This window comes from Streptopelia decaocto (assembly GCF_964273445.1).
Source record: "Streptopelia decaocto genome assembly, chromosome: 2".
NCBI lineage: Eukaryota > Metazoa > Chordata > Aves > Columbiformes > Columbidae > Streptopelia > Streptopelia decaocto.
In genome coordinates this window covers 42,046,393-42,190,571 of record NC_138655.1, presented here as the reverse complement: position 1 = coordinate 42,190,571, position 144,179 = coordinate 42,046,393, and the positions used below count along the sequence as shown (strand labels likewise).

Genomic DNA, 144,179 nt, shown 5'->3' with positions numbered 1-144,179 from the left:
TATCTCTGTTTTACAAGAGACATTGAGGTACAAAAAGATGAAATGGTTTATTTACTTATGCCCATTGAAACAACAGAAACTGATCCAAAGTCTCTGACGTCCCATATCACCACCTTAAATACTGTGAAGTTGACACCAGAGGAGATGCCCACTTACAGTGAAATATTTCTGGGTGAGGTCAGAGCTCCAGGGCTGCCTGCAAATAACAGCTGCTGTGAATATGTAGAACATAGTCAGTGTTGGTTAGCTGGCATATGTGTTGTATAGGAAACTTTAACATCGTTTCTGCCCCCATTATCACCATATTCACATTTCTTCTTGGAAAGAGAAACAATATCATTATTCCTGTTATAAGTGAGTTGGCAATCTGGCTGAATTGATATCAGGTTATCATCTAAGATGGCAAAGATAAGGACTGTGAAGAACTGCAGAGAGGCTACATGACTGGATGAAAAAATGAGAAAGTTCAATGTAAATAAATGGATAATGGTTCATGGCGGGAAAAAGAATTCTAGCTTTTAAAATTAAACTCTGAGCTGACAATAAGCACTCAGAAGTAAGATGCTGGAACTGTGAATAATAGCGTAATGAAACTTCAATTCAGAGAACAGAAGCAGTCAGAGAAAACTTAACTCAATTGTAAAGAATTAGGAGAAATGGAATAGAGAAGAATGCTATAGAGCACAAATTACCACTCTGCCACCTAAAAATCTTCAGTTTCCTCAGACCATGTGTGTATTCTGAATCTTTTATCTCAGAAAGGACAAAGTAAAACTTAAAAAATAGTTAGAGGCAGACAAACAGACTGGTCAAAGGTAGGGAATGGGTCCTACCCTGGGGACCAAAGAAGAACTCTTCAATCTGGAAAAGAGACAATTGCGGGACCTTATGCCAGAGGTCTACAAATTCATGAGTACCACAGACAGACAGGCTGGATTGTTCACTTTGAAGTTTAAATTCTGCTTATGCAACCTGCATCCCCATTAATAACAGGCAATTGCAGATCTTCATCATACCACAGTAGAAAGGGAGTACAAAACCTAAATACAGAATGATACTTGAACTTAACTCCAACCCCCAGAAGATAACTGCTAAACACTTCTCTCCAAAGGCTAAATTAATTTCCCTCTGTTCTTGTGCTTTCTCTAACACTGCTCTAGCAGCTTACTTTTCTACCTGAGGCAGCCCTGTGGTTTGTCAGATCCCTGCCTCTTGCTTTAATGTACCTTGGTCCTGCTTCCACTCCATACTCTGCATTGACTCCTTAATCTAAACCATAGAAGCATTCATTATCTTGCCTCGTCCATCATTGTAAAGGAGCCGTTAAGAGGATTTGAAAATGTTGGGACAGAAATATCAAGAGGAATTCTGAACACTTTGCAAGGGAAGAGGTAGCAAGAGTTGGATGCAGTCTGAACACAAGATGCAAGGAAAAAAGAAGATACCACAGCCAGAGACCAAACACAAAGCCAGGAATATTGCCAAGAGCAGCAGAGAATAAGGATAAGGACAACACTGCAGTGGAACTTAAGAGAAGTAAGAATCCTTAATTGGGTAGGAAGGCTGCTGAAGAAGAGATGAACTTAGAAATGAATGAACCAACGTAAAAGACAAATCAGAGATTGGTATAACAATGCCAGGTAGAAATGATGGGAGCTAATGAAGTCATCTCCACAAGGATTTTTTTTTTTTTAATTTTATTTTTTGTCTTTGAAAATAATCACAAATTTTATTTTTCAGCCTCAAGCCTGTCTCCTGAGGGCTCCCCCAAAACTATCAAAAGTGCCATGGGTGGCAGTGGAAATAGTTTGAACAGGTTAATCATTATATTATATATTAGAACCACAAGTGGGTGCTTCAGCTGAGGAGGTTATGGAACGCAAACAATGAAAAACAGGACAAAACCACCAGCCAGCAGAACACAAAAGCCCAAGGGGAAGGATCCTTGTCCCAGTCTATTTTTTCCTGCAGACTAAGTGAAGAGGGAGTCACAGATGTTCTTCCAGAAATACCATTAACATTACATCCTCCTTGCAAGGGCAAAGCACATTTTAGGATTTATCTGTCTCTCAACTTGTATTGAAGAGAGTGGACTGGTCAAGGGAGGGGAAGAAAAGTAAGCCTGTTCTGCATAGATTAGTATACCACAGGCCAGTAGCACATTATGTGGACAGGTTTGGGTGACTATGAATTGTTGTAGTCTTTGATTTCACACTGCTGTCTGAAAGCATAGAAAGAAGACAAGACAGAATTCCCTGAAATGCTGCCGCTGAAAAGAGGCTGTAGAAAACTGGTACAGCACCAAGAGAGGCAGACCACGTTCTCTGTATTTATCAGTCTCTGCAGAGCTCCCAACAGTGATATTAACACTAAGTCCTTGGTTTAAATCTGATCTTCATGAAGTTTTAAGTGTAGATGTTCTTTTGATTATTAATTATGAAAAAAGCTTTGGCATATTTATGCAGAGGAGATAATGCCTTCTATATGGCCAACAGTAGCAATATGTCCCTGTGAAGTGCCAGCTGGGACAGACAGAGAGAAAGCAATACTCAGCTCTACCTAGTACTCAGAACTTGTTGACTGAAGAGAGTTGTGGGATGTTGGGAGAAAAAGTAGTTCCCTAGTGGAGAATATGCGTATTTCCTTCAAAACACAATATCAATGATCCACTTCGTTTTGAACTGTCTCAGTCCAATCAAGAGAATAGTCAACTCAGATATCTTTGCTTCAGGAAGTTGCTGAGAAAATAAGGTTCACAACCCTCCTGTTCCCTCTGACTCATTTCTCTTGCCACTCTCCTTTCTAAAGGAACCTGCGACAGGTCTTCTCAGAAGTTATGCATTGTAGTCAACAATGTAGAGATATGTAAAATTCAAGAGCAGGAGAGGATTTACATTCATTTAACTACTGGTTGCATGGACTGTGAGACACAAAACCAGCACAAGTAGCTGGTACCCAAAGAAAAAAAGGTTCAATCCACCTTGTAAAGGAAGGGGTCTGCAGTACTGCCCAAGGGAAAAATGGGATTTGTGCCAATAGAAACTTCAACTTCAGGCTGGATTCACAGAGTGAAATTTTCGGTAAACCTCTCGGTTTTCAATTTCAGCAAAAGCTTTTAATGCATCTCTAGCTTAAGGGTGACATTAATTTACCTATTTTACTGGGTGAAGTCCATCACAGTTGATGTAAATCCCACAAGTGGATATGGAACAAGGCAGTGAGGGACCAATGGATTATACAAGGGGAGAAGCCTGGTTGTGAAACATTTACGCACAAATTTATTCTATCAAAATTATAGCAACATCACTCCACTGTACTCAGCACTTACTAAAATAAAATGAACGATTTTCTCTGATTTTATTTTGGTTCCACTGGTGGTTTAAACCAGTGAAAAAATCCTAGTACATCAGCATTTTTTTCAGTAATATGATTGAGTTGGTTAGGGTGTCTGTCTAGATTAACTCCTGTAACATATCAGCCAACGTGATCCTTGACATGACATAACAGGGAAACACATTTCCACGGGGCTGGAAAGAGGGCTTGCACTGATAATTGAAATGGCAACAAAGATGTCAACTTGAGTAAAAGGCAATGGAAATTATTTAAACAGTTATGGAGTCTTCAGAATTCTTGTTTAATCTCTTTGTTCCAGGACACAAAACTAAGATTTGTCTTTGAAAAGTGTATGGCAATTTGTTAGCTCCACTCTTATGGTGTCATTAGCAGAATCAAGACTAGAACAGAATTCATGGATGATTCTCCACCTGTTATAATGAAAAACTAATAGTCTAAATGAACAACATTTTTTTCTCCTTTGCATTAAATCTGTGTAACTCCACTGGGTTTGATTATTTTGTACAATTGTTGAACTCAGCCCCACAAAGATAATTTGATTTGTTAAGTTGTTCATCCCTCACTAGGCATAACACTCACATATATAAACACAAATACTGCTACCTGCCTTCATCCTCCTTTTCTAGGCCAGAGTCATCTTGGCCAGAGACAAGAAGCGCAACTGATGTGTTGAATGAAAAGTACCCACCATGGAAAATAAACAAGCAGATAATAAAACACTCATACTGACTGAGAAGGAATAGAAGGACATAATCTCTCAGTCAGAGAGACTAGAAAGCATCCACACATGTTGTGTAAGACAAGTAATAAGGAAGAAAATTCAGTCTTATAACTCAATAGGCATTTTCCACCCCCTGTGACTGAATACCATTTCAGAAACTGCTGATTTACTATTAACCTCGTATTACAACAAGAAAAATAATTACTGCTATAATAATCCTTTAAAGAATGTGTGAAGAAAGTTCTACTTAGCTGCTTTAGCTCTATCACTAAAGACAGTGGCCACCACTCTAGTATCTCACAGATACGTGAATAAGGGAAGCAACATCTAGTTGATGATGAAAAACAATTACCATATAAAAACTTTCCTACTGTGTTTCTAGCAACAGAATATTCTTTGTGACATTCTTACTCCATGGTTATATCTTTGGATACTGCACATCCTCATAGAGTAAATATATTCTCGAAACAAAATTATCTTCAAAGATATTTGTGTGATTTAGAGAATCCTTCCCAATAAGCTGGAAATATCAGCTATGTAGTTATAATTAGACTTTCTTTCACTTGCTGATGGTTTGGTGATTTTTACATTTTTTTTTGTTACAATGCTTTGAAATGGCCACTGTGTCTGTCAGTTGCCACACCCTGGGATAAGTACTCAACCTTTGACTGTCATCATATTTTTCCTTGGTTGTGTGGTTGTGAATGGCTTACTGGTCCCCAGTTTTATTCACGGTGACATGAAACTGAAAATGTTTCAACTATCATGTTTCTTTCCAGTGTTTCTGTTTTGCTTTGGTGTTATTCTGGCTTGTCACCCACCAGATTGAGATGTAGAACATGGAATAAGGAGGTCACATCAGTGGATTTTGTTAAGTATCTGTTTTCCCTGGAGTTGTGCTGAGTTTGTTAGTCTGAAGGTGAAAAAGAAGATGGCAAATGCAAGATCCTGTATGCTGTGTGCTGCAGTATTACTTGTACTCCAGACAGGACATCCCTTTCTGGAAGGTTACTAGAGCTCTTTTTAGTGTTCTGAGTTTATCAGGACTGAAATTAATCGACCCATCTGAGGAATGCTCAGACTTGAAGAGGTCTCAAAGTTTTTCTTTGAGAGTCTCCTGGGAATACAGTGCCCATCCATTTGGCAGCAGGGTTGACAGCATGTTTAATTCAGCTAAGAACCACTGAGCAAACTCCTGTGTTTTATCTAAGGTTGACAGGGAGCTCTGAGTACCTGACTGCTTTTGTGTGATCTTGACCTACCGCTCAGCCACTCTGTGACCCATTTTCTTTATCTGCAAAATGGGGTAAATTGCTTTAGCAGCACCCTGAGATCCTCAGCTGAGAGGCTTTATGCAAGTGCAATTCCTGTAAGCTCAGGCCAAGTGGTAACTGCTGAATGCCCAAAGCAATAGCAGAGCTCTCAGAGCCTGGTGCCTGCAGGAATCACACCATGTGCCAGAAAATTGTGTCAGTGTCTCCTCTGGAGGTAGCCTGCAGCCAGTAAATGCTTCCTCTTCCATTAAGGAAGATAAAAGCAGGGTGAGCTTACACCTTGCAGGCACAATGGAGAAATGGCACTGCCTTCCCCATCATCTTTCCATTACAGGTCACATTGCTGTTCTCCTACTTGCCTTATGTATGGGGTGATGGTTCATCACCGGCACTGTGGGAAGCATATTCTTCCACTGTCTGCTTTTAGAGGAGACCAATGTTACTTTTTCTGCTTGCAGTTCTCAAACTCTCCTCACAGGAATGTAGAGCTGAAAGTGATTATCATGTAACATCTAGTCTGTCACCTTTCTCCAAAACACACTATTGACATTTCTGACAGATCCTTGTCTGATCTATTCCAAAGAGCTCACAGTGGCAGGAGAGCCTTCCATCTCTATAAGCAAACTACTTCAATGCTACAAAAAAGTTTTCTTCCCATATAGTTTATTGTCACTTAACTATAACTTAAACCCATTATATGTAGTTGCAGTTAAGATGGGGTAAGAATGCTTATTCTTCCATGTCTATCTTTAACATAACTGAAGACTATTATCAAATCTTCCCCAAACTTTCACTTCCCTCAAGTGACACCCACCCTTGGGGAAGACGAGTGACTGTGCCGGTTTTTGGAGGGCCAACGGCATACTAAGAGCCCAGGAGAAGCTTTCTATCTTGTTACTGGTTTTTGATTTTTGTTCCTGCAAGAGAGTTGTTGTAACCATTGCACCAGGCTTGGATCTGGTTATGACCGGTACAACAACAAAGTCTGCACCATCTTCTAAAATATATCATTATTTTAGATTTTAAAGGCAAAAGTTATAGTCTGGAAATAATAAATCTTATCACTAAGAATTACCTAACCTTTGAACCAGGTTTTAAACTGTGATTCACTGATGACATCAGTCAATAATAGAAATAAGCATTTTTCCAGGAAGGCAGAAACTCCTTAATAGAAGACTAAGGTGAATAAAAAAAGATCTGTCTCTTAAATCATAGTCCTCCTTACAGAAAAGCCAAGAATCTATAACATCGCTGCATTACTGAAATTGCCTATTAGAGTCATTGGAGAATTTCCCATAAGACTTTTGAAACATTCAGACTGAGAAAAGAACAGGAAGAAAGCTACTCTTGATTTTAATCTTGTGTTATTTAATTTGAAAGCAAAGACAAAGCAAGGTAGTGAATATAGCTGGCAACATTATTTTTTGGAGGATGTATTTGCTCAAAATATTCTGACATCAGAAGTTAGGGAAAAAAAAAAGGAATTTTGCTGTAAATGTATTGGCATTTTCACAGATCTGGGGCTTTTGTTAGTGTTGCTTTGCCTTAGTTAAACAAATCTGACCCTAGTTTCATAAAAAAGAACACTGAAAGGATTAATCTGAAAATTCAGTGTCTCAAAATCTCCTTCTGTATTAGATGTCAATCTCAAGATGCAAATCTCAAACTGTATTAGATGCCAATCCCAAGCACAACTCTTTCACCTTATGTCCATCTAGAAACGATACACTTGGGTAGTAAACAGATTTGAAAAAAAGAGTCATCACTTAGTGATCAAACCTCCATTCTACCATATTCTTAAAAATCAACCAAACAAAAAATCTCACCAGACTAAAACACAGTGCTCTTTCTAGAAAGCTCCAAATGAGATAACTGTAAGAGGAAATGGATTGAGATTTTCCCATAGAAATGGTATTCCTTGTTTATGCAAGTCAAAGTGAAATGAAAGATTCTTGTCACTGTGTAGATGATGAACTATCCACAGAAGATACTGTGATACTGTGATACTGTGAAGATGGATTTTCTCTCTTTTACTTACTAAATACTCGGAAGTCCACAGAGAAAAGTGATATGATCACAGTAATAAATTTTACAGTTCCTTTGCTCTGATTTTCTGTCTGGGAATTGTACATGACTTTTAAAACAGAAGCTTATCACAGAAGGAAAGGTAGTTCCCATTGGTACCTCTCTGTGAGCTGACAGATATGAAATAGGCTACAAAAGGCATTTTATTACATGGTATAAATTTCTACTGGATAACCTGTAAGAAAGGCTAAAACCCCTTAATTCCTTAGTAAACTTCTTCAGCCTACTCAAGAAAAAGCACTGGCCAGGCAGGAGAGAGGTGTGACTTTCCTCCTCCATCATCTTACACTGTTTATGGAACAGCTCAAACTCTTTAAAAAGAACATATCAGTCCACTAGGCTTCTTCATCATTTTTCTGAGACAAAGAGCTGAAATAACTGGGCACCACCATCTTCCTAAGTTGCGCTGTGAAGCAGAACCTTGCTCTTAGATGGCTTACTCTTTAACAGCTGCAAAACAGGAGCATAGCATCATGCTCAACACACACCAACATGGTTTTATGTCTTTAAAAATACCGTTTGTAAGCTCTTTTCCTTCCAAAATGTCTGCTTCTTTCCCATGTATTGCCTTGCAATTAGAGCATGTGCCTGGGAAGCGGGTGCAGGGGCCACTTCTCTAGGGGTCCCTAAGACCCACATCTCCCACCTGGAGCTGAACACTAAGCCCAGTCCTGGGTCAAGTGTGCAAAAACACTGTGTTTTACAGTACCTTTGCTGTAAGTAGCTAAGCCATTGACGTCCCCTGTCTCTTTGATACTACCTATACATGTACCTTCTATGACTGGCATCTTCATCTTCAGCATGTTGTCAGCCTGAAATGGTAGTCCAGAAATGAAAGGCGAAAAATATATACAATATATGCGATAACAAAAATGGAATACAGATTGATTATATGTCAATGACATTATGACATTTTTAACAAGATGAATAAGTTTATTTTGAAATATTCAGCTTCAGTGGATTTATATTGAATTATTAACCTCCTATTGAATTATGGATCTACCATTATTGGTACTTTCTTAAAAACATTCCGAACCTTGTCTTCATCAGCTAAGAACTGGAAATGTGTTTTCTCACAAGCTTTTTTATATCACAGAGTACTAACTGGGAAAAGCTGGAAGGAAACTACTAGAATCATAAAGAAGAGTGATCAAAGCAAGACAAATTTTCTCTTCTAGTCTTACCTCCCCAAAACCTGATACAAATATGTAGGGCCAAAGTTTTCATGGATGTTTTTGTAAAGATGGACAAAAAAAGTTATGTTTAGGTACCAGAAATCAAGCAAAATATTCAACAAATCTGAACAGAGAAAAACCACTGAAGTCAGTATTTAGGTACCCAAGTTTGCAAATTTCAGGCTTTAACTATTGCATCTTACAGTCAGAAAACAAACAATAATACACCCACCAAATTTCTCCTCAAAATGGATGAAGTATCTTCAATCACTAGAAGTTCTGAAACCTTTTGTGATCTTCAATATTTGGCATATAATACCCAACACATAAATAAGGATACCACTTGTATTTTTTCTTTAAACCATAAAAGCACCAACTGTATGGGGAGAAACAGGTATGGTGGGCATTATATGGATACATATAATGTGTAATCCCCATCCTTAGAAAGCTCAAGAGTTTAATTTATATAATAGAAACATACTTACAAAATATATAAAATATATAATAATAAAATAAAATTTCCTTCCTCCCCAAAATCAAACCATTTTAATTCACAAAAAGGAAAATTTTTCCAGTGCGAGAATGAAGGTGTGAATAAACTCAAATCTGGAAAGCAGGATGTACCTCCATAATATATACTAGTTTTGAAGGCTAACCCTCATATAACTATAATTTCTGCCCAAGGATATGCTTATGAAAACTTTTTTGAAAAGAACACTTCTTTTCAAGCAAATATGTTCCTTTTCCATGTGACAGATTCTATTTTCTGTGACTAACGAGTTAATTTAATTACAAAGACTCATTCAGCAATACTAAATATTACAACGCAGATTGTAGAGTGAGTTGTTAAGAAACACTTCAACGTGACAGCCAGAAGTTTTAAGTCCATCATCAAAAATTCAATTGCACAACATAGGGACAGGAGCTGCTTGCAGGTGTTACTCTCTCTCACTTGATGACTCATTTCATTGACTCATTTTAATTATTTTAATGACTCATTGTGATGAGCCCAGCAACATAAATTCAGTTTGTTTTGTCAGCAACATATGTACAGATATCAGCTAAATGCTCCAGAGAGAATCAAATAACATAAGCAGCTAAAATAAAATAAAAACTTCCTTTTTTTTTTTTTTTTTTTTTTCAGAGTATTAGCATTGATGTCACATGCATAAAAACAGTTTTGTTTACAGTACCCCTGATTTGCTTGTGGCATTCCTCCCAGAAGAAAGTGGCTGTTCACTTGTTGAACAGTGTTTCATAGACCATACTCCTGCGTTTCTGTTGGCCTTAATTGATGAAGACAAAGCTCTGAAAGGTCTAGGCCACCACCAGTTAGCCACTGTGACTCCCAGCATGTAATTTCAAAGCAATTGTTACAGCTGATATGTTCATGCAAGTACAATTTTGCTCAACTGAATGTACTAATTGCCCTCTCCCTTTGGGAGAGTGGTGACAGGACCTTCTGCAGGCTCTCCATGGGTCCTGCTAGACATACACTCATTTTTCTTGAACTGCCTTCCTTCCTTTTTTTAAAGGGATACTAAAGGGATAAATATTTCCTCTTTAAAATGCTTGGTACTGAATTGTTTCCAGATGAAGTATAGCATTTGATAGGATACTTGAGAAAAATTACATACTTTAGGTACCCAGTTCATAGAGTCACTGCAACACAAATGAAAAGGTATTTAATGTATTGCTGCAACTGCAGGTTTGTAGGGTGGTTTGGGTGGGAAGAGGGTTGGTTTGTTGGTTTGTTTTAACTTACTTTATACAGGACCACAGGCACTCAGCTGATGGAACACTTGTGAAAAGTCAGAGTAACCAATGATAGTTCGTGAACTGTTGTGTGCCAAATGGTTAAACTCTTGCCAACGTCCACCTCCTCAAGCTATGAAAGCAGGAACGGCTATGTGGTCCAGACAAAGGTCAAGTGCTCTGCCCCAACTAGTTCTCATGATAGACAGTGACAAAAAAAAGGGGAAGGAGCTTAAGTGTGAACAGTATCTGAGCCCAGTTTCTACCACCTGAAGGTTTAAAACTTTCCTGAGCCAGCAGTTATATTGGTACCTTCATGTACAATTTTATTATGCTTTGTGCAAAAAACCATATTATCTTTTGCTTTACACTTGCTATCTAGTAATTCCACTTGGTTGTCCCAGCTTTGGTATAAAGAAAATAGTATCACAGTATCACAGTATGTTTGGGATTGGAAGGGACCTCAGAAGATCATCTAGTCCAATCCCCCTGCCGGAGCAGGAACGCCTAGATGAGGTCACACAGGAACATGTCCAGGTGGGTTTTGAATGTCTCCAGAGTAGGAGACTCCACAACCTCCCTGGGCAGCCTGTTCCAGTGCTCCGTCACCCTCAATGAGAAGAAGTTTCTTCTCAAATTAAAGTGGAACCTCTTGTGTTCCAGCTTGATCCCATTACCCCTTGTCCTATCATCGTTTGCCACCAACAAGAGCCTGGCTCCATCTCGTTCCCTGTATGTAGCTCTACAGCAGCCTTTGAGACAGGCTGCTCCCCCTCACAGGTACATGACAGCATCACACAGTTGGGCACTAAGGAGACACCCATCTGGCTTGTAGCGATGGTTTGCAAAGCGATCAGTGTTGTTGTTCAGTTAAACCAGCACAGCTGCAAAACAATTACCCTCATTTGACAGGCATGGCTAATGTTTCAGACACAGAGAATTGGTCACTGAGAATAGCTTTCTCCCACTGTGAAAGGGTAAAGAAATTATTCAAAACAGTCTGCCAGGCTAAAAAAACAATTTCAGGTATCCCAGTTACCCATGTGTGATCCTTTGAAAGAGTTGGAAACATTGTCAGGCATATCACTAGTCTCTTAGCTGCAACTATTATACAAAAATAAGCAATACAGGTTTAACTGTGGTTAGAAAGGGGTATCACAGCCCTGGGTGGTACAGGAGTGTGTGCAACAGCTGCCCATCCCAGCTGGTACCTCACCTAACCTCTACACAGACTGTCTTGATATCATCACATGTCAAATGTTTTCAGTCTTCCATTTTCCAGGTCTGTTTTCCTCTTCTGTAACCCAAAGCTTTGCTGAAAAGGAGATGAAAACTTGCTGCTGTGATAAGAGCATACAAAACAGCTGTCATTGAAGTAAACCAGTGCTCCAGAGAACGTAGAGAGGAAGTTTCTGTGCTCCTTCCTTGTTAACACAGGAAGAAAGTAGACTTCTAAAGCTGTTTCCACCCCAAGTGCAATGAAAGTAAGAATAACATACTGCCACAAAAAGCTGTGAAGATCAAGAGGTCTCCAAAGTTTGAGGAGAGAGTGGTCATTTCTGTGGATGATGGGAACACCCACAGTATCATAATTCATTACAGCTGATTCAGTGCAAGAGATATTAAACCACAGCCTTCAGGATTTAAGCCAATTTCAAATGATTACAACTCAGAATAAGCCTTCAAAAATCTGTGGATGAGCAAGGGCCACGCAATCCCATTTTTGTCTGAAGAATGTGACACTGATCATTTCTGGAGACGTGGTACAGGATTAGGTGGGTTTTGCACCTAATCCAGGATGGTATTTCCTATATGCCTGCTCAGTTTTACTTTTAGCTTTTCTGCTAACATCCTTTAAGATGTCCAGAAGTGAAACAACTGTTGCCTGCATTTGTCTTAGCTTGCAACCTTGAGACTAAGGTGCTCTCAAAGACACCCAAAGACACAGTGAATCACATAAGGGTCAGGAAATTAATCCTTCTTGCCAAGGAAGAAACACTATCATAATATCTCCCAATTTCCACAACTTTCAACACTGCAAATGGAGAAGAAAACATGAAGGGAAAGCACAGAATGAAGCAAATTTTTTTAGAAGTTCAAATGTGTTGTCTGAAGTATACTTTTTTATTTAAATATTGTTTCTCAACTTTGCTTTTTTCTTGATGGACTTGGATGGAAAGAGCAAAGACCTATAGCCAACTTTTGCAGCATTATGAAATTTGTTTTGGAATACATCAGGGTTTGAGAAAGCTGGGGATATCCAAGTCTGGCTATTCCAAGCATTTCAGTACTACAAGTCAGATCCCAAAGCGTCATTTCATAGGCTTAAAAACATAAGAACTTTTTTAAAAAAATAACTTTCAATCTATTTATCTTCTGAAATCAGAACATTTAGTAAAGCTATTTTTCCAAGTTTACACATACACATAAAGCATTAAATTCCATGGTTCAAGGTTTTTAAAAAAAACATAATCACAAGATTACAAGGGCTGGGAGTTCTCAGTTCTAGTGCCACTACAAAACAGCCAGCATGCCAGTACTTATTTCTTTTTCTTTTTTCTATGCTCTGATCAAGCTGTGAAAAAAAAATTAAAAAATTAAAAACCAGGGCAAAGTCCTGACATCAAATAAAAAACCTCCTTTTTAATCTCCTGGAGCCAGACTTTCATCTCATGAATTGTTATAACATAGCCAAGAATTATACCTCATCATTGTTCAACTAATCCAACACCCCCTTGATAGCAAACCCATAAGATTCAGTAAAAATTAACACCCAGAACTATGAACGATTCCTGCAAAATGCCTACCTCATCAACTCTTATAAATAAGGAACAAGAGTAAAGAAAACAAAAGTATAAACAGGCCCTCACAATATTTTCCTTTTCTTCCTGGAGCTTTTCTTTATTGTTCCAAATTAAACAATTCACATGATATCCTTTTCCTCTTTTGCACACCCTATTTGCAAGCACATATTGCATCTCTCTTCCCTTCCAATTTCCTTGCTGCCTCTGGAGCTCCTCAAGACTCATCTTCACCTTTTTGATATTTCCTGACTGCTAGTATACTTCATACATCTGTTTTTCCAGACTAACAGATGTTGTTGCTCAGTGAAAACAACAGTCTATGTTTAGGCTACGAAGTGCAGAAAAAAGCATTTAGAGCTAGTTTCTGCTTTTTCTCAGTAGATGCTTCAACAATATAGATTCTGTAAACAAAGTGTATTTCCAGTGCTTGTGTCCAGGGTTTACAAAGCAGACCAAACTGCAATGGACCTAGATCATTCTTGCTGCTCAAAAGGGCAAAAGGCAGCATCTTTCTCATATGTAAAAAAATTAAGGCTATACTCCTCAAATGGTCATTAATAGTATGTAATTATATCCACTACAATTACTTTATTTTGAAGAAGATATTAATATATAATGTATGAATGTATACTAATTTAATTAACGCAATTCTGCTCAATTATTTTGTGTTCTGTTTTTGGGCCTTGTTGATCACTAACATACTGCACTATTTAGCAACAAAATATCTCCAAATTGAGGTGGAGAACATAACTTTTAACTGATATCTAGCAACCTGTCCAGATGTACTTAAAAGATTATAATTCTGTTCATGATCGTTATTTCCCTTGATGACTGTTATTTTCATGTATTAAATGTTTCCTTTCTTGAGATTTTAATACCCTTGTAATTTAACCCATGTCTTTAGTGAAACCGTAGATGTGTCCTAAATGTGTTTGCAACATAGCTTGAAAGTTATGTGGGTCCACTGAAGAATTTATAAGTTCTGCTGAAGTGACATGACCATGCTAGAAATTGACAGAGACATTGCTACTCAGTCAGTAAGCTAGAGGTCTGTGAGGGCCAGTAGTTTCCCTCCCAAATTTAAAAGCATGCATCTGACACATAACATGTCTGAGGAAGAAAATGAATATCTAATCCTATGAGAATCCTCTAATTGGTCTATTAATGGTGGCTGACATGTTCTTAATCAGGAGGATTATGTTCTTCTATTTCTCGTTGTTGCTTTGTGTGTATGTGTTTTTTTGTTTGGTTGGGTTTTGGGGGGTAGAATTTATCTATTTATTTTCCTTTAGTTTTAACTGTGAAAACTATATCTGCTATATAGCTATATGTATAAAATGTATAAATCCTTGTCAAATTCAAAGGATCATAAGATCACAAGTGGTGTTCCCAAAGGCTTAGTATTGAGGCCAGTCCTGTTTAATATCTTTATCAATGACTTGGACCAGGGGATAAAGTGTACCCTCAGTAAGTTTGCAGACACGAAGATGGGTGGGAGTGTTGATCTACTCAAGGGTGGAAAGGCTCTACAGAGGGATCTGGACTGGCTGGATTGATAGGATGAGACCAATTGCATAAGGTTCAACAAGGCCAAGTGCCGGGTCCTGCACTTGGGTCAAAACAACCCCAGGCAGTGCTACAGGCTTGGGTAAGAGTGGCTGGAAAGCTGCTTGGCAGAAATGACCTGGGGGTGTTGGTCAGCAACCAGCCAAACATGAACCAGCAGTGTGCCCAGGTGGCCAAAAAGGCCAACAGCATCCTGGCTTGTATTGGAAATAGTGTGGCCAACAGGACTAGGGAAATGTTTGTCCACCTGTACTTGGCGCTGGTGAGGTTGCACCTCAAACACTGTGTTCAGTTTTGGCCCCTTGCTACAAGAAAGATATTGAGGTGCTGGAGTGTGTCCAGAGAAGGGTAACAAAGCTGGTGAAGATTCTAGAGCACAATTCTGATGGAGAGCAGCTGAGGGAACTGGGGCTGTTTAGCCTGGAGAAAAGGAGGCTGAGGACCTTAAAGGACCTAAAAAGGACCTTATTGCTCTCTACAACTGCCTGAAAGGAGGCTGTAGCAAGGTGGGTGTTGGTCTCTTCTTGCAAGTAGTAAGTGACAGGATGAGAAGAAATGGCCTCAAGTTGCATGAGGGGAGTTTTAGATTGGATGCTAGGAAAAAACTCTTCACTGACAGGGTTGTCAGGTGTTAGAAGAGGCTGCCCAGGAAAGTGGTTGAGTCACTATCCCTGGAAGTGTTTAAAAGATATGTGGTGCTTAGGGACATGGTTTAGTGATGGACTTGGTAGTGCTGGATTAACAGTTGGACTTGGTGATCTTAAAGGTCTCTTCCAACCTAAACAATTTTATAATTCTAAGTGCTGCTTGGCAGCTACTTCTGGAGGCCATAGAGTCCAGCCCCCTGATTGAGCAGGAGGACCATCTGCAGTGGTAGAGCAGGTTGGTCATGCCTTTGTCCAACAGTCTTGAAAGCCTCCAAGAACATCAATCCCAGCTCTTTTTGGCAACCTACTCCAGTGCTGCAATGCCCCCTTAGACAAGAAAGACAACTATGAACTTCCGAAGTTGTGATTTGTCCCTCACTTTACCACCTTTCACTATCCAGAAAGCCTGGCTTTACTGAGCTTGTAACACCCCTTCAAGTGATCAGAGGCTGTCACCAAGCATGCTGCTTAGTAGTTTTATACTGCTTTTAACAACCCCTCCCTGCCATAGTCCCTTAGTACCCTTAACCCCTTCCCACAAGTCAGGTACCTTTGACTATCTTGGTAGCTCTCTGATAGACCTTCTTTTAGTCCTGCATTCATCTCAAACCAGGGGATCCAAAAGAGGACACATTGCAGCAGCCTCAGCAGTTCCAAGGAAAGACAATAAAACCTTCCTACTGGCCATGCATCTCCAAAGGTAGCCCAGCATGGGTGCTGCCTTACTAACAATGAGGGACCCCTCTTGACTCATACTAGCCTGGTTTCTGCTGCAACACCTGGTCCTTTTCATCAGAGCTATTCAGCTGGCCATGCCACAGACTGTGCTGATACATGGAGTTCTACCTCCGGGGGAGCAGAGATTTGCATATCTCCGTACTGAAACTTTCGAAGCTTTTTTTTACACCTAAATTTCAGTTTTCTCAAGGTCCATCCTAATGCAGTGTTATTTGCAAATCTGCTTGATGGTATGCTTTGCCACATTGTGTGAGGCACTTTGTTCATAGTCTTTCCAGGAATGGGAGTGAGGTAGCCTAAAGCTCCCCTGATCCTCCATTTACCTTTCCCATCCACCTTTCGTACTGTTACCTGTTGCTCTCAGTAATGGCTCTCCCTCTTCTTCACAAAACATGATAGAGTTGGTTTTCCTGTGAAGACTAAGGCAGGGCGAGGTAGAAAAAAAAAAAGTTGAGTACTTAGTCTTCTCTGCATCATCCCTTCCTCAGTTGTCTCCCAAAACCCACATTTTCTCTGAGCTTCTCTGTAAGGAAACTTGTAAAATGCTTCTTTTATGCCCCTTACTACTCTTAGCTCCAGCTGGATTTTGGCCTTCCCAATTTCATATTTGCAAGTCCAAGTATTGCTTTTATACTACACCTCTGTAGCCTGTCATTGTTTCCCCTTTTTATGTGGTCCCTGTTTGCATTTAAGGTAATAAAAAGCTCCTTCCTTGGCCAAATAGGCCTTTTGCCAGAATTATCTGTCTTCCTGTAAAAAGCATTATTTACTCCTGAGGTTTCAGGGCATTGTTTTTGAAAATCAGCTGCTTTCCTGGGCACCATGGCAGCTTCTCTGTAGATTTTTGCCTGGCTATCACCTAAACAAACCAAAGTTTGGTCTCTTATACAGCATGTTGGAAGGACAGACAGATTGCCCCTGCCTTTGTGGTGTCTTTTCGTAACATCAGAGTTCTGTGTTGACAGTTAAGTTCCCAGAATACCACTGTACTCCATTTTCTGTTTTATGTATCTTCTCTTTTACATATCTTCCTTCTGCAAGAAAAAACACATTTCTCCTACTTCTTTCTTGATTTTCCTCCAATGAACTGGAGCCTTTTTTCATTCTGTAGCCTTTGACTATTCACAAAGTATTATGTGGAACTGACCTCAAGTTCTACAGAAAAGTAGAATAAGCTGCTCTTTATGCAAATATTCCCTCAATGGTACTTTGTATAGCAGTTCTTGAAAGCAAAATACTGAGAAATGTATTACTTGGAGAGATATAGTCTTTCTTGTAATGAACACCAGCTAGCATTTCCTGATATTCAGTAGCATAAGATACTGGATGTCTGGCAACCCTGGGCAAAAAGGCATAACATGGAGCCAGTGTGGATCAAGGGCACGACTGCCCATACAGCAACACACTGCCTCGTGCCTATGTACCCAATACCATGGAATGCCGTGCAAGGTCTGTCCCCTCATATATCCTAAGCACAGAGCATCAGGAAGGCATGGAACCCAGTCTCATTGCTTACCCCAGGATGCTTTCAGGCACTGAAAGACATCAGCCACTGTCCCACTCCAGATACATCCTGGCTGCTTCTTGGACCACACTGCAAGTTAAACAGAAGGTTTTATTGCATGGTCTACAGACATAGACCAGCTGTCTCTTAAGTAGAGACATTAAAATACTATAAACAATAAAAATGTAGTAAAATGCTCTTAAGACTTCCATAGAAGTAAATGTCTATAATCCCATAATTTCTTGCATTTTCTTAGAACTTTTATTTTGCCACTAGAACTTGCATTCACTTGGAAAAAACTAAGTGTTTGCCTATTTAGGTTTGTTTAACAGCTATAATAAGAGCTTCCTGAATTTCTGTTCTTCTTCTGTGGAAAAGGTGTCACAGCACTCAGCTGAAAATAAAAATATTTCTAGATGGCTGTGGATTGTTTCCCTTTATAGAAACTTGCCGATTTTCTAATTATTACATTTTGAAGGTTACAAGTCTTTTCCTACAATAAATTTTTGAAAAATATTTCCTCCACCTGTGATATCTCTAATTCATTTTGCTAAGTATCCACTTTTAAGAATATTATTGTAACTTTAGCCTAACCATTCTCCTTCATTTGTTATTAGTGCTACTGTCTCTTATGTGCTAGTTTCTGAAGATCTGCTGCAGACCTGCTTTTTTATTACACATATTTGGGTAGTATTCCTTCCAATTTTGTTTGCCAATCCCTCCCATTTTCTAGAAGAAGAGAGAGAAATGCTGAGAAAGGTACAGGAGAATGACCAAAATGATGCACATATTTCATTTTGGCAGAAGTAACATAGCTCCAAATGCTCAATGTTGCTGTTTCAAACAAGCTCAGCACATAATCTGTTTACACAAGGCCTCAAAGTCAGATTATATTTAACTTATTCATATTCACTTATGTGGACTATCGTTACTCTAAGAGGTACTTGTTTTTAAGCTACTAAACAAGGCAGATAATTTCTATGACACAACCATGTTCAAAATGTATATACGCTGCACCTACATGTTACTTACTAATCTGTAATTTAAGCTATTACATTTATGAACAAACTTAAGTGTCAGACAGTGAATGCATATAAATTCATTATGTCATCCTCTGAAAATATGTCCTTACACTTTTAGCAGTGGAAAACCTGCACCTTTCACTTGAAAATGATAAAAAAAGAAAACACAATACTGACCTCCACCTATAAACTTGAGCAGCTCTCAGTGAAGCCCAGACCTGCGCTGCTACAACACAGTTTTCTAATATAACATAATGTTATATTAGTCAAAGATTTTTTATAATTACGGGTCATGTCTGTGTTGTGATGCACTTCATAGCTGTGATGCACTTGTCTCTAATGCAATAAAACTATCGAAGTTGAAAGTTTCTTACAGACAGTTTACATTTTGTGGTGACATTCCCTTCAATCTTAAACACAGCAGCCTTTCTTGTTTGTGCTTTTAGAGCTTTCCTCCGGGAATGGAAACATTAGCTACTGATGAAAATATTCATGAACTCTTTGTCATGCTGTTTTTATGGAAGGAAATTCCATCTATATCATGATCATGAACTGACAAGTAAACTAATCTTTGCTTTCATGTATTAGTCATATTTTCCCTTATGTTCTTTGTAGAACAAGAGGCACATACGCATTTAATTTAATTCTATATAAATATTCAATAGGGCCCTTATCATATCACCTTGATAGCTCATTTGGGCTAATAGCGTTTAGCCTTAGAGCCAGAAAAACAATACATTTTTTATACTTAATACAACAACATGTGATGTTTATCAGCACTCAGCCTTGCAGAAGTGGATGCGGATTTAAGAATAACTAATCCTAAATCTGCGTGTCTTATTAAGGAAGTAGCCAATGACAACTAGGATATCCACTTTATCATTCACTTTAATTTACAGTATTCATTGATTTATCTGCAGATCTTACTCATTACCATGCGCAAGTAGTATTCAAAGAAGCTTTCAAGTGATGAGGCACTTGAATTTTCCAGTTAGTAAGTCAGTTGCTTTTCTGTACCTTGTTAAATGCTTAATAGTGGAGGGCATAGAGTACAGATATATCCTGCATATGATGGTGATTACTGTTTAATCTTTTAAACACCTTTAGGGATGGTGATTTAACCAGTTCCCTGGGCAGCCTGTTCCAATGCCTGACAACCCTTTCTGTGAAGAAATTTTTCCTAATTTCCTATCTAAACCTCCCCTGGTGCAATTTAAGGCCACTTCCTCTCATTCTATGACTTGCTACTTGGGATAAAAGACTGACCTCACTACAACCTCTTTTCAGGTAGTTGTAGACAACAATGAGGTCTCCCCTCAGACTCCTTTTCTCCAGGCTGAACAGCCCCAGTTCCCTCAGCCGCTACTCATCAGACTTGTGCTCCAGACTCATCACCAGCTTTGTTGCCTTTCTCTGGACACAATTCCAGCACCTCAATGTCTTTCCTGTAGTGAGGGGCTCAAAACTGAACACAGGATTTGAGGTGGGGCCTCACCAGTACCAAATACAGGAGGAGAACTTCTCTAGTCCTCCTGGCTACGCTATTTCTGATACATGCAATAGCTAACAGGGAAGGGAGGGGAAAGAGTAATGACCATGCAGCTGCACCAATTGCCTGTTGGATGGGGCACAGAGAAGCAGCCTAGGAGCTGTGTATTAACTTCAAATCCCTGGCTCTACTCCTGCTGACCATTGCCAATATTACATAATTTCTCTAGGATAGCCAGACCAGTTTTCAAACTACCATTGAACTGGAGGACAGCTGGCTTCATCTTTCCCACCTGTACTATTTATATGCAAGATTTTCAGAAGTATATTACGCACTACTCTATTTTTGACCCAAACATATGCTTGCAAGGCAGCCTACGGTCACGTACAGCTTAGAAATACAGTGCGACGTGTGAAGGAAAAAATTCTTACATAAGGTTCAGTATCACAGTGTAATACCAATTGAATTTGCCCTACAAGACAATGATAGCAAGTTCAGAATTATCGAAAGTGACTTCAGCCATCTAAGGAATGTTCCTGGGCAGACGATTCCCATGACTACCCATTCTGCTCCCCAATGCCTTTCTTATGTGGGAAGATGCTCTATGCATTTAACTTTGTCTCACTGGAATGTGTTTTGCAAATGTTTCAATAAGTTATGACCCTACTTGTCTATGCAATGCAGTTCCTCAAATACTTCAGCTGTGCTCCTCCTCTCCTTTCAGCTGTTTGAGCTGCAAATTCCATAACGCCTGGGATATTTAGGGAAAAGGGAAGTTTATACCTTGCTAAGTATGGCTGTTTCTACCCCAGTGACAAATTCTCTGGCTGGATTAATATTCGAGAGAATTTTTTATTTTATTTTATTTTTTTTTAAAGTGTATTATTTTTCATAAGTCCTGGGAACCCTTCAGGCTGTGCTGGATGATTTTCACCTCCCACAGCATGAGTGTCACAAGAGAGGTAACCTGCTTGCACATCTCTCCACATCTGGCAGCTGCAGCAGCTGTAGAGATGCTCACAGAGAAAGAGTACAGTACCTCCCACTTACATGCTCATTGCCAGCGTTGGCATCATATCCTGCTTAGGCACAAATCCCAAGTTGTGGGAAGCCTTGCTGTTCATCAGCTATCAAGGGCCTTCTGCCTCCAGGAGCAGCTGGTCAGAGGGACATAATCTGTGTTCCAACAAATCTTGATATTACATACACTATTGAAATGGTTAGGCAATCTTCTTATTTAACAAAACCAGATCAGAGAAAGATCAAAAAGCTAAAAATGTCTTCAAATCAACTGGAGGAAGAAAATAAACAAACAAACCCAACCCACAACAAACCAAACACGTCATGCCCATCACATTTCAAGAAGGCCAGACTGAAGAGATTGTTAAATACTGTTTAGAAGGAGTCTGAAATGTGGAAATCACGTTTTTGGTTTACTGATCCAAGAGCAACAAAGGCTTTTGAAGATGTTTTAAAACCATTATGTTTACATGAATCCTAAAAGTGTATGTTGTGATCCATATGTTCAACTGTTACTGCCTTAATGGCTTTGATCCCTCTTGGGTTTTCTCTCTTGCTGAGGCCTTGAAAAGCTGTATGAATTGCTTTTTACAGGATTTTAAACATTATGTTGTTCTCTTTCCCAGTCTCAATCTCCAAAAACCAGCCTGACCTTCAGTCTCTGCAGCTTTCAGACAGTAGCAGCCAGTTAACATATTCATCACAGCACTTCATTGCAACTGAGACACCAGTGTGGGATGTGGAAGAGAGATTTGTCAGTAGGATGTAGGTTCTCGAAATGACTTTGTTGCAAGCTAAGTGTCTGGCAACATGAATAATGCTAAGAACAGCCAGCAACATAGATATAGGATACATTAAATTCACAGAAGACCACTTGTGTTGTGGAAGTCCACATGCATTCAGAAGGAAAAGTGGAGGAAAAGTATGAAAAGCCTCAGAGAACTGGGTTTTCTTCAGGCAACACCCCAGCCACCCACCTAGGCAAACCTGGGACCTCTCCCAATGACTTGCATCCACCAGTTATTACCATTTCTGTGGGACTTAGGATAGCTAAAACAAACAACTGTTCACAAAAGAACTGTGAAAGTGCTACCCTCCTCCTGTGTAGAAGTTTAAATCACAAGCCTGGGTAAAAGAGACCTGAAGTTAGCTCCTTCTGGTGCCTGAGATGATTGAAACAATATTTTTTTTACAAACTACGATTTACTGAAAAAAACTAGCATTCCTTTGAGAAGAAAGGCCACCACAGACCAGCAGCTGACAACACATCAAATACCTCTAAGGACACTTTGGCCATGAACAAGCCTGGAGATAAATCAAATGGTTGACCAGTTTTTGCTGGGGAGGAGAAGGTGGTGCACACAAGAACCCCACAACTTAATATAAAAATGTAGCCCAAAAGTCCTGTTTATAACAGTCAAGCCATTAAACTCCAAGACAAAGGGGAAAAACAATATTTCTGCCCCTGCTTGAGGAGGTCTGACTCCACCTCTTCCACCATCTAACCATTTTGCCATCACATCTAACAGGACTTGGATGGAATAATCTCCTGGGAGGTTTGTCAATCGCTTTTGCGTCTCTTTGTGCACTGACACAAATAGCCACTTTTTATCGGTATTTAACTTGTTGAACACATTGGTTTTGGTTATGGCTTTTGAATGTAATAGAGACTAATTTAAAAAAAAAAAATTGTAATAGTTCTGAATAAATACTTCAGTATGATGTCTACACATCCTACACAATGAGAGAATTTTCAGCCATTTTCTCCCCCGGCAACAGCACACTCAGTTAATGGAAATCTGCCCTAGAGATCCCTCAAGATGACAGTCCACTTTAGGATTTCTAGTCAGAGAGCTGAAGACTGGACAAACACCAAATACACACCACAGACGCAGGAACTGGACCATGTGTTCCCCACTGAGAGATGTAGAGTCTTTGTCCTTGGAGGTGTATCTGCTTAGAACAGTCAGTCTGGTTTGTAGATTTTTGTGAAAGTACCTTCTGGCTCCACAGGCCAGAAAACAAGAAAACAAATAAAGCACACACAAAACCAACCAACAAACAAAACCCAACAAACCCACCATACTCTTAAAGACTTCTAGAGATCAATTTATGCAAGTCAGTCAAAAATACGAATAAAACATAAGTACCTTCAGGAAGTGAAGTTGCTTTTCTGCTTCCCATAGCCCAGCAGACACAGGTCACTCAAGCATTTTTGCATGCAACATACCTCCAGGGCCCCATCTATCGTGCCCTGGGCAGAGACCAGCAAAATGAGAAAATGGTCTGGAAACTAAGCCACATGCATTAGATTAAGAAATCAAACCCATTTCTTTGTTCTTATTTTTAGAAAATAAGATCTGGCAGATGGAAGAACTGCTCATGCTACCTGAATATACAGTTATTCTAGAGCCTTTCCTCAGCACTGTAGAAAGAGATCAGTCTAAAGAAAAACTGGTTTCTTTTTAATTATAAGGACCTCTATTGAATTACTTAAAATAAATTCATATTTATCCGTAATTCAGACACTTTCTCACCATGAAAATTATCCTGAGAACACACTTGCTAGCTAAAGTTCACAGCTCAATGGATGCTTTTAATTTTTAAGGCACTACATCTAATTTGCTTGTAGTGGAAGACAACTTTAAAGGGCTAATTCCCAAAATAATTACCTAGATGTTTAAGCTCATTATAATAAACATACATTTGCTTAGTCAGCAAAATGTCAAGGGATTTTTAACATGACTATTTTAGTTTTCACAAGATAAATTAGCATCAGTTTTTTTAACTCCCTCCTCCCCATTCTTTTCAATACCTATATTTTCCACATGTATCAGAGGTCAGAATGATTTTTAAGGACACATTTGGCATAAACATGTGAAAAAGTATTTTAAGTGAGATTAGATGTTTGTTGGTTTTTTTTTTTTTTTAATTGTTGAAAAACCAAACATTAGATAGAGCAGATACTGAGAGCTTTATCTTATGCATGATTAAAAGAATACCTTTAAATTGATAGACCTGTAATAAAATCGCAGAAGACGGCCTTTCTCGTGAAGTTTATTTTTATTTTGGCACATGTATTTCTTTACAGATGGTTGTTGGTTCCTTTTATTATTGTAAAAAATGTTGGCAAAATGTTACAACAACGTTTTTCTGACCAAGCTGACCACTGCATGATCCTGCAACATCTCTTATGGTCTGTTTAATATCTAGGACTGCTTGAATTCTTACAAAACACTTCATATCAGTTAATAGACTACCTTGTCCATGGCATTGCAGATATTAGAGGACTCAAAGGTTCACCTCAGCAAGACACTAATAGAAACCATCCTTACTAAAGATGAGGCTTCTCATGACTAAAGAAAAAAATCAAAGGGAATTTCATCAGTTGTCTTTTGTCTTCTATTTCTAGTCACAGATGACTTTTTCCTAATTTAGGAAAAAAAACAACATTTCAAAGCAACAGCAGGGGTTTTTTATTTGCTTTGTAACTTTATGGGAATTTCCCACTATTGTGGTTGTGGTATTCAGAGATTTAAACACAAAAAAAAAAAGAAAAAAAATCTGCTTTCCTCACGGATACGCATCCAGTTGCCACTGCTTTTCCTAGCAAAAAAATCTCTACCCCTTTCTCCTGTTAGTCGAGAAACAGTTGTGTAAAGTTACAAATTCCTACTACAGGCAAAAATGAAAAAAAAATTATATGCCTCCTAAAAACTGGCAATACCTGTTCCAAACTCCGAGTGGTTAGGACCTGTCCATTAAATTCAGTTATAGTGATGTTTTGCTGTTGCCTGGATTTGTGGGCCTTCCTTTAAATAGCACTGCTCTGCCATCAGGAGGAATTGCACTCATTTCATTTGGCACCACTGGGCCTTAAAGCAAGAGAGATTCTTTCCTTCAGCAGGATAGAAGATTTGGTATTTTTAATTCGCTTTCTCCTGTGCCTTGAAGTCACTTAACCCTCTGTTTGCCTGTGTCCGAAGATATCTTCATTTCCTTATGAGATTATCTTATTTATAATCACTGTGATCAGAAAGCGGCACTTTTCTCCCTGCACACATCATGGTACTGCCACAGTGTCAGCCGCTGAGCATCTTAAATAATCACAGGTTTTACTTTTTTTTTTTTTTTTTTAATTTTCAACCCTTGTCCGTCTTGACACATCAGTGTTAGGGGGACTGCAGATAGGCAGGTTTCTAACATAGTTATTCTGAGTTTTCTGTTAAACAAATCAGAAAATGGTGAAATAACTTGAGAGTACAGACCTTTGATGGCTTTGGACATCATCTTCCCCCCACTGCTCCAGGATGAGGAAAATAAGCACCTGGAATCACCTGTCTAAGCCTGGACTTCTTGTCAAAGCTCTGTGGCTCATTACAAACATTAGACTATCAGACGTCCTTCATCTGAAGCCACCGAGATGTTTCTCTGTAGTAGCTGTACTAGGTAACATTACAGTGAAGCCTAAACAGAGATAATGGTACAAGAAATGAAGGGTAAAAGCATACAGCAAGTGCTTATTTTTTTTCCAATCTTGTGACACAAAACAGTAAGGATAACTTCGATCTTCCCCAAGCTACCAGTTTGGGCTCTCTTGCTTGCCTTGGCCTTTATTTTTAGCATATATAGCAGAGCCTTGAGCATTTCTTCAGTATCTCTAGTCAAAGCAGTATGAAAAGGCCTTCCCAAATCTGCAAACTGGTCAGAGACTTTCTCAAATTATTTTAATATATCTTTGTGTAATACATAAGGGATTCTCATTCTGCTCTGGAAATACAGCCCTATGCAGGATCAGATGTCTTTCATTAACTACTTCATACATTTGTATTTTATGAACAGAGAGGATTATGGGAACCTTTTTTCATGCTAGAAAACCAGAGATACCGCGAAAACCAGGATCCGTCAGAATATTTGGTGAAGCACATGGGACCCTTCAGAAAACACCCATAATCTTCAGCACAAAGAAAAAGCAGCACAACTCGCACTGAGCTACGCTACAGCTGTGTACGTGACTGATACCACCAGCACGTAATCCTTGTGTTGGTGTGGAAATGCGCATTAGCAGACACTGTTCTGCAGTTGTCACTGGGTCTCCAGAGACAAGCTGGCTTTCCTTGGGGTCACAGCCATCACTGGCCTCACTCTTCCCAGCAGCCTGCACCCAGTTATTTGCCCCTGATTGTCCTTTTTGCTGTGGCAAAAAAAAAAAAGAAAAATAAATAAAATTTCCTTCCCCCTTCAAAGTTGATAGCTATTTCTGCCATGAGAACATCGACTCTGTGAAATTTCAGGTTTACTCTAGAATCTGTATCACATTGCTAATTTCCACCACAAACCTGAATAATATCATTTCCACTCTGGTATTTCTTACAAGTACTGAAGCTTTTTCCAGCAACTAATACCATGGAATTATCAATTTTCACTTTTACCCTGAAGACAGAAAAAATTTTCTTGCCTCTTCATAGTTTTAATATCTTCCTGAAATGAAAGCAGCCATCATCTCTTCAAAATTGCCATCAAAGAGGCACTCAAAGTGCGAAATCTTCCGGTCAGAAGCAAACTATCAGCAGATGTGCTTTAGCTGCCTGGCAGTACTGCTCTTTCTCTTCTTCCACAATTCAGGACTTTGGGGTAGTAAATGATGCAGTCTCTTCAAGACAAAAAAACAAAACAAAACAAAATAAAACAAACAAAAAAGCAAACTATATATTCTCCCACAATATCAAATAACAGAGATGAGAAATCAGAACACAAAGAAATGGCTAAACAGACAATGTAGAAAGTAGGAAAAAAATCACAAATAGGAGAAAAGAAAAAGATGCAGAACAGCTGCAGATTGTAAGGCTTAGTCTATGTGAAATACAGACCTGGAGAAGCAATTCAACTGAGACCCTTATTTTCCACCTATCAAAACATTATACAGAGATATGATGGAATTATGACTAACAGCTATTAAGAAGTGGAAATACAGTATAGAAAAATGTTACTTGTCCTTAAGAAAGTATCTTCTACTCCAATATTCAGTGAGTTACTTTATACATTAGCTGTATTTCTCCCTTCTTTATTTGAACTAAAATTCTGTTATTTCTCAAAAATTTCTGGGATTTGCTTCTTCCAAAGCAGAAGTGTAGCCTGTATAATCTCATGCTTCCCTTATCTATCTATCTATAGATTTTTTATTAACAGAAGACACTTTTAATCAAAAATCAAAATTAGAACTTAGTGTAAAGAGACAAAACACAGGCTACTTTAACCAATGCCTTGCAGGAAATTACTCTTTTTTGATGTCTGTCTTCAAAACACGCAACTTTCAAAAGCAGGCCTAGAGGAAGTTGGTCTAATGAAAAGAATATTCTCAAGTTAGACAAAAACATGTGAAAGGAATTATCAGCTTCACATTAAGCACATTCAAAGCATCACGCAGTCATATAGCTATCCATACAACAACACTGTATTGCTGATTTCATGCTCGCAACCTACATAGAAACGAATGTTAGAGGCAGTGCACTAAGAGCTCAGGCATACTGCCTTAGTTACAATCATTTTCTAAAGGATGAAACACAGAAGGAAGAAAGCAAGTAATTCCATTGTAGCTGTTGCCATATTTATCATCTGCTTTTATCGCTCAACAAATAAACACAAATGGAAAGTGTCTTCAAACAACAAAGAAACTGCTTAACTACCCTGCATACATAATTCGATGCAGTTCAATAAAAGAGAACTTTGATTTTTTAAAATCCTGTTTTAAAATAAGAAAGCATATAATTCTATATCTTTAAAAATAGATTTAAGCATTACTTATGTCAAAAAATGTATGACAATGATAGTTCGCTTTTTTCCTTTTCATTGAAGTAACCCATGAATGCTGTGTTATAAAAAGTCTCCTGGATTCCTGAGACACCCTTGAAATAGTAACTTGTCAATATCCATTTTATGCCTTCAAAAATTTATTAACAGACCACCCCTGCACTGGAATTTCATCATATTTAAAATCCATTCTAGATGTGAAAAAAAGGAAAATAACTACCAAATCAACTACTTCAACTTTCATGTAATAATCATATGCTTGTTTAAAAAGGAATAACTAAGCATGCATAAATGGAAGTGCTACTATTGCTCTGTCATTTTTCTAATAATTATGTTCATAGACTTAACAAAAATATTCTCTCAGAAATAAATCAAAGAAGGCTATGCAACAGTGACAGACATCCTGTAGAAACTATTCATCTATTTTAAGAAGATAAAATGTGGACGCTGTACTGTCTGGAGTTGTATAAAAGATTCATAATTGCCAAAACCGCAAGTGGTTGGAACTCTGAATATTTGTGGTTGCAAAGAGACAGAGCTGGCAGAGCAATAGACTGAATTTTTTTTTTTGGGGGGGGGCGCTTCCGAATCACTACCATGCAACATCACACTTTGCAGAAAAGGGGGCAAGCTTCAAACAGTGTCCTGGGCTTAGTTTCTTTGAGAACAATGTGCAGAACTGCTTCACCACTGAACCTGCAGGGACATCCTTAGCACTCAGCTGGAGGGTTAAACTTCAAGAACAGTTTCAGAAATTACATTTTGTTCTGCTGGTCATGGAGCTAAAATTGCTAAAATGGTCTGGACCATCTGGGTACTGATTCTCAGGAATTACAGCAAGAGAACAGGGCCTCGACTCCCCACTCTCCTCCTTTTCCTCACACTGACATCCAGAGGTCAATGCAGTTGCAGCAGCCTGGTTCATTGCAAGGAAGGGCATGAGGCAAACCACCATCCTAAAGACCCCACATCATGAGCATAGTAACAGGTCAACAACAGCCAGACCTCTGGTCTCAGCATGGTCTACTGCTCCTCTGCACATAGTCAAACACCCACTCCCTCCTTCACTCTGTTAAACTGGCTCCATTGCCTTCACTGAGTGGAGGGCTCATAATACACAAATAGAACTCCTGAACCCACAAAACAGTATTTTGCAAGCAGGCCAGAATGTTAAAGAATCATATGGGAAAGAGCATTATGTTAAAAACAAATATTTAATTCACCACAATGCTAGTGTGAGTGATGGGGTAATAATTACGGTCTGAAGAAGGCAACTTCAATGTCTGACTGATAACTTGCTGTGAAAACACAGAGAAGTCATTCGGGGAGCAGAACTGGCCATAAATGGTGGGTACATCACTCCCCTGGAATGAGCACGAGGTGCCATTGGCAAAGAAAGTGAAAACCTTACAAAACTAGTGTGGACCAGCCGAAGAGATGAGACCATTACGCTGGGGCTTTCCATTACACCCCAGCCCGAAGCCAGTAGGCTTGCTCTACAGCAAAGGAGTGCTGTCATTAATTTTCCACCTGTTAATTCAGCACGAGGATCACAAGTATAAACAATGCATGCAGGGAAGCTGACACCATATTTAATGATGATGAGAAGGTATGGCCATAAAGGAAAGTAGCATCCAGCCTGTAGCAAAGTGATTCAGCTTCTGCAGAAACCCCAAATGGGGAAAAAAAAAATAAATCCCACCAACCCAGGGAAACAATTAAACAACTTAAATATAACAAATATGGAGCAACTTAAAACATCAAGAGCAGGTGAAGAATATTCAGGGAACATGGTACAGATTCTATGATAAGTAGAAAACAAAAGGATTGCTATTTCTTCCCCACTTTTCCGTTTTTGTACTGGCATAGATGTCTCCCCACTGGTCATTAAGCAGCGTTCCTGTACTCAGAACATGTGGGTAGGAGCTCTCAGCAAAGCTTCTCTGCTCCTTAGGCTGTAAAAATTCATTTCGTTTTAAAGGTTTCCAATTCATTTGAAAATGGTAAGTATAAACTCTTAAGAATACTCTTCTCACAACAGTCAGTATGTAAACTTCAGCAAAATAGAAATGTAATCATATAGCACAAGAGAGCAGATACGCAATTTTTTCCACCTCATCTTTTAAAACTGGTTTCCAAGAACATCTACTAGGCAATGATTGAACAACCTCACAGTTAGACTTCCTTTTTATTTAGATTACAGTTAAAAGTACAAGACATAGTTTATACATTACTTTTCCTCACATAAAAATAATACTTATAAGTAGAATTTTGGTTCTCTTTATGCATATAGAGGACGCTTGAACAAAAAGTTTTCTAAAGTTGGAAAAAACCCAATGAATTATGAATTAAAAACCTGAATAGGTTTACAATTTCATCTTCTATATCTGTTATAGGAAGCAAGGAGAGGTGCCTTCATTTGAATAATTACCATGTAGACAATACCGTTTTTCAAAATGTTGATTTTTGCCTCAAAATTTGATTGCCAGTGAAATTACCGTGGAATTACCTAAGCTAGGATGAGATTCAATGACACCTCAAGATGTTTCTGCAGAATAAACTGCCTGTTGTTTAAAACAAAAGATGCAAGACAGACATATTGAATTCAGTTGTCTGAGAAACACAAAACCAATAAATCATTTCCTGACAGGTAAAGGAATGCAACATTAACAAAATAAGTTCATAGAAAAGTTAAAATATGAACACTTTGTTTAATGGATAGTGAAAATAAATTCATTTTACCCTCTTTTCCTTCTCCTTTCTTAATTTATCTGTTAAAATAGTTGCCTATAAGAATGCTTTGTAGGTAGGAGACAGACTGATGCCATTGATGGCTACTGAACACTCATTCGGTTGCATAGAAGGTGTTGCAGTTTTGATGCGTAATTCTTGCAATTAAAGAAAAAAAAAATGAACTGTGGGACCCCTTGGAGAAAGGTATTTAATCAATGGCCTAGAATTTCGACAGCAAGGTGTCTTCCCTTAACAGCGGATCACTCCTTTCATGCCAGATTACAGAGTGACAGGTCAACTCATGGGAAGTATCCTAAACATTAGATTGTATATCTATGGGAAATTTCAAGTTTCAAGAATTAGGGTTTTCCAAAAAAGAACTTTCTACTAAAAACTTACCAACCTGCTCCAGCATGAGGGCATGAAAGCTCACGCGCTATTTTTTGTCAACAACGGATAGGTTAAACTACGTATGTGCAATGGAAAATATGACTCATCTACACAATGAGACAAAAGTATTTGCTTCATTCAACCATACAGGGATACAGAGAATGGATTAGAACTGTCAACAGCGAGTTCCTCTGTCCAAATTCACTGAAGAGCTGGAAAGAGTGAAGTGGGACTAAGATGATGGAGAAAAAAAATAAAGATTATCATAGACAGTCAAAATGCGCCCTATTAAAATCATGTCTCATTCTAAATTTTCTATGCAGCATGGGGTCATAAGTTTAACAAAATTTGTCAAGATGATTGCTAAGGAACTGTATCGACAGAAAGGCTGAAAGTTCAAGATGACACTTGTAGATTATGAAAGAAATAAGTAATTTGCCAGATGGAGAAGCACTGGGATTTATTTTTCTTTACCTTTTGCCAAATATGCATATTATGGAAGTCTAATATAAAGCCGAAAAATGTGCAAGCACCTTGTAGATAGAAATTGAAATGTACAAAACTCAGCAGAAAATAAATTACAGATTTTTAAATCAACCATTATAAAAATTAGGGGTTTTTTTATTGCGTATTAGGTCTTACTCAAAGATAAATTCTAAAAGGAGTATGTGATTTGATACACAGATAGAGTTGTCTGCCTTATATTATACAGAAGGCTAAATTACAGAGTAAGAACTGACCCACACAGACTTCCAGCTTCCAGAGGTACCTGCAAGAAGTATCAGAAGCGTCAAATGAGGCATAGATGCAATTTTTAATTCTGGTGCTATGTGCTTTTGCACACATTGTTTTGCTTTGCAACAGCAGTTCTCACATAAAGGAGAAAACACAAATTGTGAGAGCACAGTAACTGAAAATATAAACCGCTGTCCTCTGAAACAGCAGACCAAGTATCTAAGATTCGTCATCTTGGTACCAAAAATAGGCAGATGATCTGGAGACTCTCATGTCTTACCTAAGAGGCACATAGCAAGCATTCTGCTCATAAATTGTCATCATAAAAAGGACAAGATTGCAATCGTATGTGGAAAGTAAGGTTTTAGTGTAGAACTGTGTGGAAAGATGTGGAAGAGACATGAAAAGCAGGAAAAGAGCATCTAATTAGCCAGGCGAAAACTGCATCCTTATGCATCTGAAAGCAAAATTTGACAAGTAGTCATAAGCTGACATTTCCTAATTTTTCAGTGTTTAAAAACTTAACCATTGCAAAATTTGAAGCATATGCATTCACAGTATATACGCATCAAAAGATCCGGTATTCTGGACTAGCCAAAAATCAAGCACAACACTGTGCATGTACTTACACTTTACTGCTAATTTGGAAATTTTCTGCAAACTCTACAGTGCACTGTTAGAAGGTCAACAGAAACATATTTAACTGCATACATCATAGCTCTGGTAAATTATTTTTGCTTATGAAAGTACACTTATGCGCAAGAGCTACAAACATAAGGATTATAAATACAATGAGTATCACAAGGTCTAAAAATAAAGGAGGGAGTTTTACTGCTTAGCTGTTTTGTTGATTAAATACTTTTAACGGTACAATCTCTGAAAAATTATTCAGTCCAATTTAAGATAGCTTAGTATATACCAAGAAAGGTTATTTGCAGCTTGCAACCTTTTTAAAAGCATAGAATTGATTTTAGGCAGTTGGTTTCAATTGAAACTAAGTATCTTTTTTTCTGTGTCTGGAGCACAGAAAAGTTCAGAAAATATTTTTTTTTTTTTTTTCTTATCAGGAACTTCTTTGCTAAATTCAGTATTCATCATAAGCTTTTTCTACTATTTCAACCATTGTGTTAGAAATACAACCGCTATTCGGGAGAGACATTGTAGTCAATTAATGCTGACCAGCACCCTGCGAGAGGCATAGCTCAGCAGCCTCCTGATTACCACTGCAATCACATTAGACATTACGCACCGACATTTCAATTGTATAAATTAATACAGGCTCAGAGATGCAAAGGTACTTAAGACTGACTGCTTCTCCTTACGCATCAAGGATCTTTAATCTCTTGTATTTGTTCTTTCTTGATATTTTTCCTACAGTGTCTGTAGAAGCGGTAAGCTTGTGTTAAACTCCAACAAAACTGAAATGCTTGGTTATACGAAACCATAGGTGGTAGTTCTGCAGCTAATCTTCATAAAAATAATAAATTAATGGCCCGAAGGACTCTATTACAAGTACAGAATTATTATACAGAACAAAAATTTGTTGTGTATGTGTCCTGGTTTCAGCTGACATAATTTTCTTCCTGGTATAGTGCTGTCGTTTGGATTCAGAATGAGAATAGTGTTGATACCACACTGATGTTTAGCTGCTGCTAAATAGTCAAGGACTTTTCAGCTTCTCATATCATGCCAGGTGCACAAGAAGCTGGGAGGAGACACAGCTGGGACAGCTGACCACAACTGGCCAAAGAGATATTCCATACCATATGACATTATGATTAACATATATTTTCAGGGAAGAAGGAGGAATGGGGGGAGTTTCAGATGATGGTGTTTGTCTTCCTAAGTAACCGTTATACATGATGGAGCCCGGCTTTCCTGGAGATGGCTGAACACCTGCCTGCCCATATGAAGTGGTGAACAAATTCCTTGTTTTTCTTTGCTCGTGTGCGCAGCTTTTGCTTTACCTATTAAACTGTCTTTGCTTTACCCATTAAACCCATGAGTTTTCTCAGTTTTACTCTTTTGATTCTCTCCTTCATCCCACCGTGGGTGAGCAGCTGCATGCTGCTTTGTTGCCAGATAGGGTTAAGCCACAACAATTTGCTGTGAGTAGCCATAGAAATAATAATTTGGCAGCTATCGTATTTCTTGCACTTAAAATTATATATATATATATATATATAGGATAATGAATTTTTGAGTGGAAAACTTTAAAATTACTCAAATTATACCATCAGTTTCAACTCAGGCTTCAAAACAAATAACTACATTGAGTATTTGATAAATTTATTGTAAACTCAAGACCTTTACTGAAAAAGTCAAGGCAATTCAGCTTGAGAGGGGGGTTGGGCAAGACAATCTTGGGAGGTTCTTTCCAACCTCATCCATTCTGACACTGCTTGAGTGTGCCAGCATTAAACCCCATTTTTAGCCAGTATTTTGAGTCTAGGGACAGACTTTCCCATGCTCCTCAGTATTTTATGTGGATGCTGTTAACACAAGTGAGTGTTAATACAGTGAGTGCTAGAGGAAGTAACTTTATCTTTTATCATTTATCATTTCTGCTTTGGGACTACAGGACAGCTTGTAAAGTGATCTAAAGACATTGTTGACTTAAAATGGAGTGCTGAGCTCACTGAAGTTTAAGAGGTAAATGTAGCTTGAAAAGGCAACAGTTTTTGTATGGTGAATACTCTGTTTCCAAAATTATCAATTTGGCACTAAGAAATAATACACTGTATTACTATTTATTAATGAAAAATTTATAGAAATAAGTACTATGAAGTACTATGCAATTTTTACAATAACTATTTACAGCCCATCTGGCTTCTAGCACAAAGTCCACAAAACACGAAAGGATGCGATGTTCGGTCATGGAGAAAACTCATGCTGCAAAAAGGCACGGAATCATTCTGCAGAGCAGAAGGCAGACTTCCAGTCCTGCTTTGCAACATAGGTAAAGACAACTGTATTTAGGGAAAACTGTATACTTATGTGTAAATTGGTCCTACTCAAGGCCCATCTTAAGATTCAAATGAACCACAGCTGAATTATAAACAGCACAAGCTCCTGACTTGAGACCTAGTGCAGAGCAGTGCAAAAAGCCACGTGCTTCTCAGAGTATTTAAATATAGCCTTCCAAAACAATGAAAGAAAAAAAAAAAAAAAAGCACCTTTTACATTATCACATCCTTTTTGGTTTAAGCCTTCAAGATGACATTTGCTTTCAGTCAACTTTCTCTACCATTCATGCTCCTTTTTGCGCTTTAAAAATATAGTTGCCTTTGTCTAAAGCCAGACTTTTCAGAATAAACACATTAGCAGTAACACAAGAGGCTTTTTTAGTAATCAGCGAGTTTCTAACACAGAGCTGCACAAAAGAATTAGAGAAAACTCAGATCATCAAATTTATCCTCCAACTTCCTCCCACCCCCTCTGAATACACTCCTCATCCAAATTATAAAGCTATATACAAAGTTTTATTATGAAGCAAGATGAAACACATAGGTGGTGCATAACAAGCATAGTTTCAAGAATTAGTAAGGCTGTGACATGCAAAAAATATGTAAACTACATTTTTTTCAATGACTGTTCAGAATCATTACTGAATATGTTACGAGTTTGTTTGACAGAATTTCCATTTTGAATATACATAAAGATTATAAGATGAAACACATGACAAATATTCCTAAAAACCAAAGCCATTGATGTTATTTATATTTTAAAAATATGATGTCATGTAACAATAACAGATACATCCTGGCATTCTTTTAAGTGGCAGATATCAGCAGGGAAGGACTTTTTCTTCCCTTATAGTTTGCATTACAGTACTTTATTTTAATCAACTTATTTAGGTGCTTCTCAAGTTCACTTTCATATATTGCTCATGTGTTTCTGAGTTATATAAACGTCAGTCATGCCTTTGTCTATCTTCAGCTAGAAATCAAGCCAACTTTCATGGTATCATAAACCTTCCCTGCTACTGTCCACATATAAACTTTATATATATATATATCTATATTTTAATCTGGGCAACAATGAACTAAGTCTAGAAAGCTCAGTTTTTTACAATGATGAAAGAATGCATGACTTTGGTTTTGTTTTGTTTTTTATTTCTCAGAACTTGAGTTCTGCACTTACTTCTGCGCTCCAGATGACCATCCCAGAGTCTGCAACAAACTGCATGGTACATTATCCACACATACTAGCAAGACACACAGGTCTTAGTGCTTAACGAGATTAGAGTATCAGAAAAACACTAATTTTTGGACGCCCCAAAACAAGGGCAGCTTGTAGCTGCACAGTCCCATAGGGCCACCATCAAATCTGCAGTTTTATCCAACTTGGAAGAACTTGACGACCACATCCTTTTCTCTGTGGAGGAAATTACGGGCAACCTTTTACTTATCTTTGAAGTAGGATACTAAAAAATAGAAGAGTGGGATCTTATGATGTAGTGCTGTGTTGCATGTTGCTAGACAGATCCATTGCTGCTACTCAAGGAGTAACTGTCCTCCTAGAAATGGAAGGACTCAGTGACTCTTAGCTAGGCCTGGTGGCTTCTGAGAGACGATTAGTCCCCAAAGGACAAATAATATTCAAAGCAGTAGGAAGATTATCTGAGGCTGGCAAAACTTTGTCATTGGGGTAAAAGGTATTACGGTTTCTAAACACTCGGCATATTAGAAGGAACGAACCCTGCTGCATGTGCACATTCTTAAAGCACTTGTGACTCAGTTGACTAATGGACAAGACAGCATCCAAATCACAGATAGAACTGAATTCCCATCTAGCTGAACATCAAAAAGTCAATGATAGAAAAAAATATTGTATCACAATTTTTTTTGCTTTAAACTTGTTCTATAGATCTATGCTATTTACATATTTGACACTGGGCAGTACTTAACAAAGAGAGCACTTTTTTTTTCTAAGTAATTTTAAAATAAGTCAGTCCATCAACTAGCAAATCTAACAATCAGGCAAAAATGCAACTTGACAAAATGACATTCTGTTTTCCAGAAATCAATTGTTTTAAGATTTATTTCATCAAAGGTGTGATACAATTACAAGCCCATGCATTTCATAAAAATCTGAACTTAAAATTGTTATGTAACAAAATTTTAAATAAAGCATATACAGAAGTATTCAAGTGGACTGGTTAGTCTGGAGGAATATTATTTGCAACATATGGGCAGAAGCATTGACATTTTCATGTGATCTTTTCTTTATCTCTTTTACTCCTCCACTCCACACCTTCTGAAGATAAATCACAGTTGAATAACTCTACGGATTAAGTCCTAGACATAAGCTCCTAGTTGAATCCTGAGTTTCACTTTCCGTTGGCTACACATTTATAGTACATCTTTTCATACTGTTATTAAAAAAATAAAGTAAATTAGACTACATTTTTAAGATGCAGACAGTATAACTATTTTGAAAAACGTCACTTATCAGTTTAACTTGCTGACAAAATTACTATCTGTCTACTAAAATTCTTCTTTATCGTTACAAGGTAATTCTTGTAATTCCTGAATGCTGTTGAATATTAATGCCTCTTGTAGAAAACTTAGGTATTTCTATGTAATGAAACTGCAGAGAAATCAGAGAGAAGTTGCAACAGACTAACATAAAATAAATATTATAGATAGTATTTAAAGGCACACAAATACTTCGAACACATACAGTTTCAAATCTTTATTGTTTTAAAATTCTACATGTCTTTTACAATTACAATAATTTGTTACTTAAATGACTCTTGTATGGTTAATGTACAATGAGTTTTTTCCTGAAACTCAACCATGAAATACAATTTCATCAATATGATTTTTCTAAATAGATTAATACAAGATTTCTGTTTTGCTGGGAAGAACAAGTGCTTCACGCTGAACAAACGGCACAGGTGTCCTCCCTTCAGAATCTGTGTGATCAATCCATCAAAAGTGCTTTTGAAGATTGCAGATCTAACTGTGACTGATTTTCACAATCAGTCCATCAAATTACAAGTTTTTTCTTTAACGTTAAAGAGCATTTTCATGTAATGAAACAAGTTGCAGTAGTTATTTTTATTCATCTACTGAGGCAAACTCATGTTGAAGAAAAATTATATGATTATCTGCATGCAATGAACACTCCTCTTTAAATAGTTGATGAATTTTACACATATAAAGAATCTGTTAAAGAGTGCAAGTACTTTGATAATGATTTCACAAAAGGACATATGCTGGTAATAATGGTAACTAACATTTAACATCTAAATACAAGCTAATGTATATTCAACAGGCAATTAACATGGCTAACAAACCATGTTTCATGTGGTTGCCCTTTGCGAAAATGAACTCATTTGGTCCACACTCCTAAAGTTATCTGGGTAAAAAATTGGTACAATTAGGGCCAGAGTTTTTGATGAACTTCTTGTTTCTAAAATGTGACCTGTTAAAAAGTAAAAGCAGTACATCAATGACGTATCTTGTCACACGACCTCAGTATAAAAAGATGGCCTGGTATTCGGAGCGATGAACGAGCACTGAAGGACAAGTCAAAAAAGAATGGAGACAGAACAAACTAAAATTTTATTGTTATACTTTCTTGTTCCAAGGTACTGCTTTCACTCTGTAGAATTTTGTACCCAAGGGAACTTTAAATCTGTTTTGTGCCTACAAAAGAAAAAAAAAAATCAAATTACTTTAGAAATGTGGGATTATTTCTGTTATTTTTATGTTTTTAAGCAGATACTAATCTACGCCCCTCAGTATTTATGAGACCCTTTGGAGTTTGGCAAGGTTCAGGGCAGTATGGACACAACTACCCAAAGCACTGCTTCACTTAATTTTTTTTTCTAGTTCCTCTTCTCTTGCTGTTCACTGACTAAAGAAACAGAGCAGGAATTGAAGAATCTAAGACAATTTTCATTTCTCTTACTATGTAGAGACTACTTTTGAAAACTGTTACAAACATTAGATGTGATTTTCTTCTCAATTAATTTTATCAGCTGATTTTCCATTCCAATTTCCTTACCTTTTTTGCCTGGCAATATTCCTTTTCCATTACTTTTCCTAGCACCCAAGGTCTCCTAGATGCACCTGAAGCTAAAGAGACAACATATTACATTCAATATGGTTAAAGATTATTTGCTAAAAGGATCTCACTGAAAGGAGAAATTCTTCAAAAAAACCTTTTTTAATAAATTAATACAAATTAAGTAAGTTCCGATGTTGAGATAGGTCACTGGCATTTTTAAGCAAAAACTTTGATTTTTCAGTTTAAATTTTGTTTTCAAAGTTAACATTCGAGAAGACACAAGCAAACCAAAACTGCAATTTACTTAATGATTCAAAACTAATTAACCCAGCTCGACCTTTTGGACAGATTTAAAGTGAGAATTTCTTGAAGTATTTCAAAGGATAGAAGGGCCATTATTTACCTTACTGAAACATTCAATTATATTTCTGTATTAGTGATGGAAATTAGTTACTCATAAATAATAATTACAAAGCCCTGCAAGTCTGCTAGTTTTGGTTCAGACTTTGAGAGCAGCCAATACTGCTCGGAAAGGAGAAAAGTGAAAAACCTCAATAATAAACTGACAGGTGAAAAGAGCAACAGTGGGCATAAATACACTTTCAGTTTGTGTCCATTTCTGTAACAGCAAGGAGACATCTATTTGTCTTGTATTCCATTTTATTTTCTTTGCACTTTACTATCACTAATCACAGCATGAAGAAAACATCAAAAAAGATGGAACAGCTCACATATGAGCTGCATAATACTAAAATCAATCCTTTTCTAAACATGACTATTTAAGACAACTTGTATCTAGTGACTAGAATATGAGTCACTTGAGAACCAGAGCTTAAAATTTCAATCATTCAAGATTAATCTGGCTATTGATAATGGAGCAGATTCTGCTTTACTGCACACTCCCTACAAATCAGTGCCAAGTATTCAAATCTGGCCTGAACGCTCTACAACTAATATCTAAATTACAAATAAACTTCAGTGTTTTTGAATTTGCTTGTCTGAAAGACTTCATTGATCTAACAAAAATGGTGAGAAAGATGCAGGGTTATTTTTCCTTGCAGTTGCAGACTGAAAGCTTCCATACCCTGAAGATAAAATACAGTAGAGAAACCACGAAGTCCTCAACCACTTTCAGTGTTGTCAAAGCATTAAACGTCCTCTTAATGTAGGCAAAGACAACCTATGATAGCCTAAATCCCTGACACTTAATACTGCAGGTGGATTGATACAGAATTATTAATGAGATATGTACATGTTTTCCCCATAGACAGGTTAACATACACTGGGTGTGTACAAAATTGGCATCTCTCTCTTTTTTCTTTTTTTTTTTACAGCTTACTTTGAAGACCCAGTTATTTTCCCTTATTTTTCCAAGCTATTAACACCCATATACATTTCTGATGTAAAATATTGTGCCTTGAAAAATAGTTAGTGTCAAAAGAAATAGCAAAAACGACAAAGCTGACAGCTAGCTATATTACATACTTCTCATATTTATCACATATGTATTTATAAAACTGCTTACTAAATGTTAGAAAGTTAAGAGTGCTATTTGTAGAAGGAGAAAATAATTTGAAGTAATCTGACACTTACCACACTCACCTGGTTTGAGATCCAGTGCAGCAAGAGATTCTGAGTGTAAGAAATATAAGGTTGGACTAACAGTAAACAATACATAGTTGTCATGCCTTTCATCCAAGATTATGAGAACCAAATCTCCAACCTGAAAACTGGAGAAAAAAAAAAAAACAAACACAAGGAATTTAACTAAAAAAAAAAAGCAAAGAAGCTTAAAACTACATGAATTATACAACATTTTTTTTTTCCGAGTACCGCAAGGGTTGAGATTTAACTGAACAGCAGCACAGATGTTTGTACTTCTTATGCCAACTCACATACGTTTTACATTTTCTAAAGTAAACAAAAAACTTCTACTTTTAAAAAGTGTGGTTTTGAAACGTTTTTCTACATACATCAGCTGAAACTATTGTTTTCGAAAGGATGGTTTTGCTTCAAAATATGAACAGAAATACCTAACAAAATACTAAGGTTTCAATTTTATATTATTTTTATTCACCAATATCTATGGCAATGACCACTGTAGCAATGTTTACAACTACTCTTAATGTTTTAAACTGAAGTCAAATTGAACATGGAAAAATACAGCAAAATATTTAAGTCCCACAAGGTACTATCCTTATGAATTGTGTAAAGAAAGGCACAGAATTCAAAAAGCCATTGACATACAGAAGCCAGAGAGGCATTGCTTTTCTTTTAAAAAAAGGGTTCGTAATATTTGCTTTATGCCCAACTGGGCTGTCAATAACTGACAGCTAAACTATAGAGATGACCTATGTATCTTTCAGCACAGAAGAAGTACAGAAGAATTGCGACATTCCTTAACTACATACTTATTACTGAAGGCATATCCATCTGTTTAATGAAAATTAACATGTACTTACTCTCTAATTGCTATTTTTTCAGAATGTCTTGAGGACACTGATGACATGCTCTGGGACATCTATAAAAAGAGGAAAGCTATACAGTACTGGCAAGTTATGATGAAATGTACATTGCAGGTAGAGATATGGTTAAGATAAATTACTCATTACTGATTTCAAACAGTGTAAATTCTTGCAGATCTTATATTAATTCCAGAAAACATTATACCTTTTTGTCATCCTGTTGTGTAGCATGTTTTGTTAGTTGGTTGTGGTTTTGTTTTGTTGTTTTTTTGTTAATAGACACCTTTGATTGTGAAATTTCTTACACAACTGACTTTTTATTATTTAAAACTGAGAAGTGATTTCCAGATCAGTGCCAGTGAAGATTTGTTCTAAGCAGACAGAAGACCTAAAACACAGCTGCACACTCCAACAAAGAAGCCACTGGCTTTCTGAAAAAGGCTGTGGGTAAAACATGTTTATTGCCATTAAACTCTGGATGTTGAACTTGATTTGGTCTCTCAGTTTTACTAAGGACAGTCGCATAATCTGAAGTTTTTTGTAGTATATGGAGCAGCACTCCCTAGAATAAAACTGGAGTCAGATTTACTAAGACCAAACAAAGGCTCAATTACATAAGAATGTGGACATAATTCTTATCTCCTATATGCACTATATCTGCCTTTGAATTTGTTTAAATTAACTAATGCTGGCACATGAACCAACAGAATAAAGTAGATCGAAAAATGAACAGAAGTGTACACACACTTTCTACAGTAACTGTGAGAGTAAGAAATGAAAATGGGTAATGCTACTTTACATGTACAAAGGGATACATAGCATGCATACAGGCAAACAGAAAAGCTAATGTAAATATATACATTTTGTTACCCTTTGGTGACTTCCTTAGAGAAGGCATAATTGCCCTGTAGAAACTCTGAATAAAGGTCTTGCAGTTTTTCCATAGGTTCCTACTTCCTGGGCTATTTATACATGCCACTCAAATCTAGATTACTCATATCTGAAGTTCAGCGCATGATTCTTCAGCTGTTCTTGTTACCTACAGCATATTTCCTATTTTCAGCCTTCTCACCCACTTCCCCGGAAACAGCACCAGCCCATCTTAACATGAGCTTGAAGACTATTCACAGCTGGTTTCCTTCATCAAAGAATGAGTTCAAATTGAATACAGTACAACAAAAAAAACCTCTCAATTTCTGATGACATTTTCAGCAGTTTTCTTTATGGAGCCCAATTTTAGACTTATTTATTATTATTTTTGGTAATTAGAGACTGGATTTCTTTTACTTATTCACACCGTACTTTTCTCGCTTGAAAAAGCTGCAGCTAACAAGAAAATTGTCAAATTCCTGAACGATGTAGGGAAATTATATGCAAGTGCCTGAGAGTTCCCTTTAGATGTGAAGACCGAAGTTTTTCTGTTTTTTAAAACTGAAATAAATGTTAAATTAAAATGCCATCTACCCTGATTTCTGTGTAGTTAATTTATAGCTTCTAAGAAAAATGGAAAAAATTAGAATATTATGAATATTTACATGAAAACTCAGTACACTATATTTTATTACTAGAGTTCTAATAGACTTTAAATAGAAGAAAAGGTTACATTTCTCAATAACTTATCTAAAACAACAAAAATCCTATAACGTTCCTCATAGTAAAAGGAAGCCCTTTTTATCTTTTATTGCTTGCGGAGGCAACCCACAAGTTTCGTTGCAGAAGTCAGTGACCTAAGAACGTTTTCTTTTATTGTGCAGAACCCCTTCTGGGTTCCTTATCTGAAGTACCTGGATATAAATGAATATTGGTATTTAAGTGTCGATGTATACTTCTGTTTTAGAAGCATATTTGGAAGCAGGAGGGAAGAAAGGAGGATGAAGAGAGAATAAATACAAATAGTTTATTTTATCTATGAAATGACCAATTTATAAGGAAGAGATTGAAAAGATATTATGTCCCTATGCCCATTTAGAAACCAACTTTGAATTGCTTTAGACACCAATGAGTTACTAAGTTCTCCTACATGGTTTGGTATTAATCATAACCATAAAAATGTTCACTTTCATTTTACTCTGAGATGACAAGAGATCAAGAGTTTAATTCATGAAGTCTAGAGAGGTTTAGAAGACTGTCCAGTGTGTTTTGAGGGTTTTTTTGTAAAAACTACACTGAAATACCTTTTGTGCACTCCATTTACACTCTGAATAAAAAATTCCTTTTATAAAATATGCTTTTAGATGTTGTACAGTCTTTTCTTAGGCCCTGCACTAGCAGGGTTATTTTCTACAAGTTTTAATGTGGAAGGGAAAGTGTTTGAAAAAAAATTGCAATTTCATACCTAAATAAACTATATAGTAAATCTCAATCCTATCCCAGACAGAAAAAAGGGAGAAGCTTTTCAAGTACTTTTATTATGAAATGTAAGTTGTAAGTACACAGATATGAGTTCCTACCAAACTCCTAGATATCACCTGTCATGTGAAGAAAGTGGAAACTATGGCCAGTCCAACCAACAAACTACCAAAGGATGTGTCTGTTTTGCATACACAGCAATTTTTTTTAAGACTAAAGGTTGATGGGCTAGCAAGGATAAACTGTGGAATAATAAATAAATAAGTAAATAAGGATCCACAGTGCAGGAATCAAGGGAACTCTGTCACTATATTATTTTTCCTTCCATAAGAGTTGACTGTTATTTGAGGGTTTAAGACAATGGTTGTTTGTTTTGCTAAAAGTCTGTCCTGGTTTTGTTAAAAACAAGTTTCTCTTTTAGTGAATTTGCCTGTCAGGTAAAGCCTTCATATTAACTGCATTTTCCCGGAGAACCAGACACATGTTTTGGTAAACCTAGCAATGGAATGCAAACTTATTGATAAGCATGGATGGACATCTCACGAGAGGGGCAACGAGAAACCGGTGACCAAGAAACTGACCAACTGTGTATAACATTCCATTCACGTGAATACTTCATATAAAAGTGGGAGATCACGAGTATCTCGTCCCTTTCCTTTTCCCTTTTTCCCTTTCCCTTCTTCCTTCTGCTTATGGCCGACATTAGGAGAGGACCTTGCTAGTCATCCCTGTGAACTGAGGCCTAATGAGAGACTGAATCCAGCTCCGGTTGGCTGCAGAGTCCAATCCAGGACTTTGGTTGCCGGCTCTGCAGTTGCTGAGACTTTCAAGATTGGTTTTGTATATTTTGTATTATTTTCTCTATCTTATTAGTAGCATTAGTAAAACATTGTTAATTTTTTTCAACTCTCTTCTCTCTGTCCTTCTTTCCCTCCCGATCGCCTGTCCTTAGTGGGAAGGGGGGAGAGGGAGGGGCAAAAGGAGGAAGTGGAGGGAAGAGGAGGTTAACAATACATCTGCCAGGGTTTTATTGTCACCCCGCAATCTAAACCCTTGACGAAGTCTCACAGCTTTCAAATATGATGGGTGCAGCTTTCCAAAAACAATCTCTAGGTTATTGCTAACACCCCTAGTTACATATAATGTGCAGGAATATTTACATTCTTGTAAACCAGCCTTCAAACTATCGTTGTTGAAAAACGGAGCCATGGTGCCACTGGAATTAAGTGCCTGCACCCCAAGCCTGGATGTTCTTTGGGAAGAAGTCTCTTTCTGTGAATCTCCTCCATTAGAAGACTGCTAAGTTGAGTTACCCCTGAAGTTATCAGGTTACTTGTCATTTGCCTTAACACTTAATAAGTTAATAAAAATCACATTTTTTAGATTTTAATAAACATAACATTTGTAAGCTTTTCTCATTTTTCATGAGACTTAAAACATGCATTACACAAATACTTACCAATCGTTGATTTAATCTCTTATTTTCCTCTTCTTTCAACTGCAAAGTCTGAAAGAAAAACTTACTTGATTAGTTAATACTTCACACAGTATAAACATTTTCAAAAAGTTTTGATATGACCACAGCCAAACTACTTATAGAATATACCCATTTACTACAGCCTTCAGTTTTAAAACAATATCAAAACATCTTTCCAAAGACATGTAAAAAGTGTGGCAATTACCACAGTGCTAAAAAACCAACTGCTAAGCTGTGCTTATCTCCATACTCATCCTTGTCCTTAAGTTAGAAAAACATTTCACTGACAGTACAGCAAAAGAGAAGTAATATGTTACTATTTTATACCTTCCACTTGTGACAAATCCTTTGTAAGCAGATGACAGAACAAAGCATGTAAGCGCTGCTAGTCAGAAACATCCAGACACTTGCATCATATAGTGCCACAATCCATTAACAGAAAACATTCCTGGTCTCTAACTGATCACAGATATTTGTCTAAGAGATCTTAGAAAGTCGAAAGGTAAAGACACACTGTTTTTTTTTAAGTCAACTTTGAAAAGACAAGAAAAATGCAACTGTAATGAAGTTAGACACAACCACATAGTTAAAAATCACTAGAATCTGAAATATTCCAGTCTAACTGTTAAGGGTTAACCTGGACTTTTACCAATAAAAACAACTTTTATTTTATCAAAAAGGTTCAATTAGTCAGTGTACAATGAAAGCTATGCTTGATTGTAACAGAAGTGAAAATTTGAAGTATATATCTGCGAGAATCAGGGCGGGGTGAGGGATAAACTTGCAATTCTAGCCTGTAGGCAGATGACAGTTACTTCAGAAAACTGGAAGTTCAAGCACATTCATAACAAGTGCTATTTCATTTTTTATAGAAGCAATACTGTCAAGATGATAATGTACCCCAGGCAGAATTAAAATTATTTAAGCAGCAGCAGCTTAAGAGGAGAAATTACCTATTTCCAAGAGAACCAGGTAAATCAATTTTAATTCCTGTCCAGCTGCTTTGGACACCTTAATTCCAAAAAAATAATCAAAACTTTTTTTGCTATAGAAATCCCCCAGATCAATGACCTATCACTCCTAAGAAACATTACACCTGACTCATTCATACTGAAGCCCACATAAAAACAATAAGCAAACTTTAAGCTAGGTCACGTATAATGTATTAATACTTATTTTTAATTACTTTAATAAATTATACTGATCTGAAATGAGTACAATGAAAAAACATATCCTGAAATGATAATTATATGCCTTGCAGATACTGTATTGCATCAGAATATATAACTGACCACAGCACAACTTCACAAATATATATAAGTACTTAGTTGTAATTCTTAACATCACAAATAATCTACTCACTCTTTCTAACAGCATTATCCTCTGTTTTTCTTCAGACATATGGACATTTTCACTAAAAGAGAAAGAAGAAAATGGATAGGGTAAAAACTAATTTCTTTTTTCCACGGTCAAAAATTGTATTTTCCACCCCCTAATCTTCACTCAATGATGAGTGCTGTGTATTTACTAGCACAGAGGGAATAGCACAGAAAGATACCTTTAGAATCAGCATCAACATTTCTGGCAGGTTTTTGGGGATTTTTTCCTTTTTTTTTTTTTTCCTTTACACTCAACTAGCTTCTTTGCTGCAACAAGCCAGCGAATTCTCAGTCACTGATTAGTTTATGAGGTTACACACGGGGCCATTCCTGCGTATTTTGCATGATTTTCAAAGCATCAGGATGAAAGATACAGCTCCAAATGCTTTGGCAGTTAACTCTTGACATTGTGGTTCAGCTCTGCTACATCATATTTTCCTATTCTTTGTAGTTTAAAGGCCCTGGCACTCTCTGGTAGAGAGACACTAATGTAAATTTGCTAATTGTGACCATTTATCTGTGAGACAAACTGAGTACATACAATTAAATTATATTTTGAAAGGCAGATTAATAGGGAAGAAACAGTATCTTTTGTAGTTCAGGCTGATTTGGCTGGGAAAAGAAAATGGACAAGTTCTTGGACATTATAGTCCATTCATTTAGTCTAACAAAACATGCTATAAATCCAAGCAAAATGCCAAGTAGAACTAACAGATTATAGTTAAGCCATGCTAATCATTACTTCATTTCAGTTAAAAGGCTGTTTAGCTCTTTCTCTGCCAGTAATCGGTTCTGAACGGATTCTCATAATGCTCTAAGCATGATAACAGCAAAGTAAATAAAAGAAAATACATCTGCAATAGGCTGGATTCCTGACAACAACCAACAGGACAATTTCGTACCAGTCAGAATTGTTTAAGTTCAGAAGACTTCGGAGTCATGTACTAAGACCAGATCACAGTTTACTGGCTTCACATGTAGACTCTTAACTTACTAGGCAAGGCATTATATGCCAATAAAAAAGTGCACTGCTATTGTAGGGCACCCAAAATAGAGAATATAGTAAAGTTGATAACTGCAAAAAGACTCTCAGTTTCCTCTAATCTCTATAATCACCTGAGTATTTCAAGCACAGCTTCAGAAAACTACCTGCAAACTAGCCCTTGCCTAATCAAACCTCCATAAAAAAGGGTGATAAACAACTAAATGCCTGTGATATTAACCTATTATTTGAATCTGTTGTAAATCCAGATTATCAACCAGATGTAAACACAAACAAACTAATCTTAAGTGAGAAGTTTATTTTGAAGTATGTAAGTTGATTGCCCTGGTTATTTTCCTCAAGTAAGAGTTTAAATCATTGCAGTTTGTTCCCAATCCCATCACACCTTCTAGTAAGTCAGCAGTACCTCACAGCTGGCAGTACTGATGATTCAGAGATTATATAAACAAAGGGATGCCGAATACCTGTCTTTCTCTCCAATAATACAAACCAGTGACCTATCGAGGCCACTTAATCAGCCTCAGTCCCATTACTCATTTTGAATCCTGAGGATTCAGCCTAATGTCTACCAGGCATCCTATCGCCCCTTCCTCTTTAGCGAGGAATGTCATTATTCTATCTTACAGCAGACATGTACATGAACAATCAAAGATGTTTGTTTGTTTGTTTGTTTTTAAATGAGACCCAGCCACTCTTCAGAAGATAGGCCAATAACATGCAGCTACCCATCTCATTCTAGGCCACTGTTAAACTTGCTCTTCTCCCATTTGACTAACATTCCATATACTTGGGTCTTCTTTTTTCATCTCATAATTGGGAAGGCCCAGTTTCACCTTTAAGTTGCATACTTCTGTATTTCTATCACAATGCCCCATACTTACTGCACAGCCATCATACTGGTTTCCATTGTGGAGTCCATTCTCCCTTCAGCTGCAATGTCAGACACCAGTCTGTCAGTGTCAGTGGGAAGATCAGCTGCGCAGGCTCCACAAGCTTCTGAAGCTGCCGCTGAGTAGGTTGATGGAGAAAAATTACTACTTCTCAGTTTATTAACTTCTTCTTCAAGCTTTTTCTTCTCTTCGAGTAAGCGAGCTCGATCTTCGGAAAGTGTTTCAATCAAATCTATGACACAAGTAAATAAAAATTCTTTTAATAACAGCAGCACTAAGGATTATAACCAATCTGCAGCAAATGGAATTGTCCTAATAGAAGAATTGAATACTTTTTCAGAGCTTTGCTTACCCTTATCCTTTTCTTGTTGTTGTGTTAGCATTTTTAACTTGTCGCTAAGATCATTAATTATGTTTTCCTTTTTCATTTTTTCTCTTGCCAAAACAGTGTTAAAGTTGGTCTGAAAACAGAAAAAAGTATTACTGAAATAAGAAATGTACTGTATAAATGTAATATAATATATATCACAAGAACAAAAAGTACAAAAGATACATGTTTGAGTTACTTATGTTATAATTAAACAAGTAAACAAACTTGTTTACATATTACTTCAGTGACGAGATAACTCACCTGGACATTTTATTTTGAGGTTTCTCTGTAACAATTTGGTTTTTTACATTTTTACTCCTCCTGTTCTCTCAAGCCCAATATAAACATGTAGTACAATTATAAAGAGATCATAATTAAATAAAAAATAATTAGTAAGTTGTTTTATTTTTTAAAACACAATGCTTTATATTCCAGTTAATGCACCACAGTTGCCTGTTTTATACTAAAACCAGTTACTTTTTGGATAAAAATAGTTACTTAATATGCACTGTATCATGATATGTTACATGTAACATAAAATATCATTACTAATACACTGGAATTGCATTAAAAAAAGATTTCAAGTTATGCATTAATACCTCAGTGAACAATTAATGCTGAAGTCACACAGGAATAAGAAGCTAACAAAAACTACCAACCACCATCTATTAAAGGGATTTTTTTTTTTTTTTTTGTGAATTTTAAGATTAGTCATGATCTGCACCTATCAACTCTCAGTCTTAAAATGCAAGCTATTTAGCGGGCTACGCATCCCACATAGCTCCACACAGCAGCTTTGGGTAAATCACTGCATTAACAAAACTATCATGTACCACAAGCATAAGTAACACCTCCAAGTTTACTAACAAAAAAAAAAAAAAAAAAAATTGACATCAAGGGTGATGTTTAATAACCATTGAACTTTTTTTTTTAAACAGAGGGTTCCATCTTTCACTGGGATTTGCTGTTAGCAGCTCAGAACTTTCCCTTCCACACTCTGCTGTACGAATGAAGAACATTATTAGATAGTGAGGAAAATGACCTGTAAAGTAGATTTTGATGGAAAAAGAAATCCTACGTTACCAATGTTATGTATAAAATATTCCGGTTAGATCTACTACGTAAGGCTCACTTCATATTAATGTCTGCAGTCCAAAAATTTAAAAAGATTCCTTTCTTTATAACTGTCTGCAACTTTCTGCTGTCTCCCTCAAGTGATTCATAGTATTCATTCATTACACTGTCTCTTTGTCCTTATTTGATCCTTCTACAGCTAAAGTAAGTAGAGGTGCTTAAATCAGAAAATCCTTTCTTAGTGTTTAAATGCAAAGCTGTAGATAATAGCTGCTACTAAGAGAGATTTAATTTAAGAACTGAAAACTCATTTACAAAAATCTGAGAGACTCAAGATGTTTTGAAAGGAAAAAATGTGTGGATACATATATAATTATTAATCCAGTGCAACATGATTTTGTATCAAGGTGTGGAATACCTAGTGTTGCTAAATTTATTCAGTAAAATACATCATTTGCTTTGAACCTCAAACAGCACCTGCCCAGGCTAATAAAGTTCAAAAAGCCATTAAGTAGCATTCCAAAACAATTAGCATTCCAAACAACTAATCTTGTGTTGTTCACAAATTTTGTGTGGTTAACTTAAATGATACTTAACTGTTACCTTTTTGCAGTTCAATAGATTAACTGATAAAAATTTACAGCATTAGCTTAACAACATAAGCAAAAGATAAAAAAATAAAAAAAAAAATCAATGTGGATTGTCCATTCACACATACTAAAGGTGAGATTTTTAAATTTTTTTTTCTTAATTATCAGATTTCATTAACACATCATATTCTCGTTCCACGTAACAGTGCAAATTTAGAGTATAAATGTTATGCAGAAAAAAAAATCCTTAACTTCAAAACAGCAAAAGAACACATAATTGTCATCATGGGAACAAAAGTAATTTTAATAGAAAAGAACCAGCTTTACCTGCTGTTCTGCAGTGAGCGATGTTCTGATGTTCTGCATTTCTTCATTCTTTCTTTTCTCTTGTTCTTCAAGTTGTTCCAAGAACTTCATTTTTTCTTCCTGAAGCTTCTCTTGAAGTTCAGCAACCAAGCTTGATTCAGCAGATGATTCGGTGGGAGGACTTAAAAGAAAATGTTTAGGCTTTAAATTTGCAGCATACACAGAGCCTCAAAATACATGAAATAAGCAAAAAGTCATGAGACTTTCTTTTCAGAAATATTGCAGAATTTGGAGAAATAGCAATGATCACAATAGAAAGAAAAGCATCAACAACTTTGCGGAGAAATATTTTTTAAAAACTATATTATTTTAATTTCTATTATTCCTTTACAACAGAATTGTACTTAATATAAAAAAAAAAATCTCTCAAACCTAACTCTTCATCTCCATACACGTGTCAATGGTTTTATCTCATAAGAGCAGCATGGATGTAAGATCTCCTGATATTAGGTAGGCTGCACTGAAAGCAAAACATTGTGTCCTAATATAGTAACATCCAAAAGCACAACTCATAGTGCTAAAAATGCTCCAAGAACTCTTCTTGCTCCATAATGCAAAGCTTCTCTGTTAAGAATAAGAGCCACAGAACCTCAGAGACACCAGAAAGATTCAGCATGGAGAATATGAAAGAAAACTGAATTGCAGAGGAGGTAGGGAACCTAAAATTCTGATCACTGCATACTGAGTGGGAGTTTGGGCATCCATGAAATGACCAGTTCCAGCTACTTCTACAGAGTCTTTGCTTCACCATATGATCCAGCACGTATCTACCTCTGTTTCCAGCATCAATTCTCCCTATCAAGTTAAAGCACAGGATAAGTTTGTCTGAGAAACATGAAGAAGAGCTATGCCTGCACCTTACAAGTAACAAAAATTCACCCTTATTATTCCAGGTTATCTAAACCCAAAGCTGTTAGCTGCACTAAACCAAAGCAGGTATCACCTGCCTCTCAGACAGGCTGCCTGGCTGTTTGCAAATGACAGCCAAGTAAAGGATACTGTTATTCCACAAAGGGTGTTAGCACAGTGCCAGTTTATAAACCTCATCACTCTACCAGACTATCAGGTTTACACATTTAATCTGCAAAGGTCTCGGCAACCATGGCAATAGTGACAATATCTATATTTTTAGTGTTTTCAAGATACCAAAAGCATATTTCTTCAGAGATCTGGGTTCCTTACCGGCAAGTAAACACTGTACTGCTCAAAGATGACAAAGGATGTATTTAGCATTGTTGTGGTTTAACCCCAGCTTGCAACTAAGCACCACGCAGCCACTCACTCACTCCTCCCCCTGCCTGGTGGAATGCAGAGGAGAACTGGGCGAGGGGGGGAGCAAAACTCGTGGGTTGAAATAAAGACAGTTCGATAGAACAGCAAACAAAGAGAAAATAACAACAAAAGTAACAATAGAATATAAAAAAAACCCCAAGCATAACTGATGCACAGCACAATTTTTCACTACCTGCTGTTTGGTGCCCATCCCTGAGCAGTGATCCCCTGGTGAAATTTTTCCCTAGTTTATATATAGACCATGACATCATATGGTATGGAATATCCCTTTGGCCAGTTTGGATCAGCTGTCCTGGCTGTGTCCCCTTCCAAGCCCCTTTTGCATCTCCGACCTCCTGCTGAAAAGTCCTTGACTTGGTATAAACATTGCTTGGCAACAACCAAAAATCCTCATATTATCAACATTCTTCTCATACTAAATCCAAAACAAGCACTATACCAGCTAGCAGGGAGAAAATTAACTCTGTCCCATCCGAAACAGGACACAACACTGCCACTGTTCTACCACATGGGCATATACTGAAGGTACAAACTACCATGCAGTAGCTAAGCACTCAAAAAGCCCATAAGAATTTGTAAATCAATGAGCTTTTGAAAGCCAACTGAAGTTCTCAGGATAGCAAAACAACTTTTGACATTCCAGAAACCAGATGTAAAATAAGCAGATAACAAAGCAAGTCATGAGACACCCAAGCAAATATTTTTTTGTGCCACTGAGAAACCATTTTTGTGCTGGATTAAATTTCAATATATTTCTGCAAGACAGAGCATGTGCTCTACAGAGAAGCTTCACTACTGATGGTGGTCTGATAGAAGTGGCTGGAAAACACCAAGGCTGGAAGACAGCAAACCTGCAATTCAGTTTTGAAAGCAGTCAGGATTCCTATGCTATTTTCAACATTATTTAAAATGTTAGAAATCTTTTAACTAACTATCAAACTGCTTAACAACAAAAGTAATTACAGAAATTGTATTTTTCAGTTAATCTTGGCTAGTACATGCTACATACAACGGAATGATTAAGTAGGAGAGTTACACATGCCTTGCCGTTCTGTTACCTTTCCTAATCGTGATGGCTTGAATTTCAGGCACATTGTGACCAAAACATATTATTTTTCATATTTTGGTAATGCATGGGTCACAAACTTTTCTTTCTCACTTCTAAATATTTTTGTTAGTTTTCATATAAGTTCCAACAAAATTCCTGATACCAGTGCAACACTCAAGTCAAATTTAAGAACTCATCTTCCCAGCTGTGTCTACCAGATGGCTAACATAGCATTGGTCTTGCAGAAAAGGACATTTACCTGACAAGTATATAGGCACACACCAAATAAAAGTTGGTTTCTATCATTTCTATCAATTGAGTGAGGATAACAAGTCAACTTGAATTACTGACACAGTTTGAGTTTTTACAAACTCAAAAAACAAACAGCTAGACAGTGACTTTGAAATATTAAGACAGATTCACATAAGGTATTTGCCCCGGACATACACCACAGCACGTCTTCATTCCTAGAGAAAAAGGCTAACAGCAGATTAAAGCCTTAAGAGACAATATACATTTTAACGTCACACTGAATATTAAATTACTCTGCAGAACTCAGAACAAACTACTAATGCTTCTTTAGACTGAAGCAGATAATATTTCTTTGAAATACATTACAATCTGTTTTATCCAGTTTGTATAAGAATATACACAGCTGTGCTCAGTTGTTCAAATTTAAGTGTAGATGTCGGATATCTAAAAAGTTGCATGACATAGCTACATCTTTTTCCTGTTGAGTCAAGTTTTTAACACTTTCACAGTACATTAATACATATAAAATGAAAATAATAGAGTTTTTCTTTTTTCTCCTCATTTCGCCGTATTTCATTAAGAGAATCTTTTGTTCAGTTAAGAAGGGCAGTTCTTAATTTCATTATATCTCAATCTTAAATCAAAAAATGTAATATTATCTTGATGTATTTTTTCCATTCGCTGACATACAAAACACAGACACTGATACAACATCATTTAATGATGGATATGTTCAAATATCAAAATCCGGAGGTAATGGGACTGAAGTCAATAATTCAAATGAAGCAGGTATTCAGATTTCCCTTGCACTGTGTAAGTGAATTGTGCACATGTTAGACTCCGCATAACCTCCTCTCCTTCCTTTTTTAAACATTTTTAACACTACTTTGATACTGGAAAGTTAAATGTATTCATGTTCTGTAGTACTCTTCTAGTTTTTAAACCCATTCTGTCCATTTTATTGGTCTTTTTTCCCAATTCACATACTTGGTATAATACCTAGAAAAAAAATGCTCAATTTAGATATTGTACAAATGAGATCTATCTGCTGAATTTCTTCAACACTACTAGAACATAAATGACAAATTCTAGCATTTCAAAAGAGAACATTGTTTCTAAGCAGTAGCCACATAGAAAAATGCTAGTATTTCCATTCCACAACATCATAATCTAGTCTGCTGACAGGCATTATGAACAAATAAGTAGGTAAGATATGAGAAGTCAGAAAGACTAATTCTAGGCATTTATGGCAAGGGAAAATAGATTTTTCTTTTTAAAGGGGAAAAGCACTGCAGAAATTAACAATGAAAAACAACGATGATAGGGTGTTCTTTATAATGATGTTGCCCACATGTGTTTCATGATAAAGCTCAAACTGAAGATCTCAAAATACATAACTGTGGCAGCTAAGTCAATGTAAGTCCAAGTGGCCAGTTGGTCATACATATTCCCACACACTTTTTCATACCACCATTAGCACCGATAAGAGCGTACAGCTAGCCAATAAAAGAAAGTTATGGGCCTAAAAGCTAGCCACTGCGTGCTCACACAGTGCTATTACCAGAGCAAGGGATGGGAAAGGAGAAACTAAAAGCATCAAAACTGGAATGTCAAGCAATGTGCTACTACGGAAGCACTCCTTCAATGTAACGTTACAAGACTGAAAAAATAACTTCACTGCTATCTGAAAATAACATTGTATAAGACATTTTACAATCTTTCAGGTTAACTACAGACACAGGAATATCACTACCATTAAGCTGGAAGTAACTTGAAACTTGAACATAGAAACCAAGCCAGATAAATGCTATTACAAATACACAGAAATTCTCTTACTGCATAATCCATCATGATTATACCATATTAATTACTTTAAAATACTAAGAAAACACAGCAACTTAATTCTTACAGTACCTCCGATTTACTTGGATCTCAAGTTGTTGTATTTTTTCCAAAAGCCCTTTTTCAGCAGCTTCCCTCTGTAATTCAAACTCTTTATAAGCAGTTTGTACTGCATCCTCTTTCTCACAATTGAGCTTCTGAATGAGCAACTGCCTGTCTTGTTCTTGGTTAGATACTAACAGTTCTTTTTCTTCCTTAAGCTTATGGATAATAGCTTCATATTTTTCTTGCTGCTCACAGAGAGACAATTTTTCTGTTTTTTCCTTTTCTAGGGCATTCGCTTCCAATTCTAATTTACTTTGTAGTTCTGTTATTTGCTCTGAAAGTCTTTTTTCTGTCTCAGAAGTTTTTTGATGAAGAAGTGTTACTTTATTTAGTTCAGTTCTAAGCAAATTTGTTTCTTCTTCATATCTGTCTACTAGCTCAGAGATGCACTGATCCTTCTCAATGCTCATCAGAAGCCGTAGTTCTGATAAGCCCATTTGATATTCATCACTGTTATTTTGAATTTTATTGTTTAATTTATCTATCTCTTTTTTCAAGCTTTCGGTTTCTTTATCAATCTGAGATTTTAAGGTCTCTTGTAGCTGGTTTCTGTTTTCTTCCAAAAGAAGCTTCATTTCATCAGTTTCTGCCTCTTTCAGGGCAAGTTCAACCTCTAATTTGCACCTCAAATCAGACAGATCTGAAACCTTGAGTTGTAACTCTTCTACTTGTTGTTGTTTTTCTTGCACAACTACTGCATGAGATTCCTGCATTTGTTCAAGTCTATGCTGGTTCTCTTTTTTTAATTTATCTAAACAGTCCTTGTGCTCAGCCAGCACCTTCTCAAATTCTTGTAAATGCCTGGCTTGGAGGTTGTTTTCCAGTTCTTTCAAATGGCTTTGCTCTAAACTCTCAAGTTCTGCTCTCAGAAGTTGTAGTTTTTCATTGTTTTCAACATGAAGTTTTTTCAAGTCTTCAAGTACTATCTCACGTGACTGTCTCAGTTCCTTAATTTCAGAATTTTGTGTCTCCATCTGGCATTCCAATTCAAGTAACTTCTGGTCTTTTTCATTCTGAAGGCAAACTACAGCTTCTTTCTCATTTTTCACCATGGCAAATTCATCATTCTTATTCTGAAGAACTTCCTCAAGGCCTAATAAGTCACTTTTTAACTTTTTAATCTTCTTTTGATTTTCTTCACCATCCTCCAATAATTTATTAATTTTAGTTTCATATTCACTTTTCAAAGACTGTAATTCTTTTTGATGTTTATCTTTTAGTGTTTTTTCAAGTGTAAGTTTTACCTTCTCAATAGTATTTACTATTTCTAACGAAGTGCATTTTAAAGAATTAGAAAAGTCACACTGTTCTCTTTGTACAAGTGTTCTAAAGTGGCAAAGATCTTCCTTTATACCTCTTAAGTGTACCTTTGAGTCCTGGGCAATAACCCTACATTTCTCCATGCAAACACTGAGAGATGCATTTTCTACTGAGACGTTCTTTACACAAGTATTTGTATCTTGCATACGTCTACTGTCTATTGCATTGATAACTGAAGAATAAAGAGATTCCACCATCATTTCTGGACTTTGTGGATCACTTATTACATTAGGAGAGACTGGATTTTCTTCTATTACGAATTCATTTACCGCTGACATAAAGTCAGATTCTGGACTTTCTGCTAGTGAATCCAAGTCTAACGATCCTTGCTTAAGGGCTTGCTCCAAGTTCGGATGGGCAATAGTTTCAAAATCAAATGTATGAGCATCAATGCTGTCCGGAGACAATTCTTCTAATGGAGCTGGGGGACATACAGGAGGACACAGGGGACCCTGAAGACTGAGTGATGGAGGAGTTCTTGAAGAGGTAGCAATTGTGGTTACTGTTGTACTTTCCATCCTTGGTGTGGTAGCAGATTGTGGTGATGCTTGACTATTGGAGGCCTACGAGTTATAAAATATGAAACAAACACTTAAAAAAGTGATAGGCAAAAGTGTTAATATTTTAAATTCATTAAAAATTACCAGGCAAAGTAAGAACTTAAAAAGTCAGCCTTATTATCCATAACAATCCAAAATACATATGTCTAAAATTTGCATACAAAATTGCAGAAATTCAGAGATATTTTCAAGTATGTTTCAGAAAAGCATCAAATGTTTGTTTATTCAAAAGTCCTACATAGATCACATAATTGTATTTGAAAGAGCTTAAATTCAAGTTTGTATGATACAAAAAACTGGAGTAACCAGTCAGAAACAGGCTGTGTTTTCTAATAGCTTAGTGATTTCAGTTTTCCTAATAATTTTGTTACAAAAATATTTTTATTTTATTGTTGCAAATTCTGCTATTAAAAATGAGTGTACTCCAGTCACTATTAACATACCCAACTAAGAAGGTTTACAAAAAACTTTACGACAACAAAACCATTGTCTAGTAACAGACCAAAAACATGCACGAGAATTGTTCTGCTTGGGAGAGTGTAGAAGTAGTAGAGTATAATGAAGGCCATATTCTAATTAAAAGTAACATTCTGACTTTTCAAAATGCAAGACATTGCAGTCTGAATGGATTTCTTTTTGTGTCTATGCTGCTCTCAATTTTTTCCATTTTGCCTCTAGACCCTGGTTACCACCAAGTCTAATTCTGTAGCACCAGATCCCTCAATATTCAGCTGAAAAGCTAACGGTTAGAATAATCATCCATAATCGTTCATGAGTAACAGTAGCTTGAAAACCAATACAAAGATTAAATAAAGCTTCTCCACCTTCACAGAACTGCTCCCAAGTATTCCTGACCAATTCCAGTGCATTTGACTCTTAAAGGCTAAAAACTTACCTTCAAATCCATTTTCCAATTAATTGTGATAACATAATTAAATCTCATTATCATCAGTTCTTGTTCATTAGTATATGAATTACTACGCTACTACTACTGTCATGGAATATATACCTTAAGTGAATTCAGGCCAAGCTACATGTGCTTATTTCTGTGTATCGGAAATTCAGTAAAGCACCATATGAAGTGCTCTAAAAAAATAATCAACCTCAGTAAGGACTTAGAGACTGTGGAAACTGACCTGCAACTTTCAAGCTTTTTTTATGTGACTAAACCTTAGTTTAATTTACATTATGATGTATCTACAAAATTACACTTCAGTTACAGATTTTCTTACCTTTGCTATTTATTTAATACATTTAACATAATAAATTTACTGTTTGCAAGCAAGAGTAAGTGAAGGTGTATTGAAGTCCTCTTCTTTTACTATCTTCACATCTGTCACTAGGAACAAATGGTCAACCTGTAGTATCTTAACTATTAAATACAACACAGAATATAAATGCCCTAATGTGAACAATAATTTCATCTGAAGATTCTTAAAACAAAAATATAAACCTTAAGCTTCAGCAAGTGCAGAACACACCACAGTAGAAGCCAAAAAGCAATGTACAGCCTCAGTATCCACCAAGGATGCATTCCTGAATAACTCTCAGGTACGACAGTGAAACACACATATTTAAAATCCTTAAGAGTATCTGTGACATGTAGGATGAAAAAGAATGAACAGGATCATCAGGATCACAAACTGGAAGAGATGCTGAGTTTTTTGCATCAATCAGTGTTCTGAAAGATCTCAGATGCACTGTCTGTGACATCGTAGCTCAAACATTACCATGCTTTTCCATCCTTCATCCTTGAAGGACTTGTCTGATTTTATTCATCTGAGGAATGTGATCATCTTGAAAAAAACCTGTGCCTAAAGACGCATGGGAATATTTGTAGTAAAAGATTCCTGTAAGATGATCAGTCTCAAAGTGCTGGAGATCTTTCCGAATGGCACTCTTCTCCAAAAAGCCAACACTGTCTCCAGTTATCCTGCTTGTGCCTCTTTTCCAAACTGTCCACAGTGTCTCCGTGCATTTAAGTTGTGTGCCTGGTGTTCTTCAGTACGTTAGTTTCTACTGAAGAACTTTTGCTTTCCACTGAACTCAGCAACTTGACTGGCACCAGTCAGTGGAGCTGTTCAATAAATGGTAAGCCAGAGAACTCCAAAAGAACTAGACAGAAGTGACAGATATTGGCCTACTGATGTATAAATAGTCGATGTTTTTTTTAGTTTTTTTGGCTGCAACCCAAATAAAGGATCCTATTCTTCTATGTACCACGTAAGTGTTCTCCTAATGGAGATGCAGTGTGCCTAACTGAACTCTGACCTGAAATATAGGGAGAATCTTTCTCTAGCTCTGACGTTTTATTTAGCAGAGCTTCATTTACACCTCATGCCCATCAGCCTTTGCATCTATATGAAAGTCAAGTAATGATTTTGAAATCCAATTATGAAAACCTACAGTAAAAAAATGTATGTTCATTATATACAAAATATTGTCCTTATCAAAAATGGACACAGGACATGAGACAAAAAAACTTAAAGGGAAATAATCTTTGTTTAAAGGTACTCTTGGTTCAGGTTTAAGCATTTTGCCTGGGTTTAATTTCAGCTTGCTATTTGTCTAATAAAATTTAGAAAAATAGATGTTGAGGGATACTGTATATGCTGATACATGCCTGGACTCAAACCATATGCTTTAAGTGACAACAGTTAGCATTGACAAAACAGAACTTTAGCAATAATAAAGTTAGCATCACAGATGTCAGTAAGCATAGGCAAAAGAAACAAAACAAAATAAAAAACCAAAGAAACAAAACCAAAGCAAAACAACAAAAAAACCCCAACAACAAACATTTCAAGGACTTCACACATTAGAAGGCCCTACAGGAAGCCACATGCAAAGCACAGTATCTACTTTTGACATACCAGTAGAACCATCCTAGAAGCTAAAAACTAAGGATATAAAGTATAGAAGAAAAAAACCCAAACAAAACAATCAAAACCACACCACCTGTCACTATATGGAGCAATACTCTACTGAGCTTGGTTTCCTTATGACCTGGGGCTGTAACAAATTCCATGCCTCTGCAGTGGCTGCTGTGAGCTGAGTCTTTAGTTAGAGCACCAGATTACTGGCTAACGAAGAGTTAAACTTCACATTTTGAGCAGCTGAAACTATATGGAATAATTTGTTTACTGTTGCCTATTTCCCTGAGAAGCTGGTGTTGCCATCTAGTCTGTTTACAATCTAAAGGCAGCAATGTGTGCATATGCCATACACCGTAGTTCCTGTGATGACAAAGGAAAAGGAGTGTAGAGCAAACAAGAAAAAAATAGAAAGCAGAGACAGATGCAGAGTTAATTTTTAAGTTCTCAGGTGTTGCTGGATTACATGTTCTAGTTTTGTTACTATGGTAAATATAGGGAGAGAATGGGGCAATTCCTGAAAGGATTATAAATAATGTTTGAATTTCAAACTCAGCTAGAACAAATGGTAAATTAATAATCCCATTTGAAAAGCAAGCTTCTCTTACAGGAGAAATTTAATACCAAAGGATTGCATACGTTAATTACCTACTAACTGTGGAAAAGACACCCTAATCATCTTACCTGGCTCCTATGGGCAGCTTAACTTTCTCCTGGACGTTTTTAACCAAATCACTGATCTGCTTAAACTTAGTATTATAGAAATGCAAGGACACAGCAATATCTTTGGTGTGAGACCACTAAATTACACAGAATAAGCAGAAAACTTTAAAAATGAAAACAGATTTCAAAGTAGTGACAAGTTAAGCAAAAATCAACAATGGTCTTTAACTACTTTGATGTAATACTAAAAAAAAAAGAAAACAGATACCAGAGAAGCATATCATCATTAATGTTCTACGAACTTGAAAGCTAATATACTAAGAGTTACAGCTTAAAAACAAATGCTACTAAAAACAAATGCTGTGACTGGTGCAGTAGGATGAACTCCTGGTCCAGACAGAGCTAAACTGCAGCATACCAACAAGCCAGGGAAACTACCCCAGTCCAACTTCACCAGGCTTCTGCTGCGACTTGTGTGGAAAGGGAGGTTGGGGTTGAACGTGTCTCTTTGGGAGAAGACAAGAGCAACTGTGGCAGTTGCACATACCATGACCTCAGGTGGTGTCAAGGTGCTGACAGTCACATCCTCCCCCACCCCTAGGTAGGGTGACTTCACTGCCCCCTGGCTGGGGGCACAGGAGGGAGGGGTGGGACTCTCAGTCATTTGACAGGGTCCTCAACAAAGGAGGTGCCCAGAGAAGCTGAAAAGCTTCCAGACCGTGTTGTAATGACCACAGCCAGATCTGCCCAGTCTTATAAAATGGGGCCTCTGCCAAGGAGACCCTTGGAGTGGTCTTCTCAGAGCAGCGGGACTGTGAACTGGAGCCCTCCCCTTACATTTGGACGTCGTCTAAGGAGACTTCCCGGGATTGAGAGCGCCTCACCTCCTCATTTGGGAAGTGTTTTTCCTTTCTGGATATAACCTTGAGTGAGCCCATGCCCACCCCTGGCAAGTGATTCTTCTCTACTGGGTACCCTTGCGGAAAAGAGGCCTCTAGGTTTGCTTTCTGTGAGTGAATGCATGCACATTGTGGATCCTCATTACTCTTACGTGGTTGTGCAGCAGTGATTTCCTCAACTGGTATCCGAACCTGTGTTCTATGTTGTTGGAGTGCTAAATAATTCGGATAAACCCCATTTCTAGTTGGTTTATTTGCTATACTTTTCTGGCTAGCGTAAAGTCTGTTTGGAGCTTGTAGTCCACCTAAACTGACTTCTGGTGTATCCCCATGACAGCAATATTCTACTATATAGGCAATGCTCGACGCCTGCAAAGTCATCACCAACTCTGCCCCAAACTGGGACAGTATCTTACAGTTCATCAACAGAATGTGTAGGTGCATGAAGCTGTAGGCATCTTCGGGACTAATATTTAATGTGTATTCATCCTTTTAATTGTATACTGTAAGTTCCAAGCAATACTAAGGATAAGAAATGTTTTCATATTATTTCAGTAATTCTATGCAAAAAAAACCCCAAGCATGGGCAAAAGTAGTATAATCTAACAAGCACTTCTAGACCATCTGCAGAACAAAGCAACACAAAGACCAAGTAATAACAAGAGCACTGTTGTTGAGAAGGAAAAATCTCTCCGACAGATCCATTTGCTTCAATTCCAAAAAAGAGTTCAAATGAATCACTGAAATTACACACAGAGATGGGCATTTTCAAGATGACATCATGAATGGCCCAGCTCTGACTGTGCAATGCAATTTACTCTAAGGAAAGAGACAATTATCCAAATTTGTCCAAACACTCGACATTTTGGAGTCAGCCAAGAATCCACACTGGTCAAAGCCCAATGAAAGAGAAGGGTGGGAAGAACAGATTCTCCTGATTTTGCAAACGCCTTTTTTGTGCAGACACATACTGATAAAAATTTCTCAGATAACCAAGTCTGAACCAAAAAGAGCAAACTATCAAGACTCAAACAAGTAAGGCACCGTTCCTGTTTATTTTTCTACTATTATGCATATTTTGAATTAAAACTTACTCTTTTGATTTATTTTACATTCTTTTTTGACATTGCAAGCCTTAGTGAAAAATTAGTTCATTAAAACACCCATCATTATCCTGGTTTCCTATGAGATAAATTTAAGGATGCTCCAAGTTGGGGGTGGACTTCTGTATTTCAGAGCATGATCTATTAAAAGAGCATGTTCAGAAAGCTGCCAAATTTCACAACATTGACACCATTTCTAGCCATTCCATTGGCTAATATAGTGGTCAGGCCCTAACACTCATTTGTAAAAAAACAATCTTCATAACGAGAGAAAAGAGCTAAGAAATTACATGGAAAAGGTGTGGCATTTATATTACAGAATAAATAAAAGCCAAGATCTCATATTTTACATAAATGAAAGACTTCCAGTAAATCTCTTCTTCAAGTCACAGAGGAATAAAAAGAGGACTTCACGTCACCTGGTTTAAGCGGGAATTTGCTAATTCAAAATTAAGCATGTCCATAACCTTGGCAGTTATAGAAGATACTTCTAGTTGGCAAAGTGCATACAAATACACTATAGATGATAACATGGAGCCCCACAAAAATTATACCTTTTTTCTAAAGCAAAAACTGCTCAAGAAATCCAATTTGAATCAGTCAACTTCACATAAAAATTTAAATATTGCTGAATTCACTCAGAGTTTCACTGGGACAGGCTACAGTCAGAAGCTAAAAGGACCCCATTTGGCATATTACAAAAGTTAGAGGCTGAATGCACAGAAGCAATCAAAAGTCATAGGCAGAAACAGTTTCTAGGAGAAAGAATCTGCTTGACAGGCAGAGCAAAACTATGAATGGATCTTTTTGCCATCTGTTCCTTCTATACTCAAACAAAAAAACTGCATGTTTTTTTTTCCTTCCCCAAAAAGCTGGACTGCAATAAAGGAGAACGTGACAGATCAATATTCAGGCTAATGAGTACAACTAACCAAGGCCCTAAATTATTCTTAACTGCCTATGCCAAAAGGAGTTGAGAAGCAACGCAAGCATCTAGAAAAGCAACAACAACTTCATTAAATACATACAAAATTAACAGTAGCAAAATACACACATTCTGCACGCAGAAGCCTGAGAATATGGCAGAAAACAGAAATACTAACAGAAGTATTCTACTTCTACAATTTATGTGGAATACAAGCATTTATTAAATGTTTGGAAGACATTCAATATCTTTTGACTCTTCTCTAGATACAACTCACTTTACTCACTGAGAGCTCAAAATTCTCAGAGTATTTACTAGAATGGGATCAGAAAGGAAACTAATATTATGCAGTTATGAGACCAACTAGTTTTTACATCTGGAAAAACAGAGTTTCTTTTCTGAAGTGGTTGGTAAAACCATTATGAAAATATTCTACTGTTTTGAATAGAATATTCTGTTTTCTTAGTAAAGAAAAACAAAAATACCTTTTGTTCATTCAGCAGGTCTGTAATGGTTTGCGACATTTCATCCAAACTCTGTGCTGCCTTTACCAGGTTATGTAGAGCACGTACATGCTGGTGAAGAGGTTCAAAGTCACAAAGTATGGGGACCCTTAAAAACAGTACAGGATTATTTTTTTTTCATATTGTTAATTAGATATTCAAATATGTTAAATCATTATGTGTATATCCCAACAAGACTAAGCTTCCCTCTGTATAAAGTTCGTACTTTCTGCATTTCATCCATTTACATGGAAAATCCTAGAAGACCACCTGATATTTCTGTTTTAAATTAAGAACTTGAGAGCTTTTAAGGAGTAGATAATGATAAACACAATGAAGGGGAAGTAATAAGTCAGTCTTTCCCCTTCTGAGGAAAATATTTACCAGTAGTACCTAGAGTTCCAATAACAGTAACATAAGAGAATTGACAGTGATTAGATCAGTAATTGAAGCACTTATGTTTGCAAATGACTCTAGTCTTCCCTCCAGTTGGATACTCTCCAATCCAGCTCTTCCTTTGAAGTAGCTATTAATTCTCTACTATTTTATTGTAATGATAGGTAACCTAAATTAAAAGATTGATTAATGTGTTGTGATCACATCTGCAAGTATTGCAAGATAAGCTTTCACTTGCAAGTTTTCTACAGCTCTGAAAAGAAACATACATTTTTTTTTTCTTGAGAGTCCATATATCCAGAATTTCTAATTTGTTCAGAAATAGCTCCACTGAAATCATGAAGCAGTAGTTCATTTACACTAACAGTACAATATAATAAAATATTTCACATTTTGTATTCATTATATAGGGCAAGTGGTACCTAGTGTATTTTTGCAGAATTAAGATTTCAATAATTGCTAAAACATATATCAGAAGACTGAAGCACTGTAAGTAAATAAAGCATCATTTTAATTATACAGCTCAGGGGTTCAGTGCTGACAGAAAAGGACTTTGTGCTGGGTCTCAATTTGCCTGTTGCTTGCTCTTCAGATGTTAAATGAAAATACCAAAGGAAGTACTGCTCTGAAGTTTCTTCTGAAGCTCAGTGTCTACCAAGGTGTGTGACAGCTTTGCACACTCAAGTTGCAAATCCACCACTATCACAAATATTTCCAACAAATGTAATCCTGAGCTCAGAAACCAGGAGGAATGTGATATAATCCCACCTCTATTGCCATCAAGTGGAAAGCTATGTCACTACAATTTAGAGGAAATAAACCAGTTTTGTTAGTGATTCTAACAATAGTAAGGCAAAATTCTTCCTGAACTCAGTCCAAAATTCCCAGGAAGACTGTAAAATTCTCACACACCCAAAAATCAGGCAGACATCAACAATGTGATACTATAGTTGGCACCTTTTCTCTGCAGAATCACAGAGGAGCAAGCCTAAAGGCATAAGAAATTAAAAGGGTACATCAGCTGGATCATGACATATCACTTTCAAGCAGACTAAGCTCACTATTCTTTTTGTTAATTCCAGCAGCGATACCATAAGGATGGTCACAAATTCTCAATCAAAAAGAATGCCAGTACAAAATATAGGTGAAAAACACAGTGAATTCAGCTCCTACACTGTAAACCAATATCTCGGCTGATAGTCTTGGTGAATCTGACAGATGACAGCAGAGCATCGTCCTTTTGGATTTATCTTATCATGCTTTGTGGGACTATGGTCTTGGGGCTAAAAAAATGGAACTTCAGCAAATCCCCAACTGCAGATCTCTTCTAGGAGAAGGATGATGGATTCATGCATCATCTGATTGTGGTCATACTGATGGACAGATCTTCTCCTAGACAGAACTTTACATAGAACTTTCTACTGCCTATGTCTTGCCCATTATCTTGGCTGCCACTCCCCTATCTGCTACAGGTTTAAGACACAGGAGTTTGAAATGTCACTCTAATAGTCAGCTTTTGCAGAAAGACATCTCCAAGTTTTAGATAAGAAACTAATCCTGTCAAGTTGCCTGTGAGATAAAGTAGTAGCTTTCCTATCTATATTTGCATGTCTGCCTCACTGTTGGGAGATAAGAAACATGGAAATAGAGCTTCTGCTCAAAATGATGGATTTCCGTAGACAGCAGATGCACTTCAGAGAATACACTTTTTAGTAGAATCGGTCTGTCAGAGAAAAAGCGATAACTGAATACAGGAGATGTCTATGATCTCATGCTGGGCTGAAGAAATTTATTCTATTTCCGTCAGAATACCACTTAACAAAGAGCAAATTAAAAAAACCCACAATTTAATTCTGATCTGACAAATCATAAAAGTTATGAGTTTATTTCAGTTTAAAACTGACAACAATATTTTTTCGTCTTTTAGCTATGAGGCAGCTCAGAGGAACATCCAACATCCTTTACATCTCAGTATAGAATATAAGTGCTCAAAGCATTCAAGTTTGAGTATGTGAAGGATTAAGTCAGTGAAGACCATTCCTTAAGAATGATATCAGTTCAAAAAATATCCTTGTCTGCTCCTTAGAAAAAATGAACTGTGGGGCGGGACTGAAGGGGTTGAGTCCAGGGTGAAGCTATTTTCATAACATACAAACTTTTAAAAGGTGGTTTACCTGAGTAGTGGCTGTACTTCTGAAGGACAAAAAGACTGCAAGAACTGCAAATCACTTAAAGAGATATCTGGAAGCTCACTGTCAAATCTGCGAGGTTTTCTTGTCTGTATTAAGAAGAAATTAATTTACACATTGTCGTTAAGGTAAATAATATCAAGGCAACTCAGGAAGGATTAAAAAGAGTTTAATTACATGGAAAAGTTGCTGTTAAAGTGATCTCTCAGAAGATTTCATAGTTTTTTTAAAGGAACCATGCCTTGCCCCTCCATCCTAAGAAAAATAATTTATATTCATAGTAACTAACTCTATCCATAGTTCCTTGTGCAGCAGTAGAATAGAGTATTTCAGTTGGAAGGGACCTACAACGATCCTCTAGTTCAACTTCCTCCCTACTACCAAGCTTTATAAACATTAAGAATATGTTTCAATAATTAAGGGATGAGAGATAGCACTAAAGCCTTATTTAATACAGTCAAGTATTAGTTCAGTTCAGTATTCAACACACTGAAATGAGTAGCATTCTTATTTTCCAAGTATCCTTTGACAAAAAAAGCTGCAGGGGAGAAGATGAAAAGGTTAAATGAGGCCAAGAGAGATGGCAATGCTAGAATCAGGGGGTGTTATCTTACCTGAATTAAGCAATCTGTACGAAATCAAAGTTCACAGGCAATGCTTGACTACAACTAACTTTTTCACCCTTTCATGTTATCAGCCCAAGAGACAAAAATGCTTTTCCACTCATGCAGTGTTTATAGAAAAACACAAAACCTTTTACTTGCTTTTACCATACAATGAATTTTATGGCTCTGCTACTCAAAAGAGAGGATTAGATGGTCAGATTATCCCTCCTGGCTTCTTTCTTCTGATCATTAATAGCGATTTTTTGTTAAATACTATAGATTCCTTGTTAAAAAGGAATATCGAGATGACATTTCCTTTCCCACCACACTGCAAGTTACGAACCAGTATTATTATAATAATAGTAACTTGAAATACCAAGGAACACTGCCTCCCAGCTTTGTCATCTGTTTCAGAGTAATATGACAGGCATACAGCTTGCATGAATTAAGCTTAGGTTTTTAATTTAACAAAGTACTGTTTATAAAAATGAAATAAAACCTCCCAAATAAATTGAGTACATACACAAAAGGATGGAGGCCAGGAGTCTAGTCCTCTAAACAAACGATTCCTTAGAAAAGACTTCCCTGGGCAAAGAAAAAATGGTTATTTAAAAGAAGGAAATGCAACACACAAACAATGCCGCAAGAGAAAACAACTAAGCTACTACAGTTTAACAGCTGAACTAAAATTAAAAGCATTTACTAAATATGACATTTCTTGACCACATAAAAACTGCAAGTGACCATAGAACTCCACACAACACACACCATCAAATTAGAACTTCTCACTTCACTGAAGCCTCTTTTTGCCTAATGGTCACCCCTGCAAAAACCTCAACTCCTTTTTCAAATTTTAACTGTAGCCTTTCCAAAATGTTGATAACCTTTTCCTCAATTTTCTTATTTTAGCAGTTCATTCAGAACATAAAAGTTGCAGACCTTGCAGATGAAAAAAAAAAATCAGATTTCTTGTAACAGCAACGTTGTTGGGTTTTTTTGTTTGTTTTTGTTTTTTTTTTTTTTAGAAAAAACTAAAAACTTTGAGGTATTTAGACACAAGTCTTCATGGTTTGTTTCGGGGTTTTTTGGTGGTGGTGGTGTTTTGTTTTGTTTTCTCTTTTCCTACTGCAGTAATACAGAGGAAGTTGCAGCAATATCCAAATATTCAGGAATGGTTTTACAAGTGTTATTTAAAAGAACAGTAAAGCTCGCAGGGCATGTTCAAACAGAAGCTGCATTCAAATGCAATAATTAGAAATCTTATCTTTTACAGGCATCAAACTAATCAGAACTTTCACAGTGTTTTGGATAATCTATATGAAACAGTTCATTAATTTGATTAATAGAAAAATATTTGTTCATAATAGGAACATTTGGCACACGGCATGCATTTCCTATTTAAAAAAAAGGACAGTTATTAGAACTACAACATAATAAAAGTACTTAAACTACAAAGAAGTCATACTTAACCACAATTCTGATTTCACAGAAGTACTTACTGAACAGTTTACCAAAAGATTCCCTTTTTGCCTTTTCAGCTTCATACAGGTGCTTCCCATCTTTTATTAAAGCACCTGCCCACTGTGGAAGGGAAAATATGTAGTTAGCTGTTATTTTATACACTTACACAAAGGTTTGGTTTTGAAATCTTACTTACTTCCTTACTTACCTCCCTGTAGTGTTTTATGAACATTTTTCTCCTCACCACCTCTACAACAGCTAGACAGTACATTTGAGGAACAGTACTGAGAGCCTCTACAACCTTGACCCTTTCTAGGAGCTCTGTTACAAGACGAAGCAGCGCTTGTAGTTTCTCTCCATCTTGGTCAGCATGAAGCATTACAAAACAACACCACCTACAAAAGTAGGTTACACTTTAGAAGATAACAACTTAGTCATCTTTTCTGCATTTATATTTCACTAAGATTAGCAACATGTCTGGATGAGCTGAACAATAACATTATTTTACATGGGAAAACAACAGGCTATCTGGAAGTATCAAGCAATTTTGAATTCTGTAATTGCCTTGTAGCTCCCTATTAAGTTCTCACAGTAAGATATCCACATCAGTGCTCAAAAAATGAACACTTACCATTATTTGAGTTACGGTATTGTTTTTCCCAAATAATGCTCTTAGCATACATAACCTTAGGAAGAAAGATAATGTAACCTTCTCAACAGTACTTTTTGTTTATAAATCTTTAAAATACTTATAGAAAAACATTAGCAGGAAACATTAAGGGTAGGGATACTGTCAGAGAAATAAGATGAACAAATTGTTGAGAAGTTCACATCGGCTACTCATGCCATACAAATAACAGCCCATGTAATACACACATTTTTACACTTTGTAACCACATCTTCAATTAACTTATTGATACAATCAATACATTAATTTCAAACACAGCCACCAACATAAGTAAATAACAGGATAACTACTGAAAAGTTGATCAACTGGTGTGCTTGAGGGGAAACATTAAGGCATAAGGTGGAGGTATATACTGCAGGTAACAAAGAAAACGAAAATCTTTATTGACAGAAGTAAAAGTGAAACAACAAACACAAACAAGTCAACATTAAGCAACTGGGAACATATACTAACAGAGAAATACAAGAAATGCACTGTGGACTTTCTCATAGTAATGAGTAGTAAGAACTAAAAAGAGGGCACTATGTGAAGCCAACACATGGCCAGTTCAAAACACAAAGAGCTACATTTTCCACATAACATAATGGCAGAACTTGCAAAGAACAGGAGTTTGTGGATTAAAAGAGAAGTTGGACATGGAAAAAATACTCTGTCAGCAATTAAACACAGAAGAGTTGCTTCTAGATCAGACCATAAAACTCTCCTCTAAGAATATTTACATCTAATTAAGTTTATGTTCTTTTCTCATTACTAGATTCTCATTATGTCACTATGGTAATTTGATACTAACTACTACTGAATACAAGCTAGAAGAATCTTTGGTTTGACCCAAAATACAGTGGGTTTTTTTTGTTTGGGATGCAAGTCTTTTCCTCTAATAACTCATTAATTAAGTGTCCTCTACACAACTACTTTAGCACATAGGAAATGAAAGTGGTATTTATGGCAACCTAGGTTCTATGTACTGTCCCTAAATACGTGTTACAGTGAAAAATGGTGCAAAAAAAAGTCATATTTTCATTGGGTTAAAAGCAGACGCATAACTAAAGACAAACAAATTTACAATTTGATTTACCTAGCAGTAATTTATTTTACAAACACAACAAAATCTTTGTTGCTAGTGCTCTATTGATTCTGTTTTACTTCTTCCTACAGCTTGTGTCTGCCTTGTCTATACAAACTACAGTCTCTTCAAGAGAAAAAAAAACCTGGTGGCTATACAGTGTGCAAGCCTAACAGGGTCACAACATTGCCTAATTATTTGCTGCTAGTACAAAGAAAGTTTTTTCTTCTAGAAATTGTTAAACCTGAATTTTTCCTATGTATCTGACATGACAAGTTATCTAAAGCTTTATAATTAAGTGCAGTAATATGAAAAATTGTATTTCCCAGTGAGCAATAAAGACTACTTACTACTTTCCATGTTATACAGTAATGATGCTTACAGGAAAATTGCCATTTTTACTGGCTGTGACTGGATGTAATTATTTTTCATGAACTACAAGCCAATTGAACTACTGCCATATTTTTCTGCTTTGATGAGATCACAAACTACCAAAGAGTGTTTCACCTATGTTTATAATCCTCTGAAAACATCAATATAAATGCCTGTCAAATTTTAAATAAGATACTGACGGCTTCTGATGTTGATGAGAGGAGAGGGGATTACAGGTTCTTTTATATTGTTTTATTGATATGAAGACCATTTAAACTCTAATAAAAGTTTATCTTAAAATAATATTTTGTTTCTCACTTACAAATAACTTCATATACAAACTGAATTGATCCAACTTTTATTTTCTCTCCCATTAAGAAAATCTTTGTGGATTTTCTTACGACATACATTCTTTAAACAGTCTTGAGGCAAGTGGAAGCAATATAAAGTTGAAAAGTTGTAACTTACTTCAGTCTGACTTGCAGATTATTTGCAAGCTCCTGTTTGGCAGTGGTACATTTCTGTTTAATATCTAACAGTTTTCTGTGATTAGTTAACATAATCATCAGCTGATTTGCATGACTCAAACACAAATCAGGCAGCACAGAAGGATCTTTCAAGTTCTCAGCTCTCTTCTGATTAGCCAAAAATCCCTAGAGGAAAAGAGACACGCTTGTTACGCAAGCTTTGTGACAATCAAAAAGCATGGAGATGATCCATCCGCTCTGCAAGAAGGCAAGCGTTTTAATAAATTTACTGTAACCATTCAGGAGTACCACACAAAGCTACACAGAGAAGGTGCTTTCTTTTCATTGTATAATCTGGTCTGAATATATCTCATTTGATATTTCTCTTCCAAACAGTTATCAACACAACCTTACAAGAACTTGACACAACTAACCAACATCAGCGAAAGATCACAGAAGTTAATGCAGCAGAAAAGTAGCTCCTATGCTGGAGCAGATCAACCATCATTCTAATTTCTGCAAACAACCAGCGTGTTAACTTCTGGCATATGCAAGACTTAACATCAACTTAAGAGCACATGCTCTTAAGGCTACTGTGGACTAAATGGTATAGTTTTTGCATAAAGAAATTCATACATGAGACTAATTCTCCTTGAGAACAAAGATCGCAGCCAGACATCTTACTTGACCATAGGAGTTGGGCACAGCAAAGAATTACCTGTTGTGGATGGCAACAGGCAACCCCTAGAAGTGTGGGGACAAAATAGGGAAGACGGACTGCCTTAGATGGCTGATTGCAGTTCTACAAACTTATTTAAACCTTTGTTTTCTTAATAAAGAATTCAAAAAAATAAGACAATAGTTTCAAGTGTTTCTTTCTGAAGCTGAGGTTGATGAGAACAGTAAACATAGAGAGTTATACAAATCTGCTGAAAAATGAAACCACTGTCATTGCTGATTTGATACTGAATGTAAAGCAAGCTTCTTGTAAGATGCTACAAAACACATTTGCAAATATTTATATCCTAGTGAGAACAGCACAGAAATCAAAGTAAGTATGAAAAAATATATTAAGTGTAATGAAAAGGAAGAAGATGCACACTGAAGATGGTAGAGAATACTGAACAGTCAACCGTTTACTGAAAACTGAGCAACTTATGTATTGAATGAGTGAGCACCCTCTGTGAAGCAAAAGAAGGCTGCAAACTTTTTAACTGTATTATCCAACCCAAATAAATGGAAACTAGAAAAGGCGGAAAGAACTGTTACTGAGATGATAAAGAAGACAGCCTCATCAAAAGAAGTTAGGTTGTTTAGTGAAGGAATACAAAGACATTGAAGAAACATGCAGTGGTAATCGTTAGGGAATTACCAAGAACCAAAATCAAAGGCAGTATAGGCATGACAGAATATAGAGCTGAACTAGCCAAGAATACTTTAAGATCTGAGATGAGCACATGTTTATAAACATTAGGATGATCAGATTGTATACAACTTTTCAACAGGAATAGAGAGGTCAAGGAAATAATTGCTTTTAAATATGAGCTCAGTAAGCTTTTTAAATTAATCACATGGCATGGAGCCTGAAGTTACACAAAACTGCATGCAGTGAGCTAGAAAAACCCTCCCAGCTTTACTCTGAGTTCTGAAAGGCTATTCCATAAATTTGAGTACCTCTTGACATTTCCTATCTGTGGACCTATCTTCGAAATACAATGTCAAATAAAATTACCCTAGTGCACAACTCGGAAAGAAGAATCTTGGTATACTAGGAAAAGGTCAGTGAAGAAAAAGTACATTAAACTGACCAAAAGAAAAAAAGCGGGGCGGGGGTGGGGGAGAGGAAAGAGGGAAATCCCTCTATGTTGTGGAGAAATCCAAGGTCTAAATAATCAATTGTTTGAAAGTTACAGCTCTCGGCAAATTCTTCAAAGGTATAAACTCAAAATTTACAGCAGCGTTTAAACAAGGTGGCAAAGTATCTTTCCAACTTTCTTTTAGACATCTCACTCAAAAGTGGGATTGGTAACCTTGAGGTAGACTCTTCCTTCAAGTAAAGAGGGGAAACATAGCTAAAACCACTACTCACAGCATTGGGCATGGGATTGCAAGAGCAGCTCTTCCATCACGCTAAATCCCCCTGTATTTAGCACTGGCCTACAATATAAACATCTATGTAAGGCCAAACTTTAGCAGAAACTTACTTCTAGACTTACTCATTGAAATTATCTGAAGAGAAGCTCCACTTTCAAAGAACACTGCCAGAAGTACTGGTAGCACCCACCTTTATGTATCAGCCAGAGGACGCAACAGGAAGCCTGGGTCTTATGTGAAAGTCAGCCCAGTTCTCTCCTCCTCAAAAAGAGGTTCTAACCACCCCAAGATAGGGAAGCAATGTTCATTTACTCCTACTAATGATATACCACTATGCAAGCAGAAATAAGAAACTCATGCCTTGCCTTTCTTCGCTCTGATGTAAAAGTGAAAATCTGAACATCAAATAATGACTACATACAGATTTTGTTATATTTTCAGTTGCAAACAAAGCATAAAAGGACAATCTTAGGTATAAATTTAACTGAAGCACTTCAGAGAAACTGTATTTAATAACGAAGCTTTAATATGGCACTGACATGTTTTTTTAAAATATAGGAGCTATATATTTTACATTTCAAATAGCCTTTAATCAAATAACTTCAAACGACACTGTCCAGTGCAGGCACACTACTCTCCTCACTGTGTGCTTGGTGATCAACCATTAAGCACGTTCCCTCTTCCTTATATGGTTGAGTGATCAGTTACCAAGGACTCAAGTATTTCTCTTGAAAATTAAATTTAACCTGCTTATCTATTTTTCCCTACCTCCAACTGAATTTCTGACTTTCTAGCTTTTTTTCTATTTCTGGACTATAAGGATAACAGAAAAACTCTCCATAGCTCAAACCTGAAGGTCCTTAGACTTTTTCTAACTCCTGAAGTATATAATGCAGCTGGGCCATAACTCAGAAAACAAAGCAACACGCCCCCTCAGAACACAAAAAGCTCACTGCATGGACTGGCACAGGAGCTAATTAACATTACCAAGAAAAAAGACAGTGGAAAAGCTCATGAATCATCTGGCTGCACTTATTTGACTCTGAAACTAACTAGTTGAAGGTCAGAAGATGACAACATATTAAGAACAAACCAACAAATTAGTGGGTGCGACAGAAAGTGTTCAGGACATGCCACCTCAGCATGATGCCAATTTCATGCATCATTTTCCCTTTCCATGAGTGAGGTTTTTTTCTATGTCTGTCTTCCATTTAATGAAAGACTGGATGAACTATCGAAGATGAATCAATTCATGGCATCCTGGTCTCCAGCACAGGAGCAACTGCAAACTACAGGCTCTCTGACAGTCTACCATTGGCAAAAAGTTGTGTGCTCTTAAATGTAGCTATAAACCAGGTCGAATTTAGACAGATTTGACAGAAATGTGTACAAGCAGATACTAAGATAGTATTTAAGTCAGGTGTTTTCCTTAAGCTAAGAATACTCATTTAAAACATCCATTTTCAAATAAGCTTTAAAAATACTTTACAAAGTTTATAGCTGTTAGATGTCTTCATTGGATCCTATTTTGATTAGCAGTTTCTACATTAATTTGCAAAATTTTACACTAATAAAGAACAACTTGTTTGTATACCATTCACTAGATTTAACAAGATACACCTTTACACAACAAGAAACACCTTAAGAGGTATATTCAAAGTTTTTAAATTTTATCATATTCTAAGCAATTCTCACTCTTGCAGAAGAAACCTGATTTCTAAAATAAAAATAAACTAGATGTATTCTACGCCAGAAACACCACCATATACTGAATCATATCAGAAGTTAGCAATTTTATGCTGGTGCTTTTATAAGAATTCTGATTGGCTGAACTAGAATTAAATATATTCTTCTAAATTATTACCAAGAGAATGTTGACAGAAATACTTCAGTTATAAAAATATATGGCTTAATATGCAGTTGACAAAGTTGCAGTGAACTACACCTCTGCACATTCCTAGTGCTTTAAATTTAGGATATTTTAAGTAAGGCATTTTTATTTTGTAGACTGATTTATTCTCCTATATAGGTGAAGTGACATAAATATAAGCCCTATACTTAAGTTCTGGTGCTGTCTACCACCCACTGTTGCATTTTCAACTAGTTTGATTTTTAAAAAAAGGTATTTAAATTAATGTGGCAGTGGGAGTTATGAGCTGAAAACATGAGCACAAGATGTATAACTACCAAAATGAAAATACCAAAATACTGTGAATATAGCACCTTTGCTTTAATCTTTAACAGCATACATGTATCAAAAGTCTACCATCTTCCAGTGTTGCACACACAAATGGGTATTACCTGAGCAAGTTCTTTTTGTTCATTCACCAGTCTGCTGCAGCTTGCTATCATCTGGTCCAATGCATAGAGCCTATCCTCAAGGCCTTTAATGGCCTTCATGTTCTGATTATCTAGTTTGGCAATAGTTTGACGACATTCTGCCAGAAAAGGTTGGATAATCCTTGGATCAAGCTAAAAAAAAAAAAAAAAAAAAAATAAATAAAAATTTATTAGCAGTTGCCACACTGAAAAGTGACATGAGCTAACTACATGAGTTTTTATAACCTTTTTTTTTTTAATCTAATGTGTGCCTACATCTGTCACCTTTTTCAGAATTCTGAGTTAATGGATTTTATACGACAGCATGAATTTCTTAGAAGTATTCCAACCAGACCATCATACAAATCGGGATCCTTACAAGAGGAAAGGACATTAGTTGAGAGCACAAGGCAGGGTCGAGTTGGAAGCAGCAGTTTAAAGCTAATGGTCACAGTGTACAGTGGAACAGAATTCATAGAGCTACAATTAAAACAAGCAATGAACATGACTCAGTGGAAGGTGCAGCAGGGAGGGTGGTAGGAAAAAGCTGTGAGACCCATTAGCCTTTTTCCACTAAATGAATGTTTTAATTGATTCCTTACTCAAGCAGCTCAGCTCTAAGTAGCTGGAAAACATGCTATGGAAAAATAATACATTTGTAATACTTTTTGCTAAGGTTTTTCTTGATAAAAACACATTTTAAAAATTATTTCATCACACTTCTTCGCAGGCCATTATACAGAAAAAAAGTGTTTTAAACACAAAGAGGCTACCAAAATCCACAGATATTAACAGTGCCTCTTGCAAGTTTCACTATAAGAGCAATGACATAAATTAGTCTTTATTTCCTTAATTCTAAAATCAGCATAGGTAATTACAATAGTTTATATAGGACAGTTTAGTCTAAACCTGGATTAGTTAGGAAAATAACTTTGGAGACAATACATGTTAGCAGAACATGAACAAATTTATTCAAAATTGTTATTGTATGACATCTATTATATGAGAATCAAGTGGAAAGGATATTATCCCGTGAGGTCATACTAGATGTCACAACACAGGTCTCTATTATCAATATGCATGGTTAATGTCACATCACAGAGCGTACAAGTTAACCCTCCAGAAAAGAAGCCACTTACACTAATCAATATTAGCACAAATAAAAGTACTATTTTCCCCTCAATCTGCTATTTAACTGTATAAAAGCTTTCATACACAGCACTTTTTCATTCTGGAAACACCCTTCTGGGATACAGAGAGAGGAATCTGAAGAGGAAAGGCATTACAAATTAAGGAGCAACTATGAAGAATAGGTCTTTCTCTTGAAACAAAAAGCCAGAATAAACAAACAAAAAATAAACAAACAAAAAAGACCATAAGGGTAAGTACTAAAAACTGGTAGCCCAGAACTCTCAGAATAAATAATGTTATTATTAGTGTGACAAAATACATCAAAGTTTTCTGAAAATTGCAAAGGTCAATTTTTAGTATGTTACGACTGGTCCTCTGAATCTTGGTCTTTCTCAAGTGAGTTGTCCATCTTCAAGAACCATAATAAAAATAGCCTCTGGAATTAAACCAGATGGGTTTTTACAGGATCATCTTCATTGCCATCCTATTCAGGATTACTCCACTGCAGCATCCCAAAAAGTTTCTTGACTGTTCTGTTTTTTTTTTTTTTTTTTACCTTCATAAACCAATTATGTATCTCTTATTACCAAAAAAAAGAGCATAATCCTCTAATTCCACCCTGTAATGTATTTCCTCCATCCATTCTTTTTATCCCATCTTTGAGTTAATTACAATTGTAGCACTCAGCTCTACTTTCACTGATAGAGAATATTGCTATCCGAGTCTTTAAAGGCTAGAAGAGACTTTTACCTAAGTAGCTATGACAGCACTTAACAGAAACATCTGGTTAGCTCCTGCTTACCCTCTGCTTTTGCTGCAGCCTAGGTTTCTGCAATTAGAAGTGTCATTTTGTAGAAACACCTAGAGACTCGAAGAACCAGACACCTAGCAGCACTCTGTGCAACACATCAGTTCTGCCAAGACTACCAGTATCAAAGTTATAAAGCTCATACTACAATGCTTTACACTTTCATGAAAATATTACCTGAATTCAAAGATCCAAATAAGAATTACAATCACAAACCATTTGTATAGTTCATATTTCCAAGAAGAAAAGAGCATCGGGAGAATGCAGGAAAAATCATAAAAAAAAAAACCCAAACAACAAAAAACCCCACAAAAAACTAGTGTCATTTAATTCTAGTTTGTTATGTTAAAGTGTCATCTCAGGTAAATATTAAAAAAACAATTACGTTGCAAGATATTGATTTAGTATTTTCAGCCACAGGCCAATTCTGTTTTGAAACTAATTCTAATTCAATGGTAAGCAAACATTTAATCATTTTTCTGTGCTGCTATCAAAACAATGTAATGTTTTCCTAAAGAAAACCAGCAACTGTCACATTATTTCAAAGCTTTGGGGATTTTGTAAACTAAAACAGGTCAAGATTGACCAATCATAGTTATTCTGGTAGTGGCCACAATAGTCTGACTAAAGTGTTTTCCTTACCTGCCAATTCTGCTTATGCCAAGAAAAAAAACACCTTCATTTTTGCAGGAGCAATCACATTTTTTCCCTACACAAATCAGCTTAACTTACAATACAATTACGATAGTTGAAACAAAGGATTTCTGACTAGCCTTAGGTAAGCCAAGGACAGAAAAGCCCTACAAGATTGCCTCTCTAAAACATGTGATATATATATCAGATAAGACTACAGGCTGACCAAAAAAATATACACTGAGTTTTTAACTGAAGTGGTTACCCTTTAATTTTTGTATCTTTAGTATCCCTAAAAATTATTTGGAAGGAACTGTTTAATTTCTGTCTCTTAAAATATTGACTTTAAAGAGACATTATATTTGTGCCCTGTTAATATTACGTACAAAGTGAATTTATTCTCTTACAACCAAACTACTGTTTTTTGTTGCTGTTATTTTAAAGTACTAGAAAACACCTTATAGCATTGCTGAACAAACAGGAGAGAGGACTGTCTCAGGCTTCAGCAATTACAAGTCTTTCACGCAGAAAACTGAATATTGTTTTTGCTAAAAAAACCTTTTTTAAAGTCTAGTCTCTCTCTTAGCCTTTCCTGAACTACTACAATTTAGCTCAAAATCTTAAGCAGTGCTTAACATTAAGCCAAATGCTCCAACAACTTTACACAGAATTGGAAAATCAATGATCACATGATAAAGTTACCTACAACAGATGGTGTTTAGACATAAGATGGGACAGGAAGACTGTCTCAGTTAAGGAAGCAATAAAGTGTCAAAGACAAGAGAAATTGTTTCCTTTGTTCAAGGTATGTTGAATTCTAATAGTATAAAATTATACATAAGCAAACAAGGCTAAACAATGCAAGAAATACAAGCTACAGTGAAAGCAGCAAAAGAAGGAAATCTCTAGGCAAAAGTTTTTTAAAAGGTTATAAAGCTCACTGCTTAAAATAATAATTTGGAAATTAAAGAATGTGAGCAATGTTTTATTCTACTATCAGAAGAAATATGAAATGACATGTTGGGCTCTTTTGAGCACAACTGCATCAGTTAATAAGGAATGCACATACACAAAGTATGTAAATTTTTCACAATTAACTACATGAATTTGTCCTGTATTTTAACAAAGGCTTCAGTATTTTCTAAGCAAAGAACATTAACTTTGGTCCAGGAAATCTTTACTTTCATTATATGCCTAATTTCTATGAACACTCAAGAACTCTTAAAATACTTCCCACATTCCCACCACTCCCTCAGCTTCTGCTTTGGTCTCCATTCAGAAAGTTATGTGAGAAACAACAAGCTACAAAAAGTTGAGCCATTGCAAAAAAACCCAAAAACAACAACCAGCAACATTCAATGCAATATAATTTGATTTTCAAAAAATTGTTAACTTACCCTGCTCATAGAATCAAAACATTTTCTGACCAGCGATTCAACATCATTAGGTCTATCTTGAACATTTATCCAGTCCAACAAAGATACATTGAAGGAAGGCTGATCATCATCTTTCAGTTCTACTGATGTTTCATTGTCCTGGACAGTAGCAATTTGACCAGACTCCTTATCATCTTTTACATTTTCAGAATCCGTGCCTTCCAAAGCTGAATGTTCAACTGACTTGCAAAATGAGGCTAACATTGATTTACTGTTCATTTTAGATAAACCAGAAGAAAGCACCAATTCAGCAGATTTCCCATCCTCAGTTTCTTCACTTTCTGCCCCTCCATGCTCAGCTGAAGAATCCAGTCTTCCTAAGCACTCTCTGTAACTATGTCTCGTTAGGCACTCCAGCAGTGGTATCTTCGCCATGACAGAAACAGCAGAACCCAAGCTTTTTCAAAAAGGGTGAAAAGAAAAAAACATCATTATCTAGAAGCCAATGTGACATAGAAACAAACCACCCATAATATAAAGTACTATTTATTTTAGAATTGAAGCATATTTCAAAATTAATTTGGTAACTACCCTTTCAAAATACTGTATTCAGTATCAACATCAGGCAAGGACAGCTAAAGAAGTTACCATTTTTGCTTTCTTCCACTACTGAATATGAACTCTTCCAAACTTCCTAGTAAGTGTATGTTTATAATGCAATGAAATAAGAACAGTTGGATAAACTGAGACATGCCCCCCTTTTAATTTTTTTGAACACACAACTGGGACTTCTATGTTTCCAACCTGTGCGGACACCAGTGCTTATTAGCAGAGTTCAAACAGTTTCTATAGATTTGATAAAAGTTCAGAAAGATGTCAAAGATTTTCCTTGAAGTAACATCCAGAGTTTGCAGGGTACAAGTACACACACACATATATATACACGCTCATGCCCACCCGCTCAAAGGTATACATACGTATCCAAAGTTTGTGTTATGACTTCATACTTACAACACAGATCATCATTAATATCCGCTCAAGTATATTAAAAAGCAATTAGTTCAGAAGTACAAATATGTATTTAAAAATGTTGACTGTCTAAATTTATTATCCAGCTATTTACAGTGCACATTTGGAAGGACTCCAGCTCTTAAACAGCTGTTTGTTAATGATTGTATCTTCTACATAATTAAATACAGGTTTCTGTCTGCTGATGAACACAAGGAAAAAATGTCAGTTAAAAAAATTATTAGTATAGAAAAGAATGAACGCACTTAATTAGAAGATCAGACATATAACACTAAAAAAATAAGTTAAAAATATAGTCACTTTGGAGACTCAGGCTGAAGGTTAATGGCAAACCTACTGTGTAAGTTTCAACTTGATTTCATCTATGGACTGCAAATAGCTTGAATATACATTTTCAAACTTGTAAAGCAGCTTTTGGTAAGAGAAGGTACAATCTTCCAAGTTGGCCATTATGGCAGCCCAGCCTTGATGCTGAAGATGTTCATCATGTACGAGACCTTCACAAAAGGAGCAAAGTTTCTTGGCAACCTCATACATTTCCTGAAAAAAAAAAAAGAAAGAAAAAATCCAACAAAAATTGCAAATCACTTCAGATTATTAATGTTTTATATAGTTACCACAGTAAAGTGAGACATTTAGAAAATATTAATACAAAATGTGTTTAATACAGACACTTAAAAATGGTACACTTTAAAACTTCAACCAAAAATAACAAAGCTTCCTTTATTTTTAAATAAAAAAATAGATGACAAAAAAGTGTGTAGATGATTTTCTGAGAAGTATCTTCAAAACAGGCAGGTGAAAGTCGCAGCTCCAAATAAACCTTATAAAATTAATTAAATACTGTTAATATAAAATATTCAGTACATACATACATGAATAATAATGCTTCTACCAATCCAACAGAAGGAGCTGGCAAACAAGGTCCATTAAGGAGAAAACAATTGGTGAGCCAAGCAGAAGCTCAGAACAAGACAATGAATTGCAAGAACTGGCAGCAGAAGCGCAGGTGCATCAGATGCAAGAAGAAATGCATGAAGAAAACAGCAGTGCATACAATTAATTGAAGTCTTCCACTGATTAATAAACCAGGTGCAGCATAATAAGCAGCAGTGCAAAGTGTCCACAAAACTCTAAAACACACCCTGAGACATGGTATATGCAAACCAATGTGGAATATTTTCTGTTAAACAACTGGATGACAGAGGCATTTTAGTGCCATAGGTGAGAATTACAACACAACTTGGCAGAGTTAAAACAGAGACCTACACATGGCAAGTACCATATCTTACTAAAAGTGCACTAACAGCAATGCCTATTAAATTCCAAAGTTTTAACTACTAGTAGAAAAGTAACTATTTTAAGTTTACCAATTTAAGAAAAAAGAGACTATCCCCCCCTCAAAGTGCCTACTAATCAAATGCCAAAATGAGGAAGTAAAACAGAAGTCATACAATAAATCCTTCAGCTCAATACTACATTAATAACATACTACATGGAAAATATTCTCCTGACCATATGTGAATGCTGGGGTTTAATATGTATCTACTCTCCAAGAAATAAAATCGTAGTATTTTTTGCAGGTAGAGCATACTGTTGAACTAGGACTGAACACATAACCTTCCTCTGCTCTAGTACGTGTGAGAAAACCACGCATGGAGAAAAGTTAAACAAATACAGTGAGAAAGCAGTGTTAAAAACCCAGCACATTAGTATATTTCAGGACTTATTTGCTGCTGAACATACAGCAGCACATATGCATACATAAAGAAGAACTTTGAGCCCAACAATATTTATCTTCCTGAAACAAACCACAAAAGTGCAGAACATTTTATCTGAACTTTTCACAATTAACACTGATGAAACCTGAAAGTTACAAACAACCCCCTCTTTTTAAAGGTCCAAGCTTTGTCTCAAGCAGCATGACAAAATTCCACTGCCCTTCAAATCAGTGGTATCTAAGCTATGGGCAGATGAAAAATAAATATACAAGCATACCTGCACATGAAACTCAAAGGAAACCAAAAGCTATTACAAGTTTCTATCACTCTGTAGCAAATATACTATTTATCTTGTTGTTTTCTGAGCTTTGGTCACTTTCTATGCACATGAGAATAAGGATTTCAAGTTTGAAAAAAAGAGTCATTTGATGCATGAGCTCTCACTTCTTAAAGTCAAAATCAACCAATAAGACAACTAGGACAGTATCCAGATAGTTCCAAAACCTGCAAGTCATTTTCTTCAAACTATTTCTAGTCCAACCATACAATTTTAGTTCACACATGCTGACTAATGTGATATTGACAACTTGAACAACTTTGTATACAAGTTACTTAAAGGCAAATTCCACAGCACATAAAAAGGCAGAATTACTGTTTCCTCAATTATCAGATTGAGAACTAAAATAACAGGCTGTTTTACTCTAAGGTATACTAAAAAAAAGACACCAAAAACATGAAGCTGAAAAGGTATGTCCTCATTGTGTTCTAATACATGTCCTGGGAATGCACACAAGTATTTTACTTTTAACTCACTAACACTATTCTCAAATTCAACCTTCTTCCAAATTACTGGGAACAATTCCAAAAGTGAGAGCATATGCAGAACCACACATTAGTTCAAAGACTAAAACACTATAAGCCATCTTCAAAACCAAAATTGATCATGAAGATTTTGAATGTAGTTCCTTCAAGTGAGTATCGCAGTTTACTGGGGAAAATAAAGACAGGACTTCTACCTTCAAACAAAAAAGTTTCTTTAAAAGCCCTGGATAGAGACTTTTGTTAGTTCTGTTTTCCTTTGGACAAACTCACTTTGCACGGCACAGCTCAAATATGTAATACAGAAATGTATACACTAGGCTTCATAGGACAAGACTTTCCACCCTGAGTCATCCTCTTAACTAGTGGCCAGCATTTGCTTTTTTAGCTAAATCTATGTACTCTGTTCACAATGGAAGTAAGAAGTTGTAAATTTGTGATGTCCTATAGAGCTTCTAATACATAATTCTGGATACTCCCTTGAGAATCTAAGTTTTGTCGGTTTAATATTTTAGTTTTAACAAGGTTATTTCCTGAGCAAAACACTTTCAAACCCAAAACAGAAGTCACAAATTACCCAATTTATTGAGGAAAAAAAAATCATTACAATTGATCTTGCTTGTTACGCTACTGATGACCAGCACTGACACTCTGTATATAGGAGTCTAACCTGTGGCGATTTACCCAAATTTAACCAAACCAGAAGCTTGTGTCCCAGCAGTCTGACTCCTAGAAAAGGGAGAGCAAACAAAAGTATCTCCCAGAGCGGCAAATTCATATTTATTTTTCAGAAACCATGTAACAGAAGGGCAATCTAATAAGTGTCAGGATCTGTCACAGAACAGAGACATGCCCAAAGAAACCGTGATATAAAAATATTCTAATACCACTTAAGCATTCAACCAGGTATTCATTGCCAGATGAGCTGAAGCTCCTTGTTGTAAATGTAGGAGACATGAAAAAAAATATCCCCTTATGAAAGCAATCAAATACAACAAGACAAAAGATAATTTTTTTTTCTGAACTACTTAGAGCTCAAACTGAACTAACATTGACCTCTAAATTCATTAGCCTGAAACCATAGCTAAGTTCCTTTCAAATAACATGTTTTCAAAGTCACCTGCAAGCTAACAAACTACAAGTCAAATTGTACAACTAGAGACATGACTGTTTCAGGGCACATACACAAGATACTACAACAAATCCTCCCAAAGTTATTTTTACATCTTTATTCCAAGTGCCAAAGAAATTATCTCTGAGTGTGGGGGAGCAAGCAGTAGGATTCTGTCTGCATGGGCAAACCCGAACACAATCTGTATCTGCAGGAACCCACTACTGATTTTGATGCTGGTTCCCTAGGAAATGTCATGAAATAAGCTCATTACTTTCAAACAATAAGGAATATTACTCTGAATTTAGGAGGAGACCAAGTATACCATTCTAACAAAGTTCACAGAGTAACTGTCCACCTATCAGAACTGTTTTAGTCTTAGAATATACTAAGCAGATAACAACACAGGGAACAAGTGTGGCAGTATTCTGACATCAAGCTTGTGAAAAACTACAAGAGTCAACAGTATGAGAACAAGCATTGGTGGAAAAATATAAAAAGCAAGGACTGTATACTAATTGATACATCAAGGACAGGGGGGTAACTTGTGATAGACCAAAAAATGCAGCAATCTTGGTGGGAACACAAGATATGTTGCTTATGTAATGACTAACTTAGCAAATCAGCAAATGCTTGATCAAGCATCATAGCAACTATAAATGCAAGCCTGAATTTGTAATAAATGTCTCTCTTTGCACCTTAAAGCGAGTCCATGCCTCATTTGCTACAAATGGAATAGCGGCTTTCAATGCGGCTGTAAAGGAAGCAGTCGTTCCGGTAGCGAAGCCCAATCAAACCAGGACCAGGAAACAGAGCCAGGGAAACGGAACCGGGTACCAAGAAAGTACGCACCCATCATGGAGAGAAGGTGAGCAATTGGGAACCGTGGGTGGGAAGTTATCCCTTGAACAAAGACAAAGCCTAGATGTCCTTCAACATTTATTAAGAAAGTAAAATCAGGACATACCACGAGTCCTATCAGTGACTTTATTAGAATGGATTGCTAATCATGTGCCAGACTTTCCTACAACTGGTACATTTCAGCTGGAGGCACGGCACACAGTTGGACGAGAACTATTTGAACAGGCAGAGACTGGAGATAATGCTGCTTGTGAACATCTATCTACTTGGGGGAAAAATGATGACTACTTTAAAAGCAACTCAGAAGTAGTTCCGCAGGTCACAACTATCTGTGAACCTTCTGTTCCTCCCTTGCCAGGGAAGGAGGGGGATCATGTAACTGTATCGGGCAAAAATGCACTACCCATGGATGCAGTAGCGGAGAAAGGGCTGGCTGATAACAAAGCCCCGACTGGTATGCTACAGCAAACGCTTTTTACGAAAGATGGTTTGTGGGAGTCAGCCGACAACCCCCTTGATCCTGGTGCGACGGACCTGGAGTGAGAGCTTGATTTATTTCCCCCAGACGATACTTTGCAACTGAAAATGCACACTAATTTAACCATGTGGCATAAATTGAGAGAAGAGGCTTTGAAAGCAGAAGACTGGAAAGTGGTTACGGCATGTCCTGCGATCTATCACAAATGGCAAACTCCAGGCTTTCAACAGGTATCTTAGGATGTTGTAAAGGAATTATGGTCATTAGCCAAAGAAAATGGGGTTACTTTGTCATTTGTTATAAATTTTTTGGAAGTGTTAAGCTTCTCCTACATACTTACTCTGCATGACTGGCGTTCTTCGTTGAAAATTATTTTAACCACTACTCAATATACTGCAAGGCTATCTGATTTTCGGAATAACTGTACTATAGAGACTACTGATAATGCATATCAGCAAAGAGGAATTGATTGCAGTCATTTAGCTGGGGAAGGTGCCCATGCTTCGCCAGAGAATCAAGTTGCACATCCCAGAGACATATATGGTGTAATAGTAAAACTAGCAATGAAAGCGGTTCAGAAGTTACTGGAGGGTGGGAGAGATGCCAATACAGCCTTTTCAAAAATCTTGCAAGGATCACAAGAACCTTATGTGCAGTTTTTAGACCTCTTGCAAACTGCTTTGGAGCAACAAATTGATAATGACGCAGCTCGTGAGTTGTTAATAAAACAATTGGCTTTTGAAAATACTAATGCTAATTGTCTGTGTGTGTGTGTTACAGGGTATGGGAAACAGAGACAGGTGTACTAGAGCAGACATGGTGAGAGCATGTCAAAACATATGGTCAACAGAACATTATACCAGCTCTCTAGCTACCGCCTTAGCAGGACAGTTACAAGTATTGGGAACAAAACTGAAATCAAGATGTTTTTGTTGTGGAGCCCTGGATCGTGTAAAGAGAGATTGCACAAAGTACATATACCAGACTTCAAAGGCTGTACCTCCTAGAGACTATCCAAAATGAGGAAAAGGCAGGCACTGGGCGAGTGAATGTCGTTCAAGGGTTAATATGAAAGGAGAGCCAATTAACCCTTCCAAGGGAAAAGGGAGGGGGAGGCGGGACCGGAGGAGTGTCGGCTGCTGGGCGCCGCCTCCGCCCGGCTGCTCCGCTCTATCCCCTCCCGACGGCCGGTGCTCCTCACGGCGCTTCGGCTGCTGCTCGCCCGCCTCGCCTGGGCGTTGTGGAACCTGTCCCCCCGCCTCGTCCCGCTCGGGCTCGCCGCCTGCTTGGGGGCGGGTCGCCGCCAGCTGGCCCGACCGTCCCCTGCTGGGCTGCTCTGCGCATAACGCGCACAGAGCACTCGATTTCCCCTTCTGATCCGGCAAGGAAGACCAACACCCTTTTTCACTCTAGTGCTAGCACTTCTGTTCTGTCTTTACAATGGATACTTGCAAGGTCAAAGTTTAACCAACTATGCAAAGTACTCTTCAGGCTGGTTAAAAGATCCACGTTTGATAACGGCTTTAATAGAGTGGTTGGTCAGCATGGCAATCAATATTAATTCTTATCATAGTCTCAGAAATCTGAAAAAATCTGGAGAAACAATACCAAGAGTGCATATCTGAGTTGAGCAAAACAGAGAGTATATGATGCTAGGGAACAAAAACAGGGATGGTGATGCAGTTTGGCTGGCACTCATAGCTACTAAATTCCAACCATTTGCAGTACTGTTTCAAGGGGACAAATCCTTAAGTGATTCTGTAATAGTGTTGGAATGGCTTTTTCTCGCTCACACACCAATGAAAAGAGCTTGGACAATTAATGAATTGTATGCAAAACTGATAAAGGCAAAGAACATTTATATGCTATGGATAGGACAGACCCTGAATGTATATTTATTCCTACAACAAAAGAGAATTTACATACGTTTATTAACCGAAGATGAGAATTTCCAGATTGAATTGCCAACAGACAGAGGGAACATATTAGTTCTTTACCTCAACATAGACTTTGGGCTGAAATTGGTAATTTACCATTGTACAGCAAATGCCGCTGTCAGAAATGACCAGTAAACAGCAAGACTGTTTTTACTGATGCCTCTGGTGACTCACAAAGTTGTAATTACATGGCTAAACTCAGAAACCCGGTGTTGGGAACACAAGGTAGAAAAAAGGAGATTAAGTGTCAATACAAGTTGTTGAACTAACAGCTGTTCGGATGGCTTTTGAGGTGTTCTGTAATGAACCTTTGAATGTTGTAACTGATTCATATTATGCAGCTGGCATACTTAACCACTTAGAAGCTTATTTTCTCAAGGAAGTGGATAAACTTCTTCATGACTGAATTGAGAATGTCATGGTTTCTAATAAATCATAGACGTCATGATTTTTATGCAATGCACAACTGCTCTCACACTGCCCTTTCAGGACCTCTTGCAGAAGGCAATAGGAGAGCTGATGCACTAGCTCTGCCACTTACTGTGCCTAAAGCCTTTGAGCAAGTTAAATTATCACTTGAATTCTTTCACCAGGATGCAAGGTTGTTAAAACAACAATTTCAAATTACAAGGGATTAGGCCAGGAGCATTCTTATGTCCTGCCCTGATTGTCAACAGTTCACACCTATGCCATCCAAAGAGGATGTTAATCCACGAGGGATTACTGCTAATGAAATATGGCAAACTGATGTAATGCATTATTTTGAATTTGGTGAACTCAAATATATACATGTTTCTGTAGACACTCATTCCAGATTTCTTGTTCACAGAATCACACAGAATCACAGAATCGACTGGGTTGGAAAAGACCTCAGAGATCATCGAGTCCAACCCTTGGTCCAACTCTAGTCCGTTTATTAGATCATGGCACTAAGTGCCATGTCCAATCTCAGTTTAAAAACCTCCAGGGACAGCGAGTCCACCACCTCCCTGGGCAGGCCATTCCAATGCCTGACCACTCTCTCTGTAAAGAATTTCTTTCTAATATCCAGCCTAAATTTCCCCTGGCAGAGTTTAAGCCCATGCCCCCTTGTCCTATTGCTAACTGCCTGGGAGAAGAGACCAATCCCCACCTGGCTATAACTTCCCTTCAGGTAGTTATAGAGAGTGATGAGGTCACCTCTAAGCCTCCTCTTCTCTAGACTAAACAACCCCAGCTCCCTCAGCCTCTCCCCATAGGTCTTATGCTCAAGTCCCTTCACCAGTCTTGTTGCTCTTCTCTGGACTCGCTCCAGCACTTCAATGTCTTTCCTGAACTGAGGGGCCCAGAACTGAACACAATACTCCAGGTGTGGCCTCACCAATGCAGAGTACAGGGGAAGGATCACTTCCCTTGTCCTGCTGACCACGCTATTTTTGATACAGGACAGGATACCATTGGCCTTCTTGGCCACCTGGGCACACTGATGGCTCATGTTGAGCTTCCTGTCAATTAGTACCCCCAGGTCCCTTTCTGTCTGACTGCTCTCCAGCCACTCTGCGCCCAGCCTGTAGCGCTGCAGGGGGTTGTTGTGACCAAAGTGCAGCACCCGGCACTTGGCCTTATTGAACTTCATCCCATTGGAATCAGCCCATTTTTCCAGTCTGTCCAGATCCCTCTGCAGAGCCCTCCTGCCTTCCAGCAGGTCGACACTCCCTCCCAACTTGGTGTCATCAGCAAATTTGCTGATGATGGTCTCAATCCCTTCATCTAAATCGTCAATAAAGATGTTAAATAGGACTGGACCCAACACTGACCCCTAGGGGACACCACTAGTGACTGGCCGCCAGCTAGATGCAGCCCCATTCACCAGCACTCTCTGGGCCCGGCCCTCCAGCCAGTTCTTAACCCAGCGTAGAGTACACTTGTCCAAGCCATGGGCTACCAGCTTTTGCAGGAGTATATTATGGGAGACAGTGTCAAAGGCCTTGCTGAAGTCCAGATAGACCACATCCACAGCTTTCCCCTCATCCACCAGGTGAGTTACCTGATCATAAAAGGAGATCAGGTTGGTCAGACAGGACCTGCCTCTCCTAAACCCATGCTGGCTGGGTCTGATCCCTTGTCCATCCTGAAGGTGCTGTGTGATTCCATTCAGGATGATCTGCTCCATAACCCTGCCAGGCACTGAGGTCAGGCTGACAGGCCTGTAGTTGCCAGGGTCAGCTTTGCAGCCCTTTTTGTGGACTGGGGTAACATTGGCCAATTTCCAATCATATGGGACCTCCCCAGTGAGCCAGGACTGTTGGAAGATGATGGAGAGAGGCTTGGCAAGTTCTTCTGCTAGCTCCCTCATCACCCTAGGATGGATCCCATCTGGTCCCATTGACTTGTGAGGATCCAGATGGCTCAGTAAATCACCAACTATTTCCTCCTGGAATACAAGGGGCCTATTTGGGTTCCTATCTCTGTCAACCACCTCCAGACATGAGTTGTCCTGAGGGCCACCTGTCTTACTGGTAAAAACTGAGGCAAAGTAGGTATTAAGTACCTCAGCTTTCTCCTCATCTTTGTTAACTATATTTCCCTCAGAGTCCAACAGAGAATGGAGATTTTCCTTGCCCCTCCTTTTGTTGTTAACATATTTGAAGAAGGACTTTTTATTATCCCTGACAGAATTGGCCAAATTAACTTCAAATTGCACTTTTGTTTCCCTGATTTTTTTTCTGCATGATCTAGCTATTTCCATAAATTCTTCATAAGTAGCCAGCCCTTTTTTCCACAGTCGGTAAAGTCTCTTTTTATTTCTGATTTCATTCAGAATCTCCCTGTTTAGCCAAGCCGGTTGTCTTCCCCGCCGGCTAGCCTTTCGGCACACTGGTATAGCCTGTTCCTGTGCACTCAAAACCTCCTGCTTGAAGCATGTCCAACCCTCCTGGGCCCCCTTGTTTTTAAGCATTGTTTCCCAGGGTATGCTCTGAACTGGACTTCTGAATAGGCAAAAATCTGCCCTCCGGAAGTCCAGCGTAGAGGTTTTGTTAATGGTTTTCCTTGCATCTCTGAGTATTGAGAATTCTATTATTTCATGGTCACTATGCCCCAGGCGGCCTCCAACCACTACATCTCCCACCAGCCCTTCTCTGTTTGTAAACAGTAGGTCTAGCGGGGTCTTGCCTCTGGTAGGCTCATTTACCAGCTGATGAAGGAAATTGTCCTCTATACACTCTAGGAACTTCCTAGACTGCCTCTTCTGTGCAGTATTGAGCTCCCAGCAGATACCCGGCAGGTTAAAGTCCCCCACAAGAACAAGGGCCATCGATTTTGAGACATCTGCCAGCTGCTTGTAGAATAATTCATCTCCATCATCCTGGTTGGGAAGGAGCATGTGATGTCTGTAAACATTGGTTAACATGTTTCGCTGTTTTAGGAGTTCCACAATGTATAAAAACAGACAGTGGTCCAGCCTACTGCTCCAGCAAAGCTCACTTCTTTTTAAATGAATGGGGCATTTCCCACATAACGGGAATACCTCACTTACCAATAGGACAAGCTATAGTAGAATGAGCGCATAGAGACTTTGAAGCTATCTAACTAAACAAAAGAGGGGAGAGCCTGGCTTCTCGTCCCAGGAGCATTTATGGAAAGGTTCTTACATTCTGAATTTTTTGAACTGTAATGATACTGGGTGTAGTAGCTACAAATGGCAACATAGTACCAGCATACCAGAACAGCAATGGTCTCTAAGGATGGTAAAAGATTCTGTGTCTAAGAAATGGTCAGGACATGTTGATCTAATAACCTGGGGAGGGGCTATGCTTGTGTCTCTGCAGGTTCTCAAGTGAAATGGATTGTGTCAAGATGTGTAGGACCTTATGTTGCCTCCTCATTGGAGTCTTCAGGTGGCCTGTCAACAGAGGACTGATTCAGTAAGAAAATGTATGGCTTACCTTAGCTAACTTAACCTGTGCAACTATGCTCTGTGTTTCTTTGTCCACACCAACAGATCCTTTTTGTACATGCTTAATAGGAGTGCCGGTAACAGAACAATGTTTAAGTACCTTATATAATGAAACTGTTGGAAGAAATTGCACCAAGCCAGGAGTTATGAAGCCATGCAGCCATGGTGGTGGTGTTGGCATACTTCGAGACAGGCTGCCAGGGAAAAAGCTACATGGTATTGTGATAAATTGTACAAGTTCAATGACTCTCCTGCATTGCTCGTGGAACCACAGGAGTTCCACCTTATGGGCACCTATTTGCTTTTATCTAAATTTCACAACACATCAGTATCTAAATAGTTTAGGGTTTGATGTGTCCCCTACAGACATATATTTCAATCACTCCCTGTGGTGCAATACCACAAATGTTGGCCAAATCAGATTCAGAATGTGTAGCAGAGAAAGTACAGAGAATGAAAGAAGGTACAGAGAAAGTATAGCCAAGAAGGTAGAGTGGGTATGTCAGAGAGCAGAGGTTTTAGTCCAGTGGCAGGAAAAAGGCATTCAAGATTATGATAAAGACTCAAAATCCAGACTGGAAAGAAACTGACCTGATGTTAAAGATGTTGTTTGATAGTACAGAGAGGGAGATGTTTGTGAAAAGTGGTAAAAGGTTTGTTGAAGAACAGGTATTGGCAGGCAATATACAGGGAACATTAGATCAAAACTGTCCCTTGGCGGATCCAGAGTGGGATCCTAATATCCTTATATCGAGGGACAGGCTGAATCGTTATCGACAGTGATTTTATATGGGATTAGACATGCTATGCCTAAAGTCATAAATACACCAAAACTTTTTGAGATTAAACAGGATCATAAGGAATCTCCTACTGAGTTTTTAAACCATCTTAAAGAGACAGCTCAAAAATATACTAATATAGATCCTGAACAGGGAAATAGAATTCTTAGTTGACACAGGAGCTCATTATTCTGTGTTAAACACTATGCAGGGAAAATTAAGTAATGATTCTGTAACAGTTATGGGTGCCATAGAGAATTGTGAAACATGGCGTTTCTTTAACGCAGTGCTTAGAATGTTTATACGTAGAGTTTTGTTACTTACTCTGATTTTATATCACGTGTCTTATCCTACGTACAACAAATGATTGAAAAAAAGCTGTAATCGTGTAATGGCTATGCAATTACATGCTGCTATGGCTATGCAATTATTAAAAAAAGAGGAAGGAGATGTGGCAGTATTCTGACATAAGGCCTCTGAGAGACTACAAGAGTCAACAGTATGAGAACAAGCATTGGTGGAAAAATATAAAAAGCAAGGACTGTATACTGATTGATACATCAAGGGCAGGGGGGTAACTTGTGATAGACCAAAAAATGCAGCAATTTTGGTGGGAACACAAGATATATTGCTTATGTAATGACTAACTTAGCAAATCAGCAAATGCTTGATCAAGCATCATAGCAAGTATAAATGCAAGCCTGAATTTGTAGTAAATGTCTCTCTTTGCACCTTAGTCCGTGCCTCACTCATTACAAACAAGAACACTCTGATAAACCATTATTTTATTTTTAATGCTGTATGGAAGAGGTGGGGTCAAAAAGAAAACACTGTTTCAGTCAGTTCTACAACCCTGCTTTCAAAATGGGAGGGTGTGCAGCAAGAAAATGAAGTAGTGAAGCTTTTTGCTTCCTTTGGAGTATCTGTGTAGCTTAAAAGTAGTTCAGAAATTAAAAGCTATACAGCTATATCTTATCACTCCCTCACTACTGAAACACATCTTCAAGTGATTTGGCTTGTTCTTCCTACCATCTCCATAGACAACAATTCTGGGGAGACTTCCTAAGGCCACTACAGAAGGCATGGCAGCCACTGGTTCTTCTATTTTTGTGCCTTTTTTACCCAGCATGGCAGCTGTCACATACACACCTTGGCTGGGTGCTGACCTCCACGCACCCACCAGGGTATGGTGCCCACAGTCACACACAGCCCTCCGGCAGGAAAGCAAGGGAGGCAAGACCCCCCACTCAACAGACAGGGTCCCCAGCCAATGGGCATCTCAGCCCAGAAAAGCTTCTGGTCCATGTCCAAATATTATCACAGCTCAGATCCAAACAGTTTATAAATAGTTCTCCTGCCAAAGAGCCTCTTTGAGTGGTCTGAAAGCAGAGGAACTGTGATGGAAATCTCTACCCTCAGACTGGGACACCATCTGAGGAAACCTCCTGGGACTGACAGCCCTCAAACTCGCCCTTGGTGAGCGACCAGTACTTCTGGATATAACCTTGAGTGAGTTATTGCCCTTTTGGGCAAGCAATTATATCTTCTGGCTGTCCTTGAGAGAGTTTTCCCTTTGTGAGTGTGTTCACGTGCTTTGGATCATCATTCTTGTGAGTCACCATGTAGTAGAGTCATACAACCATTTTGGTTGGAAGAGAACCTTAAGATCAAGCCCAACCATAACCTAAACTTAGCACTAAACTGTGTCCCCAAGAGCCTCGTCTATACGATTTTCGAACACCTCCATGGATGGTGACTCCACCGCTTCCCTGGGCAGCCTGTTCAAATGCTTCACAGACCTTTCCATGAAGGGACTGGGAACTGCTGGAGAGAGTCCAGCATAGGGCAACAAAGATGATTAAGGGAGTGGAGCATCTCCCTTATGAAGAAAGGCTGAGGGAGCTGGGTCTCTTTAGTTTGGAGAAGAGGAGACTAAGGGGGGATCTTATTAATGTCTATAAGTATATAAAAGGTGAATGTCATGAGGATGGAGCCAGGCCCTTCTTGGTGGCAAACAATGATAGGACAAGGGGTAATGGGATCAAGCTGGAACACAAGAGGTTCCACTTAAATTTGAGAAGAAACTTCTTCTCAGTAAGGGTGACAGAGCACTGGAACAGGCTGCCCAGGGAGGTTGTGGAGTCTCCTTCTCTGGAGACATTCAAGACCCACCTGGACATGTTCCTGTGTGACCTCATCTAGGCGTTCCTGCTCTGGCAGGGGGATTGGACTAGATGATCTTCTGAGGTCCCTTCCAATCCCAAACATACTGTGATACTGTGATGAAATGTTTTCTAATATCCAATCTGAACCTCCCCTGGTGCAACTTGAGACCATTTCCTCTCCATTTATCACTAGCTACTCAGGAGAAGAGACCAACACCCTCCATGCTACAGCCTCCTTTCAGGTAGTTGTAGAAAGTGATATGGTCTCCCCTCAGCCTCCTTTTCTCCAGACTAAACAGCCCCAGTTGCCTCAGCTGCTCCTCAGCAGACTTGTGCTCCAGACCCCTCACCAGCTTTGTTGCCCTTCTCTGAACTCTCTCCAGCACCTCAAAGTCTTTCCTGTAGTGAGGGGCCCAAAACTGAACACAGTATTTTAGATGCATCCTCATCAGCACCAAGTACAGGGGGACAATCACTTCCCTAGTCCTGCTGGCCACAGCAGGACTAGTAACAAGATTAGTAATAAAACCCCGACTGGCACATTGGACTTGCACGGAGAGTGCTAAATGTTATTGGAGTGCTGAATGGTTTTGCAATTGTCCCTGTTGCTCACTCGTTTCTGTGGTTTTGATTTGGTGTTGCCACAAAATAAAGTCTGAGTTTATCCTTCGCTTGGGTTAGTTTCGTGCACCTCTGTGACAAACAGTATGTCTGTATGCAGAAAAGAATTCAGCAGCTCTCTGCTAAATGAATACAGTGTAAAAACTGAATTATGCGAGGCATCTAAATAAAGGTCTGCAATACAACATATTTTTAACACTTCTCAGTAAAGTTGCCAGCTCCAGCATAGAAAATGAAGCCTGCCTAACAACAGGCTTGCTTTTGTCATTGATTTTTCACAGGTCCTCTCAAGGATAGCTGGCAGACACCCAATGGTTCACAGAGCAAAAATTTAACTTCAGTTGCCTTGTAAAGCTATGTCCATCTTGACTATACCAGCATACCTACAACAGTGACAGCTTTACCACAACACTGGAATGTGAACCTCAAGAAGCACCACCACCAGTACAAAACTAGAATAAGTCCAGGCTAATCTCAACTTGCTGTAAATAAAGGCATCTTCACTTCCTAATTTGTCAAGAAATTCACAGGCCCAACAGAAAGATTTTTATCTTTGGCTGGGTGCTTTAACAGAACATTTATTTGAATTATTTCCTTCAATCATAGTAATTTAGGTGATTCATCTGATTACAATTACTTCTGTTTAGTATGTTTCAACCAAAATCAGTAGAAGCAACAAAGTATGTTTTATCTAAAACAGAAATTAACTGCCATTGATTTCAAGACACTGTCTTTGCATCCTACTGTCATAATTCTGCTCATGTGAATTAAGAAAATATGGGAAGGTCTGTTTGTCTTAAGTGGTCTTTGGACTTACCTCTAAAGAACAAAAAGTTCTCAGGAAATGCAGGGTTCTTTCCATTCTCTACAACCCTGTAGTAAAAGGAAACAAGTCATCAAAGTCCTCTATTGCCATGTGTCTGAAATCCTGTAGAAAGGACTCCTTATAGGTTTCAGTCACCCTAAAAATCAACCTCAAACCAAAAAAAAAATCCTTGAAAGTGAAATTACACATGCCCATACACTATAACAGCAGATTAGCACTTCCACAAAAGGTTACTGTTATCTTGCTTACCAAAATTAGCAACCAAGACCATTATCTATAATTTATACAGCTCCAACTAAAACATCAATAAAGCTAACTAGATAAACCAACTTCAAGGTTTTAGCTTTTAAAATCTGTAATTGGAACAGTTAACTTCACTGTGAGAGAGACTTGGATATTTCATGGCAATTTCTCTCCTTTCATTAGACAGCCCATTATTCCATTCGCCTTTAATGTTCATCATTTTTGGTGACCGCATCCTTCAGACATTTCTCCACACAGTACACAACTTACGACATACTCGGAACAAGTTATTCTGCAAGTCATAACTTAATGACTTTCTTCAGTACTGTTTTCATCGGCTCTTCACTCCAACATTAAAAGTGGGCTTAGAGAAGTCAAGTGACAGGGTTCACCACAGAAGAAAATACTGAGAAGCTGACATAAACCACCACAGCCAGGGAAGCAAACCATGGTGCAAGGTAAGTGGTAACTTCTACTAGCTTGATTCCAAGCCACACAAATCATCTTCTCCTGGTGAATTTTCTAAAGGCTTGAACTAACAGTTCTGGTTACAAAGGCCAACCAAAACAAATGCTGTATATCTTTTAGTATGCCTTAGGGTAGATCTGTCAGTATGCTGTAGAGTAAACTGAAACCTACTCCATTTTTACCCTATTCCCTAACACCCATCCAGCTGCACTACTTTAAAAGATATGAGATTGATCACTAATCTGAGTTACAAACAAGTCTGGACTTTTGTGGAGGAGCCAGAACTCTGTCTATTAGACTAATAATGCTAATCATTCTTTTTAGCTAAATTAATTTAGCTACACAATTGTTACAGACATTACAACACCTAAAAGAACATTAAAATTTTAAAGTAACTCTTTCCCAAAGGGTTTCAAAACAGCTTTCTAGTAGAACTGAAAGAGCATTTCTCTAAATAGTATACAAGCTGCTTTCAGGAAGAATGACTGTATTTCTTGGCTTAAGTATTATGAAGTGTTTGGAACTAAACCAAGAATGATCTAGGTACGATGACTACAGCCACAGTTTTAGGCAACCAAGTGAAATGACCACATAGTTTCTCATCCTCATTTCTATTTCTCAAAGAAAAACTGACCAGAATTGACAGTTTGATGATGACAGCAACAGCATCACCTGAAACATAAAATATATCCACTAACAAAATGTCCAAGTTTCAGCATCCTTCTTCTAGGACAAACAACACAGGAATTTCAGCTGGATCACTAACTGAAAAAAAAGTCCTTTCCTAAAGGCTAAGCTACCAGAAATCATTTTAAGCAACAGTGTTAAAAGACCTCAAGGTTAGATAAGATTCACACAACGTAGTTTATCACGCAACGCACTGTGTAGAGAACAACTTGTGTCCTCCTAAGCTGGTGTGTACGTAACTTTTTACAAACACACTGTGCACCTCATTGTCCACATACTGCAGCTCAAGGCCAAAACTGCTGAACTGGAAGAGAGGTGGGAAACCAGGCTCTTTGTAAAAAGGCACGCTACAGGCCTTTAGGTACAGACATCTCAAAGGGAAGTTTTTAGTCAAAGGGAAACTGGCACACTGAGACATAAAATGAAGACAGGCTTAGAAGGTTGCTTTAACTGACATTTAAAAGCCAGACAGTAGATACCACAGACACTGACCAGAAAAGATCTGATTGAAAGAAGTTTGTAAAACAAAGATATGCCACGTATGATAAAACCTATAGCAAGAATTTCAGTTTAATTGGTAAAGGAAGAAGTTTATGTAACAGACATAACTTCTTTAAAGCTACTGAATCTTTACACTGTGAATTCTACATAATGAGATCTTGGTGAATCAACAGGAACTTAAAATCTGTATAGATGTTATATCATGAAAGCAAAAAGAAAGAATAAAATGAGATCTTGATATGATAATCACAGTACAGTACAGCGGAAAGCCAAACAAGAGGTAGTAAGTTTCCCACAGGAATGATTTTTGGTTAGTAGGTATTAAATCTAAATAAGGCTACATGTAAGTTAATGAAAATAGTTTCAATTGGGAAAAAAAAATAATGGCTGCTTGAACATATAACTATACCCTATACATATATGGACACAAGCCCATAAGGATGCCAAGGCCTCCACTGTGAACTAAAAGATTACTTTTATTCATACCTGAATAGTAACTACAGATATCTGAAAATTATGACAAAAAAATGCAGAAAGCAAAAGCAGAATTTAAATGGATAACTGTCAGCTTTAGACAGGCAAAAAATGATGGAAAGGCATGGATTAATAAAAATACTTGTTAAAGGAGAATCCAGAACTACTTGTTACTGTAAGAAAAAAAAAAAAAAAAAAAGCAATATACCAGTGTATACAAAGTATGGGTCAGAAAAAAGTGAACCAGAATTCTCTCTGCACCTTTCCCCACAGTACAAATAAGATTTAAAATAAGGTAAGGTAAAACAAACAAACGAACAACACCTTTCATATAGTTCTACAGCACAGTTGCCAAGCAATATACAGTTCATGACACAGATGCTGATTAAATTAAACAGTTTTCAGGCATGCTTAAAATGAGTTAGAAATAAGATAGAAATAAAAGTCTTCACACCCTGAAATATTCATAATCTTCCACACCACGAGCTTGCTTACTACTAAAGCAGACTTAGGGCATGAGGTACAAGAGATGACAAAGAGCTCTTGGACAAGTTAGCAGCCATTTCCTAAGCAATTTTTACTACTTCCTATGCTGTTTACAATTTCATATCAAGTCTGATTTAAAAATCATACTGTATATCCTCTTGGTAGAACAGATGTCAAATTAAACATAAGCTGGTAGCTACAAAATATTCTCCCCCACTTCTACACAGTTATACATCACTGTTTCTTATTGCTGACAAGAATAGGTAAGACTTTCTATCATGAACAATGATGCAGATTGTAACTTTCATTTTCCTAACATAAAACATTTTAATCACATGTAAGTAGTAAATATGAATTAATGAAATGTAGTTATGCCAAATAATTACAATAGGCAAAACCACTCCATCAAGTACCACTACTCTGCTTTTCTGGTAAAGCAGGTTACTATCTCACTAAAAATCAATAAAAAGACAAATCTTGGTTCATTATAAGGTAGATTTCTAGTGCCCATTTTGCAGGAAGTCTTCCATTATTCTCCCAGGTACTCTCAGTGTGCCTTTGGATGCATCAGTCTCACAGCTACAGAGGTTCAGAGCTTTTATAGCTCCCCCCAGATCCTCATCAATTTTGAGAAGGATTAATATCCCATACTCCCTCTTCGGGCCAAGAGTCTCATGATGGAACTTGAGGAAGATTAATGTTCTAACCACATTCCCAGCCCTCCCTCAGTTTCTTCTGAATTACTGCTCAATATGCTTCAAGCAGGTATCACAAAAAACTGCTTTAGCACAACACTGTAATACTTAACTCCTTTACACAGTTTCCACACCTTGGTACATGTAAAATCATGATAGTCTATTTGCTCATCTTCCACCATACATGATGGTTTTGTCATTCCCCTGACCTCCCAAAGAAGAACCCAATGCATCACTAACATGCCTAACATAGAGGCGATGGTTTTGAAAGACCTCAGTCTTGGGTAAAATTAACTGTGGGTATAGAGGTGTTCCAGATTTAAGAATAATACTACCTATTTAACCTTTAGATAAATTTCTAAGTTTTTCACTTAAGTATTTTTTTTCTAAGTTATATAATTGTAGCCCTTTTACAAGCAAGGAAGAACAGGAAGAGCTGGGGAACAGAGAATAATCTTTTTCAAGATAAATCTGCAGGCTAAAAACAAAAACTCTATTCTACTTAGATCCACATTTAAAGACCTTTAAATACCAAATTCCACCCTCCAACCCATAATAACATTAACTCCTGGAATATAAAAAGCTTACTCCAGAGGACTTACATCTGTTCTATCAGAGTATACTAACTTTACCAGACCAAAATCAAAATTAAGAATCTTCAAACCAAATTAAGAATCTTCAAGACCACAAAATTAGAGACAGGATGAAGAAATGAGATAAAATATCAACAATAAGAAATGTGGGACTGGGTACTACCACCTTTCACTTCTGTTACCCTAAATACAGCACAAAGACCATAGTAATTACTACAGCCCCACTTTCGTACCAAATTAACATTAAGCATTTAACATATATCAGTATTGCTGACTTTTATAAGATCATCTTAACACTCCACAAGAAAAAAAAAAATAAAAAAGGTTTTAAAGCACTTTGGGTTTCAGCTGCCTAAACCAGAATCCTCACAGTCTTCAAGGAGCACAAATGAAAACCTCCCACTCCTAGCTGAATTCACATTGATATCCACTCTTCTCAGTATGATGGTCATATGATTCACAGATCCCTAATTACTCAAGGTCCTTGTTACTAAGTCAGCAGAACTGTCAACAGGTGGCAGACAGAGGAAGACAGTCTGCTGGACTCAATCCTGACCTTAAATCAGACAGTATGTCAAGGTCAGATTATTTAGGCTAACTTTCCCAGTCCTGACAGGTCAGGAAGCCAAGGAGAAAAAACAAATCCAACCCTGTACTATATGCAAGACTTGGCACTTTTGCCTGAATTCAGCTATACAAAAAACCAGCCCTTAAAGTGCTAAATATTCTTTTGGTCTACATTCAAGTTGTCATTGAAACCAAGAAACCTTATTACCAAGACAACAGGCTAAAAACATATATTACTATTCATTTTGTTTTAAGTGCTACACGTAACCATTTCCTCACTCCTAGCTGTTGGATATTTAAATAATCTTTAGAGACATGAAAAATATTTAATGCATTTATAATACAAAATTTGAAAAGGCAAATTAGGACAGTATTTCCCAATATTAAGAAAAGTAATCCAGCTACTGAAGGCATTGTGTCACTCTCTTGAACATGCAGCCACTCCTGCTGCATGCACACTTGATATCTTACTGATCATGTTGCAGAAAACTAGTTTCTCCTATCAAAATAATACAAAAGTAATCAAATTGGTAATCTGACAAGTTTGTTTTCTATGTAAGTAAAAGCCAGCACTCAATAATAAAAGACCTGAATTTTAGGAAAAGGAAGCTTAGTTTTATTAATTCCTCACCAGTTGTTTAGACATATAAGATGAAACACAATCTTGGCAAGATGCTTTTAAAAATTCTACTGCTAATTTTCTACTTGGATTAACATTTTCAAAGCAACAAACTCTTCTGTTTACAGGTGATGCAGACTGAAGACACTGAAAATAAGGCAGAGCATTAAGGCATGGGTCCAAAGCAAACAGACTGCTTTTATCTCGCAAATGCTGTAAACACAAGCATCCATAAAGCTCTATTACAATATGCTTTTGAAAAAAGCTTTGAACATGCTGAAGAAACGAACGCATTACAATACCTACCTTAAAATTTCAAGACAAAGGCTCTGAAGAATACAGCACCACTAATATGCTACTCCTACTGTCTTTTGAACAAAATATTTCATAATTTGTAACAAGCCTCCCCTGTGACATCTAAAAGGTTATTTTCCTTTGGTGTACAAGTGCAGTAAGAATTTACTTACCACAGCAAGCTGTGTCCGTGATGCTACCGTATGAAACACTGCAGGCATCATGAGAGATTCTTCTACTTTCAATTCCATCTCATTCTCTGCTGAAAACGTGGTTTTGGGGATAGCTGGTGGACGTTCACACAAGATCATTTCTTTGTTGAATAAAAAAATTGGGTTGGTGTCCTACATTCAAAAAGAAAATGAAGCCAAACATTAAGGCAACTTATTCTTCAATCACCAATTATTCCATCACATGGGTAACATGTCTTAAGAACACATTAAGAGCTACATCTATAAGCTGAATACATAAACAGCATTTTTTCTAAGCTAAGAAACCCAGCAAACAGTACAATACTTTAAAATCCCTTAGTAAAACATGTTTTTCTTCCCCTAAACATGACAGTTGAGATGAGAAATGCAGTATGCACTTACTGTTCCAGCACTGTAACTACACACTCTTCTGTCTGGTGCCATACACTCTCCTCCATTGACAACCAGTACTTGGTGCTGAATGGCAATCTTATACTTTGTTTGAATTGCATGTTTCAGATCAGCCACACTGGAAAAAAATGGGAAGAGAAGATGACACTATCAGCATATTTGTGCGTCTAATTTTACATATTCCTGTAATAGAGACAGGTGACTTGTCCGTATCAAAGTAGAATATTTTAAAAGAAATATTACCTTTTATTCCGCACAAATACATATTTTTAAGTTTTGTAAGTGCTGTGATGTGTTGCACTCTGAATATCCACCTACTAAGCTACCAGCTAAAAGATGACAGCATCTGCATTAAGTTATCAGCAATCTTCTTCCAAGAAGATCTGATAGGATGCTGAAATTCTGGATCAAGTCACGTCATGCATTTAGGTTAATAACTTTAAAAGTCACATTATGCTCTTTGAATATATACTTGATGAACAAACAGCTGGTTTACTGAAACCCTAGAAGACAACAGCAAGGATATTAACACTTTCTTACGCATAACATAAGCACAACTTCACCTCATCAACTCTGACTGACCTACTGCATGTGAAGCGCAGTATAGCACTTAACAATAACAGGAAATTAAACAATCCATGTATATGCAACAAATTCATATAAACATTATAGACCCTTCTAATGAAGAAACAGTACATCAATAAACCATCCCTGGTTTTGTTCACCACCCTTAACCTTTAATTCTAGGTGATGACAAGGTCGCATTATTGACTATTTTAGACAGTTCTAGGGTTCATTTTGAAGACACAGGCAAACAGCAAGCTAAACAAGAATTTACTAATATGATACAGTAACTGACCTAAACTATAACACACTAAGGCAGTACCTGTACAAAGGTATTAAAAAGCTTCAGAGTATCAAGTGAATAATTAATATAAGCATCAATGGTTTTGATACAAATGGTAGGAAGCATAGCCTACATATAGACTAGTTATTTAAAAAATAAAGATCAGTTATCTAAAATAACCATGATTCAATACGACATTGTGAATTCACTACAAATATCTCACAAGCACAAGCTTGTACTCGCTAGCTGCGTCACAGTAAGTGCTCATCTATCTTCTCCGTGGTCTCTGGCAAAATAGCTTGGCCTGTCCATGCATTAGACATGGAGATAGGCAAAGAACCCAAGAAAGTTAGCCTTGCTAGAAAGAGCAAGTCTACATACACAGATACACAGAATAAGAAGTTAAACTCTTCAACTGAAGAGTCTTCTCAAAGAACTATCCAACTGAACAAAGAGTTGACCCATACCAGACTATTAGGTGCCTCACACACCATGATTTAGCAACATAATGTCTCCACGTAACTGAGAGCATACAGGGGTGCTGACACATCTGCAAATGACCCAGTAGATCCAGAATGGCTGAGATGAAACACTATTTCATGTACAAAAACACCCAGAGCATCAATGGCTTTGCAGAAGAGCATGCAAAACCACTCAATGTAGATAGTCCTAGGGCTCTTCCACCCCAAAGAAGTTTCAAAATCCAGATTCACTTATTGAGTCATGAAAATTACAAACAGGAATTCAAGAGAAAAGGAAATAATGGATTTGGGCATAAAATCCATGGCAGAAGTCTTTCAAGCACAATCACAACTCATTCATCACTGACAGAATACAAATACAGCAGGGACTGACCAAAACAAAACCAAGTATCAGCTCTCCAGAACTCAGCATGCAAAAAGTATGCATACACTCTTAAAAATTTATTTTAAAAACAAACAATAGGCAATTAATTTACTTTCTTACTTTTGTACAGCAAGTTCTGTGTCAAAGGTAAGGGTAGTTCCAGTGTTGACCAGAAATACGTATAGCTTCATGATGATTTCTTTAGGTCTCTGAAGTTTATAACTTCCACTGATAAAATCATTTAGAAACTGAAAAAAATTTCAGATGTTAGTTTCACATACAAGTTACAAAAAAGACACTTACATGCTTTTGAAAAAATACTTGTAGATATATAGCAGTGAACACATCAGCTTTCATATTCCACAGTTCTTTACCCATTACTAAACATATAGATGCTCCCCTGACCAGAAACATGGGTAAGCCTCTGCATTGGCAGATGGTTAGGAGAACACATGAAAACATACACTGAGGAGAATTTGAGGGGAGGGCAGGGGGAGAGGAAGAGACAGCTTTCAGTTGCAGAGGACACCTGGCTTTTCTCAATTATGAAATGCATTTTTAAAGCCCCAGGTACAGTTATTTCCAGACATATTTTCTAAATTTAACAAACAGCAGCATGTTCTATGCGCTAAGTTTACTGCTACGAAGTCTATCGGCTCACTACTATCCCTATCTATATTTTTTTCACTCAGACATATGGAAGTATTAGCAAAATATAAAAATAAACAACTAAGATAATTTTTAACTTTTAATTCATTATGAACATATACAAAATGTACATATTTTCCTATTTTCAGCACTAGCCAAATCTGTAGCTACTTTCTTCATCACTAAGATGATTAAGGGAGTGGAGCACCTCCCTTATGAAGAAAGGCTGAGGGAGCTGGGTCTCTTTAGTTTGGAGGGGACTGAGGGGTGACCTTATTAATGTTTATAAATATATAAAGGGTGAGTGCCATGAGGATGGAGCCAGGCTCTTCTCAGTGGCAAACAATGATAGGACAAGGGGTAATGGGATCAAGCTGGAACACAAAAGGTTCCACTTAAATTTGAGAAAAAACTTCTTCTCAGTAAGGGTGACGGAGCACTGGAACAGGCTGCCCAGGGAGGTTGTGGAGTCTCCTTCTCTGGAGACATTCAAAACCCGCCCGGACATGTTCCTGTGTGACCTCACCTAGGCGTTCCTGCTCCAGCAGGGGGAATGGACTAGATGATCTTTTGAGGTCACTTCCAATCCCAAACATACTGTGATACTGTAATAGTGAATATTGAGTGACTGAGAAGAGCAGTGCAGTCCAACATATTGCATTTTTTTTTCAGTCTTGTGCCCTATAAGTATCTGTGTGAACAACTATAAGCACATTTTTCCAATGAATGAAACAGAAAAAAAAAAAAAAAAATCAAAAAATCAAAAGTTCTGAGACCTCTTCTCCCCAACAGGAGCTCGGAAGTTTATTCATCATTTCCCCCACACTAACAAAGCTGTTGCAGAAGTACAACTAGCACTGCAGTCACTCATGACCTGATTTTTTTTTTTTTTAATGTAGAAGGAGTTAAGAAAAGTTAAGCTGTAGAAATTTTAGCTACTCAGCAATATTCTTATATCATTATAAAAACAACTCTTTGGATTAATTTGCTTCACAGGAAGTAGTCCCACTTTCCCTGAAATGTGAACAGGATATACACACAAGGTCTACACAGCTAATTATATTATTGTAAAATGAACTGAAATTTGCGTTTATCTCCTTGCCTACAAACAGAAAAACTGAAGAGAAAAATAACAAAAACACCATTAAAATGAGGAAGGGGGAGAGGTTTACCAGAATAAGTCCAGAAAGTCAAAAGAACTTTCTTTCAAGAGAGTGGCTTTCCACACACTTTTCAAGTATTATAGTACATAAGCTTATAGTATATAAGCTAGTCAGAACATGCATGTTCACAACAAGGCTTCAGAAACAGAATCACATCAAACAAAAAAGCCCCAGTTAAATAATTTGATCTAAATTGAGTTTAACTGTTCTTACACTTGAACTCTACTACGCTCAGTGGCACCAGTTCCAATTTATATTGGAAAAAGAATAATACACTCTATAAACAAAGTTATTAGGCAAACACTGCTGAACATCAAGAACAAGCTAGCAATAATTTATTATTAAATTCTTTGGCCTAGGTTTCACAATAATCAGTCTCGCATGTAGAGAGACTTCTTTTCACAAAGGGTAGATTTGGGACCATGGTCCAGGTAGAAAAAGAAACAAATGTGTTAAATAATACAATGCTTAAGGCGAGCACCCACCAAAAAAAACTCTCTTCCACCTAAGCAAAGTAAAAGGCTCACACAGTATCTAGTTTTCACATAAATGCTACTTTCTGTAATATCAAGTGATATTTAAGAGAATCTGTCCAGAAACCTCATGTACATAAAGTAAAATTTTAATAAAACATTTTCCTCTCCACACCTTAACACTAAAGCTATTTAAAACACAGAAAGAAAAAAACATTACTGAGATCAAAATGCTTATGACAGCATCTGCCACACAGGCATCAGCAGTCTCAAACTTTTTAACTTGAAGCAAAGAAAGCATTACCTTCAGGCACTATACAAAGTTACCACCTTCTTCAAATGCAAGAGGAGAATTAATGCACACATTCGCTTTACTTGATTTTTGGCAACAAAGTAGCATGGCTGTTCAAAGCCAGAGAAGACCTGCAAAGAAAAGATACAGAATGCAATTACAGCTATTATTAAAACGTCAAAATTTTATGGTCACCAGTGCATCTAGCTCAGAAATCAGTGTATGTCAATGCCAGAAAGAATAATTATGTGGGAGTTTGTTGTTGTTGTTGTAGTATTTATGGTTTTTGTGTTTTGTTTGTTTGATTTCATTAACAATGCTCTCTGGTTACAAATCTGCTCAAAACTGCTACACACCTGAATATTCTTGCTCATAAGTTAAAAAAAAAAAAAACAAACCCTTCATGATATTTTTCAGTATTTACAAGGAGGCAAAGTTAGCTCACTAAAAAGAATCGTGTTTATTTCCATTATATGAAGGAATTTTTCAGACCTGGTGCAAAATGCTGATATGGTGACGCTAAGAGAAATACAGAAAGTCATAACAAAATGCAATCTAAGAAAATCCAGTGTAGAAATGTACACATGATACTGCTGTTGAACGAACAGCCTCATCCTTCAGCTGTATCCTTCAGATTCCTTCAGCTGTATCCTTCAGCAGATTCCTTCAGAAATAGCAGCACCTTCCTCGCCTGAAACAAGGTAACCTTGTTTGTTAATCCATTCATCTACTTTCACAATGTTTGTCACAATTTTTTTAAATTATTTTTGGTTTTAAATAAACTGAAGATGTTAGCATTCCCAGCTGCTTGTCACTGGCCTCCTCTTGCAGAACTGCCATTTAAACTACAATGGAAGCTAAAACAATCAAAATGAGCCAGATCCACAAGGGTGGTCTTTTTAGGCTGCCTTAGTTCATTTTGAACTGTTGCTGGTTAACCAGCAGTGCTGAAGGAGAAGGAGCCCTTGGCAAGGAGGGTGGTGAGGAGCAGTCGGGCTCAGGGTGCTCAGACAAGTGCACAATCAAACTCCGAATTACAAACAAACATTACTTCTACCACGTTAATGTCCTAGCAAGGTTTCTGAGATGATCAGGCACTACAAAGGGTGATAATCCATTACTAAAAATAGGTTTGCTGAAACCTGAAAAACATTAGGGGGCGTAAATCATTTTATACAACTGATGCTACTAACAGTAAATAAAAACTACTTAATCCCAAATTTGAAAACCTTACAAAAAAGGAAAACATTACACAACTATTATATGTATTTTACATGCATGGAACAGATAGCACTTTGTTAGGCTGTTGTTTGAACTATTATCTTCCTCCCTCCTGTCCACTCCCCCTTTTCTTCCTATGCAAAATGCACACACACAACCTTGTCAAAAGCAAAGGAGCAATAAAAGGGAAAAAAGCAATGTGTCTAAGTACTACCATTAGAAAATGAGTATCTGAAGTGCCCTCTTCCAATTTAGCTATCAGTAGTTCTACTTGAGCAAAATAATGTTATGAATACTCACTTCAGATCAGAGTAATACGCATTAACATGAATAACAAGAAACTACTGAAACACTTCTGTGACAAAGTAGGATCACAACATTATAATCTCTATTCTTCTAATTCCATTGCAACCATTAAGTAGTCATAAAACAAGCATTGTTTCTTCCTTTCTTCCACCCAACATTTAAACAAACAATCCTGAGGGACAGAAGCACACTCACACAGGTAGGAAAAAAAACGTATTAAGTTATTCTATAATAAAAAAAAACCTCGAACAACAAAAACAAACACAACAACCACCAAAAAAATACCAAACAAACAAACCAAAAAAAAACTCCACACACAAACAAAACAGAAGTAGAATTCACCCACTCCCGATGCTGCCACAAATCTGAGTTAGCACTTCCAGGAACAGAGGCAGTGTCTGGAGGAACGTTTCAGAGAATAAATGCCTTGAGCACCAAGCTCTCCGACAGGTTCACTGGTGCCCAGTAAAGGTAGGCTGCACCCCTCCCTTCAGCATGAGCTGTGCTGATTGCCTCTCCCCAGCTGCCTGTTCACACAACCCTGAAAGAAACTGAATTTTGAGAGCTCTCTCTAGTCTTGCCTCTCCAGACAAGATCTGGCTGAGTTTGGCCTACAAAGTCCAAGACTAGTTAAAGGGAGAGATGCATGAAAAGCAATCACAGTTGCCTCTTTTCTTTCAAAAGTGAGGTTACAGCAGACTATCACAAGCAAAGTCAGCTACTTATCACAAATTAGTCTTTAAGTGTGTTCCCAGTATTCAAGAATATTATGATTCAGCAGTAAGACAAGTTTTTTAACATAAGCTTGGAGTGAAAGGCACCATCAAGCATCAACAGAATATATCCATAAACACATACATTTTATTCTTCTTATTACCTCAACAGGTCATTAAGAGAATTTCAGGCTTTTTTTTTAGCATTACACTGTTACAGAGTTACAAGTTTCAAGCTTTTTAGTGTCACATTGCAGAGATTAACTCATTTTAATAGAGGCTGGACAAATACAAAATTTGACAACTACCAAAGACAGAACTGCTAACTACGCAATCAAACAAACTGTAACAAAATGACTAATCTACCCTGATTACTTGTTTGAACTGTGTGACTTGCAGCATTAAATCCATGCTACCGTGTAAACTAGATACTTCCAATTATGAGATGGAAGCTTGTATGACAAATAGCTATTAATTATCAGTAACAACGTTTAAAAAAAAATAGCTGAAAATTTGAAAATGAAATTTTGTAGCAGTTGTCAGATCAGACAGAAGATGGTACACAAGAATATAAGAAAAATAGATTACAAAAAAACAGCACGAAGTAGAAAAAGCTTCCAGAGCCAATTCAGAAGATGTGCATTTTGTTACATTAGCTAGCAAAACACCAAAACCAGCCATCAATATGTTATGCTGGTTATAACATTTATTTCACTAGTCTACATTGTGTTTACATTTCAATGCAAGTACTACATCTGCTTCACTTCATGAAACTATTGCAAGATTTTCCTATAAAATATAAGCTCCTCCACAACCAAGTACTTTTGAAGTACGTGTTGATCAATGTTCTCAATGAACGTTGTTTAGAAGTTTTGAAATGTATCTTAGTTCAGAACATGCTCATTGTTACATCCGTAAAAGGAAATGGATGTCTGTTTACAGATCTTTCTATAACTATAGTACAAGGAGTCACGAGTTTCACAGCACTCCACAAATAATCCTATGGCTATATTAACCATCCTTTTCTGCCATTAAGCGCAGAACTCACACTGTTAGCCAATTCTGACTGTTCCATTGCTTCACGGTACAATTCTTTCCAACTTCACAAACTCAAACACTGAAATATGGCATTCAAGGTAAGACAAAGACAGAAATCAACATTTATTTATGCTGGTTTAATTTAAAGGGGCATCATCAACCCCACTTTAAAGTTAAGTTTCCTCTGCAATATTCTGGTATTTAAGTTTGTGTACATGTTTGTGATATCTCATTTCCCATGCTTGCTTTATAAACTGGATTACAAATCAAATTTAAGCAAACCAAGTAATTAATACATTTTTCCTTTATCCCCTGGTATTTAAACTGAGTTATGTCCAACTCATGGCTCTTCTTCAAAGCCCAGTGTTTAAATTTCCACATTCTACAAGAACAACATACCGGCAGTATAAGGTACCTTGCTTTTTGTGCCTGGGGAAGTACTGCTTCTCATCTGTACAGTAAGTATTGTACTTACCAATGCTTCATCTCCCAGGTCACGGAGGACCAAGAGGACGAAACTATTCTACCCGCCATGTTTACCTCCTGGCTGGTAAGGACTTAGCTCTGAAAGTAGACTATAGCTTAACTACTTAAGCAAGGCAAGACTCTCACTGTTCACTCAGAAAGCTGCAATTCCACATTGCTAATTATTAGACACTCACATAGCTCTGTATGAACATCATCCATGTGCTGCCCATAAAGGAAGGTTCTCCTGCAGAGCAGCTGAGGCTACTGTGCAAGTAATAGACAGTGCCTCCAATATGAGTCCTAAGCATCACCTCTGATTACAAAGGTCAGGCTTCTCGCAGGAGAGATCACTGCAGAACTACTGCCTATCAAAAGGTCAGTTCATCTGAGGCAAAGGCTGAAAAGTCCATCACATCCTTAAAAGACTCTAGTGCTATTCCTCATTCACTAAATATCTTATCTGGAGAATATCTCCCCTCAAGGAGAATATACCTTTATTACCTCTGGAGATGGAGAGCCAACTTTGGGGCACATTAATATTTTATTAAGCTGTGCTTCATCTCCATACAGCAAATCTTAAGGTTTGCCTTTGAGATGCTGCAACTCGTGTGACCTCCCCTTTCTTTCCTCTCATTTTAGAGCAGGATTTCCCATTTCACTTTGACTTTGGCAATTCTGTAACAGACAAAGTTATGAGACTAGCACAAAATGTTCCTAAAAATGCAATTCACTTTTTTCTACAAACCTGTCTTCTACTCCTATTGCCCTTGCTTTTTCAGGTGCCCTTCTCAAAAAACACTCTCTTGCTCTAACCTGAACACCTCCCCTCATAAACAAAGAATTTTTGTAGCACATATTCCTCAGTACCAAAGGAAAAGGAAGAGACTGAAGCTGAAGTTAAGGAAACAAACACCTTCATGCTAGTTGTAAGACCATCTCTAAAAGCAGACTTCAAGAAGCTTTCCTTAATACTGCAACCAGAAATAGTTTAATTTTACAGGAGACTACTACCAGCACCAGAAGAGCAGACAGAATGACCTCATTATGAAGGCACATATTCTTTACTAATGTTTTCACAAGAACAGAAATGGCTTCATTTCTAAAACACAATGTAAATGCATACCCTCATATGAACAATCAAGTGTTGAAAGGAAACATGCCTTAAAAGGCACTTGAACTACACTATGTGATGAATAAATAGTAGGGCTCCTCCTGACCCATTTGCAGAGAATAACTTCATCCCCCACTCCTCCAGAATATATTAAACCAGAAGACCACATCTGATCACCGAGATACATGTTATTTCAGGTGGAGATCCATCTCCCATTACCACCTTATATCAAAGCCTATAAACCTCATGCCCAAGCTACTCTGTAGTCTTAAAGAAAGTCTGTCAATCCCTGACATCTGCAAGGTGCCATCTGGAGCTCTATTTATACTCTGTTGAGATGTGCACCAGGCACAGAGGCGGTTACTTAATTACAGCATCTCCACCAGTCACCATGTTGTTAGCAGCTCTCAAATTCAGCTGCTGGTCAGTAAAGCAAGTCTCTTCCAGTCAACACAAGAACAAAGATGCAGTTCTGCAGAGCAACCAGGAAACAGGCCTAAGCCCCCTACTTTCTAATTTCAAAACTCAGTAACTCAGTATACAGTAATTCACAGTACAAGAGAGATTGTCTTTTCTCCCTCTCTAAGATGAATAATTTTACACAATACTAACTTAAGAGTTATATTATTGTTCCTGTGACTCTGAATTACATGGAAGCTCCTCATTCAGCAAAGTAGGTGCAGCAGCACCTTCACAGATCCTCAACAACATCAACAGTGGAGGAGCAAGAGATCAAAAGCAACTGCACCTGGGCAGGTAAGAAAACATTGTGTGTTAAAGAATAGCTTTGAAATTGGTGTGGCCCAAAACGATGCAGTTTTTTACAAGTTCAGACACAACTTATACTGTGAATTCTAGGAAAGCAACAGTTTCAAACATGTTTATGAGGCAACAAGCACATTATTAGGCATTGTGTCATTATTCCATATGTATATAATTACAAAACTTCAGATCTGAGGGTTAGCATTTATTTACACTGCTCTTTTCACCAATTTGAGGAGCTGTCAAAACACAATCCATATAATGGATCAGATAAAAAAGTTTTTCTTGTCTAACAGTAAACAAAAACAAACAAAACCAAAAACACACTCTACCACATTTTTCAAAACCCCACATCTCTTACATATGAGAGTGACATCTCTGTGCCTCAGGTCACAGGTACAAGAATCTGAGCTTTTCTGATATTCTTATTGCAAGGAAACAGCCCACAGTACCCTTTCTCTTTCTTTTTTTGTTTGTAATTAACAGAAACAGTCTTTCCACAGCTGTCTGTGACTTGGTCTTTGGCAAAGTTAACTGAAGGTTTTGTCAGCTCTTTTTTTTTTTAAACATATAATTTTGGCATCTCACATGCATTTGTAGACAAGTCTCCCTCCAGTTACAGAGATTAATGCATCCACTTTGCAAAGAATGGTGCTCTTGGGTATGCAGAGCTTCACATACTTCTATTCATGTTACTGACTGACTACATACTGGTGGAAAGTTCTCCCTGTACTCTTTAAAAATAATTAGCATGTAAAATCTTGCAGCTTTTGCAAACAATTCTGCAAGAAATGGCCAACAAAAATTCCTTTATTTCTTACATCAAATTCAGAAAAATCGGCACCAATGTTTCTTTCACTATCTGGTTAACCAAGACCACAACCACACAACCACTGGTTATATTAAAAGCACCAGACTTATGAATCCCTTTCCTCAGCGAGTTCTTCTGCTCCCTTCCCTGTACCAACTTTCAATAGTGCAACTTTTCATACTTCTATGGAGTAAACTGGATTTAACTGCTGTTACAGGTTACTGCTAGCTCGAGTTAGTTCTGTGATCCAGTTCCCTACACAGCCCCACAAACCGTTACATGACAACTCAGGCTGGAAAGAGGAATACAGGGGATACCAAATGTCAGCACCATCATCCAAGAAGTGAGAATTTCCAGAATGCACCATTCACATTCCTAACTGCCATGCCATCATCAGTTATTAATAGATAACTTCTTATAAACAGTAACCTATTAAAAAAAAATGCCAGTATCCTCTTAAAGCGTAGGCTAAAATAACTCAAAAATGGGCAATTACTATGGATGTAATTGAGGACAGAGTTTCTCAGACTATAGACCATGAGGCCACTTCTCCTGATACACCATCATAATACCACAAGTCTGGAGATTTTTTTCACTTTTATGTGGATAGTACAAGGTAACTTGGCCAGATCTACTTTAAGGGATGAAAGCATAGAAAATTAGACTGATTAAATGGCATTTATTTCACAGAAATGAAAACACTATAGATAGAAAATAAAAGATTGACAGTAAGGAAATGTTAAGAGAAGATCCTTGCAATTTAGTCTGATTGCCTACATAAAAGCCACACGTTCTTCCTTAATTTCTATTCATAAGTAATCATATTTCAGAATAACATTAAAGTTTTCCAGGAATAAGGAAATTCACCACCATCTCGTTAAACTCTACAAATGATTAGCAACTTCCAAAATTGTTTCAAATTTATTTTATTCATATGGTTGTTTATAAATCTAACATTTAAACTTTCATGATCCAAAAGTGGAATTTCTCTAATTTTCCATTTTTAAGTTCCTTGTAATTCACATGTCACCCATGAACCTCCTATTTTTTTTTTCCAGTGGTACCTAAAACAGATAAGTAAAGGCCCATCAATGACAGGCAGAGTCAACATCACCCCCATCCTCCCTATGAATACATATTCGAAAATAATGTCCAGATTTTTGGTGAATCAGCTCACTACTCTATTTGGATGTTACATAGTTACAAACCACCTTCAGATCTCTATTGGCATCAATCTGAAAGAAGATAACAGCAACATATTAAGACACCAGAAAAGCTGCAGGATGGGTTTGAAGACTATTAAATTTTACCTTATCTCAAGAAGGTGTTTAGTAATTTTCAGTTATCTTTTTTTACCTCTCTGGGACAAATCTTTGGTAGTTTAAAACACCCAACAAAGTGCACTAATAAATCACTTTATGAAATATTACCAACTTAATAACTACACAACCTCACACACACACACAAAACAAAAAAAAAACAAAACAAAACAAAAAAAACAAAACAAAAAAAAAAAAAAAAACCACACACCACCAAACCAACAAAAACCCACATACAATGGTCAAGATAGAGATACCACAACTGAATTCCTACCTTACTGAACGCTGGTTGTACTGTTTGCAGCCATAACATGCATGTGAAACTGTTCTTATATTACATCTTCATTTTTAAATGTGTAAGTATTTTATATCCAAGTCTTTCACACAACATAAGTAAAGGAAAGCTCACACATTACACCCCCTCTTTTTGTTCAGGCAGAATTGAGAATTTTGAGTAATTTTTTCATTTTTTTTGTTTAAAGCAGCATTCACTGGGTTTGAATCAAGTCTCTTTCAACCTGTAGACAACACAAGTATTTGTAAAGAATATTTTTAATTACAATAGAGAAGTCATCTTGAGTTTACTAGCAGAATACTTGCACTATAGCATAAGCATAATACATTAGAAGAGAGATGATAGTCCAGTTACACAATATATTCTTATATAAGAATCTCTGCTTCATCTGTATTTAATAAAAACACACACACTCTGGAGGATGGAAGGAAAACTGTATAAATAAAAAGCATCATTTTGTCAGTATGAACTGTCTACCGTAGCCACAACTATACTAAATAAGGATCAAATATCCACAATTTTGACATATCAGCACAGCTATCTGACATCAATAAATCCAAAATAAAATTTGAGTAAACCACTGACACTTAAGAGTCCTTGCAGTATCAGGAAAACATCACCATTGAAATGATAAAGAGCAAAAAAAAAATAAATAAATAAATCACTGCAGCCATATCTACAACGTACACAATAGACAAAAGAGCATATTTTACAGAATGCAGCATGAACATATTCAATCATACAAAAAAGTGGCAGATAAGTCATTTAACAAAAGAAAACTTGCGCACTAATTTGGGCATTTAGGAGCAACTACCTGAAATGTTAAAAGAAATCAGATCTCAGCAAAATGCCATTCTTAGCAAAGCTATAATAGGAATTCTGTTAAGAGTGGTTTGATTTTTGAATCCATGGCAGAAGTAAAACTTTTCCTTTAATTAGTTCTTCAATGCTGCTTTCTACCTCTAAAATACACATTGCTTTCAATCTGTTCAAACTGAAACCAGCATATTGGCCTTTCAAACACACCTTCAAGAATAATAATGAAGATTGATGTATTGTGCTTCGATCATACAGGCATTAGTTTCACCTAATACCTCCAGATAGAAACAACAGGTACTTGAGCTATTGAACACTGTTTGCCCACCACCAAAACTTGCCTATTGTCCTGAGAAAGCAAAAATACTGCTTCAAACATAAGTCTTAGGAGGTATGAAAAAATGAGCTCTTTCATAACACGAACATAAAAGCACATTCTGAAGTCAGAGACCCATTAGAACATTCCTTAAGCAGAGCTACTTTCAAATATTCAAATATCAGTCTGCTTATTGGACCTATGGCGTTACCCAACCAGACAGATGCAGACATTCAGAACTCAACCAATCAACAAAGCAGTTTTACACTTTACTTTCAATCAACAGGTAATCAATAGAGGTCAGAGAGGAATTCATATAATACTTAAGTCATTTCACATAGAAAGCAGGCTACTACATTCGACAACAGCTAGTTTTTTAGATGCACAAACTGCTAGAGAATTATATATAGCACACTGTAATCATTTCACCTTGGTGTGATAAAGACAGCAGGCCCAGCTGCAAAATTCTGCTCCCAAAACAAACTGTCAACATCTCGAATGCACGTAAAAAGCTACGCTAGCTGTGGCTTGAGCTGGTAGTTTTTGTTAAGAACCCTGCTGGAACCCTGGACTGCAAACCTGAACAATGAAAGTAAAATACACACCTGGAGATGGGCAGAAGACAAGGAAGAATTACACTGACACTCCAGGTGCTTCTCCTGACCAGCCAACAGTAGCCACCTCCATCCGAGTCCCTGAATGAACACTATGTATTAATAAATTTCTTTCAAAATTTCTATCAACAAGTGCCAAGAATTTAGATTTAGATATTACGTATGTGTTATTAACAACATAATTATGCTCAAATCCTGTTAGAAAACACATCACCAAAGCATATCCACTTCCAACCCTGCATACAAATGGGAACAGAAATGGCTGATACATGGCCATGATGTCTTCCAACTTCTCTTTCAACTGAAATCAAAACTAAATTAAAAGTAGATCTGCAATATGAATTAACTCATAGACAAGTGACTCCCACAGTAACCACAGAATCCTAATTAGCTCACAAAAATAATTGTTTGCAATTTCTCTATCATCATTAATCATGCTGTAGGCTTTTACGACAAAGAGCTCATGTGAGGATCTTTCCACTTGTACACTGAAATCATTACTGACAAATCTGCTGCAAAACAGACAGATTGTAATTCTAGCAATTATATTAGTAATTTACATTTTAATTCTACTTTTTTTTTGCCTGCTTGGTATCAGTGCATTTAATTAGATACTACATTATAATGTAATATTATTATGTAAGTTGGCGTGTTGTAATCAAGTGTTTGCTATCCGATAATACTGATTATCAACTTTGCATCAGAATGCTAACTATTAGTAGGGTACTTGAAAGCAGAAAGGTATTAAAAAATTATTTTTTATCATTCTTCCTAAACTCCTCATATAATGTCACTGAGCTGTGGACCAAAATCAGGAGCATAACTTTCTTGAGCAAAATGTATATGCAGAAGAAGGCACATGACTGCTTGGACGCTTCCCAAGTGACTCTGAAGCAGCTCAAGTGACAGCCAGGTACGCACACTAGTCTTTCATTTTGACTTACTTTACTTTACACAATATGTGAATGAACCCAACCTGTGCAATGAAAGTCTTGCGAGCTTCACACCACTCTGAGCCAGTCTTCCACAGAAGCTAACTGCTAGCTTAAAGCCAAATAAAGACTTCAGAACACACTGATAACAACCCACCCCTCAGGATAACCTATAAAAAAATTCTTTCAAACAATCCTGCTGTAACTGCCACTCTCTTATCAAAAGAAAGAAATAGTCATGTGCTACTCCTATCCCACTACATACACTCACCCCCTGCTTAATCTGATTAACTGAAATTCAAAGAAATGTATAATAGTTTTCACCTTAATTTTTGCAAGACTAACCTTAGCTGTGTTCAGACAACATGCAAGGATCAAAAATGTTTTAAACAGACTCTACAGAAGCCCTCAAAATACCCCTTGCCCTCTTTTCCAGTCAGAGTGCAAGTCTGCTGCACAAACTTCTAATTATAAATATGGTAACATGACATGGGGAGAGAGCCAGCCCCTCAAATATGACCTCAGAGACTCCTAACCAAAAATCTGTGTTGAGCACAAGACTAGATCAACACAATACAGCATACGACAGGTTTTTGCACTTTTTTTTAATCTAAAAAATATACAACTACTTGTACAAAGTGGGCAATAATAATATCCTTCCAAAGCACAATTACATCTATCTTACACTAATCCATTATCTCAAAAGTTTCCATTTGTATTTCCAGCTCTGTAAGTGTCACAGTTGAAGTCCCTTACCTCACATTCTTCAGCAAGTTTTCTTCACTACTCTCAACATAATAAAATACAGCTATTCCGGGTTCCAAACAGCATTTAGAATAAGTACAAATATATCCTCTGCACACTTTCATTTAAACAAAACTTAATGATGTTTAAACGTCTAATTTCTTCCTTGATAATATTTGCTTCTTGTCACTAAACTTTATATTAAAACACTAGATAACAGTGGAGCCCTTTCCTCATCTTCTAAAAACTTCCCAAGGTACTAGATATTAAACATTTTTAAAGTTCACAAATTAAATATACCACGATAGCGCACAAGTTTTCTTTATTGTTATGAAGTATTTATAGTGTCTAGCATTCCTCACAGTACTTCCCAGCTGTACGAACTTAAACTGTAAGAAGCATGCTTTTCCATCCTCATTATTTCTCCAGCAGCGCTGAAGTACATTTTACCCTGCAGTCAACCAAACAACTCCATAATTGTAAGTTCTTCCATAAAGCCAATAGCTACTTTCAACACAAAGTTATGTGAGTGGCAGAAAAAAAAAAAAAAAACAACTTGAACTCCTCATTCTCTCCCAATAAAGAAATAAAGGTGAAAGCTTTAAATACAAAACATGGGAAAAAGCTCAGGGAGAAAACATACCACTTAATTACTTCAGACAATAATCAAATGACACAATAAAAAAAAAAATAATAACATACGGTTGTAAGAGGACTAAACTAACATTTTTAGGTCTGTTCCAAGTATCACAGTCTCAGACATGATTCTTTTCGTCTCTAGAAGTTCAGTTATAAACACAAGTGTTAAAAAGATCAGTTAATTTTTCCACCATTGATATTAGCATTAGAAATATGGATCACTGTCAGCCAGAACTTTGGGGGTCACCGAGAAGGAAACGCCAGCACGGATCAACAGAATAGCCTGAAAACGTACACGAAAACAACAACGAGAAACCGACGGGAAAATTCCTCACATGACATAAGCTTCCTCGGGAGCAGAAATAAGTAAACAGCCGAGGGAAAGGCAGGACAACGTTTGTAAACACAAGGCGCTCGCTCGACCACGGGCACGGAGGCGCAGCCAGGCTGAGTCATTCCTTGGAGTAACTTCACCGCGAATCCCTCGCCCTGGCAGTGGAGCCCGGGCAGGGAGGGCGCACCCCGGCCCGCCTGCCGCTACCCCCAGCCAGCCAGGAGCCGCCGGCCCCCGCCCCCTCTCGCCGGCTGCGCTAGGGTCACCCCGCCAGCCCGGGATCGGAGCCAGCAACGGGATCCCCGTCCTCCCCGGCCCCTCCCGCACCCACCTCCCAGCTCTTTGTCGCCCGCCCCACAGGTGCAGCCCTGCGGCCAGAGCTGGGACCGCCACTCCTGGCCAAGGCCACTCTCTCAGTAACGGAGCCCCGCCGCCGGGGGTCTCCGCCCTCCCTCCCGCTGGGAGGGACCGAAACGAGGCGCGGGGCGGCGGGAGGACCCCGCGTCTTACCCGGCGGCACTCACCCGAGGCTCTCGCGGCAGCGCCGCGCATCCTGCGGCGGCAGCGACGCGCCACTCCCCTTCCCGCGCGGCCGGGCCCGGCGGCTTCTCAGGGGCGCGCACCGCTTCAGCGGTCACCGCGCCCGGGCGCGGAGAGGCGGCGGGCCGGGAGCGGCAGTGCGGGGCCGGCGGGCGGGCCCAGGAGTCCTGGCGCAGCCGCCGCCGATGTTTGTTATTGTCGTCAGCCGCTTCCGGCGCGAGTGCATGCCGGGAGAGGGCGGCCCGGAGGAGGAACCGCGGGGCGGAAGCGGCGGTAATGCGTGCGTCCGGGGGAGGCGGAAGTCGCGCCCTCGCGCTCACCCCGGGAGACCCCGGGGACCGTTGAAGCGCGGCGCGAGGGGTGTTCGTGAGCGGCGGCAGTTAACGGCCTTGCGGGATGCCCGCTCGGAGGCCGCCCCCGCTCGGGGCCGCAGGCTGACCAGGCCTCACCCCCACACGGGTAACGGGGCGGGCAGCAGCGCGTCTCCGCCTGTAACAAATGTTAAATTTATTCCTTCTCCGGTGGGAGATGGAGGCGCCGGGTGTACTCACCATCCGGATCCGGCTCCTCTCGCTCCCTCCCTGTGTGGTGAAGGGCGGGTCCTGTGAGTGCTCACAAGTTGGGACACAAAGCAGAGTGTAAGCCGTGGGGTAAGAACCGGCCTCTTCGTCCTGTCCCGAGAAAACGAAAGTGAGCCTCACACATGTCTCTTTCAGATTTTTCTCTTATTATAGGTTTCTTCAGAGGCTTTGTCTGCAGAACTTTTCTTTGGGATGAGGACATAACCACCTAAATAGGGAAGAGCTGATGGGAGAGGGGTGTGAGGAAGCAGTATGTTTCATTCAGAACCACAGGTAGGGATCACAACGTTGCAATTACAGATATCTTCCATTAAAGATCCCGTGAGGATGGCAGACAGCTGGGTCATACCTTGTCTGATGCCTCACCATGACCTCTTCTTCCATAACATATGCTGTAAGTGGCAGGTCAGAGAATAGGAGAAATTCAAAGCATGATCTTCTGACCAGAATATGAAGCAATCACATCAGAGAGGAGTGCAAAAGAGAGCACAAGCATCTCTTTTTTAGCCCACAGGACACATGCATTTAGTAAAATAGCTAGACTCATTATATAAAGCATTTTCTTTACTTCACCTAAAGTTTCTTCTTCAGCCTGTCTAAAATTTCATACGCATGGCCCTTCATCTAATTGCATTTTTCACCAGATTATAACTTTGCTATTTCTTACAAGCTGGATCAGGCTTCTGATTTGCACAGTATACTCTTAGTAGCTGTTACTGCCAGGTTGAAGAGCTTTCTGCTTGTCTGTCATGTTAAATACAATGTTGAACAGTCCCAGCGTGTACAGACATGATTTATTGGAAAATACCACTGCCGAGCTTTTGAAAGTAAACACATCTTCACTACCCCCAGTTCCCACCAGGTGTCACCTGATAGACAAGAGCTCTCCAATTTTGCACCTTGTTGGGAAACATGTCCTAATTACCCACATTCTGAAAGACATCATCTTTGCCACTTGAGACTACAACAGTGAATGGAGCTGAGAAGACATGGGTACTATGATGAGCAGATGTAATGTAATGGGAAATACAATACAAAGCAATTCAAGGCAGCTTTGTGTGATAGAACACTGATTATGTCAAAATTAAGTGTTGTTTTACTTCTACAGATCTCTGCTTCTGCTTTTTGCATCTCCTAAATGGTCTTCTCCTTCACAAATTCTTTGAAGATGATGAAGGGCTAATCTTTAGTGCGAAGGGAATGACATCCAGCTAGAACTTCACAAAATAAGTGCTGTACATGCTATAAACAGAGAGGTAAGGCAGAGGTTAAAAAGTAACTTTGAGGTTTAGTAATCCTGAAGGACCAGTGAGCCTCATTAAACTTGTCTTGAGGAGATACTACTGAGAGTGACCTCTTACAGTTTGAGGAGCTGACAGATCAGCAAGAGAAGCAGCAGCAACTATTCAAACACTGAAGCTGCAGTGCCAACAGGGTTTGTAGTTTTCTGGCAAAGCACATCTGCCAGTGAAGCTCTCAGCAATTGCATGAAATGAGACTCCAGGATTTTTTTACAGCATGTGTGGGAAAACTGTTGATTTGAGAGGCAGCTCAGGCAGGACTGAAGCAGGATCTGGGCAGTAAGCAAAATGCTGCCAGCAGAGCAGGTTGGTCTGGCTTGTTCTGGTAACGTTTCATTATGTTACTTCCTCTCAAAGTGTTCCAGAGCCACTTCATGCCAAGCAACTAATTATAGGGTGGTTTTTTTTCATGAAGCTATCTGAACAAAAACAAAAGTTTAGTATTGTATTTAGCACTTCCATTCTGAAAAAGCAGTATTTTATGAAGATTTTTTTTTGCTGCAGGATATATGAAAAAGAAGCATTAAATCAGATTTGCTGTTAATTGTTCACATTTTCAAAGTGCTGTACCAAATATAGGTTCTTATTCTTTCCACATACTGTTCAGGATTCACCTGCATATTTTCTTCACATTCTGTAAAACAAACAAGGTTTAAGTAGTTTTTCACTGTGTGGTTTTAATTTTGGGTGCTAAACTTGGTGTACCAAAAATGTATCTCTTTTAAACTACGTGTTTATGCAGCTGTAGTCAAGGAGCAAAAGGAACAGGCTGCAGAGGCCATTGTCTTGGAAAAGGGGCACGCTCCCACAGTCTCAGAGTGAAGTCTGGTGACAAAAACCCAGTTCAGCCACCAGTTCAGTGACTGCCAGACAAGTCCGTGGTGACAGGGCAAGTCTGGGGTAGAGCCAGCACAGTGCAGCAGGATCAGTGGAGTCAAAGCTGCAACATAGCTCAAAAAAGGGCCAAGGGCTGAGGTTTGAGTGCAGCTCCTGAGCAAAGGGGACGCAGCCACTGCACAGCGCCCTGCCAGCAGGTCCCATGGCTGTGCCATGTTGGACCTGGCCTTAAGAAGGGACAGCCAGTCCCCTTTGGAGGGGCAGAAAAGGTCACAGAGCCTGTTAGCACTTCCAGGGCTGTTACCATTGCCATGGCTGGAAGTAGATTCATATGCAAAGTTAAGACACTGTACATATAGAACCCAATAAGAAATAAATAGGTAAACCTATTTCAATTGCAGATTACTATCTCTTTCTTATGGCCAATCTCAAAATTTATTTATCTGTTAGGAGTATTCATTCCCCAAATTATTGTCAAATTCTATACAACCTAGCACCTGAACATGGTAGTCCATTCTGCCTTAGCTGTTGCATTCATGACCACTTTTAGTTTACTGCAATGACTCTGCTTCTTTTAATTTAAATATGCACCTATCAATAGATTTTGTATATTTAACTGCATACTGTAAATGTAATTTATAATTAAAAATTCCAATTGTAAAACAAAATTATAAAAAATAGGAAGCATGATTGATTAGCAAATGCAGACTGTGGGGATGGCAGATTTGTTGAAGTCAAGAAGGCTTTTTTGAGATAGTGTTTTAGCAAAAAAACAAAACAAAACAAATTACTGAGTTCATTCAATTCCAAAAGAAAACTAGGAGGTGGGAATTAGTCTGAGCACTCCGCTTTCTTCCAAAAACAAATGGGACAAGACTGTGAAAATTCCTGTTTGATTTACAATGTGTTTTACAAAAAAAAAAAAATAAAAAATTGAACATGAATCTAAATTTTCAAGGATTACAGTGGCTAATTACCATCATGCTATCACAGCAACTGAGCAGTTTCACTGTCAGCCATTTGTTATCTGTTTCTCTTTGGAGAAGTCTGTTCATATGTGGTTCCTTAAGACCTCATAGTTTTCTCCAAGGCACCAAATAAACTAAGCCTCTTGAGTTCTGCTCTTAAGAGTTTATTCCTATAGTTCATCTCTAATACATCTCCATCAAGCAGCCCTCTTAAGCTGATAACACCAGGTCGGAAAGATTCAGTACCAAGCAGAGAAGTAGCATATCAATCTTTCTGTATGATTGTAATCTGCTATGCCAGTACTGACCAATACTGTCAGTATTTATTTAGTGCCAAATGTACTTGAAAAACCACATCTTCCTATTTTCTTTAGCTCTACTTGCCATAAATTCTCCCTGTGTACTTCTGCTTTCCCTACAGTTGCTGTCTTCATCAACGTCCCTTCTTTTTTTTTATCTTTTTTTTTTTTTTGGTAATATTGGAAACAGCTGCACTCACTTCCCTGCTGATGTTTTAAACCCAAGTTCCTTCCTTCTCCATTGAGGCTTTGTGGTATCTTGTGATCTTGAACAAGTGTTCATTTTCAATTTCGGTTTTCCTACAACTGAACAATTTAATCACTTTAAAAAACTGACATTTTTTAAAGCACAAAGTATGTATTACAGCTCTGAACTGGAATGTACAAAGTAAACACCGGTCTCCAACAACACAAGATCTCCTGCATGTTAGGGAGAGATACTTCAAGAACTTTGATTATCCTTTGATGTAGCCTAAGCTCTGGTACCTAAGCTCTCAGTAATTTGTTTTTGAATGGTCAATGACTCAGGCGCATCTGATGCCATTTTTGAAAGCACACCACTCCCTCTGAGCCTTTATGGATCATTCCTAACCAGTGATTTGAACATTGTGTGGCTTCCCAATATGTTTCAGTACTTCTGACTACACAGGTTTTGAATTCATAAGTGATTTTTCTTGTTTATTGCACAAGCTGCTCTCAAGAAAGGGCATGGTTACCTTCAATTTAACATCTAGGTCATGACATCAGTTCTGCGTCCTGAGCAGAAATATATAAAGGATATTTAAACCTCAAATAAAATAGAGTGGACATACCCTCAGAAGTAGTTAAGAACAGAGGCTCTCAAGAGAAAACATGCAGCCTAAATAATCTTACAAAAGTCCCCTGTAGAACATTTTGATTAAAGAGACCCCATTTGCGTAATGTAGCAGCTGACCCTTCTCACACCACCACCTATCCACAACACACAGATGATACCGAATGCAATGAGGACAAACAAAACACACTGAAGACCACATGGAACACCAGTAATACTGAACTTATAGAAAGGTACTATTGTACTAGCGTTACTGAATATATAAATGTAAAGTTCCCATTTTTTACTGTGTAGCAGCTTTGCTTTTTAATATTAAAGCACTGAAGTCATGTTCGCATATACTTTCATAGTTTTAAATGTTAAGTCTAATTCCTGCAAGTAATAAAATTAATTACAGAAGCAGATATTTCAGTTGAAGAAGTTATACCAGGAATTAATTTGGCATATGTTGCTAGCAACCTGATTTATTTTTCTTTTTACAGTTGTAGCACAGGATATACTGTCCCCATTTGCAAAATAACATTTTAAGTATCTAATGGTCTTTCTGTTCACAAATAACATACTCTGATCCATTCATGATTTACATCAGTCACTCTTCTGGTTCAGTAACCACAAAGACAGAATTTATAAACCAAGGGGTGTAGGAGTACCTGTGAGGCTTCAGCTCCTCCCTTAGCCCCAGCAGTGAACTTTGTCTCTCATTATAACCCCTGGGCCAGTACAGAAAGCCAGATACAAATGGCAGTATTGTGCCAGGAACAGGGATTTGGGGCATCTCCAGCTGAAACCCCAGGCCACAAGCCAGCCAACATCACAGCAGCCAGCCTGGACATGTACCTCATCAGGCACTCCAGTGAGACAGACTCAGATGCTTCTAGGCTACATCCACTCCTATATTTAGATTTTAATGTGCAATCTATTTTTTAAAGGCTAGAAAAGCATGATCATATTTAATCTAAGCTGCTAATTTAGACATTTGGAGGTTTTTTGCATTTTGTTAACTGCCTTTTTAAATAACCATGTAAATTTCCCTCTCCTCCCCAGTCTCTACATCAACACGAACTGAAAATTTAAGATGCAGAAACATTTCATTTATTATATTTTATTGCTTAAATAAACTACCAAGAACCTTAAAGCAAATATATAAAACCAACTTTGTGCTTACATGAAGATGAATTGTTAAATGAAAATATCATCTATTAACACATTGAATTAACTTTTTGTCCTTTGTTCTAGTAACTTATAGCATTCAGCCCTTTTTGTTTCATTTTTATTTCTGAATGGAATAGAAACAAAACCATCATTTTTTGAGCTCCTGGAGCCTCAATTCAAAGAATTAGTCATTGACTTCATTTAATAGAATAAACTGAAATTATGAACTGAGTAAACTGTTGATTCTTTGCATCTTCAGAAGAGACTACACCTATCAAACCTTCCTAAGTACCTAGTTACATTATTTTAGAAGATACTGCAGGAGTATTCTAATTTAAACTAAGTTTTAAATCGTTAAAGAAAAAAAAATCTGCCTATTCTGAATGCACTTGCATTCATTACCTATTCTTAGGAACTATTTTATATTCATTGATGAGATCAGGCGTGGGTGTTGGAAGAATCCTCTTTCAGGGCTTTAAAGCTTTGGAATTTGCTCTGCACTTGAGCTTTCCCATACAGCAACTCAGATGACTGCTGGTTTAATCATATCATTTATGTTCCCTACACATTTTAAAAGCATATATAGATTGTTCAAATCAGTATAGGCAGGGAATTGTTTAGAGAGACAGAGATTATGGCAGGCTATTTTGAAGTTAAGAATATCTAAAGCTCTTAAACTAATGGCTTTCTAAATCACATTTCTAAAATGATTGTATTCATTGTATTTATACTCCAATGTATGAAGGACATCAAAATGGGAACTAAGACATAAAAATATCTGCTAATTACAAATTACTCTCTTTGACTGAAATAAGCAAGTTAGAGATAATAGAGATCAATACCTGCATAATTATTTTGGCACAGGAAAGAAAGAAAAATATATCAAAACTGTAATACTTCCTTTCCCACCCCTCCCCTTCCCATCCCCAAATGGGAAGATAATTCTTTCCTTGAAAACTCATTTGGGGTTTTGCTTTTTAATATTTTTTTACACTGTATGTAAAAAATCAGATTTCTGTATACAGTTTTGTATTGTCCCTGCTTTAACAGTGAAGGAACTGACTTCAGTAAGCAGTATATGTTTTGTTTCTTCAAATATGTAATCCCAGTCAATTAAAATTTACCAGTTTGGATCCATTTTCACAGAACCTTCCTGAGCAACATTAACTGTGTTAAGCCTTTTAGCTGTATTGACAGAATTAAACTGTTAGCTTTGTAAAGAAAAAGTGTGATATAGGCATCACATCAAATTATAGATTAAGCAGTTTCATGTATTTGTCCTTTTTGAACATTACCCTAACATTAGTACTCTTTCACTCTTCTTAAGTTTCCCTGATTTTAAGATTTGTATTGATAATAACTTTAATGGACCACGGTTTACAACCCCAAGGTACCTGGACTTGCTTAAATTATCTGCGTGTCTGGTAACTTTCTTAGTTAACAGTAGATAATTCTCATGTCATTAAAATTTTCAACACCTTGTTATAGGCCCAGTGTTAGTTCTAAGACTTTGGGAACAAAAGAGCAACTGACCCTTGCCTAGACTGGCTATGGACTTCAGCTTTTCAGTGTTTCATATCTTCCAGTTCATCTTGCTCCTATCTATTTCTCTTTTCCTCTAGTGTGTTATTGTGCTGGTTTTGGCTGGATTAGAGTTAATTTTCTTCAGAGTAGATTATGTTTTGGATTTGTGCTGGAAACACAATCAGTAATACAGAAAATGTTTTTGTTATTGCTCCGCAGTGCCTTCACAGAGTCAAGGCCTTTTCTGCATCTTACCCCACCCCGCCAGCGAGTGGGCTGGGGGTGCACAAGAAGCTGGGAGGGGACACAGCTGGGGCAGCTGATCGCAACTGACCAAAGGGATATTCCATACCATACGACATCATGCTCAGCGTGTAAAGGTGGGAGAAGAAGAATGAAGGGAGAGACTTTCAGAGTGATGGTGTTTGCTTTCCCAAGTAACCGTTATGCATGATGGAGCCCAGCTTTCCTGAAGATGGCTGAATGTGGGAACAGCAGTTCCAGCTAAAGAGCCTTGGACAGATTATACAGAAGTATGGTTTTTATTAGTGTAAGAAGTGATAGCCCAGGCCAGTGAGAATGATATCTCGGGTTGGAAAACCGCCCCCATACGTATGATGTGTGAATGTCCTTGGGCCTGGTCTGTGAATGAGTGGGAACGTAACTGAAACAAAGATAACATCAGTGTGGTGTGTTTTTAATAACAATTATTGGAAAAAACATCTTATGTAACATCTTAGTCCAGGTCCGTACCTGTAAATCCTATAAATTGTCACTGACTAATAAAGAAGGCCTCATCCTGGCTCAGCTCTCTGCTCTGCCCGGCTCTGCACTCCTTCCTGAACAAGATCTCTGTCTGTGCGTGAATCTCTGCCTGCATCCTGGTGTGCATCGTTTCTAATCGCTGCAGCTGAACACCCACCTGCCCATGGGAAGTAGTGAATGAATCCTTTGTTTTGCTTTGCTTGTGTGCATGGCTTTCGCTTTACCTATTAAACTGTCTTTATCTCAACAAATGAGTTTTCTCATTTTTACCCCTCTTATTCTCTCCCTGATCCCACTAGTCAGGGGCGATGAGCAAGCAGCTGTGTGGGGCTGAGCTGCTGGCTGGATTTAAACCATGACAGTTCTGTAATAGTGATTAGTTTTGTTGCTGCTGTTGCTTAATTTCCAGCTATGTCTTTTATATAACTGGTGAATCTGGATAGGCTCTTAAAAGTAGCTCTCTCTAGATTGCACAGTTGGGTCTTTTTGACTGTTTATTAAATCCTTTGAAAGAATACTCAATTTTCATCCCCATTTTATTTTATACTTGTCTTTGCAGGTCGAATTTGCTCATTATCTTTACCTCTGGAAAATTAGGCAAAGGAAATTGCCAAATTTGCATATGTTCCCTAATGTGAACAAAATATACCTGTTCTGAATGTGAGACAAAAATAATTGGTTGTCACTACGTAGTCTCAAATCCCAGTTGAAGAATCGGTTAGTCTAGATTTATCTGCAAGAGGAATTGTTTTTTCCAACTTAGTTATAAGAAGTTATTTCTGAAAGACAGAGCTGGAGAAACTGTCATAAAGAATTTTGTTTAATATTTCTCTAAGCACTAATTCAACTTTGGAGTTTTCTTAGGATGCAGAAGAGGAGAAACCCCGTATCTGTCACAAATGCTTCTTAAAATCTGAACCTGCTTAGGCTTGATTTGCATTATGCTCTCCAGAGACATATAGAAATTGAAGCATTTCCTGCAATTTTCTCTAATTCAGAAATACTCCAGACTACTGTCTCAAAAAGTCTTTGTTTTCCACACACCCCTAAGGTCGCTGTGCTGCTTAATATTTTGTGAAGTACATTCTAGCATGAGTCAGGGTACTTTGTGATTTTCCTGCAGACAGCTAATCCTAGAATCGACACACAATGCTAATGCTCTGTATGGAATTTCAGGTCCTCAAAGTGGAGTGGAATAATATATATTAGGAAAAAAAATTAATATAATAAATATTAGGGAAAAAAAAAGGTAAGGAGCAAGTGAGAGCAAACCAGATCCAAAAGTGGAATTAGGCACAGAAATGTTACACTTTTCAGTACTGGATTGCCAAAGCAAGCCCTGGAAAAAAAATAGGAAGATAATTTTGTGATTTCAGTTCAACTGTTTGTGAAATACTCCTGAATCGTCAGGTAAGCCACACAAGGGTTTCACAGCTTATTTCATGTGATCTTTTTAACCATCATGCTGTGGCAATTTGTCCCTAAAGACAATTTTTCATATTTCACTGAAGCTGTAGACTTTTTTTCAATACTTAGTAGAAATAAATTAATCCCACTTCTCAAATAATTGCAAGGTCTGAGCTGTAAGAGTTAGGCCAAGAATTCTATGGTGTTACCAAAGAGAAATATTTCCTATCAAGCTGAAATGGACAATTGATTTAGGTCCTAGTACTGTCTTTTTTGAACCACATCTGTGCATCTAGGCCTGTTCTATTCATAGTCATGGCTGATAAAGCCAATATGCAACAGGGACATTTGCTTGTGTAGGGGACAGTAATAGCCTTATCCTTGCATAAAGGCCATCTTAGAAAGCAACACTGCTCTGTCTTTTCACCACAAATGGTCCTAAGGAGTTAATATATGTATGAAAGATGACAGCCTCTCATTTGCTCTTCTTGTGGGGATTTAATTCACTTTCTCCTGCTCCCTCTGTCATATGTGTCCTGGGCATATGAGCCAGCTGGAGTGGCATCTCATCTGATACATAATCCTTGTTCTAGAACCAAGTACAAAGAAAAGTACAGAAAGTTTCCCCCTCATCATCTGAAACAGACACTATCAATCCAAACAGTATTCCACTAGTTTTTACTAGCTTCTAGGGAAAAATGGAAGAGTATTTCTGCTGCTGATAGCTTCAGTTTGACAAGGCGTTTTCTCTTCAGTAAAAGAGCTTTTGTGCTACACCACATAGTTGAATGCTACAGTCTAACATTACCTGGCTGTTTCATGAATGCTGTGGTTTACTGATCACAGCATTATATTGCAGTATTTAAACCGCAACACTAGAGGTCATTGCTAGTCTTTATATTTTGAATCTGAAAGAAAGTGTTGGAGTTCGAAGAGTTTGATGATAGGAGTATTTTTTTTCTTCTTTAATTATAGACTGTGTGGAGCATATCCAGGATCCAGATCCACTCTTTATATATGGTTTCATAAGTTTTCACACTTAATTTTGGATTTTGTTTCTAGAAAAAAAAAATAGGAAATAGAGTAGGACAACGATCCCAGAACAGACAAGTGAATGTATACATTAAAAACAACACAGTGGCCTGGAAACCTGCATGTCAGTCCTACACGATATATTTCTTACTCTCTACTTTGTTCTTAATTATTTTCCCAGCATCTTATTTAGCAAGGATTAATTTGCCTTTTGCCATTTTTCATTAAAGGCAAATATAAGTAATTTCTACTGAATTTTTATTTAGAATATAGTATGGAGAATGCTTGGTGAGGTTAGGAGGGTTTTCAGGAAGTTTATCTTTGTTCAGTGTCTTTTATTGTCTAATAATTGATTGCAAATTTGTCTGAATGTCTTTTACTATATGCAGAAAGACATATCCTTGAATATTTCTAATGCTCTAGTGAAGAGCAAGTAGAAATTTAGAGGTTCAATGTAGTATGATATCAAATGTTCAAGTATTGATACTTAGGTATTTTACTAGATACATATACTTCATTTCACAAAGGAATAAAGCTGTTGGAACTACTTAATGCGTTCCAAGGTTATATTCCAATTGAAAATTGCTGTATTCAAAAATCAGAGATAACATTAACAAAAAAATATTGTTGGAACAAAATTTTTATTTTCTTAAAACAACATTTTAGGTGGCACAGTCAGCTCTAGTATGATATTTGCTACTGAGTTCCAAAGTTGCTATTAGATTTTCTTTCAGCACACTTTAATGCAAGGAAATTAGTTCAAATTTACAGTACAGATTGTTTACTTTACAGAAAATGAGTTTAAATACTTTCAGAGCCTTGAGCTACTGAAATTTTTTTAGTTACTATGTGGGGCAATAGACAGGATAATAAATAATGCACACATTTAATTGATTTCCAAATGTGTTTGCATTTGCCATATGGATCTCTCTGGGGATGTACTGGCACTTAAAAAGCAGCTTCTATTTGTTTCATTCTAACACTAACCAGAATTCTGTAATCAAGACCTCACCATTTACTACCATAAGGTGCCAACTGAAAGAAAATCACATTATATTATTTCTTTTGCTCACTAAAAACTCATAAATGTGGTTGGTTATTTATGTATGTAGCAAATACAGGAAGAAAGCTTAAAAATTAGAAGTCCTGTTACAAAGGTTGAAATCTTTCTTCCCTTTGCACGTTTAAGTTCAATATCTACCTTAATCAAGAACAGCAATTTTATTTGCACTAACTGCCAAATAAATATTTTAAAAATAAGTTATTGTGAGGTCTTATTATTTTTTTACTTGTAAATTGTATGGACACCAAGATTCCTTGAGTTGAACTTGTAAGAATATTGCTGCCAGGTTGTAAGGACAAGTAGATCTGTTCTTTTTAAAGCTTTAATTCCATGCAAATTTACCTGTTCTTTAATTATTATTATTCAAAGAATAATTGCGATGTTTTGACCTTATTTTTTTTGGTCTAAGGTGGCATGAATCTAAGTTGTAAAGATTGAAAGTTTCTTTTAAAATCTTTGTATCTTTCATAGGTCATAAGAAGGTGGAATTAAGATTGTTTCTATATTAGAATTACCTATTAACCTACATAAACAGTATTGGGTTTTGTTAGGTTTTTTTGCAAAGGGAACTTTTATTTTATTTTTTTTTTAAATCACCCTTTTATTAATGTGTTTTATGTTAATAAATTGCCCTTATGTCATTTGGAGTAATTTAGCTTCTACCCTTGGAATATTGCCTTCTACCCTTGGAATAACATTTACTGAGTAAACAGATAATGTATGTTTTCTAGAACAGATATTAATGCCCTTTGTTAAGCTTGTAATTTTGAAAGTCTGGCACCATGGTTCACACAGAATCACACAGAATGGTCGAGGTTGGAAGGGACCTCTGGAGATCATCTAGTCCAACCCACCTGCTGAAGCAGGTTCACCTAGAGGAGATTGCACAGGTGGGGTTTGAATGTCTCCAGAGAAAGAGACTCTACAACCTCTCTGGGCAGCCTGTTCCAGTGCTCCTGTCACCCTTGAAGTAAAGAAGTTTCTCCTCATATTCAGATGGAACTTTCTGTGCTTCAGTCTGTGCCCATTGCCCCTCATCCTATCGTTGGGCACAACTGAAAAGAGTCTGGTCCCATCCTCTTGACACCCACCCTTGACATATTTATAAACATTGGTGAGATCCCCTCTCAGCCTTCTCTTCTCCAGGCTGAACAGACCCAGCTCTGTCAGTCTCTCATCATAAGAAAGATGCTCCAGACCCCTCATCATCTTTGTAGCCCACCACTGGACTCCCTCCAGTAATTCCTTGTCCTTCTTGCCTCACCAGGGCAGAGTAGAGGGGGACGAGAACTTCCCTCAGCCTGCGGGTCACACAGTGCAATTATTACTACTCAAAATTATAAACATGGATGTTTATGAAGAGTAAAGCTTAAACATAGTAACTATGGACATGGCTCTGTTCTTCACTATGCAAGCTGAAACACTGTGCTCACTAAAATACCTTGCAAGGGCCCTAGAGAGTACGACTCAAACATGTCGTGTTTGCTTTCTTATTACCTTAGGTAGGAAAGAGGGGAAATTTATGAGAAAGCATGAAATATATTTAATGCATGTACTTGGTTTGGCAATTTAAAGTTTTAGTTGGTTTTGTTTATTTGGGTTCTTTTTTAGCAATGTCCTAATGTTCTTCTTCACTAGGTACATTTACTTATTTCTTCCCTGCAGTTGTACCAAGATATTTGGACTGTGCTTTTTTCTAGTCCACAATTCTCATAAAGCCCTGACACAACCGAGACCCACAGTTCCTGATCCTTCCACCATCTTCTGTATTGGTGGGTTTTTTTTAAAGCTCTGTACTTCCTCGTACATTTTGTATTTCCTTGCTGGGCCTACATGTTCAGCTGCACAAACTTTTGCAATTCTGAATAACTATACAGACAGAAGAAAACCTTAATATCCAAACTTTAGGAATTACTTTCTGATTGAAACTTTTTAAATGAACTTGGGAAAAAGTAGTATTTTATTCTTCTGTGTAATCACCAAACATTTGCAGAAAGTTTTTCGAACACTAGATGACAGTGGAAGATAGTAACTGCGAGCAGGATATTGAAGTAGAACATAATTAGAAAAAAAGATGCAGTTACTGTTACATGTTATGATCATTGCTACACCACTAATGTTATTTCTGGAATTAGATGGTTTGTGTGTACAAGGCAGTATTATTGAATTTGTTAGTTCAGCTTAATTTTCTTTTAGTTTTAGTATTTAGAATGTTACTGCCCCAATGTTCTTTCTTTTCTCAGAAAGTTATGTGGTGGTTAATTTAAAGTTTGATTTCTGGTTTTCTGACACAGCTAAAAGCCAAATTTGCACAACAGGGTGACAGTGGGATCACTGCACTAGAAGAACAGGACCCGTGCTCCACTTTCATTTCATATTAGACTTGAGAGAGGAGATTGGTAACAGAAAAAAAAAGTACCTGTATTAAATAAACAGTATTTTTATTCCTCGTTATCATAATATCTTCATAAGACCAGAGATTTTTGCTTATGGGTATTTCTGAAAAATCACAGCTTCTGAATAAAGTGAGTCTGTGCTTTGACTCATGACTAGACATCCATCTCTGTGAAATGATCCAGTATCTGGCATCTTAAATGCTGAAGGTCTACATCAGTTCCTGGTAAGGTACTACCTAGTAATTTCTAATTTCTTTTTTCCTGCATCCAGCTCACAGCCAGACCTAATGACTTCACATAAACGTAAAGTATACTCTGGTAAAAGATCTGCTTTTGAATTATCTGTAGATCTTCAGGTCTAAAAGAGATGTTCCATTGTTAATGTAAGTAAAGAAAACAAAATTTCATGCCTCTGACAGTCTCATCATTAAGGACTTTGAAAACTGTCTTAAAGCAGGTACTTTATCTGTGAATTCACATGCAGCAAAGCTCTGAAGTCTGAGAAAGCATTCATCTGAATTATTCTTGCCTTAAGCCATTGCTATTCCTGCTATCAACCGTAAATCCAATGCAATAATAGATGAGTAAAAGTATACTTTTTTATGAGCATCTCTGGAAGGAGCAAAATAGAGACACATGGTAGTTAAAAATACGGCAGAGCCAACAAGCTGGCAACATGTTTGTTTTTCAAAGGAAAACAAAAAGAGTAATAGGACAGATATAAAAGAGATAAGCTGTTCGCAATAAAAATTAAAAATTTATACATGTCTATAGGAATGGGTCATAGGACACTGCATTTTAAAAGGATGAGATGGCCTACCAGAACTTTAATTTAAAAATCATGGTACCTTCTGGTGACTGGAGATATGTTTTAGACAGCACAGTCTTAGTTAACCATCTTTGTTACAAACATACAGTTGACACTGAAAAAGAGAACATACTCCAGAGGTTTGGTCACAAAGGCTTTTCCAGGTACCATATCAGAACACTTTATCTGAGAGGCAGATGATGGATTTAGCCTGTAAAGGGGAAACTAGAAATACTGTTTCCTGTCTCATGAAAAGGTGATAGATTTACACACAAGATATACTCCAACAATACTGAGATTTTTATAAAACATGGTCTAGAGCCAATGACAAACAGCAGAATTACCTTAGATTTCTTCACTGAGCCTGAATCCAGGAACTGTTAATGAGAACATACCCTTTTTAACGTATCATGTAATTTAATTTGTTTCAGGACAGTGGAGTAGTATGCTGACTGCTAAAGAGCAGTATGAGTTACAAAGAACTCTTAGTGTCTGACGAGAAATTCCTGCCGTAGCACAGCAAATGATCCCAAAATGATGAGTGAATTGCTTCATTACTTTCACACTCAGATATGGCTAATAGTAAAGTGATAAAAATGCTGATTTATAAAGGCAGCTAGAAGGAAAACTGAAGGCAGTGCTGATTATTTTCAGTCAAAGAAACTTTAAGGCCAAATTAAATCTGTTAAACCAAACCAGTGTTTTCCTATATTCCTCTCTCTGAATAGGAAGAGAAACTAAAGGAACACAGAGATACCCTTCTGGAGCCATGCACTATTTTGCAAGTCTATGAGCAGCCCTCCCAGGCTGTGACAAAGGTCTGGTAGTATTCAGAGATAACCTTGCACCAAGCTGTGGAAGGCACACAAACACAGTTTACTCAGAGGACTGGCACTTGTTTAAGAGAAGGTTCATCCCTGTGACACTGGCAGCTGGACCTCAGCACCTGCAAGCAGCATGTAGGTAGTCTGAGAAAAAATCAGTCCAAAAATATGGCCAGTAATAAGAAGTGCACTTGCCCTACACTGCTTTAGAAAGTTCTTGCTATTGTGTATCCATAGTAAACAAATCTTTTATTGAAGCTGCTTGTCAATTCTCTTTCCCCAATTGCCTTCCTAGCACCCTAGAATAAAACAACATTTTTCAGTGTAAGACTCAATTTAGATAAAGGTATCAGCCTGCAGAATGAACCTCTTCCTGGTATGTGTAACAGTGAAGTATCTAAGCCTGCTCCCATGGCAGCAAGGGTAGCTGAGGCTGAAAGATTCTGTTCCAGGGCTACGTACGGTCAGAATCACTAGCTGGGTAGAGAATAACTTGTGTCAGAGATTTTTGCTTCAGATTAATTGCATTTTGCTCGAAACATTGCTTTTGAACATCAGGTTTATATACTTAAAGAGGAAAACCTAAAACTGTTCAACAGTTGTGCTTTGTACCAGGAAAAATTATCAGAGAAATAAAAATATAATTCAGCTGGTTTGTGTTGTCATTTGTTAAAGATTCAAATGAAGATATTCCTGACATAATTGTTGTGTAGGTGTATGAGCATATTAGATACAGAACATGAAATGTTTTGTAGATAATGTATAAAATAATGCTAAGCTCAAAACGGGGCTTTATCCACACCTTTTAAAGCATTAATAATCTTCTGATGACAGAACAGAAAACCTGTTATTCCACGGAGATACATCCTTTCATTTCTACAGCTTTGTGGTTAAATAGCAAGAGCTGTCTGACCTCTAATGTGTGATACATCAACAATGTCTCTGGTGGCATTTTTTTTTTCACAAACATGCATTTTCAGAGAGATTTTCAGAGACTGATTTATAAAAATGGTGCAGCCATTGCTATTGAATAAATGATTGGGGAAAGCATCATTTGTTCATTCATTCTGAGTGTTAGAAATCATTGTCGATGTTTCTCTCCAGACTCTTCTCCTTCCACCATTTCCATGAAAAGGGAACTGAAAGTTTCTAACCCAAATGGAATCTAAAAAAGCAAATTTTGTGCAAAGTCAAAATACTTGTTTTTGTTTTCAACTATTCATATTATTTGTATTAGCTGCATATATTTTTCTATTAGACCTTCGTGATGTGCCACGATTGTAACAGACAAGAACTGAAACCGAGAACTACTTCGAAGAAATTGTCCTAAACTGTTGTTTTTTCTTGCTAATTAATACAATATAACCTATAACTTGAACTTTGCTAACTCTGCAATGATAACATTGTAAACATCTAGATGGAGCAGAAACACCTTGCTGGTTTGTTTCTCTCGTTTTATCAGTCTTTGCCCTTGTTGCTGTCAAAGGCAGATGTGCTTGAATGTCAGAATTAATACAGGATCTGGACCAAGCAGTACTACTGCAAGTGTGTGAAACAAGACTATAATTTCACATATATTTCAACCTTCAGACCACTAGACTTGATGTCAATTCTAAGGTGACAAATCTGCCAAGAACTTGCTTGAACTACTCTTCTATAAAGAGAGCACAAGCCTCATGGACACACATTTTTAGTGTCAAGATGGTCAGAAATGTAAATGTTTTCCTTTCTACAAACTCTTTGTATGTGTTACAGTATTAAGAAATACAAGATTAGCAGCTATTGACAATTTTTTGATGCCGGAGTCAATTTTTACTTTGAAATTAAAATTACAGTGTGTAATTACACAGGGTTGAATACAAACTTTGTGTGGCTGTTTGTAACTAGTGAGACTCATGTGCATGCCCACAGAAGCTTTATTTGTCTAATTTATTCAGCATCAGTTATTCCTAACCACACATTAAAGACATGGCCTTTCAAATAAGCCTTTATTGAATAAAATATTCCAGGAAATGCCTGCCTCTCATCTCATATTCTTAAAAATGAGTTTTATTTGTATAGTAGATAAAGTATAATGCAAATAATATAGATGTAACACAACATATGAAGATATGAATGCTGGATTTAATCAGCATAATCTAAACCTTGAATGTACGGTCTAAATCAAATAACCGGTATTGTCTATGAACCAGTTGCTAAAGAAAATGTTAGCAGTCTTTCAGAGGTCTAAAAAATTCAATTGATTTAAACACATATCAGATAAATACAGTATATTTCATAAGCCATGATTATATATGCACACCCACCTTATATTTTGGATATCAAGATGGATTTTTTTCCCATAAGAAAAAGTGCAGGCCTCAGCAAATAAAATCCTACCATGGAATTAGCATTTTGTATTGGAAGAGGAAAGATTTTTTTATTATGAGTGTGATGATACTGTGGTATTTTGTTGAAGGTAATTCTGATGGCCATGGAAGGAAAGAAACAGTCTGAGGTTAACAGATGAAAATGTTTCATGGGAAAGAGAATACTCAACATTTCACTGTAATTACAGAAGAACACAGTGATAGATTCAGAAGACATTTTTCTCTGTATCGCTGCAAGTATTTCTAACAGTGGGATATGTGCTATATATCTTTAAGTTGTATCACTTGTTTTAAACTGAAATGATAAACTAATACCTGGAAATACTCCAGACATTTAATGAGTCACAGTTAACAATTTATTCTAATTTGACATTCAGTCTAAACAAATGCATTAAATGACCAAAAACTATCTAAAACAAACATCTTGATCTTGAGATAAATCCAGTCACTGTAAGACCATCCATGCTTATTTTCTATGTGTGGATTAATAACCATGACGTTATTTATTATTTATGGTCGAAATAATTTAGCGTTCTTTTCAGACCACCATTCTCATAATTACTGGCCCAAGGCCAGCACTTCAGTGCCTTCTGTAGCACAGAGTCTGGCTGTGTTGTATATCCTGGGCCTTATAAGTATGTAGATAAAAAATGATTAAACCAAAACAGATTTTTGGTGTCCTTGAACACTGATAATCTCAAAATAGAGAATAGCCACTTCTAGTATAATCTTCCAGTAGTGATTTTACCTGGTTCTGAGGAGGACACACTGAAGCTATCTGAGGTCCCATTACCTACTCCCATTCTCGGGACTGTTAAAGCAAGGGTATTGATGAGTTCCAAAATTTTTACAGTATTTTCCTTTTCCCACAGAGGAAGTTTCCTTTTCCCACATGGCAGTTACGTGGTTGTCTTTAGCATATCTGGGGAAAGAAAACAATAATACATTCCATATGTATGAGAATACTGAACTAACACAATGACTGAACTGAATACTCTTGATAAGTAGGAAAGTCTAAAATCACTTAATTCAGTTTTCTCTTATGATCTGTTTCACATTAAATTTCTGACAATGAGCTTGAAACCTACTGGTCTGTGTGCTACTTTAGTGGTGCTGTCTGGTACAATAAGTCAGGATTAACCACTTGTTTCAGTAAGATCAAGATTACATGTCATGAGCACCTATATCCATAAATGCATATATAACGCATTACAATAGTGCCTGTGTCATAGTTTTAAAGATGTAGGAGATGCACAAAACCCGTCAACTCTACAGACTAATTGTAAGCATAGTACACATATCACCAATAGGGCATGCCTAAGGAATGATACAGATTTTCAGGAAAGTATCACTAAATACAACAAATTTCAGCCCTGCAATTGGAACATTTATTTAATAAATCACCACTGCCAAAATGTGTCAAGGGACAATGAGTGGCAAAGAGTAGTTGGATTGTGGTAGCTCTGATGCTGGATTAGCTGAAGACAATGTTTAATCCATCTTCAGTAGTTATAAGAAGGCATTTATTGCTTTCATTGACCTTATCAGAGTGACTAAATACACCTATTTATTACTTTCCTGAGAAAGAACAGAGATCCCCTCTGCTTGGTTGGAGCTTAGAATCAATAATAATTTAGGTTAGAAGAGACTTTTGGCATCCAATCCACACCAGCCTCCCTAGCCTAACTTGCAGGGCCAGCTTCAATGTTAGATACGGTTGCCCAGAGCCGTGTCCAGTCAACTTTTGGATATCTGCAAGGATGGAGATTTCTCAACAACTTAGGGCAACATGTTCTAGTGCTTAACCACTCTCATTTTGATTTTTTTCCTTATAGCTGTTAGAATTTCCCCTGATGAAGCTGGTGACTGTTGCCTGTCATCCTATACAATTCACAGAGAAGCTGGAGTGAGCGTCTGCTATAGCCTGTGCTTAGGTAGCTGAAGGCTAGTTATGCTTCCTCACGTTTAGTTTCCAGGCTGAAATAAGCCACCTTCTTTAGCCTTCTCTTTTATGTTATGCTATAGCACCCTAACCGTCTTTCTGCTGAAGTTCCTCCAGTTTCTCAATCTGTCTTTTGTACTGGGGAAGAAGGGAACACAAAAGAGGACATAGTAGGTCAGATTTACCTTCACAAATACTGCCTTGAAAGGAGTAATCACTTCTTTATATACTCTTGTTAGTGCAATCATATTGTCACTGCAGGAGCACACTGCCAACTCACCTAACCAGCATCTAAGGCTGTTTTGTGTATAGCTGATCCTATCAGTCAGGGCCCAGCCTTTACTCTTGCATGATATTATTTTGTCCCAGGTGCTGGACTTCCCCTTTCTCTTTGCTAAACTTCCCGAGGTTTCTCCCAGGAAACCTGTTCCTCATGCATGTCAAGGCCCCTCTGACTCTCAGCGCTTTCTGCCAGCAGATTGATGACTCCCTCCAGTTCAATGCTTGCCTGCCAGCATGCTGAGGGTGCACTGTATGTATCCCATCATTCTGGTCAGAAATGGAGATGTTAAACACCATCTGCTCCAGTATCGATTATTGAGAACAGAGCTTGGCATTAGCCACCATCAGGCTGCAAACTGCAGACTCCACTTTGAGCCTGCGAGTCCCGTCAGTTTTCTACTGGCCTCAATGTACACCTGTCCAAGCCCTCTCCTTCCAGTTTGTCTATAAGGATGCTGTGGCAGATAGCATTGAAGACCTGACTAAAGTCAAGGTAAAAATAATTGGTTTTCCCCTTGTTCCTGGAGCCAGTCAGTTCCTCATGGAGGGGAAGAAGGTTGGCCAGCTGCCTTCGTAAAGCTCTGCTGGCTGCTTCTGGCCATCTGCTCATCTGGCATATGCCAGGGAAGGACTTCCAGGCAGATTTACTCAAAAATGGTCCTAGAAGAAGAGGTTAGGCTGACCTGCCTACACACTCCACCTTGCCCTTTTTGAAGGCTCGCATAATATTAATATTTCTGCTTCCTCATAATCTGCTTTCTGATGCATATCAAAATGGGCTGTTATCTTATGGCTGTTTTGCTGCTTCTGTAGTATTTGCCATCTGAAATTCAATATTCTTTCAGTACTGTGTGAACTCCATAACTCTTCTTAGTAGCAAACGGACAAGTTAAGAAAGAGACTTGATCTCCAGCCCTCCACTGTTCTCAGAGCAAGGCTGTAGTTGTTATGTTTGTGTCTATGATGACAAGGGTTTATAGACCTAGTACTCTGAATGGTCTAAAATAAACCTCCTAAGTACAAAAAAGGCTAAGCACATATGACATAAGTTGCATCAAAGAATAAGACTTTTATTGAAAGCGGCACATCCTTTATGACATACCAGTAATAAAGCCCAATATTTGATTAAGAAATAAGCTAATATAAAAAATTGCATTTGTTTAAGCAAATAAGCTCTAATTGAGGTGCAGAAATATTATCTCATTCTTGTACTGACATTTTATCAAATATTTTTCTGGTTGATGGAACAGCAGAGAATTTTGCAAGACCAAAGCAGACTTTTCTCCAAATTATGTTTAAAATACTCTAATTTTAGTCTCGATGTCTTGACAGGTCGTGAAAGTCAGTGAAAGTCAATGAAAGTAGGGAGCTTACTTATAGAATTTTGTTAGATAAATTTCATAAATACAGCTTATATTTCATGAGGATAGAAAGTGTGCCATTAAAATGAAAACCTATGGGTTTAGAATTACAGCTGAACATATTTCTAACTGCTTGCTTCCTAGTTCAGCAAATGTGTTAATGCAAACTTCAGGAGCCATGGATTGTCTTGGAAAACTTCTATTTGAACTGAGCCAGCTGCTTGTGTTTTAGCTTGTAAAACCTCTTCTTGTACCAAACCAGCTGCTCAGCAATGATGCCACACCATCAGCTGGGTTGGTATAGCAACAACGAGTGGTTGTTAACCTGAATAACCTGCCTTTCAAATAGCGGCACCTTGGAAAAGTGCTGGCAAGAAAAAGCTCTTTTCCTGCAGGAGATGAGAACATGGTAATGGAAAACCAAAAAACGTAATGTGCATGTATGGGAAATGAGCACATTCACTGATTAGAATCAAAGTTGTGACTTGGTAAGCTATGAGGAAAAATGTGTAAAAATGGAAAAAAAAAATCGCATCACTGAAACACCTAAAATTATCAGGAAGGAACAGCATTAGTTTTGGTGCTAAAGCAACTAACCAATGAAATCCCTCATATGAAAGTAGTATCAGGCAAATAGACCCCTTAAAGCCCATAACTAACTCTTCCCAAATTGCTGCCTAAATAGAAGCACCTAAAGCTACCCTGTGAGTTCAAAAGCAGCCTCATCATAAAAAATGAAAAAGTTGAACTGCGACTGTGACCACTGACTATCTTCATATTTCATCTGTGAGTACAAAATGCATTTAGAAGCATGTTTTTCCTCCTTTCCAGATACTCACCCTGGCACTGGTAAAGGTCAGTGGAAAAATAATTTCTTAATATTGAAAGTCATGCTCAAATTGGTTTAGAAATGTCAAAATAAGGAACAGCTGAGAAATAGTTGTCTAAAAATATATTTGCCTTCCCATGTATATACTTTTGGGAAATAGATTGGATACAGAGAAAAAAAAATGAAAATAGGAAAATTATTTTTTCAAAAAAATCTTCCTCTGTTTTTTTAATTAATAGTTAAAATAATTTGGATAGCTTCTTGTTCCAACCTATTAAATGGATATATTTAAAGATATTATTACTAAAAAAAACCTGAAAATGTAATTATACTCCTTCAAATTCCAGCATTAAAGAAGTGCGCAGAAAAAGCATTTTCAAACCTGTTATTTAAACAACAACAACCACCAAAACAAAAACCAACCAACCAAACAAGAACAACAAACAAGCAAACAAACAAACCCCCCCCACTTTGAATGAGAGAGAATTTTTGAGAAATAAGGGGAATGTACTGTAGTAACATACAGCTCGAAGAAAGGAACACAGACAGCAGGAGGGACAAGTGTGGAAGAAGCAGAGGAGCCTTAGTGAATGCAGTATGGCGAGAGTGTAAACCACATATGTGGTACTTCTGCACATCCTCACTGAGGAGATTTATGGATACGTACTTTTGTGTAAGCGATCCAGACCTCTTTCCCTCAAAACTAATTGCTCCATCAAAACCAATTAAAAATCTCTGGTACTACTCCTGTATACATTTGATTTAAAAGTTATAAAACAGACCATTTACCTGAGTTTAAATTTTACAGCGGAAAGTCAGCTAAATGACTTTTTTGAGTTAGAAAAGACTATTGAAAAGAGAACCTTATCCATTTCCAATTGGAACTATTATAATTTTCACAGTGGAAGTAATAAAGGATTTATTTGAGTAACAGGTTTTACATTTTAAGAAGAAATATGTCTTCATAACAATAAGATATACTACATGATATTAGCAGGTCATTCACATGTTTTCTCAGCGTCTGATGAATATGTCTGGTGAGTGCTTTACGCAGGCTTGAGAGGACCTCAGAGCTGCATGTTAGTGTCATCAGAAAGAAACCATCTCAGCTTCTTTACCCATCTTTTACTTGGTGCCAGGAGCTTGCTGCTGTTTTGAAATATGCAGTCTTCAAGACAATTCAATAGTCGTATCAAAAAGCAGGAAAAACAGAACTTGCAGAAAAGCTGAGGAAACTAAAACAAAGGAAAACTATGGTTTAAAGCAAGATAAAACCGTGGTATTAAAAATTACTTATATGTTTAGTGCTTATTTCTAGGAAGTAAAGATGGGACTCAACTATAAGCTTTGCTTGGGAGAGAAGCCATCATGAACCAACATTGACATGCATTTCACCAAATATGCTATATAACAATATTTTTGTATTTTCAGTTGTTCAAAAAGTTACATACAGGAAATATGGGAAAAAGTAGAGTGAGGGAATGGGGACCTGATAATGTTTTGGTAATTTTGTTGTGCTTTTTATGAGCATTTGATTTCCAAATGTTTGGAGTGGAAATGCAGAATTGTGAGAGGATCACAGTAACTGGCCGCTTCTGCTAGGGTGATAAGTGATGAAGCAATACACAGTATGAACTTTAACATCTTTAGATTTCAGAGTTGGTGTTTCATTAAAATTAATTGACAGTTCATAGCTCTCATAAGGATTATTTCAGAAAGGGAAAGCAGACTCACAAGCACTTTTACTAGGCTCATTGTTACAAAAGAAAATCAGGCATTTATACTTATATTTTTTTGAACAGCTACATTAGCAACTGCTCCAGTGTCATTTCTTCATTTGCAGCACTACAGTTGTTTGTGAAGCTGTGTGACAGACAAGGGACAGGAATGAGTTAAAATGAGCCTTTTTTTTTCACTACTGGTTTAATTTTTAGCCATGAGTTTTCCCTTGCAGTTGATCACAATTTACAAATAAGACAGTAGGACAGGAGCAAGGATCTGAGCTGGAAGCAGCTCACTCTTTCATTGAAAGAAACATGCTGGTAACTGTTTGTAGAGGTTAGAGCACAAT

At 37.5% G+C, this 144,179-nt stretch overlaps 1 protein-coding gene and 1 long non-coding RNA gene across 7 annotated transcripts; one reads left to right on the top strand and one right to left on the bottom strand.

Annotated features, from left to right (window-relative positions):
• Positions 1-38,375: 38,375 nt before the first annotated feature.
• Positions 38,376-119,778, bottom strand: RB1CC1 (RB1 inducible coiled-coil 1). 5 transcript variants are annotated; one of them, XM_082045683.1, is made up of 25 exons: positions 119,539-119,778; positions 116,357-116,446; positions 106,588-106,706; positions 104,120-104,247; positions 102,298-102,424; positions 101,878-102,048; positions 81,160-81,362; positions 79,815-80,250; positions 75,828-75,998; positions 71,434-71,618; positions 69,051-69,237; positions 68,881-68,962; positions 67,905-67,966; positions 66,762-66,865; positions 64,174-64,300; positions 55,313-57,228; positions 50,767-50,926; positions 48,753-48,866; positions 48,397-48,638; positions 46,496-46,547; positions 45,116-45,163; positions 41,305-41,363; positions 40,436-40,572; positions 38,840-38,910; positions 38,376-38,478 (listed from the first exon to the last, which is right to left on the bottom strand). In XM_082045683.1, the coding sequence occupies exons 4-25, from the start codon at positions 104,188-104,190 to the stop codon at positions 38,401-38,403; spliced, it is 4,803 nt and encodes a 1,600-aa protein (XP_081901809.1). In that variant the 5' UTR covers positions 104,191-104,247; positions 106,588-106,706; positions 116,357-116,446; positions 119,539-119,778; the 3' UTR covers positions 38,376-38,400. The 5 variants fall into 5 exon arrangements, with proteins under 5 accessions (XP_081901809.1, XP_081901808.1, XP_081901811.1 ...); XM_082045682.1 differs by lacking the exon at positions 116,357-116,446; XM_082045685.1 differs by lacking the exon at positions 116,357-116,446 and having other exon boundaries at positions 40,445-40,572.
• Positions 119,779-119,844: 66 nt separating this feature from the next.
• On the top strand, positions 119,845-131,875 carry LOC309436476. Of its 2 annotated transcripts, none has more exons than XR_014183351.1 (3): positions 119,845-120,204; positions 120,289-120,408; positions 127,250-131,875. It is a non-coding gene; the product is annotated as an uncharacterized lncRNA (long non-coding RNA). The 2 variants fall into 2 exon arrangements; XR_014183352.1 differs by having other exon boundaries at positions 120,271-120,408.
• The last annotated feature ends 12,304 nt before the right edge of the window (positions 131,876-144,179 follow it).

What these genes read in the sequence shown, in the direction of transcription:
- RB1CC1 (XM_082045683.1), bottom strand. Translation starts at nt 104,190, where the DNA reads ATGAAGCTATACGTATTTCTGGTCAACACTGGAACTACCCTTACCTTT. An exon ending in GAAGTACAGCCACTACTCAG is followed by an intron (nt 64,301 to 66,761) that starts GTAAACCACCTT and finishes ACTGTTTTTAAG; the next exon opens with GGTCCCCATACTTTGTGACT. An exon ending in GGATAATGCTGTTAGAAAGA is followed by an intron (nt 45,164 to 46,495) that starts GTGAGTAGATTA and finishes TTTTTCTTTCAG; the next exon opens with ACTTTGCAGTTGAAAGAAGA.